At 41.2% G+C, this 102,500-nt stretch overlaps 1 protein-coding gene across 6 annotated transcripts; it reads left to right on the top strand.

Moving 5' to 3' along the window:
* Nucleotides 1-22,040: 22,040 nt before the first annotated feature.
* Nucleotides 22,041-87,203, top strand: LOC137648742 (facilitated trehalose transporter Tret1-like). Of its 6 annotated transcripts, none has more exons than XM_068381821.1 (9): nt 22,041-22,058; nt 25,888-26,065; nt 27,750-27,842; nt 43,046-43,633; nt 44,952-45,148; nt 68,281-68,431; nt 69,685-69,828; nt 83,136-83,239; nt 84,244-87,203. In XM_068381821.1, the coding sequence occupies exons 2-9, from the start codon at nt 25,918-25,920 to the stop codon at nt 84,424-84,426; spliced, it is 1,608 nt and encodes a 535-aa protein (XP_068237922.1). In that variant the 5' UTR covers nt 22,041-22,058; nt 25,888-25,917; the 3' UTR covers nt 84,427-87,203. The 6 variants fall into 6 exon arrangements, with proteins under 6 accessions (XP_068237922.1, XP_068237925.1, XP_068237920.1 ...); XM_068381824.1 differs by lacking the exon at nt 22,041-22,058 and adding an exon at nt 22,528-22,676 and having other exon boundaries at nt 25,888-26,061; nt 27,746-27,842; XM_068381819.1 differs by lacking the exon at nt 22,041-22,058 and adding an exon at nt 22,528-22,676.
* The last annotated feature ends 15,297 nt before the right edge of the window (nt 87,204-102,500 follow it).

Raw genomic sequence — 102,500 nt, 5'->3', positions numbered from 1 at the left:
TAAATATGAGAATTAGAAGAAAAAATACGCTAACAGAATTCTCGTATTCGCGAGTGAATATGTAAATGAAGCGAGATTCTTAAACTTTAAGAAAAAACCTAATTTTAATAGGAAATTCTTCGTAAACAAAAATATACTGTTGTCTGTCGTATTTCAGTAAAATACAGGCGACCGTAATATCTATCGCTCTACTTTATTATTATCTTTTCCGGATTGGTGACCGTAATATCACTCCTTTACGTCAATATAGCATTTTTTAAAACGGTAAAAATTGTGGAATAAATGTTGCTAGGCATTTACGGTTTTTAATGCAAATTTTTAAGTGTTGAGAAACTATGGTGACATGTATTTTAAAATTGACTAATAAATCTTTTTAAGTTTCTTTTTTCCTTCGTCTGAAGCGAAAAAAAATAGTCAAGTGGTTCAACACTGCACAGTATTCTAGAAGTTTTACTCCACATGTGACCAAATTTTGGAATGATCCTCCTAATCAGGTAGTTGAATCGGTTAAACTTCAAAAGTTCAAAGTTGCAGCAAATGTTTACATATTGAACAGGCTGACGTAAGTTAATTTTTAAAGTTTATATGTGAAAGACCTGCTTTAATGTAGTTACTGTTCGTGAAATATTCTATTTCAATTATTAATTACTTCTCTTTTTGTTCATTTACTTATTTCTTTTCCTCACATGGACTATTGTGCCAAAATGCAGCCCTTAGTCTCATAGCATCCTGCTTTCCCAACATGGGTTGTAGCTTAGCTAATAATAATAATAATAATAATAATAATAATAATAATAATAATAATAATAATAATAATAATAATAACCTGTTACATTGTGCACCCATCTGGCCAATGCGTAACCTTAAGGTTAACGAGCAAATCTTTTGAATTTTTCACTGAATGAATTCAAACAGATGGTCAAGTAGGATTTACTGGTTTCATCTTGAAGACATTAATCTTAAACCGGTTTAGCGGCATCGTTTCACATACGAGTGAAACGTCTCTCTCTCTCTCTCTCTCTCTCTCTCTCTCTCTCTCTCTCTCCTCTCTCTCTCTCTCTCGTTGTAGGCTATATATCATCTTTATTATCGGTATCATGAATGAAGTAATTTTACTAAATTTTGTTCTGTTTAATCACCTTATATAATAAGCGTATGGCTTTATATATATATATATATATATATATATATATATATATATATATATATATATATATATATATATATATATATATATATACATACATATATTATATATACATAAAATATACATATATATGTCTGTATATATATATATATATATATATATATATATATATATATATATATATATATAAATATATATGTATATATATATGTATATATAATATGTATATATAATATATGTGTATATATATATATATATATATATATATATATATATAATCTGTATATATATATATATATACATACATACATATATTATATATACATAAAATATACATATATATGTGTGTATATATATGTATATATAATATGTATATATAATATGTGTATATATGTAAATACATATATATATATATATATATATATATATATATATATATATATATATATATATATATATATATATATACACACACACATATATATATATATATATATATATATATATATATATATATATATATATATATATATATATATATATATATATATTTCCGGTGACGCCAAGTTCTCTTCGTCCCTTGGATAGGGGGAGGGAGTAGTCAAACCATGGTGAGAGGGGGGTGCGTGTGCCTGCTTATCTATCTACATATTTACCCAACATTTTTTGACGAGTCGCATACACTAGTTTGGAAATATTAATCAAAACCGGTATAAGAAAGATGAATAATTAAAAGAATTTAAATGTATACTTTCCTCAGAGGAATGCCTATTAATGCCATGACCTCTGTACCATGGTCTTCCACTGCCTTGGGTTAGAGTTCTCTTGCTTGAGGGTGCACTAGTCTATCTTAATTCTCTTCCTCTTATTTTGTTAAAGTTTTTATGGTTTATATAGGAATTATTTATTTTAATGTTGTTGCTCTTCTTAAAATATTTTTTTCTTCGTTCCCTTTCCTCACTTAGCTATTTTCCCTGTTGGAGCCCCTGGGCTTATATCATCCTGCTTTTCTAACTAGGGTTGTAGCTTAGCAAATAATAATAATAATAATAATAATAATGATAATATCACTATGCTAGTAAAGTCAAACTTTAATGGATTTAAAATTAAACCAAGTATAACTTTAATTCTTTAAAAATAAAAAATAAACACAAGAGTAAAAATGCGTAGGCCTAATCGGAGGTTCTCAAGTAGTTGGAGAATCCACGAGAGTTCGTAAGATTATTTCCTTGGTGATTGGTGGGAGAAATCAAACTAACAGGTGAAAATATGAAATGATATAAAGGTCAGGAAGCAGTGTAGCTGGTTGTCAAAGAGATGGAGGAAGGCAGTGAGGGAGACTTTTATTATTATTATTATTATTATTATTATTATTATTATTATTATTAGCTAAGCTACTACCCTAGTTAGAAAAGCAAGATGGTATAACCCCAAGGGCTCCAATAGGGAAAAATAGCCCAGTGAGGAAAGAAAATAAGGAAATGAATAAACGATATGAGAAAAAATTGACAATAAAATATTTTAAAAACAGTAACAACATCAAAACAGATATGTCACATATAAACTATAAAAAGACTTATGTCAGCCTTTTTAACAGAAAAAACACTTGCTGCAAATTTGAACTTTTGAAGTTCTACCGATTCAACTACCCGATTAGGAAGATCATTCCACAACTTCGTCACAGCTGGAGTAAAACGTTGTTACTGATCTTAAAATATTTTAGGTTAATTATTCAATACTTCTCATGTAGTTTATTAATTCATCAGTAATTACCCTGCTAGGCGGTATATCTTAGCAACCTGGACAATTCTATCCTGTTCGTAATACTAGGCAGGCAGTTAATTCTAATAGCCAGGCCTTCTCCATGAAGAGGCTCAATACTACACAGTATTCTAGAAGTTTTATTCCAGCAGTTACCAAGTTGTGGAATGATCTTCCTAATCGGGTAGTTGAATCAGTAGATCTTCAAAAGTTGAAAGTTGGAGCAAATGTTTTTATGTTGACCAGGCTGACATGAGTCTTTTTATTGTTTATATATGACATATCTGTTTTTAACGTTGTTAATAGTTTATATAGGACATATCTGTTTTGACGCTGTTACTGTTTTAAGAAAGATATATTGTAATTTCTTCTCATCATTTATTTATTTCCTTATTTCCTTTCCTCGCTGGGCTATTTTTCCCTGTTGGAGCCCTTGGGCTTATAGCATCTTGCTTTTCCAACTAGGGTTGTAGCTTGGCTAGTAATAATAATAATAATAATAATAACCACCCTACCCTCTATAGGAACTCATAATAATAATAACAATAATAATAATAATGATAATAATAATAATAATAATAATAATAATAATAATAATAATAATAATAATAATAATATACTCATATAGGCGGATGAGGAAATTGATGGAGTAATGAGAGCTTTGAGTATGGAGGAAATGTCCCCCTAAATCTCGATGAAGTCACTGGATTGGGTTAAAGGCGATGGAAAAACTGTCTCTCCGGCTTTTACTCTTGATGCCTGGCGGTTGATCTTACTAGAATTATTATGGACCGGCAGGGGTCACTTGCCTTAGTTAGAGAAGCGCTGCGCATCACAAGGAACTGGCTATCCTTTGGTGTACCTAGCCAATGTATCCTCTTGAGGCCCCTTGCGTAAATAGGCGTAAGAGGAGAAGATGATGATAAGTTCATTAATTTCCTTATTTACATTTCTAACTGGGCTATTTATTCCCGTTCTCTTGCTTGAAGGTACCACTCGGCACACTATTCTATCTTATTTCTCTTCCTCTTGTTTTGTTATAGTTTTTATAGTTTATAAATGAGATATTTATTTTAATGTTGTTAATCTTCTGAAAAAATATTGTTTTACTTTGGTTCCTTTCCTCACTGGGCTATTTTTCATGTTGGAGCCCTGGGCTTATAACATCCTGCTTTTTCAACTAGAGTTGTAGCTTAGCAAGTAATACTACTACTACTACTACTACTACGACTACGACTACGACGACTACTACTACTACTACTACTACTACTACTACTACTACTACTACTACTAATAATAATAATAATAATAATAATAATAATAGAGCCCTTGGGCTTACAGTATCCTGCCTTTCCAACCAAGGTTGTAGTTTTGCTAATAATAATAATAATAATAATAATAATAATAATAAAATGGACAGAACGGCTTGTGGTAGAATAATATATTTCCTAAATTATGTAAATACAAGAGCCGACTTACTTGAAGTCACATGTAATCTTACTAACAATTTGCAATAACACTTTTTATTGAACATGCAACGAAAATGACAGAGTACCACCTTGAGAGAGAGAGAGAGAGAGAGAGAGAGAGAGAGAGAGAGAGAGAGAGAGAGAGGGAGAGAGAGAGAGAGAGAGAGAGAGAGGAGAGAGAGAGAGAGAGAGAGAGAGAGAGGGAGAGAGATAGAGAGAGAGGAGAGAGAGAGAGAGAGAGAGGAGAGAGAGAAGAGAGAGAGAGAGAGAGAGAGAGATAACCAAATGATTGTGTATACATGAATTATGTAATTATTTCACAAACAAAGGGAAGGAAAAATGTCTGTCAAGCTCTTCCTAAACTACTGATTATAAATTAGGAATTATTTAATCGAGAGAGAGAGAGAGAGAGAGAGCGAGAGAGGAGAGAGAGAGAGAGAGAGAGAGAGAGAGAGACGTTAAAAGATTTAAAAAAACCAATGAATATTCTTTTTATTTACACGTAAAACCAAGACATATTAAAAATGATATAATTTTCAAAAAGCGCTGTGAAATTCCTTCAAAATTTTCCACATATAAAGACTTTTTAGACAAAATGAAATAAACTTTTTTCACAGATGACGGGGAAGGATGAAATTGCAGATCGTGAAAGAATTGTGACGTAATTGACGAGATGATTATGGGTCGAGGTGAGCCGTACCAAATTTAAGAATGGGGTTCCTGGAAAAGAATTTTTTTCAGAAGTTGTGGCTCGTGTACGCATATTATTATTATTATTATTATTATTATTATTATTATTATTATTATTATTACTTGCTAACCACAACCCTAATTGGAAAAACAAGAGGAAGAGAAATAAGATATTAGAACAGTGTGCCGAGTGTACCCTCAAGCAAGAGAACTCTAACCCAAGACAGCGGAAGACCATGGTACAGAGGCTATGGCATTACCCAAGGCTAGAGAACAATGGTTTGATTTTGGAGTGTCCTTCTCCTAGAAGAGCTGCTTACCATAGCTAAAGAGTCTCTTCTACCCTTAACAAAGAGGAAAGTGGCCACTGAATAATTACAGTGTAGTAAGAAGAATTGTTTGGTAATCTCAGTGTTGTCAGGTGTATGAGGACAGAGGAGAATATGTAAAGAATAAGCCAGACTATTCGGTGTTTGAGTGTGTAGGCAAAGGGAAAATGAACCGTAACCGGAGAGAAGGATCCAATATAGTACTGTCTGTCTAGTCAAAAGACCCCACAACTCTCTGGTGGTAGTATCTCAACGGGTGGCTGGTGCCCTGGCCAACCTACTACCGTATCATTATTATTATTATTATTATTATTATTATTATTATTATTATTATTATTATTATTAACTAAACTACAACCCTAGTTGGAAAAGCGAGATGCTTTAAATCCAATGGTTCCAACAGAGTAAAATAACCCAGTGAGGAATGGAAATAAGGAAATAAATAAACGATATGATAAATAATAAACAATTAAAATAAAACATTTAAAAAACAGTAACAACATCAAAACATATTTCACACAAAAAAAAACTATAAAAAGACTAATTTTAGCCTGTTCAACGTCAAAAACATTTTGAACTTTTGAAGTTCTACCGATTCAACTTGAAGAGTAATTGGCCCTATTCCTTAGGTAAGATCCAAGTAACAACAAAATTACTTTTTAATTATCTTCAAAATCATACGTGATAATTTTATCTACCTGAAACACCCCTTTTATTTGATTACTCATTTTCATTAAAAGGCTTTTCCTAGTCCATAAGTATTCAATTTCATTTCGTTGCAGCAAATGTTATGTTGAACAGGCTGACATAAGTCTTTTTATAGTTTATATATGAAATATCTGTTTTGATGTTATTACTGGTTTTAAAATATTCTAATTCAAATGTTAATTATTTCTCATATCGTTTATCTATTTCCTTGTTTCCTTTCCTCACTGGGCTATTTTTCCCTGTTGGAGCCCTTGGGCTTATAGCATCTTGCTTTTCCAACTAGGGTTGTAGCTTAGCTTATAATAATAATAATAATAATAATAATAATAATAATAATTATTATTATTATTATTATTATTATTATTATAATAATATCACGTTCTTTTCCTATATTCTAAAAAATATTGTAGGTTGGCCAGGGCACCAGCCACCCGTTGAGATACTACCGCTAGAGAGTTATGGGGTCCTTTGACTGGCCACACAGTACTACATTGGATCCTTCTCTCTGGTTACGGATCTTTCCCTTTGCCTACACAGACACTGAATAGTCTGGCCTATTCTTTACAGATTCTCCTCTGTCCTCATAAACCTGACAACACTGAGATTACCAAACAATTCTTCTTCACCCAAGGGGTTAACTACTGCACTGTAATTGATCAGTGGCTACTTTCCTCTTGGTTAGGGTAGAAGAGACTCTTTAGCTATGGTAAGCAGCTCTTCTAGGAGAAGGACACTCCAAAATCAAACCATTGTTCTCTAGTCTTGGGTAGTGCCATAACCTCTGTGCCATGGTCTTCCACTGTCTTGGGTTAGCGTTCTCCTACTTGAGGGTACACTCGGGCACACTATTCTATCTAATTTCTCTTCCTCTTGTTCTGTTGAAGTTTTTATAGTTTATATAGGAAATGTTTGTTTTGGTGTTGTCACTGTTCTTAAGATATCTTATTTTTTCCTTGTTTCCTTTCCTCACTGGGATGCTTTCCCCCTGTTGGAGCCCCTTGGCTTGTAGCATCCAGCTTTTCAAACTGGGATTGCAGCTTAGCATTTAATAATAATAATAATAAATAATAATAATAATAATAATAATAATAATAATAATAATAGGAACTCATAAGAAACAAGACAATCTAGAGTTTACGTAAACAAACCTTCAAGGTATAACGGAGGATTGTCATTATTATTCACGAAGACTGCTCATTATAATACATTTGAATAGCTCACCTTCTATGGTAACGGGCAGAATGGATGCTAATGTATACAAGACCCTTATCTTGTCTCGGAATTTCCACAGAGTAATATATAAAAACTTCACTGCACAATACCTCTAACCATATGTTTATTTGAGATCACAAATTTCCAATAACAATCTAATTTATCTTGTTAACGACACTGAGCGAAGACCACACCACGATCCAAACTTGAAATATCTTTTTAAAGGAAAGCTTGCACAATCAAAACTTGAAATTTCAAACTTGCTTTTCCGAGTCATTCAAGCACGAATCTGCACTCAAGGTTCGATCCATTTTCACTCGGCGGCAGCATCTCTGTAACTGAGCGACCGAGTAGATAGTAGAACGTAACGAGAAGTCGAGAAGGTAGAACAGGTTTCTACTATTCGGTGATCTCTTGACCAAACCAAGGAGCGATGGACTAGCTCCGCCCTCAAAGGAAAAAAAAGGTTGTCTCCTCCCACTGATGTTCCATTATATTCGAATTTCTTAAACTGGAATTCTTTTCACGGTTTGTTTTATTGTTCAGCGGATCCCACTTAACATAACACTGTCTGTTTGTGTTTCCTTTTATAAAACAAGAAAATCTTTCCCGAATAAATTTTATATTCTTTTTATCATGCCATTATTTTCCGAAGATTAGAAAAAACATTGAGAACCTCAGCCTATGGGTATATACATCAGATGGCAAAGAAAAGATATACTGAAAAACGAGTGAATAACTGACTGACGTCTACCTTTTACGGAGTACTTCATGGCGCCATTTTACTACTCCTACAAAATCAAAAACTTCCGAAACGAAACCATAGTCAAGCAAAGTGTCAACTCCTGGCCTAATGAATACATATCCGTGTTGGCGTTAGGAAACCAAGATGCAAAGAAATCTTAGAAAAAAAAAAAAACAATACAGTAAGTTCGTTTGTAGAGGTTTTTACTCCCCCTAGAAACGACTTGCCAATATCTGGCAAGTATTCTTGACCTTTGAGATAACGGATATCTAGATTGCTTATTGATTTCAAAGTCTTGTATAGCAATATTTGGAAGAGCAAAAACCATCTTAATTCATTTAATATATTGGTGAGAATGCACCAATAATCAAAGCTTCTTACTTTCTGGTGATAAGGTAAAGACTTGATAGTGGCATCTCTGGCCTAAGAACGCTGAAGCGGGCTCTAATTGAATCCTGCCAACCGTTGTCCAAATCAGGACTTCTGGTGTCCTTAAAAGGTATCAACCACTTCTAGTTGTCCCCGTAAAATGATAACGGGAGTTTGCTAGCAAGGCCCTGTAAGAATAATAACTAACCCCGACTGTTGAGAGAGAGAGAGAGAGAGAGAGAGAGAGAGAGAGAGAGAGAGAGAGAGAGAGAGAGAGAGAGAGAGAGAGAAGGGGGGGGGTGAAAGAGCAAGAAATACATGTAAACCAACTTCTATCTTAAAGGAAGAAACATTGAATATCATCATCTCCTACGCCTATTGACGCGAAGGGCCTCGGTTAGATTTCGCCAGTCGTCTCTATTTTGAGCTTTTAAATCAATACTTCTCCATTCACCATCTCCTACTTCACGCTTCATAGTCCTCAGCCATGTAGGTCTGGGTCTTCCAACTCTTCTAGTGCCTTATGGAGCCAGCTGAACGTTTGGTGGACTAATCTATCTTGGGAATTGAAGAGCATGCCCAAACCATCTCCATCTACCCCTCACCATAATCTCATCCACATATGCCAATTGAGTAATCTCTCTTATAGTTTCATTTCGAATCTCGTCCTGTCATTTAACTCCCAATATTCTTCTGGGGGCATTGTTCTCAAACTGAGGGCTTTGAATAGGATTCAATAGAATAGTATAGAATTCCAAAGCTTGGCGGTTGGGGGAAAGGAAGGACTGGCGAGATAGGACGGTCTATGTCCACTCCGCCCTGTCGGGTTGTACCAGAACATGATTTTAAAGCCAGGGCGGTCATGCTACCTTTGTTGGGCCAAGGAGGGAGGTCGTTTTCAATTTGGGCACAAAAGAAAGTGAAAGAAGAAAGCCACTGTAATGATACTTTTAAAAAGCAGCATAGGCCTACCATTAAACACATTTAAATTTATTTAATCACCGTCTTGTTCTTATTTTCTTTTTTTTGAATTATAAAGACGACTACTGTAATAATAGTACAGCAATACTAATTATTATTATCATCATCATCATCTCCTGCTACGCCTACCGACGCAAAGGGCCTCGGTTAGATTTCGTCAGTCGTCTCTTATTTATACTTTATTTCAAATAATAATAATAATAATAATAATAATAATAATAACAACAATAATAATAATAATAATAATAATAATAATAATAATAATAATAATAATAATAATAATGAAGCTATTGCAATCATCATGACAAATACTGTACACTTCTCATGCTACCCTTAATAGCATGAGCATCATTGAATGCACTATCGGGAGAGGTATGCATGCTAGAGAGAGAGAGAGAGAGAGAGAGAGAGAGAGAGAGAGAGAGAGAGAGAGAGAGAGAGAGAGAATTAATAAGTTCATTCACCTACGTGAAATGAAGTGAACGATTTTGTCATATCAGACCTTTGATGAATAAAAGTAATATATTTACTGTCCTATTCAAAATCTATAATTTTCGTTTTTCCAGTAAGCGTTTTTCCCATTTCCTTCGGGAAAGCACAATAATTAGTTTTGCTTACTGTATTTTCTTTTTTATGAAAACATATTAGAATTAGGGTTTGATCACGGCCTAAATATATCTATAGACCGTGGGGTTCAAGACCTTTGGATTGCCGGGCATAGAGGCCCCACAGTAAACAGAACGGCACCGCTTGGAGAGAGAGAGAGAGAGAGAGAGAGAGAGAGAGAGAGAGAGAGAGAGAGAGAGAGAGAGAGAGAGAGAGAGAGAGAGAGAGAGGGGGGGGGGAAGGGGGTTACAACAGCTGACGCCTCCTGCGGTTCGGAAAAGCTCCCGATGAATGCAAAAAAGTCTAGGTTACTTCTTGGTTGTGTTCCGAACTTCCGCCCTCCTGAATAAATACCAACATCTGATGACAAAAAAAGGTAAAAGAAGACAACGTGTAAGGGGGAAATGAGGACAAAATCGTAAAAGACGGTTTGTGCAGTGAATATAAAATGGGAATTTTACCAATAATTACTGGATACATTGCTCAACCATCATTCGACGAGGATTATACTTATTTAATGGCCACAAATGTAGCTTATAGCTCCATCCCTCCAATACCTAATTAAACTTTCTAGAAAAGCAGTCAATTTTTACTATTTATGATGCAATATAATAATCAATAATACGTTTACAGCATTGCTTAACTTTAGTAGGCCTAATGACGTCGTAATTACAAGCGAATCATTAACTCTTGTTTGAAATGCACAGTGATACAAAACCAGTGCAGTGTTTTGGGACGCTTGTGTTGAATGATGTTATAGAATTATGATATATACTGCGTGAAGATGAATAATTATAGAATTTGTTCGCAGGCAAATCCAGGCTAATCCCATGAAAAATAAACTATTTTAGGATATTTCGTTTAGATGAGAATTTAAGTTCCGCTGTTGAAACTACAGATTTTGATGAGTAAATTTCTATAATACCTAAATTCTATACTATAATGAAAATACGGCACCATTGAATATATATATATATATATATATATATATATATATATATATATATATATATATATATATATATATATATATATATATATATATATATATATATAAACATTTAAACAAACATTAGTTATCATATTTTCATTTTTTGTTTTAGTTTTATTTATTGGCATCCAAATTACCTTAAAAATGCTGTGACAAAATCCTACAACAAGATAGAGTACATAAAAACGATTTTCAGTTCTATTTTGATAGGTTATGAAATATGTATTATGATTAAACTCTGTATTGCTAATTCTTCTATCATAGAGATTAAACTGCCTTCGTTTCAATCTTAAACTTGAAATCAAGGTTTAATTTGATAACACATTACCAAATTCGAATAGTCTGACTCCGCATGACAGACTTTGCCAGTGTCTGTGTTAATATTATATACTTGAAAATAAAACTCACAATGCAATAGCACATGCAACAACGTATTAGAAGTATGAAATATATATTTACCAAGTAATTTCCATTCTTATCCGTTTAATATTCATCACTAAGTCCTTAGCCTCTGACGACGTTCTTTCCCGCCAAAAGCAGCGCTAGCTTACCGACGTGCTGGAATTAAAGCGCAGACCATCGAAACAGGGATTAAAGTAAATTTGAGTCAACTTCAAGGATTTTTTATCCTGAACTACTGAGGGTTCGTCATACAATCCATATAGTCTATTGTGTATAGATGAAAGATAAAAAAATATCGCGTTAGACGGTTTGTTTATATTTCGTTTAACAGTCGTAGGCCTATGTTTAGTAGTGAAAATTATTACTTTAAATTCGAATTAGATTTAAATTTTAAGTTCAAACTGTTACTTGTCAACAAATGCGTTTATATTTTTCTTACCAAGCAAGTATGCATGTTTGTGAATAAATTATTTCACAAACTAATCTGAGTAGAATTATCTCTCTCTCTCTCTCTCTCTCTCTCTCTCTCTCTCTCTCTCTCTCTCTCTCTCTCTCTCTCTCTAAATCAGGGCCAGGAAAGTAAGTGACTTGTCAAACAGGGTTCCTGTTATCTCAAAAGTGGCTCTTCTACTGCAAAACCTTACACCTGCTTATTGACATCAAATCTATTAATAATCTACTTTTTTCCACTTAAATTTGTGAAAAAAGGTTTAGGTTTTATTGCATAAATTACATTTCACGAAGTATCCAATATGCAATCAACCATGAAATATACTTTAATTTTATCAATTGTGTAGATAAGTCTAACAATTAAAACATCGTGTTTACTGCTGTCTTACAGCAACGCATTTAAAATGATAATTGGTTCCTGGACTATGAATATCTTATGCACTTTACATGCAATAATCATATCTCTCTTATATTGATTTAAAAAGCATTGTAGCTGGCAAGATATCTGTTAAGATATTTGCTTGCATCCTGACTAAATGGTAGCCTACAGCATTCAGGTCACGTTTGTCAGGTACGTGGATTGCTTTTGGTATATCGCCATCAAGTTTATCTAGCTGTAAACGTGTAGTTACTCTTAATAGGAAAGAAAACAGGAAGGCATAAAAGATAGTTACATTTTGGCGCCCCAATTAGTACAAGGCTGAAAGAAACATTTGCTTCACACACACACACACACACACACACACACACACATATATATATATATATATATATATATATATATATATATATATATATATATATATATATATATATATCCCAATCAATGAATATATTCATACATGAGATCCTAACCAATAATTTGAACAATTCACTCCACGTAACTGACCACATAAAAAAACACGCACCTTACTACAACCAACACTGTAACCTATTAAGATATTCAAATAGTGTAATAGAAACTCCGAATTAGAAAGCCAAAAAAAAAAAAAGATAAGAAAGAGGAAGTTATGAGAATCAAGGTACTTTGGGGTTTGGGTGAGATACGATAGATCAAGGCAAAACCGGTCTCGGTCTCAAGCTTAACCTCACACTGATCAGCTCAAGCTTTGGAAGAAGAAGAACAAGAAGAAGAAGAAGAGTTTAGAGAGGTATCGTGTGAATGCTTTGCAAAGCCTGGGGGCAATGGCGACCAAAACTTACTCATTCTAGGTCAGAATTGTCACCCCTTTGTTCGTTAAATGCATCATTACTGTGTTGCAATGGCTTTGGTTGTTCGTTGTATATATCGTATTGATGGAATAACACACTCGCTCTCTCTCTCTCTCTCTCTCTCTCTCTCTCTCTCTCTCTCTCTCTCTCTCTCTCTCTCTCTCTCTCTCTCTATATATATATATATATATATATATGTATTATATATATATATATATATATATATATATATATATATATATATATATATATATATATATATATATATATATATATATATATATATATATATATTGGGCTCCACAAGGCACTATCAGAGTTAGAAGACCCAGTCTTACATGGCTGAGGATAATGGAGCGTGAAATAGGAGATGATGAATTGAAACGTATCGATTTAAAAACTCAAGAGAGAAAAAATGGCGAAATCTAACAGAAGCCCTTTACGTCAGTAGTCGTAGGAGGAGATGAGATGATGATGACCATATATATATATATATATATATATATATATATATATATATATATATATATATATATATATATATATATATATATATATATATATATATATCTTTAGCTATGGAAAGCAGCTCTTCTAGAAGGAGGACACTCCAAAATCAAACCATTGTTCTCTAGTCTTGGGTAGTGTCATAGCCTTTGTACCATGGTTTTCCACTGTCTTGGGTTAGAGTTCTCTTGCACACTATCCTATCTTATTTCGCTTCGTCTTGATTTTTGAAGATTTTATAGTTTATATATGAAAGGTCTATTTGAATGTTGTTACTGATCTTAAATATTTTATTTTAATTGTTCATTACTTCTCTTGTAGTTTACTTATTTCCTAGTTTCCATTCCTCGCTGGGCTATTTTTCCCTGTTGGAACCCTTGTGTTTATAGCATCTTGCTTTTCTGACTAGTGTTATAGCTTAGCTATTTATGATAATAATAATAATAATAACAACAACAACAACAACAACAACAACAACAACAATAATAATAATAATAATAATAATAATAATAATAATAATGCGCGTAAGCATGTATATGATCTTAAGAATTCCCTCCAATAACCATCAGTCTATCAATTTGGAATATTCGTTACGGAAATATTGTTCTAAGAAATGTTCAAACTTTCGTAAAACCTTGATAATGTCAGAAAAGCGGTTGGTCGGCCATTTTGGAATTTCACAGTTAAATAATCGTCTGCAGACCATATTTGGTTTCTAGACCTGTCAATTAAAGACGAAATAAATCAAAATGTTTCATAATGTCATGTACGATTCCTCTTCACCCAAGGGGTTAACTACAGCACTGCAATTGTTCAGTGGCTAATCTCCTCTTAATAAGGGTAGAAGAGACTCTATAGCTATGGTAAGCAGCTCTTCTAGGAGAAGGACACTCCAAAATCATACCATTGTTCTCAAGTCTTGGGTATTGCCATAGCCTCTAGACCATGGCCTTCCACTGTCTTGGGTTAGAGTTCTCTTGCTTGAGGGTACACTCGGTAACACGATTCTATCTTATTTCTCTTCCTCTTGTTTCGTTAAGTTTTTATAGTTTATATAAGAAATGTTTATTTTAATGTTACTGTTCCTAAAATATTTTACTTTTCCTTTTTCCTTTCCTCACTGGGCTATTTTCCCTGTTGGTGCCCCTGTGCTTACAGCATCCTACGTTTCCAACTAGGGTTGTGGCTTAGCAACTAATAATAATAATAATAATAATAATAATAATAATAATAATAATAATAAACAGTAATATTTAGTGAAATTACTTAAAAACTGATTTTGACATATGTAAAATCTATTTTTATGCTCGAGCCCTGTCATGATAGAAGTTCCTCTAGGCAGCTTTCTACTTGGGATATTTCTGCGAGTGATAAACCAGAGAATTTTATTAGACTCGAGGTATCACGGAGTTCTAACCTCCGGAGCGAATATCCCGAGAGATGTCGTGTATAAAACTGGGTTAAAACTAAAGAAATATAGTCTGAGAATGACCGTTAAATTGTTTTATATAGCTTATCCCACCACAGTATTGAGCAGATGAAAATATTGCCATTAAGATTAAGAAGTACCTGTGAGCCTATTCAGTTTTGAGAAGTATTAAAATAAATCTTTATAGCAATTCGTTCCTGGATTAAAAGTTTTTTTTTTTTTTTTTTCTTTTTTTTTTGCGCAGTGCAGTAATAACATGACTAATATTTCGAATATTTTGTTAATGTGAAATCTATCCATCTCCGTGTTTAAAGATTTAAAGGCCACTCATGAATGGCAGAGGCAAGGGACAGTGACATTGTCCTATCAAGTAGGACAATGCCCTAGAGAATGACCATATGTACATATGATCAGTGCCCAAGCCCCTCTCCATCCAAGCTAGGACCAAGGAGGGCCAGACAATGGCTGCTGATGTCTCAGCAGATAGACCTATAGGCTCCACCAAACCCCTTCTCCTTAGCTCACAAGGATGGTGAGGTTGCAGAGACCAAAGGAACTAACGAGTTTGAGCGGTACTCGAACCCCAGTCTGGCGTTCACCAGTCAGGGGCGTTACTACATCGGCCACCACAACCCTATAACTGGATGACGAATAAGGAATTTATAATAAATCAGTCTATAGATAGGCATAAGAATGGGAGCAATAAACATATTATTTCACACAGTGTACTTAAAGTCATGAAAGTAAACCATTTATTTTTGAGTTTCTGAACTAAAAAAATAATTGTTCTATTTCCCTTGCTATCTTAGGTAGGCTACGCCATTCTTTTAAAAATGATTATGATAATAATAATAACAATAATTGTGATAATGATAAAACATTTCATTTTTTAACAGAGAGCCATCAGCAGATGTTTCACTTCGCAGTAAACATAAAACTAATGAGAGAGAGAGAAGAGAGAGAGAGAGAGAGAGAGAGAGAGAGAGAGAGAGAGAGAGAGAGAGAGAGAGAGAGCGCTAAGACCTGCTACTGACCCGCTGACTCCCATCTGATGAGAAACACGATTATGCTAATGAGTTTGGCAATCTAAGAGCCTAGGCGAATATTAATGTCTTTATTTGATATCAGTTTTCACAATTTACTCTGAATAGCAAAGTGCATATTGCAACCTGTTCAAACATTCCTTTCAAATGCTCGTGCTGTATATCCTCTAGCTCTTCATTTTTTTTTTTTATTACACATTATGTCTCAGTATTTGCAAACATTGTAGGTACTACTACTGTCTCCTAGATCTTTATTCTCACAAACAATGCCAAATCTCCTACTCTGTTACTGTCTCCATACTTCCTTACTTCAGCACCATGTATTCTATTTTTGCTTCCCTTTTACTTATGCTAAGAATACGGTTTACCTTTTCAGAGTACCATTCTCCTAAGTATTTATATTCCTTGACTGTTTCTATCATTCTATCTCTAACCATTTCATTAATCTTTCTCACTTCTTCTGTTTTGTGTCTTATTACTAACACCGCTGACTTCTGCGGATTGGTGCTAAAAGTAAATTACTGTAGTTCTTTCAAACTTGGGCTTTCTACTTTGTATCTATTGTTGGTAGGAAACCTTATATCATCTACATAAATCGGGGCTTATATTGTCGTGTTTCTAATCTTGATTATTGTATTATTACGTATAGTATTTGTTTTATATGTAACAATTGTGAATAATTTTGGGCCATTTCCTTTTATCCTAATTTCCTCTGTATATCCGTCAGAACTCTTAATTATCGCTTTATCTTTCTCGCTTAATTTGTGCAGTATAATATCTTGGCATCATCTCTTCTTACCATCTTATACAATTATTTAATAAAGCCTTGAAGGCACAGTTTATGGAAACATCTTACTCCATCCGTAAACCGTATATATATGTTGAGGTCCTCTAAGTAATTATTATAATCAATAACAGAATTCAGTGTAATATGGTGATCTCCTGCTGATCTACCCTCAACTCCTCCACACTGAAACCTGCTGATCTCGTCATTAATTTGATCATTAATTTTCAGCCAGTGGCTGCAAAAGGAGTGGAACGCTCGAACAAAGATAAGCCAATTGAGTGGAGATTGAAATGCAATCAGGGAGATTAGTAACCAGCGAAGAATGTGAACTAACTAGAAGCATTTTTTCTTCCTGGGCCTTCTTCTTCTTATTTTTTTCTTCTTCTTCTTTTTCTCAAAGCCTCTTATGATTGATTGAATACCATAACTTTAAATCCTGATTTTACAATGCTCAGTGACAACAATATAGCACCGTCCATTGAACTACGGGTACCAAGAGCAAAGTAAGTGTGTACTCTATAGGTAAATTGTGACTGTAATCGGATACGTTTGGTTGGGTATAACATTCGTGGGTTAAGTTTCCGAAGATAGGAAGGCACTGTCTTACATAAGGTAAGGCGATCTACACACACACAGGAAGGCACTGCCAGCTGGTGATATGACTATGAATAAGTGTGAAATCTAATATGTTTACGAACACACACAAACACACACACATATGTATATATATATATATATATATATATATATATATATATATATATATATATATATATATATATATATATATTCACACACACACACACACACACACACATATATATATATATATATATATATATATATATATATATATATATATATATATCCCTCTCTGAGTGGGATTGCCTCAACGTGGTGAAAGGTTTTGCGTATGGGCCACCCATAATAGGTTGGTTTGCTGTGAGCTATCAGACGAAAATCTCCCATAAAAACTGACCATACTCAAGACATGAACTGGCTTGTCTGAGGCCTTTGTCCTGTATTTGACTAGAAATAGCTGTATATGTTGATATATACTGTGTATATATATATATATATATATATATATATATATATATATATATATATATATATATATATATGTGTGTGTGTGTGTGTGTGTGTGTGTGTGTGTGTGTGTGTGTGTGTGTGTGTGTGTGTGTGGATTACGAAAATGACACATCTGTAGAGATTAACCGAAAAAGAATTCGCCAATCAGTTACTGACTGCAGATGCCAAACTTATGAACCTGTCTGACACGTGTGAAGGATGGATGCTGAGAGCTCATAGCACATCTTATTTAGGTCAGAAGTTCCACCTGCAACGGGAGGACAATGACCGGTCTCTAGTAGGAGGGAAAGAGAAAGACTCAGCAGACCTACGAAACCGGTTTGGTTTCATTCACAGCTTAGGTCGAAATAAAATAGTCAGGTTTTTCTCGCTGCTGCTACTACTACTACTACTACTACTACTACTACTACTACTACTACTACTACTATTATTATTGTTATTATTATTATTATTATTATCTAAGCTACAATTTTAGTTGTAAAAGCGTGATGTTATTAGCCCAAGGGCTCTAAAAGAAAAAATACCCCAGGGAGGAAAGGAAATAATGAAAAAAATTAACTGCAAGAGAAGTGATGAGTAATTGGAATGAATATTTTAAGAACAGTAACATTAAAATAAATCTTTCATGAACTATAAAAACCAGAGGAAGAGAAATAAGATAGAACATTGTGGCTGAGTGTAACTTCAAGCAAGAGAACTTTACCCCAAAACAGTGGAAGAAGACAAGGGTACAGAGGCTATGGCACTACCCAAGACTAGAGAATAATGGTTTGATTTTTGTGTGTCCTAGCAGAGCTACTTACAATAGCTAAAGAGTTTTTTCTACCCTTACCAAGAGGAAAGTAGCCAATGAACTACAAGCTATAATAATGTCTAATCATTGACTTCTGAGCAACGACGTCTTTTATAACAAACACTGAAAGCTAAGTAGTTCACCTTTGAAAAAGCAGACGAATCCATAAATTATGCATAAAAACGTATGAAGGTATTAGAATTGTATATTTTTATAGGTAGTACCAAACACGGGTATGAACTCCTTGTCTGCAGAAAGATGCCATATTGACCCATAAAGATAAAATGTCCTAGATCACGTATAGTAGGCCTACTTCGTAAAAAAATTTGGTTTACATTAAACTTGAAGGTAAAAAGGTAAAGGTGACTGGTTATAGTTCCAGTTTCATCATAATAAATGCTCACCAGAACATCAGACGGGAAAGCCCAATCCGCCACTCTGGTGCCCAAAGCACAGCAGTGGCCTCCCCAGTAAACAGCTCAAGCTCACAGCCGCGGTCAGGGATCGATCTGCCGCTATGCAAATGCTAGGCAAACACGTTACCACTGTACTAGCCAGGAAGGAGAGTATGGGGAGGGACCTAGACCCAAAGACAAGTTTGATAGATGTGAGGAAGAATCCTGACCAAGGTGAGGAGCAAGGATTTTACTTATATATGAATTCATCTGTTTACTTGTTTGACTTTATAGAATTTCTATCATGTGTCTTTGTGAGGAGATCTGGTAAAAAATATTATATATATATATATATATATATATATATATATATATATATATATATATATATATATATATATATATATATATATGCGTGTGTGTGTGTGTGTGTGTGTGTGTGTGTAAATGCCAAAGAACCACAGGGAAAATAAAAATAGGAAATATAAGATTAATTCCTGACTAGTTCACGAGACTTCTCCAGAGGACTGATTTATTGAACAAGGTTTCTTTACATTTCATATGGTACAGTAAACGTACGAACATACATAGCGAGATTAAAGCGGGGTTTACACGGGCGAGCAGCTCGTCGAGCCTGGCTCGACAACCCTGTGTTTGAATTGATGTTCGAGCGTGTAAACGGGCTATTTGGTTGTCGAGCGCGCTCGTCGAGCGGCTCGATGAAAGTCAGGCTCATCTTGACTTTTGTGGGCGGAGCTACATTGTTTGACGAGCGGTGTGAACGTGTGAACGGGTGTCGAGCATCGAACCTCAGTTATTATTCAAACCTGCTAGAGGAAACATCATCAAAGAAATGCATAATTGCTGCCATTAATGAAAGTAAGAATGAGAAGGAAGTCGTACTTGATTTCATACATGCATATCGAGCTCATCCAGCTTTATGGAAAGTTAAATCAAAAGACTATTCCAATAAAGTAACCAGAAACAAAGGAATAGCGGACACTCAGTCTTTCATGTGGAGTTATGGCCTTCCTCATAGTAATGAAAGGGCTGACACGATTCGGTAGATCAATGTAGGCCTACGTGTCTTCATCCATACGCAAATAATTGCGCCAGTCATCAGGCTCTAATTTTAAAGCAACAAGCAAGTTGGTATATGAAAATTTCTCTCTTTTTTTTTTTTCCTTCTTAGTGCCACTGCTAAAGCAATGGCTATCAAATCGTCCTGGTCGAGAGACATGTTGACGTTGTTTTAGCACGAGGCACACTGAGGCTCGATGTACTGTCTGAAAGCTCTTCGAGCCGTTCTACAAATAGGTTCGACAACCGGGCTCGACGAGCTGCTCGCCCATGTAAACCCCGCTTTATAGACCAACAAGGCACTCCCAAACCAGCTACCTGGGCTGTTATCAGGCATTTCTGGGAGGATTTCAAGCCCCCCCCCCCCCCATAGGTCACGTGCCACGAAAGGTCATTTTCAGACGACAGGTAAATTTATTTATGCATCAAATACAATTTCTTTATATTAATTGGGGTAGTATTATCCATACAAATACATAGGCAAAATCATAGTTATACATACAAACATATCTATCCATACACACACGCACACACACACACACACACACACACACACACATATATATATATATATATATATATATATATATATATATATATATATATATATATATATACAGATAGATAGGTATACAAATACAGACACATACATACATACCTACACGTATGCTAATGCATATACATAGACACGTAGACAGACTTACATAGACATGTTTGTACACATGATTAACATGCATATACAGTAATACACATATAACCATATCAATATGAACATACATTTACATACATAACAATACTTATATCTAACATAATAATATATAGTGCCAAACCAATTAGGTATAGGCTTACTTTATGAAATAATTTTACCTACCATTAAATGCTAGCTTAGGTCTAGATATTAATTTCACAGGCGTTTATTATCTGCGGTACATTCAGTTCTACATTAAGTGGTTAAAGTTTTTTTTATATAGATTGCTAATCTCTGCATATAACTGCATTGAGTTCGTACATTCCATGTCCAATATTCAAGTTGTTATCAAAGGTTTTATATGTAACTGGACTCTATGATGTTTCTTTCCAATGAGTTCCTTGAATTAATTAATTTCTTTGCACATGCCCAATTAATAGTGTGATTTTTATCTTTAACGTAGGCAAAGATTGCATTGTTATCTTGAGCATAACAGACACTTTTCTTATGTTGTTCAATTCTCTTCTCAAGGGCTTTACCAGTTTGACCAATATAGAATTTTTCATATGAATTACATTTAATATGATATACACATCCCTTGGCAACATCAGGAGAATTCTTGATTAAGGCTGCTTTTTGTTGTATTGCTACTCTTAAATGCTACATTAACGTTGATTTTTTAACAGTTGGGGAATTTCTTTAAAAAAAATACTTTAAGGCAGTACAAGTAGGTTTTGTATATGTGAAAGGAACAAATATAATGTGTTTGTGTTCATGTATGTATCTTCGTCTTATTTAACTTGGTAGGTGTTTTAACAAGTCAATGGCAGTAAACCTCATTAAATCTCAGTTGGTGGGAAATGTTAAGTATCAATATATTACTTCAAATTTTATACCGTCCTCGTAACTATAGTTAAGACGAATTGATTAACTGCGGAGTACACCTCGTTAACAGGTTTTTGTTTACAGTAACCAAGCATGGTTACTGGCGAGAATTTGGAAAGACAAATCTGGTGATTCGGTCTTTGGTCCTCCCAGCGTTAACACGTAGCTCGGGCCAACATCGTCTCGAGGGCGTCTCTGCCTGGTGCCCCCAGGTTGTCAGGCTTTATGTTAGCCTACGTCGTACTACGGTTATATATTGTGGAATATTTCCCAAATATTCTTTACAGGTGGAGTTTTATGGAATAAACCTACGTCACATCCATCAGCGTTTAAACACTGAACCAATAAGAACCCACTCAGACGAATCGAGACGCTTATCCTACCGTCTATTACATATATTATAGTTTTGCCTGTTATCATTACCGAAAAAAATTCTTTTTCTGCTGTTCTTGGTGCATCATCTAACACAATTTCAGGTTAATTTAACCTCTTATCTATTGTTCTACTCTCATTTATTTCATCATCAATATATTCAGGGCTGTAGACTCGTAATGCTGTTAAAACAGAGAAGTAAATACAGATTTCTTAACTTTGTTACTTTGACTTGAGTAGTAATGGACAGATGCGGAGATATTAGTTAGCTTTCTATATAAAAATTCCAACACGTCATGATAAACGAACTCTAAACCTGTATTATAAAAAAAAGTAAAACCTAAACAAAGAAAACCCACACAGGGTAGCCGTTACAGAGACTACGACCCACCCACTAGGAGCATTCGACTGCAACGAACCTGGCTGGAATGACAGTTCTCCCAAAACAATAAAGACTGTGTATGTTTCTACGTATCCTATGACAACAGGGGTTTGTTACTTGACTCCAGTAATTGCAGTGCGCAGTTACGCCAGTAAGGCTTATAGAGATTTATTATGTTATAGGTTTTAGTGCAACGAGACTATTTTTCTTAAGGTAATTCGATCAAGAAAGTTTTTTCGAAACTAGTGACGTGTTCGGTAATGTAGCTTATTGTTATCATTACTAGGTAAGCTAGAACCCTATCTGGAAAAGTAAGTTGATATAAGCCCATGGGCTCCTACAAGGAAAAATAGCCCCATGAGGAAAGGAAATAAAGAAACAGTAGTGATCTTGAGTGTACCCTCAAGCAAGAGAATTCTAACCCAAGATAGTGGAAGACCATGGTACAAAGGCTAAGGCATTACCCATGACTAGAGAACAATGGTTTGATTTTGGAGTGTCCTTCTCCTAGAAGAGCTGCTTACCATATCTAAAGAGTCTCTACCCTTACGAAGAGGAAAGTGGCCAGAGAACAATTACAGTACAGTAGTTAACCCCATTAATGAAGAGGAGAATGTTTTGGTTATCTTGCTATTGTCAGGTATATAAGGAAAGAGGAGAATGTGGAAAGAATAGGCAAAATTATTTGATGTATGTGTAGGTAAAGAAAAAATAAGCCGTAACCAGAGAGGAATCCAATGTAGTACTATCTGGCCAGTCAAAGGACCCGATAACTGTAGCGGTAGTATCGTAACAGGTGGCTTGCTCCTTGGCTTTGTTTTTATTGCCTAAGCTGAGGTTTAAATTTGCGTAGCCAAGTGATGAGTATTTTATTTCAACATATTAAAGCTAGCTTGCACTTTATTTGGCTCTCTGAAAGTACGCAAAATTTATCACTTATCTTGGTTCGTAAGTTATGCGTAACTTATCATTGGCAGTCACTGTCCAGCCCAAAATCTTCAAGATTCTCTGCCCACAAGCTTCGTGGTCTGCCACTCATACAACATTTGCTCTACTGTAACTCGCTTCGTTCGCAAATAAATATTATTTTACTACTCCTCTCTTTTGGCAAAAGGTACATGGATATGTTGCGCACACCATCTGCGTGGGTCACTTTTTAATTTATTACGATTTCCTATTATCTATCTTATTATTATTACCTCAGACATCAAAGTTGAAAGGAGGTTATGTTTTACCCTTTGTGTATTTTTTGTGAACAGCTTCCTGGCCACAATTTTAATCGTAGATTAATGAAACTTGCTGGCATAAAATGTTGTGTAAAAAGCTGGAAATGATTAAATTTTGGAAGGTCAATGTCACAGTCAAGCATAATGTCCAATTCACGTAATCGGCCATAACTTTGGACATCGTTCTCACAGACTTCAAACTTGGTTCATATTTGAGTGTATGAAACTCCACGCCAATTAATTCATGTTAAGGTCAAAGGTCGAGCAAATGGTTGAGAAATAAGCTGCTGTGGCAGAGGTCTGCTCTCTACTGAGTGCCCATCTAGTTATTAGGCCTACCTCTGCCAACAAAGTTGGAAGAAGGTTATATTTTACCCCCTGTTTGTGTGTGTGTGTGTGTGTGAACAGCTTCCTGGCCACAATTTTAATCATAGAGTAATGAAACTTGCAGGGATTAAATGTTATGTAAGGAGCTGGAAAGGATTAAATTTTGGAAGATCAAGGTCAAAGGTCATGGTCTAGCAAAATGTCCAATTCACGTAATCAGTCATAAGTTTGGACATTGTTGTCACAGAGACTTTAAACTTGGTTCATATTTGAATGTATGTAAATCCACGCCAATTAATACATGTTGAGGATTAGTCCAAGGTCAAGGTTAAGTAAAAGGTCAAATTCTGGTCATCAACCATACGCCCACAATTTTAATCATAAAGTAATTAAACTTTCTGGGATTTTCAACTGTTATGTAAAGAGCTGGAAATGATTAATTGATTCTGGGAAAAGTACGCTGGTTTCGAGAAATAAGCTGCCGTGGCGGAGGTCTGAACTCAAGTGTTTTTCTAGTTACTGTATTGTTATGTTTACATGAATTGGCTGTGAGAAGGTGGTAGTCAATCATGATGCTTATGGATGTTGCTTGTTAAAAATTTTGAGATGGACCCAGTTGCTTCCTTATCATGTCATCTAGGTTCCTAAGTCATGTGTATTAAACTAGGCAACTGTGCCATTTTTAGCTATAAAATAAAAGGTCAAAATTAAAATTAGTATTGCACACAATCTTAGGTTAACCAAAATTAAGGTGTAGGTATTTCTTTACTGTAGCACCGTCAGTAGCAAACCATAAAATTTCACATTCCTCCACCCTTAATTGACTTAGGACACCTTATGCTTATGTATTAGGAAGGTCTTGTCCTCCTGTACTCCATGTGGCCAAGGCTCGCAGCTGTGACACTGGGTCACGGCTGTGGCCCCATATATCTGCCCTGGGGCTGTAACATCAGTCCTGCTTGCGGGGATACGAGTCCAGCTCCAGTAGGGCAGAGGCTCGATATCATGACACAGAGTCAAAGCCTTTGATCCGTGAATTGCCCCCGGGGAGTCTTAACACAAAGCCGTAAACAGTTCCACTTGGCTACCGAGGTAGTTGAAGACACGAGCCCTGGTCCATGGTTTCAAGTCTCAAGGCCGTGACACAGGATCACGGCCCTAGCTCCATGCATGGGCCTTGGGGACCCTAAACACGGAGCCATGTGGATTTAAAGATGGTTTATGAGTGGGATGGATATTGTTTCATTTTCACAAGATTAGGAATTCTTGGCTTACTCTTAAATGTGTGTGATTTATTGTATATTTTCTTGCAAAAGGGCCATATTTGGTTGATGGCCTTATGCCCCCTTATGTGATAGATGTAGGGGTGGGGGCTCTACATCTATTACACACCCTCAGTTTGGGAACCACTGGCTTAAAGGGATGTTAGTGACATAGCAGTTGGCGACGCTTCTTGTTGGTAGGGGAAAGAATTTATGTATAGTAAAATACATCATAGTACAGTACTGTACTATACTGGAGTTTTATTAATATCTGTAAAGAGATGGATAGTGCAGATCTGTAAAGAGATGTACTTTATAGTGCAAGTGATGTCTACATTTATTGAGAATTAAACTAAAATACCTTTATGTTATCTGTCTTTGCTAAACCACAATTGTTATAAACATACTGCATACATTTCTAAGCTTTAATCCCTGGTTTTACAATAACTGATAGGTATTGGAATCAGTGATAATTAAGAAGCCAAAACCAAAACCATTGTCATAGGTTTCAACAATGACTGATTAATGTGGTTTTATTACATTCCAGGATTATCAGGTAACACGATAAGATAGCAGTATGGCAGACAATGAGGATGATGGTGAGTGGAGTCCTTGGGAAAAAGAGGAGGCAGTGGCCAAGGAAGAAGAGGAAGAGGAACCAAGGGTATCAGAGCACGAGGAGAATCAGCCTCTTATACCATCAAGCTCTTATTTAGTGGAGGTTTGTTCCAGCTTGTTATTTTAAAGTTCTTCTCGGTGAAATGTTCCGCTAAGGAGCTTTAAGCAGTGGTTTATATGTCTGTGTTTAGATTGCACCTCGGAAAAAGCATCTTTTGATGTGTTAAGAGAAGTTTTTAGTGACTTGAATGAGAAAAACTCAGATTTATAATTGATGTAAACTTATGTTTTAGGATTCATGGTGTACAGTGCTGACCATAGTAATTTTGCTTTATTAGCTTAGTATCAGAAAATTTGTAAGAGCCTACCCACACATGTAAACAGTACTCTTATACTGTACACATCACTAAAGCTTATTACCATATTTCATAACATAATTTTTTTGGTCTAGTAGTTCCTGGCTTTTCACAATTGATTAATAAGTTTCCACAATATAATCTGTTATCATAGTGGCTGAGCCACAAAATTAATTACTATAGAAATTAGTAGCTTTAGTACTTTGGCATTTATAAATTATTCCACAATGTAAATTTTGTGTGCAAGATAGTACAAAGTGGTCTCCCTGACACAGCAGTGGAGGAAATCTGATTTGATAACAATGATATCAGCATTGTTTATTGATTATTTTCTTTTTAATCAAGTGATGGTACATTTCCCCAGGTCTGATTGTATGCAAGTTTTGATAACAAAATTGAAATTAGCAGACCTACGTTCACAAGGGTGATGCATCAGCCCCTATTACTGTATACGAAGACCAGAGTTACATAATTTCTCAAGTTTTAGTGTGTGGGTCTAATTTGCTATTTTGGCTTGCTTTGAGGAATGACATACATTACTTACGATATAGTTTAATGAGATCATTGAGTCACATCTTGAGATTTTCCCAGGGTTCATACAAAGGATTTGTTTTAAAGTGAAAAGTAAATTGGAGAGAAGTAATGTTAAATGTTGGTTAACTATTTAGGGGAGATCAAAGATGACAGGTAAAATTAAAAAAGAAATGATGGATGTAGCCACAAATTTGTAGGGAACCTTTATTACTAGCTACATTGCATTACTCAGAGCAAGATTAGGTGGTACAGTACCATCTACAGGAATTGGGAAGTGAACTTAGTTTTAGCTTGTCCAAGACGAATAGGTTTTCTTACTTTAGAGAAATCCCATTGACAATGTGTGAAGCTAACTTCTTATTTTGTTTTGGCACAAAAGAATTGTTGGTGTTGTTTTTAAAGACACAAAAGAATTGTTGGTGTTGGCTGGGTAGGTTGACCCACAGGATTGAAATGTTCAAATTGGCCATCAAATAACTGACTCATTTGCTTATTGTATAGCGGTTATATTTTAAAATATTGAAGATTTTATGCTTATTTTTCAGGTTATCACAGTAAAGGATGTGGTTTTATTACTTTTAAGGCTTGGGAAAATATTTAGATTACTTTGAACCTTTTAGTTTTTATTTCTCCCAAATATTTGTTGTTTATTGTATGTTACTTATCACTGAAGGGACGGAAATATTTGGGTGGCGGAGCTAGGATTAATAAGGGAAAATATTTTTTAAATATTCTAGCAAAAGAGTTGATGTAATTATTTTGTATTCAATAGCAACATCCAATGAGTTCACAAGTGAATTTCTGTGTATAAATGTGTAAGATTTTTAGGAAACATTTCATAAATTTTTGTCTTCTTTTTTTTACTGCTTTATGATCCAATTTTTATCATTCTTTTAGGTAGGTGAAGAAAATCTGATGATGGATGGGAGTGATACCATAAGACTAGTTGGGCCTAAGCCTTCTCTGTTACCCCAGTATCTTACAGCTGCCATTGGTAAGTTATACTAGTTCTTTGTTCCGGTACAAATGTAAACCTTTGTCCTTTGTGTAGAAGAGATAACAGTGAAGTTGGAATGCATGGCAGTTAAAATTTTATAACAAGATGTATACAAGTGGTCGGTAATTACTGACTGGGAGCAAAGAAGCCCTCCCCCCTGCTTGCTAACCGAATACAGTAGTCATTTTGATAGCAGCCGTCACCAAGGACAAACGTTCTAGCTGGCTGGAATCTTTGGCAAACTTTAATAATTGATCTATTTCGTTTTCCAGTGTGTTAGCAACATCTTTTCCTCAATGAGGATGTCTGTGAAAAGGCAGAAATGTTGGGAGGTGCCGGATAATACATGTGGCATCTTCATAAGTTCCAGGGAGACGAATCCTCACCTTTTGTGACTTGTTTGCAGAGGAGACTCTCGTAGTCAGGTCTCCCCTTGTGCTGAGTGTCATAGTGGTCTCCTTCCCAGTGGAGGAGGAAGTCCAAAAGGGATCCTTTGCCATTGTAATCATCCTCAAAGTTGAAGGAGTCCCGACTTCTTCATCTTCTCCGTTGGGCTCCTCCACAGGACGGTCGGGTAAGAGTGGTGGCAAACCTCATGGCGAGGAGACCTTCCCATTTCCCCTAGCAAAATGGGAGGGCCTCCATAGTCTTCTGCTTCTGTTTTATAGATGTATGATGCCTTACATTTGTTGTGGCGCTCTTTTGGACTTAAAGGTCTGCCTTACAAGGAGTGGTTACTAGAGGTGCTTGCTGCGAGGATTCCGCAGAAGTTTTGCTGCTCCTGCAAGAGATTTCATCAGCTCTTCTGCCCTGAGGCCTCACAAGAAGAAGTCACTCCTCACTGGACTCATGCCCTCGAAGCAAGCCATCGCCACTTCAACCTCTCGACCTTCTGAGACCTCCGAAGAAAACATATCTCCTAAGCGCCCTTCTTTTGGGAATTGCCTCTGTAAAGGAACCAGTTAGCAAACAGTTCTACTTGCCTTCACCTGAGCACATACATGCGCACCCACAGGGACCTCAAGATCGTCCCCTTGTGATGTATCTCAAGTGAGAAGGAGTTCCTTCGCCTAAACGCCCTAGCTCTTCGGAGCATGCTAGGTCTCTGGAGCATTATTCAGAGAGATAACAATCACCTGACCATCACACCAACAGGAGGAGGAGCAGCTCTCTCTCACCTTAGCCTGCTTGCAAGGTTGTTCATCAACATCATTCTGAAGAATTAAGACGAGCCGCAACCTTATGCACCTCACCCACACGTACATCAACCATACGTGCCTCGACCAGACGTGTATTGACCAGACATGCTTCACCTAGATGCGTTTCACCAATGTACGCTTATGCTAGAGAGGCACAAGATCCTAGACTTGCGGTTAGGTAAACGTCTCGCGACGATGGTTAGGTCCAATCGTGGTTCTTTCTCCTAAGATGATAAAGGCATGCAACCCCCAATGCACCCTGCCTCAATTTAGACATCATGCCTATAAGGTTCAATGGTCGAAGATGTTGCAACCAAAGGCAGCAAGAGGCACCTCTCCGAGGCAACAATTGCCTTCGGACTCACTGGTGGTCAATCTCACTCAGGGAGATAACCTTGGTTGACAATAATCAGTTGTCACTTATAGAATTTGACTCGACCTCTCGCTCACCCTCTCCTCGGAGTCGTAGGAAGGATGAGGCAGACTGACAGCCATTTCTGGATTGTTACATAAGATGCAAAGAAGATGCAAGGGAGAGGAAACGGCCTCCTAGCTACCTTCAGAGAAAGAAAAGATATAAAAACCATCGTGAAGAATAAGTCCAAAGTGAACCCTCGCTACTTCGCGGTTCGACAATCGCGGATTCACCACTTCGCGGGGTTTTCCCATAACCCATATATATATACATATCGCGGATTTTCCGGAAAATTCGAAAATACCGCGAAATCTGAAGACAACCAAATACGATATTTTGTTACCTGTAATTCCATTAATACTGTAATTAGTAATATCTGCTCTTACTGATTGTTCATTGCATTACATATGATATATAATTCAGCACAGAAAGAAATAAAACACGAAAAGAGAATGTGATCATACGATAATTCAGTACGTAGTAAAATTAAATCGAACATGAAACGCAAATCAGATGCAGTCATACCATATTAGAATGGTGTGTACTGTAATGGATGTGCTTCTTTTCCATGAATCTTTTGTATGTATACGTACGTAGTACAGTACTGCATCCAATAATATTCTTTGTTGCAAAAATCACATTTCGAATAAGCGTACGAGAGAGAGAGAGAGAGAGAGAGAGAGAGAGAGAGAGAGAGAGAGAGAGGCGTAAAATAGCGTACGTAAATTTTTATTATTATTGTTATTATTATTATTATTGTTGTTGTTGTTAATAAAATTATTATTGTTATTATTATTATCATTATTATTATTATTATTACTGTACAGTATTATTATCATTATTTATCATTATTACGGTATTGTACTTAATCTACGTACGTTCAGTATGCGCGGGGCATCTTCTATGAGTAACCAACGCATCATAGTACTGTAAGACGGGTTGTGATTGGTTCAAGCGCTGATAGATGACGAATCAGAACTCAAGTTTTGTTATCTAGCCTGTGATTGGTGTTTTGCCCGCATCTTCTACCCGCAGCATCAAAGTTCTCGCGGGGCTGGATCGTTCACTTTCTCTTTCCGCGTATCGCTGAGTAGACGTTCTTAAGTTTGTGAAGTTTAATCTGTGCTGTGTGCGACTGTTTTAAGTTGAACTTTTTGTTGAACTTTCTGTTAAATCCTACTGTACAATGCCTCCCAAGCGTTCTGCTTCTAGTAAGGCTGGTAGTGAGCCTAAACGCCACCGAAGGATGATGACGATAGCTGAGAAGGTTACGCTTCTCGACATGTTAAAAGATGGTAGAAGTTACGCGGCCGCCGGCCGCCATTTTGGCATCAACGAATCCACCGTTCGCTATATCAAAAAGGACGAGGCGAACATTAGAAAGACGGCTGCAATCACCTTTAGCAGATCAGCGAAGCGAGTCGTTACAACGCGTAATAAAACGATCGTACGCATGGAAGGTGCTTTAGCTGTGTGGATTGCCGACTGCCGGAAGAAGAACATAGCCTTGGATACGAACACCATCCAAACAAAGGCTTTGAGTTTATATGAGAATTTTGCTGCAAAGGAACCTAAAGACGACGACGGCAACCATGCTGAAGATGATGATGATGCAGATGATCCTCAACCAGGGACATCCACTGATTCCCAGCCTCAGAAACGTTTTTCCGCAAGCAAAGGATGGTTCGCGAAGTTTCAGAAACGCTTCGCCCTGAAAAGCGTTTCCCTGCATGGGGAGTCTGCTTCCGCTGACACTGCCGCTGCTGAAACTTACGTGAACCAGACGTTCAAGAATATTATCGCCGAAGGTGGATACAAGCCGGAACAAGTCTTTAATATGGATGAGACTGGCTTGTTTTGGAAGAGAATGCCGTCGCGAACTTTCCTGTTCAAAGAGGAAGCCAAAGCCTCTGGCTTTAAGGCATTCAAGGATCGCGTTACCCTCGTGATGTGTGGCAATGCTGCTGGATTTTTGTTAAAGCCGGGGCTTATTTATAAGTCGAAAAATCCTCGCGCTTTGAAAAATAAAAATAAGAATCTCCTTCCCGTGTACTGGATGCATAATCAAAAAGCATGGATTACGAAGATGCTGACCTCCAACTGGTTCCACCAGTGTTTCATCCCGCAAGTCCATGAATATCTCTTAGAGAAGGGCTTGCCATTCAAGATCCTTCTCCTTATGGATAACGCTGGTGGACACGCAACTGACCTGTCGCGTGAGGGCGTTCAGGTTGAGTTCCTGCCACCCAACACCACGTCATTAATTCAACCGATGGACCAGGGGGTTATCAGGGCGTTCAAGGCCCTCTACACGAAGAATACCTTGGCGGACCTCGTTGCGTGTGTGGATGCTGCCCAAGATGACGAGGATGAAGATTTCAACTTGAAGGCGTACTGGCGGCAGTACACCATAGCCACGTGCCTGCAGAATATTCAGAAGGCACTTCAAGAGATGAAACCTGCAACCGTAAATGCGAGCTGGAAGAAGCTGTGGCCCGATATTGTTTACGACGACAAGGGATTTACTCCGTCGGAAATCCAACACTCTGCAATACGGAAATCTGTGCAGTTGGCTGCCATAATTGGAGGTGACGGGTTTGGCGACATGACGACTGAAGACGTCGACGAGTTGTTGGACTGCCATTCCCAGCCCCTAACTGACGCAGACCTCGAAGACCTGACGAAATCGGCAAGTGAGGAAGAGAGTGAGGGTACCCAGGAAGAGACCCAAGAAAATGTCGAAGAAACGGGCTTAACATTAGAACGGCTTGCCAAGTTCTGCAACCATATCAAGGAGGCGAAAGAAATGTTACAAGAGTGGGACGAGGATATGGTTCGCTCGATGCAATTCTCCAACAAGGTCGATGACATCATGACTCCCTACAGGATGCTCTTGGATCGAAAAAAGAAGCAGCGGCAACAACTTCCGATCACAATGTTCTTCCGGCCTCGCAAAAAAGAGCCAGTTCCTCCTGCTAGTACGCCTTCGGAAGAAATTGAAGAAGTTTCCCAGGAAGAAGTTGAAGAGGTGTCCCAGGAAAAGACACCTCCGTCTGAAGAGTCGTAAAATACTATCATTGACTGCACAGTAGAACACATCATCAGCTTCATCATCATCATTTCTACTGTGCAGCAAATTCATCGCCATCACCATTCAAGTTTTTCTTCAACTTCTTTCGTGGTGAGTACAGTAACAATCTTTATTTTTTACTTTAATATTCTTACTGCCTGTTTTATAGTTTAGTAATGTACGTACTGTATGCATTAAGTTAAAGGGAAGGTTTTAAAAGTCTACATGTTGTAACCTATCATATTTTTTTTGTTTAAAATTTACATTTACGTACGTAAAACAATCTCTCTCTCTCTCTCTCTCTCTCTCTCTCTCTCTCTCTCTCTCTCTCTCTCTCTCTCTCTCTCTCTCTCTCTCTCTCTCTCTCGTAAATTGTTTTCCTGCTTTGCTACGTACAAGTACTGTATAATTTATATTTGTAAGGTAACATATTTTGTAAATGCTTTTACTGTAAATACTGTATGTACTGTATCATTATTTATCACTATCATCATGCGCGTTAAATGCCTTGTTTGTTCTGAGCGTGGTTGTTTACTGAGCGTACACGCCGTCGTTTCAGGCGGCGTCATAAAGAAAAAGATTTCATTTGGAAGTCCTAAGAAAAATACGTAAACTAAAACATTGGTAATAAAAAAATCAACATACAGTACTGTATAATCAATATAATCGATGCAAAAACTAACCTATACATATATGTGTACACTAAATGAGTTTGTTTCTTCATTATGATCAGAGATGAACGTAAACAAAACATTGGTTGCCATTTTTTATCGTGCTTTTTAGGTGTTTAGGAAACGCATGATATAAAATCGCCTTTAATATTTGTGCCTGTTTTAGTTTAGGGTGCTGTAGTACATGCATTAAGTGTTCTGTACATTAAAGGGTGGTTTGTTAACAGTACTACGTACAAGGGAAGGTTTTAAAAGTCCGAATATACATGTTAAATAAATAGGTAAATATGATGTCACTACTTCGCGGATTTTCACCTATCGCGCCCGCGTCTGGAACCTATCTACCGCGATAAACGAGGGTTCACTGTACTTCAGCGGACTCTTGAGCCTTCGGGGTGACCCAGGACTCACAAGCTGTGAGGGATCGTAGAAGTAGAGCTACTGCTATTTCCTCTCAGTCTCGGTCCCTTCCGAGGAGAGAGGAATGAGAGGCCTATTCGTCTTTCAACCCCTCCCGAGACTGGCCAGGTACGGTATCGGAGAGGGATGACCCCGATCTAGACTTTTACAACAAATCAGCCCTTTTAGAGCAGACAATTCTTAGGGCAAGGCCAACTCAGTGGAAAAAGATTAGGATGACAACCCCACAAGTGGGCTCAATCCTCCCACAATGCCATCTATGGAAGGATGCCTGTTACCCAGATGGAGGAGGTGGTGGTTTCATGGAATGGAAAAATGGATGGTAGATTCCCTTCAATCTGGATACCTCGTCCCATTTGTCAACCCTCCCCCTCCCATAATTCGACTACCAGTGACGTCATCGTTGTATTATCACCGGGGATCGGCGAAGGACTTAGACTTTCGGGCAGAAATCCAGGCTATGGTAGAGAAGAGTGCACTCCAAAAGGTCGATGATGGCTCCCCACGCTTCTTCAGTTGACTTTTTCTTGTAGAAAAGACTTCTGGGTACTAGAGACCAGTCAGACCTGTCAGTCTCTCAAGATGGAGACTGCTCACAGTCAGGCAAGTGGTTAGACTTTTGGACTACATGAGGACAATTGATCTCAAAAACATGTACTTCCAGATCCCAGTCCATCCTATCTCCAGAAAGTACCTCCGCTTTGTCGTGACCAGCAAAGTGTACCAGTTCAAGGTGCTTTATTTCAGGCTCTCAACAGCACCACAAGTCTTCACCAGAGTCTTTACATTATGCTAGTGTCAGCATGGGCACACACTAGCTACATTTGGCTCTTATTATTATTATTACTTGCTAAGCTACAACCATAGTTGGAAAAGCAGGATGCTATAAGCCCATGGGCTCCAACAGGGAAAATAGCTCAGTGAGGAAAGGAAACAAGGAAAAATAAAATATTTTAAGAAAAGCAACAATATTAAAATAAATATCACTTGTGATATCTGGACGATTGGCTGATCTTGTCGGACTCGGAGAAAGTCCTTCTCCTTCACCCAGACAGACTTCTTTCATATTGTCACAATCTATGGATCGTGGTGAATCAGAAGTCCATCCTAGTGCCAAAGCAAAGACTCATGTACTTTGAAATGGACTTTAACACGGTCCTCGGCAAAACCTTCCTATATCAGAGCAGGGTAGCATGCCTGAGAGGCAGCGCTCTACTTCCTTCGTCAGCCCAAGCTACCAGCAGAAGTTATTGGGACATTTATTGTATCCTTGGAGAGTCTCGTTTCAAATGGTTACCTTCACCTATGGTTGCTCCAATGAGAGTTGAAGGGACACTGGTCTCAACATATTGACCACCCTCTTTCATTGGTCCCAATAGAGGAAGAGTCCAGACACAACCTAGAATGGTGGCTGAACAAGATGAACCTTCTAAGAGGCTCTCCTCCTGTGAGGCTGACACTAAAACATTTGTTGTTCATGATGAGTCAAAGGAATGTTGAGGAGCACACCTCCGTCAACATAAAGCATCGGGACAGTGGCCTAAACAAGAGCGTCGATGCCATGCTATAACTTCGAGTAGCTCTTTACTGTACCCTTTTGCCACCCTCACCATCCATCCCAGGTAGAGCTCGGGTTAAAGCACATGATGTCAGGGGAGTAAGTATGACCCTGGCATTCTGTAAGAATCTCTCTATGGTGCAGTTACTACAGGCATGAGTGTGGTACTCCCCATTACCTGCAGGAATTGACCCACAGTTCCCTTGACACTTTTTCCCTAGGGCTTGTAATAGCTACACAAAAGGTGGTATAGCCAATGGTCTCACAGGACCATTAGCATTAGATCGAGGACGAAGGTTACGAGTTTGTCTGGGATGAAAGTGAAGAATAAGTAAACAGGCAGACTAATTAGTATATATATTCTACAATGTTAGACCAAGGCAATCCTATTAGTATATTGTACATATGCCACTTGGTTGAAACCAGGCAAACTCATTGATATACATACAGTATGCTTCATTATTACATGGATATATTTTTCTCAATATCCTTTATTGCATGGACTGTGGACTCGCTGGTATTATCACACCACTATAGTACGAGGTGTAAGGAACCTTAACTGTTACCACTTATAGGGTCCAAGTTTGGGCATCTTGGGATACATTTCCAGCCAGCTGGAACAGGGACTTCCTCCTACCTATGGATGAGTCTCCTATGTAAAGAATGAAGGTTTGTATTTGTGTTGGAACAAATGACAAATTTGGGGATAATGTGTATTTTTCAATATTAATCTTACCCGATAATCATGTAGCTGTCAACTCCGTTGCCCGACAGAATTCTACGGAAGGGATACGCCAGCGATCGCTATACAAGAGGGGGGTGTACTCACAAGCGCCACCTGTGGCCAGGTACTGCAGTACTTCTTGTTGACACCACCTCAATTTTTCCTCTGTCGTGCCTCCGGCTAGACCTACATGGATACACTGTTGATTCTGGAGGTTTTTTGCTCACGATTTGGTGATGTATTTGCTCTAGAGTTTAGCTTTCGCTATTCAGGAAGTTTTATCATTAGCTTAGCTAGCTTTTGGAATTAATTTGATTTATTATGGTGACGAAGAGAGTATGAACTCTCTTTCACTTTTAAATGGCCGACCCTTCCCTTAGACGGAAGTGTTGGTGTCTAAGAGAGTATAGACTCTCTTTCTTAATTTTGCTTAACAAAAGTTATAGATTGATTTTATATCTCTCCGCCTTTTATAGGCCTCTTCGATTAACTTCCTTTTATTATAAACTTATTAAAATTAATTTTTATATTTGTTTATATTCGACCTTTCCTAATAGTAGGCGGTCTTTTCTTGGTACCGAAGTTAATTAACATTGAGCCCGTCATTTCGGTTTTACCTGTTAACATATTATGCTATTTTAATGTTTTTGAAAGAATTTCTTTGATAGTCTCGTACTGTTTTCAAAGTTGAACTAACGTTTTGTTTTGTCTCTGCAGTTGTTGACGTTCAGAACGTTCAACTTGCGCTCTATCGTTACGATAGAGAGAGAATTTTCACGGTGTCACGTTGCAGTAAGAGTAACCGTTTCTAGCGTTTTGTTCATTCTTTCTTAGCTTAATGGTTTTAATTCTAATAAAGGAACTTTTTATTTGGGAAATATTTCAGTTTTTTTCCTTTAACAATAATATGTTTTAACGATATATATGATTGGGCTCTTCTCTCAGGTTCTAAGTCAAGAGAGAGAGAGAGAGAGAGATAGAGACGGAGGGAGAGAGAGCTGGATAAACGTTTCGTTCAAGCGAGTAACGTTGTTATCGTTTTTGCTCTTCTCCCTAGTCTCTTTAGGGGAAGAAGGTAAACGTTTATAGAGTTTTATTCTTGTTCTCAAGCTTTATGCGGTGAGAGATTTTAAACGTAGTTTATTTGATCTAGTGTTTAGTCTCTTTCCAGCCACTGAATTATTTATCTTTCATTAGATTTTTCTGTTACATTGTAATTCTGTTTTCGCAATTACTAACTTTTAAGGAAGGATAGAATTGCGTGTTTCAGGTACAAACCACTTAAAGTTTCGAGTTCAGTGAAATAAGTGCAAACAGAAAATCAAAAGTGATAAGTGATTAGCGCAAAGTGTGTCAGTGTTGTGCGTGAGGGTACTTCTGTGCGTGCCAGTCGTCCTCCCAGTCCGGGACCTCTTGCAAGCTCCCAAGCCCAGGGGAGAAGCAATGTCGAAGGGCAAAAGGGTTCGGCCGGCCTTGATCGGCGCACAGAAGTATCCTCGGTGGTTGCGGGCGTGTCTTACAGAGACCGTCACTCCCACCCGCAGACGATTGAGCCCTTATTTTGCTCGTCTGCAGAAGAAATTTCGGGGAGAAAACGCTGGACTCAGGTCTCAAGACCTCTTAAACGTAAAGTCCAGACCTCTAGAGTTCAACAACCCGGATGCAGTCATTGGGTTAGCTCTGACTCTCCGCAGTCATCAGGTGACTGCACACCTCCTAAGAGAGGTAAGGCGATGCCTCAACAGACCTCATCTTCTATTAAGGCTTTGCCTCAACAGACCTTATCGTCTGTTGATCCCAAGATGACTTTGCTGCAGTCCATGCAGTCGCAGCTTGCGGTCTTAATGCGTGAGTTTCAGGCTGAGAAGGTTACACCTCCTCCTGCGAGCGCTCCGCCTCACCGCAGTCCAGTCTGCCAGGCGTACGAAGTTGAGGTTCCTCAAGCTACCTTACCGCGTTCGGAGTTGCCAGTTACCAGCGTTGTGCAGCAACCTTAACCTTCCTTAAGGCAACCTCAACAATGGGAGCAGGAGTCTTATGCCTTGAGGCAAGATTTTCTTGCAGTTAGACCATCTTCGAGGCAACAACCTCTTGAGGTACGACAACCTCTACCATCCTTGAGGCAGCCACCTCAGCTCTCGCAGCTGCTACCTCACTTTCCTCAAGGCGAGAGCCTCAACTCTTGAGGCTAGCTCCTCAGGAACCTCAACTCGTGAGACAGGAACTGCGTTCTGCGCAGCCGCTACCTCAACTCTCGCAGCTCACACCTCAAGAACCTCAACTCGTGAGTCAAGAGCCTCTCTCTGCGCAGCCACCTCAACCCTTGAGGCAAGCGCAACTCTTGAGACAGGAACCTCATGCTATGAGTCAGCCACCTCAACGCATGCATCTGCCACTTTCTCCTCAACTTGAGCCTCTTCCCATTCAACTTTGAAATAACAAATGACAATAATAACACCTCATTACTTTCATAACTTGCATTTGTAATCATATACATGTATGCCTACACAAACATTATGATAATGGAGGTTATTCGTATTACTTATAAAAAAATATATATGTATTCCTTGCAATATATTTTTAACAAAATCGCAAAATATGGCAAAAATATCTTCAAAACAAAAATGAATCATGAGTTATGAATGTAAGGTAAATATTATGTTGATATTAAAACCCCATGCAAGCATGCATGAAGTAATGCAGTGTTGCCAACAGGGCGAGTTTCCCTTTCCTGAGGTGAAGTAGATTATAGTACATTTAGTGCAGCTTAATTCTACGATTATCATGCCGGCTATCAAATTCATCAACAAAACAGTCTAAATCAATTCCCTCGGCACGTGCACTTTCAATGGACAGTAATGCGATATTACTCAATCTAGCACTGGTCATGGAATTTCTGAGAAATGTTACACGCCATGCAACATGCTCTGCTTACCTTACAGCATGCTCTACATACAGCATGCTCTGCATACAGCATGCTCTGCATACAGCATGCTCTGCATACCTTACCGCATGCTTCTCAGTCACACATCTTTGGTTGTTGCCAACTCACTAGACTGTCAAGCAGTTTCATAACGTTGCCTTCTAGTCTGCTGCTTTTGCACCAGTGAAACCCTCACTGAGAGAACTTAGCTTTTCTCGGATATGGTCCCTGTAGATGAGAAAGTGCTTTTCTCCCTCCTTCTGATATTCCCTTGAGGACTCTGTCATTTGGAGAGGAGCCTTTAGCTGCGTAGCCTCCTATGGACTTTTATTTAAGCATAACATGCTTCCAGGGAAGGTAATGGTTCCACTTCAGTCGCTAACCCCGTCTGTTACCACACCTGCTCCCATAGACCTTGAGCTGTGTTGCAAGACATGCAGTCCAAGCTTAGTCCTTGTTAGAGGATTTTTTGTTTACGGAGTCAGTGTGTCACTGGGAAGACGTTCAACAACCAGCAGAAGTGACTTGTCGTGACGCAGTGCGGCAACCTCAGCAACCCGATAAGGAGTTGTCTGTACGACCCAGACAGTCTAGACAGCTTCGGGTTGTCACTGTACTTCCTCGCTTCCCCATGGTTGACAGTTCACAGACTGTGCAGCAGTACCATGATCTTGTGTCCGGCTCCGTCAGACGACTGGCTTTTAAGAGCTCCCACAAGTCGTCGCTGTCTGGAGATTCTCAGATGGACTATGGATCTGACCAAGGAACTGGGCCTCCTGGTCAATTTTGAGGAGTCTCAGCTCGTCCCATCCCAGACCATTGTCTACCTGGGTATGGATCTTCAGAGTCGAGCTTTTCGGGCTTTTCCGTCGGCCCCAAGGATCTTCCAAGCCCTAGAATGCATCCAGAGCATGCTGAGAAGGAACCGATGCTCAGTCAGGTAGTGGATGAGTCTAACAGGGACACTTTCATCGCTGGCCCTGTTCATCGTGTTAGGGAGACTCCACCTTCCCCCCCTTCAGTATCATCTAGCTGCTCACTGGATAAAGGACATGACGCTAGAGACGGTCTCAGTTCCTGTTTCCGAAGAGAGGAGGTCTTCTCTCGCGTGGTGTAAGAACAGCTTTCTTCTCAAGGAAGTCTACCTTTGGCTGTTCAGAAACCCGACCGCCGTCTCCTCTCGGACGCATCAGACACGGGCTGGGGTGCGACTTTGGACGGACAGGAATGCTCGGGAACATGGAATCAGGAGCAAAGGACACTTCACATCAATTGCAAGGAGTTGTTGGCGGTTCTTCTGGCCTTGATAAACTTCAAGTCCCTCCAGCTTAACAAGGTGGTGGAGGTGGACTCTGACAACACCACAGCCCTGGCTTACATCTTCAAGCAGGGAGGGACTCTTTCGTGGAAGTTGTTCTAGATCGCAAGGGACCTCCTCATCTGGTCTAAAGATCGAAAGCTCACGCTGGTAACGAGGTTGATTCAGGGCGGTATGAATGTCATGGCAGATCGCCTCAGCCGGAAGGGTCAGGTCATCCCCACAGAGTGGACCCTTCACAAGAATGTTTGCAGCAGACTTTGGGCCCTGTGGGGTCAGCCAACCATAGATCTGTTCGCTACCTCGATAACCTAGAGACTCCTGTTGTATTGTTCTCCGATTCCAGACCCAGCAGCAGTTCACGTGGATGCTTTTCTGCTGGATTGGTCCCATCTCGACCTGTATGCATTCCCGCCGTTCAAGATTGTCAACAGGGTACTTCAGAAGTTCTCCTCTCGCAAAGGGACACGGCTGACGTTGGTTGGCTCCGCTCTGGCCCGCGAGAGAATGGTTCATAGAGGTACTGCAATGGCTGGTCGACATTCCCAGGACTCTTCCTCTAGGAGTGAACCTTCTACGTCAACCTCACGTAAAGAAGGTACACCCAAACCTCCACGCTCTTCGTCTGACTGCCTTCAGACTTTCGAAAGACTCTCAAGAGCTAGGGGCTTTTCGAAGGAGGCAGCCAGAGCGATTGCCAGAGCAAGGAGAACATCCACTCTCAGAATCTATCAGTCTCAAGGGGAAGTCTTCCGTAGCTGGTACAAGACCAATGCAGTTTCCTCAACCAGTACCACTGTAACCCAGATTGCTGACTTCCTGTTACATCTAAGGAAAGTAAGATCCCTTTCAGCTCCTACGATCAAGGGTTACAGAAGTATGTTGGCAGCGGTTTTCCGCCACAGAGGCTTGGATCTTTCCACCAACAAAGATCTACAGGACCTCCCTAGGTCTTTTGAGACCTCAAAGGAACGTCGGTTGTCCACTCCAGGCTGGAATCTAGACGTGGTCCTAAGGTTCCTTATGTCATCAAGATTTGAACCTCTCCAATCAGCCTCTTTTTAGGACCTCACATTAAAAACTCTTTTCCTCGTGTGCTTGACAACAGCTAAAAGAGTAAGTGAGATCCACGCCTTCAGCAGGATCATTGTTTTCACATCTGAAACGGCTACATGTTCCTTGCAGCTCGGTTTTTGCTAAACGAGCTTCCTTCACGTCCTTGGCCTAAGTCGTTCGAGATCCCAAGCCTGTCCAACTTGGTGGGGAATGAACTGGAGAGAGTACTTTGCCCAGTTAGAGCTCTTAGGTACTATCTAAAAAGGTCTTAACCTTTACGAGGACAATCAGAAGCCTTATGGTGTGCTATCAAGAAACCTTCTTTTCCAAGGTCTAAGAACTCAGTTTCTTACTATTCAGGCTTCTGATTAGGGAAGCACATTCTCATCTGAAGGAAGAAGACCTTGCTTTGCTGAAGGTAAGGACACATGAAGTGGAATCTGTGGCTACTTCAGTGGCCTTCAAACAGAACCGTTCTCTGCAGAGTGTTATGGATGCAACCTATTGGAGAAGCAAGTCAGTGTTCGCATCATTCTATCTCAAAGATGTCCAGTCTCTTTACGAGTACTGCTACACCCTGGGACCATTCGTAGCAACGAATGCAGTAGTAGGCGGGGGCTCAGCCACTACATTCCCATAATCCCATAACCTTTTAACCTTTCTCTTGAATACTTTTTATGGGTTGTACGGTCGGCTAAGAAGCCTTCCACATCCTTGTTGATTTGGCGGGTGGTCAATTCTTTCTTGAGAAGCGCCGAGGTTAAAGGTTGTGATGAGGTCCTTTAGTATGGGTTGCAGCCCTTGATACTTCAGCACCTTAGAGTTGTTCAGCCTCCTAAGAGGAACGCTGCGCTCAGTAAGGAAGACGAACTTATTTAAGGCAGAGTAATGGCTCAAGTCGACTTCCTTACCAGGTACTTATAATTTCATTGTTATTTTGAATAACTGATAATATGAAATACGGGATACTTAGCTTCTTGATATACATGTACACTGGTTTTCACCCACCTCCCTGGGTGTGAATCAGCTACATGATTATCGGGTAAGATTAATATTGAAAAATGTTATTTTCATTAGTAAAATAAATTTTTGAATATACTTACCCGATAATCATGATTTAATTGACCCACCCTTCCTCCCCATAGAACCAGTGGACCGAGGAAAAATTGAGGTGGTGTCAACAAGAAGTACTGCAGTACCTGGCCACAGGTGGCGCTTGTGAGTACACCCCCCTCTTGTATAGCGATCGCTGGCGTATCCCTTCCGTAGAATTCTGTCGGGCAACGGAGTTGACAGCTACATGATTATCGGGTAAGTATATTCAAAAATTTATTTTACTAATGAAAATAACATTTTTCCTAACTATACAAACTTGAGTCCTGTTTTCATATTTTCCTGCCATTGCCAACTCTCTAGAAAGTCCCAGTTGCAATCAAATTGATTACTCAGTGAACAAACAGGGGTTGGGACTTCCCTGCTCCCAGCCAATAACTACTGGCCACTTGTTTACGCCTAATTATAAAATTTTAACTTACGTGTGCTCCAGCTTTTCTATTGCCTCCTATGTAAAGGGCTCAGATTTGTATAATTAGGAGAAATACAAATTACTGTATCACAAAATTTGGCATATTTATACAGGGGAACATTTTCTGTAGTACTGTATATATTTTTGGTTTGTTTAACATACTTCACTACACTCATCTCTGTATTGAAATTTAGTACTGTATATTTAATGAGTATAGTCCTCAGAAATATCGCAGGGTATTAGGCTAAAATATACAAATGACTGATTTTTAAAGGGAAAAACATCCTCCCCTAATAACTCTCTTCTTTTTTTTAATTTCAGTAACCCTTGGATCTTTTAGCATGGGTTGTGTTCTTGGATATTCATCTCCTGCTGGACCTCTGTTACTAGCCAACTCGACAGATGGCCAACCATTTCTTACAGAGGATCAGAATAATTGGTTTGGATCATCATTGTCACTTGGGGCAATGATTGGGGGACCAGTATGTGGCATAGGCCTTACAACCATTGGGAGAAAAGGGACCATGCAAGTCTCTGCTATACCTTTTGTGGCTGGCTGGATCCTTATTGCCTTTGCCACAAATTTTGCCATGTTAATGGCTGGGCGTATCATCACTGGCTTTTGTTGTGGAGTATCCTCTATGGTTATAACGACGTATATTGGGGAATTTGCATCTCCTAGCATTAGAGGAGTTCTGGGATCAAGTTTTCAGCTTATGGTTACTCTGGGACTATTGTACGCCATGGCCATAGGTGCTTTTGTCAGTTCGTGGCAAGTGTTAGCCGGGGTGTGTGCTATTCCTCCAGTTATCTACTTTGCTTTATTATTCTTTATAAAAGAATCACCTGTATATCTTTTAACGAAAGGAAAAGATGATAAAGCTGCAGCTGCATTACAATATTTTAGAGGTAAGTTGTGGTTGATATTTACTGTAGTTCAACTTTATTATTATTATTACTTGCCAAGCTGCAACCAATTAGGGAAACCAGCTTAGCTGAAAAAACAAAGTAAAGAATAAACAGTTAAAGAGAAATAAACTAAATTACAAAAATAACAATATAAAGATTCGACATACAGAAAGGACAGTAGTGTTAATTTTGAAAATGAAGATTAAAGGTGGGGATAAAGAAAATAAAAAAAGGTTTTCTCTTGATAAGTCACCTGGCAGCATCAGCCTTTCTATTATGAAAATTGAAAGGAAATTGAGCTTAGGTGTACGTTTCAGCAAGGGTAATGTCCCCTCTTATATTTTTTTGCATTGATTTTAATCAGTTTAGTACCGTACTGTACATAGGTTTCGAGTTCAAAGTAGATTATTCAGTCATTTTAAACTAATGTTGTTGCATAAAAGAGATAACTGTCTATTGAAAACATTCTAAAATTGATACATAAGGAAGTAAAGTTGTGGAAAGGTTACATTGAAATTTCATTAAGAATCTGATAAGAAAAGAAGTTCTCATTTATTAGACAAGGACTTGTGTTGCTATGTAGCTTTTCACTTCCATGGTATTTTGAAGAACTGTATATAGCTTCTTGTTATCCCTCATCTCAGAGACGAAGCTCCATGTCAAGGTGAATGGATGGCAAAGTTTGTTTAGATTTTTCATGTAGCTTTTATCACTTAGACTATGAAATTTTGTGAACTGGAACTTGAGCATGTTTTATGTGTATATAAAATCTCAGATTGAAATGATTTTTGAAAATTACAATATATTCTTCTAAGATTTCTAGTTAGATATACTTATTTTTTCAAATAATTCTGTGTTATGTAAGACATAACTTTTTATGTTTATTCAAACAAGCCCTGCAGTTTAACCCTATTGAACTTAGAGGAATTTTTACTGATGGTTGAGGGGAAATACTTATGATAATGTTATCTGAAATAGTAATATTTATTACTGATATTTTTATTATTAGGTAGGAGAAAAGTGAAATAACATAGAAAGGGACAGCTGTTTCGTGTTTATTTAGATTATGATTTATTTTAATTTCTCTCTAGTAATTTTCCCTGTTGCGGGCAGGTCAAATATATTTTCAAATATCGTTAGACAAATGAAAGAATTAACACATTTTACGCAGAGATCTCTTTTAACATTACAATAATAGTAATGGCTCTTACTTATCTTAATAAGAATGGGTGCAGGATTTATAATGATGGAATTGCCATTTTACTTTTGTAGACTAACCACCAAAGTTTTTTTGCTTTACACGTCTTATTACTTCCAGGTTCAGACTGCAACATCCAGTTAGAGTTAGATATGATGCGAGAATCCATAGCTGAATCAAAACGTAATAAAGCATCTTTTCGAGATTTATTAAAGCCGCAGAACATGAAACCTTTGCTTATAGCCATTGCGCTCATGTTCTTCCAACAGTTCTCTGGTATTAACCCTGTTCTCTTCAATTTGTCTATAATATTCCAGGTAAGTTTTTGTTTCTTTCGTATGTGTTTTCACAGCTTTAAACCCTTGAGTTAGAAGGGCCCCTTCTTGTGGTAACCCTGGTAAAATTATTTGCTTTGTTAAAAGATGTATATATATATATATATATATATATATATATATATATATATATATATATATATATATATATATATATATATTTTTTTTTAAATATTAAACTTAGCCGGTGAATATATAATAGCTGACGTCTCGGACGGCTCGACAGATACCAAAAAACTCGCGAGCGATCGCCATGAAGGTTGCGGGTGTGACCACCAGTGCCGACTATCGGCCAGATACCGCATATACTTGTCAAGGTCTCCAGTTCTTCTCTGTCGGTCTTGTCGACAAGTTGGTTCCGCTCGCTGATGACCTTGAGTTTTCGACCTTTTTGGTGAAGTACTTTATTTTGGTTGTTTTTGAGCTTTCGCTGTGACGGGTGTTTTTTCTTCAATTAAACTCTTGAAACCCTTTTTTTGGCTAGTGTTTATTGTTGATGACTTTGGTTTTGACTTGGATTTTCTCTGATTGTTCAATATGGCTGACCCTTCTCCTATCCCTGGACCTAAATTTCGCAAGTGTGCGAGGGATTGCAACAAACGTCTTCCCAAGGCCTCTATCGACCCACATACCGTTTGTTCTAATTGCCGGAGGAAATCCTGCCAATTAGGAGATCGGTGTGATGAGTGCGTGGTCTTGTCGGAATTCGACTGGCTTGAATATGATAAATATACTCGTAAGCTGGAGAGAGATAGGGTGAGGAGAAGCTCCTCTAGGTCTTTGGAATTTTCCTCCTCCCATGCCCCTGAACCTAATCCTTCCCCTGTAGTAGTTGTTCCTGAACCCCCTACTAGCACTCATGAACCGTCCATGCGGGATATGTTTCTAGCGATTCAAGCTTTAGGCGAAAAAGTTGAGTCCTTAGCATCGGACCGTAACCAACTCATGTCAGATGTTAAGTTGTTGAAGTGTCAGAGTGGTAAAACAGAAAATCGTAGTGATAAAGTGATAAGTGCGCAAAGTGTATTTAGTGTTGCGACCGAGGGTTCGTCTGTTCGTGCTTGTCGCTCCCCTAGTCCGAGACCTCTTTCAGGCTCCCCTGCACCAGGGAGAAGTAATGTCGTAGGACTTAAGGGGACGAGAGGCGTTAACCAACGTACAGACGTTCCCTCTTTGGTATCAGACGTTTCTCGTCAAGATCGCCCTTACCATAAGACGGGTGAGACTGTGTTCTCCTCGTCCTCCGAAGACTTATCGCACAAGAAACCTTGGCGCAAGGTTTCTAGACCCTTGAAGCGAAAGTCAGTCCCTTCAGGACAGGTCCAGCATCCTGGCTGTAGCCATTGGGACAGCTCTGACCTTTTGCAGTCATCGGAAGATTGTTCGCCTATTAAGCGCAAGCGTAACACGGGGTCCGAGGGTCTCGGTAGAGGCAATGTTTTGCCAACGCAGACGTTACCGACGTCACGGCCCGTTCCGACTCCCGTTGATCCGAAGTGGGTTGTCCTGCGGGACATGCAGTCTAAGCTTGCCTCCCTTATGGAAGAGTATGACGTTGAGCAGGTTCGTGATGATCCTTTGCTTTCGAGTCGCCATTAGGCTGATCGAGACTCTGGCCGTCAGCCGCCCATACGAGTGTTTACTCGTCCGTTTGACGTTAGTGCTGACGTTTCTAGTACTTTGAAACGTGATGTCAGTGGTTTTTCACGTCAGTCACGTGACGTGGATCCTCCCTTGCTGCAGTCTCGTTCTGACGTTCAGCTGCTGCCGCCGCAGCCCCGCACTGACGTTCGCCGACCGGTTCCGTTGCCTCAACGTGACGTTGAGCGTCAGTCACCGAAGTCGGAGGTTGTTTTGCCTGCTCAGTCTATGCAGTCAAGGCAGTTCCGACGTGACGTCGAGCGTCAATCAACTTCAGCTGTTGTTGTTGGTCAGTCACAAGGATTTCAGTCCTTTCAGCAGCGGCGTGACGTCGCTTCCTCTGCTGCTACTGCTGCTCCTTTGCTTGTTGACATTGCCTGTCAAGCGTTGCCGCCGCGGCAGGTCTCTCCTTTTCATGAGACTCGGCAGTTGTCGGACGAGGTTCCGTCAGATGAGGAAGTTGCTGATCCCCCTCCAACTGATATTCCTTTGGGGACTTTGTCAGACGGAGAGGAGCCTAAAGCTGCTCAGCCCTCTATGGACTTTAAAAAGATCATGCTGATTTTTAAGGATCTGTTTCCTGACCATTTTGTAACTGCTGCTCCTCGTTCGCCTCCGTCAGAGTTTACGCTAGGCCTAGCTACTTCGACGCCGTCGTTTACTAAGCTAGTGCTCTCTCGCTCTTCTAAGAGAGCTTTGCGTTTGCTAGGCGACTGGTTGATCACCAGGAGGAGTTTGGGGAAGACAGACTTTGCTTTCCCTCCTTTTAAACTGGCTTCTAGAGCGAGCGTCTGGTATGACACGGGAGAAGTTCTCGGCTTGTGAGTTCCTGCCTCTGCCCAGGGAGACTTCTCAAGCCTCGTAGACTCTCCCTGTCGCCTGGCCATGAGACGCTCTAAAGTTTACTGGTCCTCTTCGGACCTTGATCATCTCCTCAAAGGGGTTTACAGGGCCTTCGAAGTTTTTAACTTTTTGGATTGGTCGCTGGGAGCCTTGAGCAGGAAGATCTCTTCGGCCGACCGTGATGTTTCCGTGCTTATTATGTCCTGTATGGACAAAGCTATCCGTGATGGCTCTAATGAGCTTGCCGCTACCTTTACGGCAGGAGTCCTTAAGAAGAGGGAGACTCTTTGCTCGTTTCTTTCGGCAGGAGTAACTCCCTGCCAAAGGTCGGAGCTTCTCTTTGCCCCGTTGTCATCTGCCTTGTTTCCTCAGCAGTTCATCAAGGATATTGCGGCTTCTCTGGTGCAGAAGGATACCCACGACCTGATGGCTACGTCGGCGCGCAAGGCTGCTCCTTCATCGTCTTATGTCGTAAGGCCCAAGCTCGATACCCCGGCTACTAGGTTTATCCCGCCCTTTCGTGGCAGAGCCCCCAGTAAGGGAGGCGCTCGTGCCGACAGTAAAAGAGGCAAGAGGAGAGGATCCAAGTCCTCCCGTGGCAGAGTCTGACTGCCCACGTCCTCAGACAGCGGTAGGGGCCAGACTGAACAACTTCTGGCAGGCCTGGGAGAAGAGGGGTGCAGACCGAGAGTCTGTGTTGTTGCTCAAGGAGGGGTACAAAATACCTTTTGTATGGAGGCCTCCTCTGGTAACAGTTCCTATATACCTCTCTCCCAGGTATCGAGAGGAGTCAAGGAGACAGGCACTACAACTGCAGGTGTCTCAGTTGCTAGAGAAGGGAGCGGTGGTGAAAGTCTCGGACCTTCAATCACCGGGATTTTACAACCGTCTCTTCCTAGTCCCAAAGCATACAGGAGGTTGGAGGCCAGTGCTGGATGTCAGTGCGCTCAACGTTTTTGTTGTCAAAACAAAATTTACGATATAGACCACGAAGTCCGTCCTAGCAGCAGTCAGAGAGGGAGACTGGATGGTCTCTCTCGACCTGCAGGATGCGTACTTCCACATTCCTATACACCCGGATTCTCAACCGTATCTGAGGTTTGTATACAGGAATGTGGTGTACCAATTCCGAGCACTGTGCTTCGGCCTCAGCCCTGCTCCTCTTGTTTTTACGAGGCTCATGAGAAATGTGGCAAAATTTCTTCATTTATTGGGGATTCGAGCCTCCCTGTACCTGGACGACTGGCTGCTCAGAGCGTCGTCCCGTCATCGCTGTCTGCAGGACCTTCAATGGACGTTGGATCTTGCAAAGGAGTTGGGACTGTTAGTGAACTTAGAGAAGTCTCAGCTGAATCCCTCCCAAACGATTCTCTATTTGGGGATGGAGATTCGCAGTCTAGCTTTTCGGGCTTTTCCGTCTGCCACCAGGATAGATCAAGCCTTGCTCAAAGTCCGCCTCATGCTGAGAAAAGACCGTTGCTCAGTGAGAAGTTGGATGAGCCTCCTAGGGACTCTGTCATCCCTGGAACAATTTATCTCGCTAGGGAGACTTCACCTTCGCCCTCTCCAGTTCCATCTAGACTCCCATTGGGACAAGGGCAAGACTTTGGAAGCTGTTTCAATCCCGATCTCCGAGCCAGTAAAGACGTGCCTGAACTGGTGGGACAGCAACATAAGTCTTCGAAAGGGTCTGTCCCTGGCGGTCAAGAACCCAAACCACGTGTTATTCTCAGACGCGTCGGATTTGGGTTGGGGAGCGACTCTGGACGGTCTGGAATGTTCGGGTCTTTGGACGTCGGATCAGAGGAGCCTGCACATCAACTGCAAGGAGCTGTTGGCTGTTCACTTGGCCTTGACGAGTTTCGAGAGTCTTCTCCGAAACAAAGTGGTAGAAGTGAATGCGGACAACACCACAGCCTTGGCGTACATCTCCAAGCAAGGAGGCACTCACTCCCTCACACTGTTCGTCATCACAAGGGACCTCCTCATCTGGTCAAAAGATCGAGGCATCTCACTGTTGACAAGGTTCGTCCAGGGGAAATTGAACGTCTTGGCGGACTGTCTCAGTCGGAGAGGTCAGGTGATCCCCACGGAATGGATCCTCTACAAGGACGTGTGCAAGAGTCTTTGGATGACTTGGGGTCAGCCCACCATAGACCTCTTTGCGACCTCTTTGACCAAAAGGCTCCCGACCTATTGCTCTCCAGTCCCAGATCCAGAGGCGGCCCACATAGATGCCTTTCTGCTGGACTGGTCTCACCTGGACGCGTACGCATTCCCGCCGTTCAAGATCATCAACAAGGTTCTGCAGAAGTTCGCCTCTCACGAAGGGACAAGGTTGACGTTGGTTGCTCCCCTCTGGCCCGCGAGAGAGTGGTTCACAGAGGTACTTCACTGGCTGGTAGACGTTCCAAGGAGTCTACCTTTAAGGATGGATCTCTTACGGCAGCCCCACGTAAGGAGTCTTCATCAAAGCCTCCCCGCGCTTCGTCTGACTGCCTTCAGACTATCGAAAGACTCTCAAGAGCTCGAGGATTTTCGAAGGAGGCAGCCAGAGCGATCGCGAGGGCTAGGAGATCATCTACTATCAAGGTCTACCAGTCGAAGTGGGAGGTCTTTAAAGATTGGTGCAAGTCATCATCCATTTCCTCTTCCAGTACCTCTGTAGCCCAAATTGCAGACTTTCTCCTGCATCTGAGAAATGTTCGCTCCCTCTCTGCTCCCACTATTAAGGGCTACAGGAGCATGTTGACTTCTGTGTTCAGACATAGAGGCTTGGATCTGTCCAATAATAAAGATCTCCAGGATCTCCTTAAGTCCTTCGAGACCTCTAAGGAGCGTCGTATGTCAACGCCTGCTTGGAACTTAGACGTGGTCCTAAGGTTCCTAATGTCCGACAGGTTTGAGCCATTGCATTCAGCCTCCCTGAAGGATCTCACCCTAAAGACGCTTTTTTTGGTTTGCTTGGCTTCGGCTAAAAGGGTCAGTGAGATCCATGCCTTTAGTAAAAACATAGTCTTCTCTACAGATAAAGCCACATGAACTGCCTTCTCGTCCTTGGCCTAAATCTTTTGATATACCTTGCCTGTCAGAAATCGTAGGCAACGAGGTTGAAAGAGTACTGTGCCCAGTTAGAGCTCTTAAGTTTTATTTAGCTCGTACTAGACCTTTACGAGGTGGGTCTGAGGCCTTATGGTGCTCCGTTAAGAAGCCCTCATTGCCTATGTCTAAAAATGCTTTATGGTTCTTTATTAGATTTTTAATCCGGGAGGCACATTCTCATTTAAGTGAGAAAGATCGTTGTTTACTTAAGGTCAAGACGCACGAAGTAAGAGCGATAGCAACTTCCGTGGCTTTTAAGCAAAACAGGTCTCTGCGAAGTATTATGGACGCGACCTTTTGGAGGAGCAAGTCGGTGTTCGCTTCATTTTACTTAAAAGACGTCCAGACTCTTTATGAGGACTGCTACACCCTGGGTCCATTCGTTGCAGAGAGTGCAGTAGTGGGTGAGGGTTCTACCACTACATTCCCTTAATCCCAATATCCTTTTAATCTTCTCTTGAAATGTTTTTAATCTTGTCTTGGGTTGTACGGAAGACTGGGAAGTCTTTCGCATCCTTTTTGATTTGGCGGGTGGTCAAATGTCGTTTCTTGAGAGCGCCCAGATTAAGGGTATTGATGAGGTCCTGTTGTATGGGTGGTCGCCCTGGATATAACAGCTCCTGGGAGTCTTTCAGCATCCTGAGAGGATGGCTGGGCTTCGTGAGGAAAGCGGACTAATAAGGCAGAGTAATCGTCAGTCAGCTTCCTTACCAGGTACCTATATTTAAGTGGGTTTTTTTATGATATAATTGTCAAAAACTCATGAGCATATACGCCTTTATTGCTTTAATACTGGTCTCTACCCACCACCATGGGTGTGAATCAGCTATTATATATTCACCGGCTAAGTTTAATATTTAAAAATGATATTTTGATTATAAAATAAATTTTTTTATATACAGTACTTACCCGGTGAATATATAAATTAAAGGCCCTCCCTTCCTCCCCGATAGAGACCCAGCGGACTGAGAAGAACTGGAGACCTTGACAAGTATATGCGGTATCTGGCCGATAGTCGGCGCTGGTGGTCACACCCGCAACCTTCATGGCGATCGCTCGCGAGTTTTTTGGTATCTGTCGAGCCGTCCGAGACGTCAGCTATTATATATTCACCGGGTAAGTATATTCAAAAATTTATTTTATAATCAAAATATCATATATATATATATATATATATATATATATATATATATATATATATATATATATATATATATATATATATATATATATATATATATATATACAGTAGGGTCCCGAATTATGCGAGAATTTGGTCGATGAAAGGCCTCGTGTAATTGGAAATTCGTATATTTCGAAACACATCATGGCGGCAAACAGCAACTTACCCGTCAATTTTTTTTTCACTCCATTTCTAGCTTTCTAGCTATATATATACTGTATATACACTGTGTGTGTATGTATGTGTGTATGTATGTATGTATATATATATATATATAAAACATATATATATATATATATATATATATATATATATATATATATATATATATATATATATATATATATATATATATATACTGTAGCTTTTATCTTAACAATACTGTAAGAAATCCTTCTTATAGATTTTTTTTATAAAATACTGTACAAAATTTCTTTTATGGATAAATAAAACAATAAAAAGTTGTTAAAAGTTTTGATAATTTTCTATGACTGTAGTATTTACTACTGTACTATGCATAGCTTACTGTTTTCAGTATTTTCCGAATGATGTAGAATTATTTCCTATAGATACAAAAAACAAAAAAGGGTTTTCAAGGTTTGATACAGTACGTATCTAGCAATAGTTAAAAATTACAGTATAGTACTGTATATCCATGATGACACTCCCACACGTAAACACGGCCACTAGGCGCAAGTGTGCAATAGGCTGCTGTACGATAATCACGCTTTTTTTTGCCCTGAGCGGTCATTTCACTAATGATAATTTTTCAAAGTTAATATAATTTCTTTATGCTTATAATTCGTAATTATAGTTAAAAGTAGGGATATTAATTGAATGGTTGAGTAAAAAAAACAATTAATACTACTATTATTTAATTTCAAATGGCTACATAATACTGAATATTCTAATGGGTTCTTTTTATCTTCAATCGTAAATCTTACGCCTGGATAAGCAACAAAAGGAAAGGGATAGGTCTCTCTCTCTCTCTCTCTCTCTCTCTCTCTTCATATCGTTTCCTGTATAGTTTTCAAATATGTTCGTCATACATTTGTACATTATTTATCCACTTTATTCTCTCTCTCTCTCTCTCTCTCTCTCTCTCTCTCTCTCTCTCTCTCTCTCTCTCTCTCTCTCTCTCTCTCTCTCTCGGCGTTTCCTTTCCCTTTATAGTTTTGTGAAATTTCGTTGTCCAGTCATTCGGTAATGAGAAGTCATTTTCGCTTTCGACATCGAAAGAAAACTTTGTTTCTTCAATATACTCATCACTGGAGGATTCAGAACTAGTGCTCTCGTTATCAAACAGGTTATCATTATCAAATTCCACAACAAGAATATCATTTATTTCATCTAAAGAAATAACCTTCCTCTTTAGACCTTTCATTACAAAAGGAACAACAAATAACCACTTATGCATGAACGCCCGAGCGCACTGATAGGAAACCAGTTCAAACCAGAGTTTTGTAATATCAAGCTACCTTCAGAAAAATAGTTGCCAGACATCATATAAGTTTCTATTCACAGTCCCCATATGCTGAGAGTGTTGCCAAGTGGTGATCCTATACTTACTATACGAGTAAAGTAACATCACGAGACTGACGGCTTGTAAAAGGCAATTAAAGTCATGAACGGAATATACAGTTGAAGGCGGTACCGAGTAGATCGTGGTGAACGGTTTATCACGTGGGTGACGCTTAACAGGTTAAAAAAACATTTTATATAGTTCGGTAATTTCTCTATCCATCCTCTCCCAGAAAACCTTCAAATGTGAATTATCGGAATGTGTGCAGATCTTGGCAGTGCGATAACTAGTTAGCGACTGAGAATAAAATGACGATGCTGATGAAGAGGATATCGAATACCGATTTTTCCCTAATTGATTTTTTCTACGTTCTGTCTAATCCAATGTACAGTACATTCTTATGTAAAGGGCGAACCCCAACATTTCTTGATGCTGCTACACTTTAATTATAGATATTTTACCACCTAATTATAATCTTTATTTATAATAACATCTTTAGTAAAAGCTCTTCAATATCACTTTCAGGAGTAAATGCGTTTATGATCGACGATGAAACGTAAAAAAAAACGTTTTCCTTTTAAGAAGGCGTTTTTTTAGGAAAAAAAAAACAACACGAAACAAAATTGCTCATATTTCATATATTTTGATTTTCTAAGGATAAATAAAACATTAATTATAACATTATTATTACATAGTACCTGGTAAGATATCTTTTGCCGCAAAAGTTAACCTATAGACAGTTGTTAAAATTGGTTAGCGAGTTCGTTATGATCGGCGATGGAACGTACTAAACAAAGTAATGGGTTTGGTTGTGGTGACATGTTTGGCAGTAGCATGATATAAAATAGTCTTTATTTTGATGGTTTTTAATTTAAAGTTTAATGAATAAGGATTTTTCACCATAATCACAACGTAAGTATAAAAATTAATTAGTACAAATATGGAATATTATACATATAGGTGTTGGACAGATTTGCTAGGCCTAGCGACAAGTTCACACAACAGATGGGCAAACCTTAACATTTTTCATCCAAAACTAGTCTTAAAATGTTTGAACAGAAATCTTTCTCTCACATTCTCCCCCCCCCCTTCTCAGACATCGGGGAACCATCACCCCCCCCCCCAATACAATTAAGAAAACAATAGATTTCCTACGCTTCGCGGTGCTTGACTCGCGGATTTAGAATGCTCCTCGCAAATACAGGAAAATTAATTTTTAAAAACTATCGATCGCGTAATTGAGGAATCGCGTAATTAGAACACGTGTAATTCGGGACCCTACTGTATATATATATATATATATAGATAGATAGATAGATAGATAGATAGATATATATACAGTATATAATTTACTAAGCCTCAATTATGTTTGAGGGTACTACATAGAATATGTCTTACGAGGCATATGTAGATGGCACTAAAGGCACTGTGATGCATCCCTTGAACCCAAGGTGCAGGGTTTTCTGCCTTTTAACTTTTCCTGTAACTTTGGGTCTCATCCCATCAATCTGTCTAACTTTTCATACTTTACTGTGCTCAAATCTTGACCTTTAGTTTTCCAACAAATTCTTTGAGCTAGCTTACTCATTGGTCTTGTTTAACGGGTTTATAATGATAATATGTAATCTGAGTAACATGATAGATGTAAAAGGGGTTTCTGAAGGATAGTGATATACTGCAGTATATCCATAATAGTGGATCAGGAGAAGATGGTTTCCCTGGTAGTAAAAGAATTAAGTTATAGTTGCAGAAATATAATAGAATCACAGTTATTCACTTTGTTTGAATAGGCTTAGAGGCAATTGACCAAAAAATTTTTCCTTGGAAGGATTGCAATGAATGATAATAATTGGAGGAGGAGGAAGAAGAAGAAATGATAGCACCCAAATCCTCCATAATTCATAGAGAGAAATTAAAAATATTGCATATGACATCCTGGAGATGAGAATTTAACTAGACAGAAGAGCAAAAATTGAGAGAAGCAACTGGAGTTGTTTTATACAATAAAATACCGTTAAGGCTTGAAATCAAGATTTATAAGACAACTATCATGCCCATACTATTGAATGGAGCAGAAAATTGGGCATTTAAGAGGAAAGAGGAAGTACAGTTGGAAAGTACCAAGATGATGATGTTGAGATGAATCCCCACCAGAAAGGAGTGGGAGTCAAGATATGAGAAGAATGTCTGGTGTATTTAATGTAAAGTAGAAGGCTAGGGAAGCTCATCTTGGATACTATGGCCACGTACAATAAGAAGAGAGAAGATGGAATCAATCAAGAGAGCTAAGAACATGCTAGTGGTTGGGAGGAGTGGGGTGTCTCAGCGGATCAGATAGATGGATGTGGTGAGGAGCAATATAGGTGGGGTGGGACTGGGGAAGAAGATGCAAAGAATGGAAATAGATGGAAAAAACCTTGTAGAATAAGAAGAGAGAAGATGGAACCAATCAAGAGAGCTAAGAACATGCTAGTGCAGATCAAATGGATGGATGTGGTGAGGAGGGATATACTGTAGATGGGATGGGACTGGGGAAGATGTGCAAAGAATAGAAATAGATGGAAAAGTACACTTGATTAACCGACACTAATACAGAAAAAGAAGCCCTCTCTATACTTGCCATAGAATAGAGGTTATTCTCTCTCATACATTGTGATGTGGAATGTTTTTTATAAAACTAATTATTTTCATTTAAGGTCATCACTCGTAGAGTTACTGATTTTAAATATTTAACTTAGCCGGTGAATATATAATAGCTGAGCCTCCGGCGGCTCGACAGAAAAACACACAAAAACTCGCGAGCGATCGCTATGAAGGTTGCGGGTGTGCCCACTAGCGCCAACTATCGGCCAGATACCGCATATACATGTAAACAGACCCAATTTTTCTCTGTCGGTCTGATCGACAAGACGTACCATTACTCGCTGTTAACCTGGAGTTTTTCAACAGTCTTGGTGAAGTACTTCCTTTTGGTTTGAGCTTTCGCAGTGCAGGTGTTTTATCTTCAACTTAAATCTTGAACTCGTTTTTGGATAGATTTAATTGTTGATGACTTTGGATTGTTTTTTGGACTTTCTTTGACTTTTAAATGGCCGACCCTTCCCTTAGTACGGAAGTGTGTTTTAGGCTTTTAGCAATTATCTTATCACGTTATAAATTGTTGTTGTTAATTATAGATTTTCCTCTATATATTTTATATCTCAACCGCCTTTATTAGGCCTCTTCGATTAGCTTTCCATTTATAATAAACATCAAGATAAATTTTAATGATTTGTTTATATGCGACCTTTCCTATTCCTCCCCTAATCCGAGAGTAGGCGGTCCTAACTTGGAAACCGAAGTTAAACAACGTTGAGCCCTTTCAATCGTAAATAACTTACAGAGCAAATGATTTAAAACTTATTAAATGAATATTTTTTTAGTAGATATTTTATGAAAGATTTTCTTTGAATAGTCTTCGTACTGTTTCAAAGATGAACTAACGTTTAGTTTATTTATGCTACGCAGTTTGCGCTCTATCGTTACGATAGAGAGAGAGAGAATCACGGTTTCACTTTGCAGAAAGAGTAAATCGATTCTGACGTTTTGTTCATTCTTCTTTCAAACTTAAATGTTTTAAATACTATTGGATGTCAAGATAGGACAAGAGATACACGATGCTGGAGACATGTAGTTTAATGCGTCCTCAGATACAGACTGATCCGGTTGCTCTCTGCAACCGGCACAGTGCCACTCACTTGGCGCCTGCCCGCCATGGGAAAACATATCTTACTGCAGGTACTCCATCATCCCCCCCCCGAGATTAATACATGGGTATACATGGAGAGGCAATGATAAAAAATAATGCATGGATATACATGGATTAAATTGGGTGCATGTGCAAGAATAGGAAGACAGGTACATAGCTGTTAGGAATGCAGAATACAATGTGCGGGTAATACATGTTCATAGAATAATATGAAAAGCAAAAGCAATAAAAGACAGAAAGAAAAAAAAAAAAATGTATGCAGGTGCCGCTGTAATGTACGATGATCACATGTAGTCATCCATCCACGCAGGCCTTCTAGTGCACCGTGATGGGCGTGGCTTCCGTGCTGCATGTGGGCTGGGCGTGGGGTGACTGCCTGGTAGCTGCTCGAGCGTGGGCGTGGCTGGATGCGTAGCGGGTGTGGCCTGCCTAGGCTGGGGCCCCGATGATGTGAGACGCAGGTGCTTCCTGTTGCGGAGGGAGAGGCGCCCGCTGCCGTCTAGCTTGACTAGGTACTGTCGGTATGGGAGCGTTTCCGCTACGGTACCGGTGAGGTCCCACAGCTTAGTGGCCTGATTTTGCACTCGTACTTGGGATCCCGGGTTGATGGCTGGAAGCTTTCTGGACGGTCCAGTCCTGGTGAGGGCAGCACCACTGTCGGCCATCTGACGTTCTCTCTGCCGTAAGGTTGCCCCCCAGTGTTTGTCTACCGTGAGGTGCCAGCGAGCCGTAGGTACGCCATCTCGGAGCTGCCTGCCCGCTGCCATCTGGGCGGGTGACCTGTTTATTCCGCGGAGGGGGGTGTTGAGGTACTGCAGGATAGCCATAGAGGACTTGTCCGTGTCGAGGGTGCCGCTGCTGCCCGTGTTCGCCATTATTATCCGCTTCCCGATCTTGACTGCGGCCTCTGCCCTGCCATTGGACTGCGGGTACTGGGCGGATGACAGACGCACAGACACGCCCCATAACTTGAAGAATTCCCCCATTTCCTCACTTGCCAGATTGGTGCCACCGTCCGTGGAAATTTGCTCCGGGGCCCCCCATCTGGCGAAGTAGCGACGTAGCTGAGTCTTGATGTGGGAGGAGGAGGTTCCGTGGGGGAAGTGGGCCAGCTCCAGCCACCCTGTGAGCCTGTCTGCGTAGGCCATGTACGAGTGTCCGTCGTGCTGAAACATATCTGCAACCGTCATCTGGAAGGGGTACTCTGGGGGCGGTGTGATAATGAGTTCCTCCGCGGCCTGAGATGGTGCGTGTACATCGCATTCTTCACACGAGGATCGGTGATACTGCAGGTCCCCCTCGAGTCCAGGCCAGTATACCGTCTGGCGCGCTCGTCGTTGCATCGAGTCCAGGCCTTGGTGCCCCGCGTGTAGGTTGGCAGCCACCTGCTGACGGAGAGGCTCCGGGATAACTAGGCGAACGTTGCCCTGTTCGAACGTATATGTCACCAAGTCTTGGATAACGGCCAGCCTCTCCCTGACACTGTAAAAGGGCCGAAGGCACGCAATTTCCTGGGACTTCCTATCGGCCCAGTCCCCGGCCAGGACTCTGGCCGTGAGCAGCTGGTACACGAGGTCGATGGTAGCGGCGTGCCTAACTCTCGCCTCGTCCACGACACAGCTGTCGTGCTCCACTGCTGCCACGACGGCGGCCGCCATGGTGTCGGTGAGGTCTTTGTCGAGGTCCATGTCGTAGGCGCTGGGATCGGCTTTTAAGGCGGGGTATCGGGACAGGAAGTCCGCCGCGCTGTTACGCTTCCCTGGCAGGTACTTGACCCTGAATCGGTACTGCAGAGTTCTCTCCTTCAGCCTGAAAAGGCGGGGGTTCGAGATTTCCGTGAGGGCACGATCCCCCAGTAACTTGGTTAACGGGCGGTGGTCCGTCACAACGGTGAGGTTGGGGCACCCCAGCAAGAACAGCCTCGCCTTCTGGAGACACCAGGCTACGGCAAGGGCCTCCCCTTCCACGGCAGCGTAGCCAGCTTCAGCGGCGGTGAGATGGCGGCTGCCGCATAGTGCCAGGCGCCACCCACCCGTGCAGCAAAAGGGCGTATTGGCGGAGCTGCATGAGCAGTACTGTTGAAGGATGACGAACCCTACGCCTTCTTTACTCCAGTCGGTGATCGCTGCTGTGGGGCGGCTCCTGTCGTAGTAGGCCAGTCCGTCCTTCGCTAGTTGGCATATCATATCTTGGGCGTGATGAAATTTGGTGCGGAGTGCCTCGTCCCAGTACACTGCCTTCCCTGTTGGTTTTTTGAGGAGCTCCCTGAACGGATTCATGATAGGGGCTGTTGCGAGGAATGGCGCCAGCTGGTTGACAAATCCGTACCAAGCCCTTATGTCGGTGATAGAGGGCTGACGTGGCATCGGGAAGTTCTTGATGGCCGCCAAACGTTCCTCTGTTGGCTTGTAGGCCTCCCAGCCCAGGTTGAAGCCCACGAAGTCTACTTCCCTTCTGGCGAATTGGAATTTCTCCGGCTTAAGCGTGATACCCTTGGCTGCGCATGTTTCGAGGAAGTCGTAGGCATGCCAGAAGGCCCCTTCGATGTTGTCGTCGTAGAGTAAGGTGTCGTCCACGCACTTGTATTTCCTCTGGATATCCTGGATGGCGTCGTCAAACCGTTTGGTATACGCATCGCCAGCGGAGCAGTGCCCCATGGGTGTACGACGGTAACGAAACCTTCCCCAGGGGGTAATAAATGTGGTTAGATCGCGGCTTTCTTCGTCTAACTCCACCTGGTGGTATCCCCAGTACGCGTCCGCCACGGTCTTGAACGTGTGCTTAGGGACCCCGGACACCATGTCGAATGGGGCAGGGGTGTGATGTGTCTCCCGTAGGCAAGATGCGTTGAGGCGCTGATAGTCGACTGTACGGCGCGGCTGTCCTGATTTCTATGGCGACGACCACCATACGGGCGCACCATTCGGTTGGCTGCCCAGCGGGTACCGGTTCTATAACGCCACGGGCGGCATCTTCTTCGAGCTGGGCCTTCACTTCCTCTTCCCAGTGTTTCGGCACTGATGCTGGGGTATGGCATGCGTAAGGCGTAGTTCCTGGGAGCAGGTGGATACGGTGCGGTTTCCCCTGCATCACTGGTAGTGGTTTCCTGGCTGTGTTGAAAGTCGTCGTAGCGAAATGTTGTAGGAGCCAGGCTTCCAACCTGGCCGCATGTTCCTCCTGGGGTGGCATGGGCACCTCGGCAGGTCGGGGTGGTACCTGGGCGGCCCGCCTGGCTGTGCCATCGAACAGGCTCACGTGTGCCACCGCGGGGGAGGGATAGGGGAACTCCTTGGGTATCAGCGTTAAATCCTTGCAAGCGTTCAACGACAGAAAGAGGTGCTTTGCCGACTGCACGAAGTACACGTCCTGCTCCGTGGTGCGACCTTGCAGGGTGACGTGGCACACGGCAGATCCAAGGCACTTCAGGGGAAGGTTTGCCACATCCCGCAAACCGGCCCGGGGTGTGAGAGCTGCTGGGCGGACTTGGAGGTGCGATAGCAAGGAGGGCCCGGCCACACATACCTGTGCCCCAGTGTCCGCCACGGCGGTGACTGGTACTCGTACTCCCGTATCGTTGTGCACGACTGTCACCTCCACTACTGGGTGGCGGGCAAGGTTGGCGCCTGCAACAAGCACAGCACTAGACGTAGCACTAGACACATCCGTCGGGGATCCTGCCGATTTTGCCTGTGACTTCCTGCAGCATCTGTGATAGTGGCCCTGCTTGTGGCACCCGTTGCATAAGACGGATTTAGCGGGGCATGAAGCTCTACCAGGGGCATGGCGCCCACCGCAGTTCCCGCAGGAAGGGGGTGGGGGACCCCTGCCTGTGCCAGCGACGGTTGCACTTGGATGATCTGCCTCGGGTGTTTCGCTGCCAGCTGCACAAGCAGATTCCCTCCAGTTGCATTGGCGAGCAGCGGCGTCGACGCGGGCCGCCTCATATGCACAGCACTTGGCCCTAAGGGCACTAACACTATTGATATCATTGCTACACTGGTATACATGGCGGCGCATAGCCTCATCGCTTAGGCCCACCATTAACTTGGGTAATAACATATATTCAGCCAGATTACACTGACACTAAGGGCACTGGAAATTGCAATCGGTGGCCTTCTGAGAATACTTTAAAAAATAATCACTGACACTTTCTCCTGGGCCTTGTACCGCGTTAAAAAACTCCGACCATAACACGGCACGATTTGTAGAACGCAACACAATATCGCGAATAAAGTCCATGGCTTCCGTAGCGGTGAGGTTGCCCCATTCCTGTGATGTGAATCTGGCATCTAGCGCCCGTTGCAAAGGGGGTGTGCAGTATAGCCTGATGTGGTGGACGACCTCGTGGGGCGGTAGTCTGCACAGTTCGATCCAGCATTCCATCGACCTCCTCCAGGACCTGAATGCAGCGGGCTTCAGCTCAATTTCGCACTTCTCCGGGGCTGCAGACGCGGGGACACGAGGTGCAGGGGTAGCATGTGTCGCAAGCCGGTCACGGAGAGCGTTGATCATATGTTGCTGTGCCGCCATGGCTTGCCTGGCTTCTTGCAGGGCAGGGACAAGTCCACGGGGGACGACAGGGCGTGCGGCCCTTGTGGTGGACTGCATTGAGCGGCGCTGGAAGGGCATGGTGAGGGTCGCGTTTGTCCTTGATAATCACTGCGCCATATTGGATGTCAAGATAGGACAAGAGATACACGATGCTGGAGACATGTAGTTTAATGCGTCCTCAGATACAGACTGATCCGGTTGCTCTCTGCAACCGGCACAGTGCCACTCACTTGGCGCCTGCCCGCCATGGGAAAACATATCTTACTGCAGGTACTCCATCAAATACTAATTTAAAGGAACTTGTTAATTTTCAATTTCTTAGTCCTTTCAGTTTTTTCCTTTGGTCAGATAACCTGTTTATTGACGAAAGGTAAGTGGGCTTTTCTCTTCGGTGCGAAATCAAGAGAGAGAGAGAGAGAGAGAGAGGGAGAGAGACGGAGAGAGAGAGAGGAAGAGAGAACGTTCCGATCTTTATTCTCGTCCCAAGCGAGTAACGTTGTTCTCGAGTCAGTTTTTTACTCTCGTCCCTAGTCTCTGTACGGGGAGAAAGGATAAAACGTTTTTAGTTTTTATTCTCGTCCCAAGGCACTGTATGGTGAGAGATTGAAAACGTAGTTTTGAATGAACTAGTGTTTAGTCTCCTCCCCAGCCACTGATCTTTTTATCTTAATATATGTTTACTGTTTTTTGCTTGTATTAATGTGCTTACATTATGCGACTTAATTCGCAATTATAACCTTTTGATGAGGGTAGAATTGCGTGCTTCAGGTAGAAATCAGTTTTATTCATGCCTAATGTGAATTGTTGAAAAATTCGATTTCAGTGAAGTAAGTGCAAAACAGAAAATCGTAGTGATAAAGTGATAATTGCGCAAAGTGTTATCAGTGTTGCGACCGAGGGTTCGTCTGTTCGTGCCTGTCGTTCGCCTAGTCCGAGACCTCTTGCAAGCTCCCAAGCCCAGGGGAGAAGTAATGTCGTACGACTTATGGGTTCGAGAGGCCTTGATCAGCGAACAGACGTTCCCTCTATGGTTTCAGGCGTGTCTCATCAAGACCGCCCCTACCATAAGACGAGCGAGACGATTTTCTCCTCGTCATCCGAAGGCTTTTCGCGTAAGAAACCGTGGAGCAAGGTTTCGAGGCCCTTAAAGCGAAAGTCAGTCCTTTCAGGACAGGTCCAGCGTCCTGGTTGTAGCCATTGGGACAGCTCTGACCCTATGCAGTTATCGGAAGACTGCTCGCCGCCTAAACAAAAGCGTAACACAGGCTCCGAGAGTCTTATTGTAGGCAAGGTTTTGCAGTCACAGACGTTACCCTCGTCTCTTACCGCACCCATTCCCGTTGATCCTAAATGGGTTGTACGGCAAGACATGCAGAATAAGCTTGCCTCTCTTATGGAGGACTATTCTGCTGAGCAGGTTCACGATGATCCTCGCCGCTTAGCTGATCGAGATCCTGGTCGTCAGCCGCCCAAACGAGCCTTTGCTCGTCCTGTTGACATTGACGTTACAAAGTCACGTCAATCGTGTTTTGTAGAGCCTCACTCGATGCAGTCCCGTGTTGACTCTCAGCCGCTTGTGGACGTTCAGCCGCTGCCGCTTGCTCTTATTGACGTTCAGGACGTTCGCCAACCAGCATAGTTGACTTGTTTTGACGTTGAGCGTCAAGCACCGCAGTCAAGAGTTGTTTTGACTGCTCAGTCTAGGCAGTCAAGGCAGTCTCGAGTTGACGTCGAGCGTCCTCCCCCACCTGTTGTTGTTGCTGGTCAGTCCTTTAAGCAGTTACATGACATAGCGTCCTTGACTGCTACTGTTGCTCCTTTGCGTGTGGACTCTGCTTGTCAAGCATTGCCACCACGGCAGGTCTCTCCCTTGCTTGAGACTCGGCAATTGTCGGACAAGGTTCCTTCAGATGAGGAAGTTGCTGATCCCCCTCCTACTGATATTCCCTTGAGGACTCTGTCAGACGGAGAGGAGCCTAAAGCTGCTCAGCCCTCTATGGACTTTAAATAAATCATGCTGATTTTTAAGGATCTTTGTCCGGATCTTTTTGTAACTGCTGCTCCTCGTTCGCCTAAGCGTCAGAGTTTACACTAGGCCTAGCTACTTCGAAGCCGATGTTTTCTAAGCTAGTGCTCTCTCGCTCTTCTAAGAGAGCTTTACGTTTGCTAGGCGACTGGTTAATCACCAGGAGGAGTTTGGGGGAGACAGCCTTTGCTTTCCCTACTTTTAAGCTGGCTTATAGAGCGAGAGTCTGATATGACACGGGAGAAGTTCTCGGCTTGGGAGTTCCTGCCTCTGCCCAGATAGACTTCTCAAACCTCATAGACTCTCCCTGGCGCCTGGCCATGAGACGCTCCTAGATTTTATGGTCGGCTTCAGAGCTAGACCATCTCCTGTTAGGAGTTTTTTCGAGCGTTTGAAGTTTTGCTGTACAATTATGTCATGCATAAACAAGGCTATCAGGGATGGCACCAATAATCTGACAGCCACGTTCTCTGCAGGAACAAGTCTATCAGGGATGGCTCCAATGATCGGGCAGCCATGTTCACTGCAGGAGTACGTAAGAGGCAAGTGCGCTCAATGTGTTCATTGTCAAGACAAACTTCACGATGAAGTCTACCAGGCTGTCTTGACAACATTAATGGAAGGTGACTGGATGGTCTCTCTCGACCTTCAGGAGGCATATTTCCACATTCCTATACACCCGGATTCCCAACCGTTTCTGAGGTTTGTTTACAGGAATGTGGGGTACCAGTTTCGAGCCCTGTGCTTTGGCCTCAGTACTGCTCCTCTCGTGTTTACGAGGCTCATGAGGAATGTGGCAAAATCCCTCCATCTATCGGGAATCCGAGCCTCCCTGTACTTGGACGACTGGCTTCTCAGAGCATCGTCCAGTCTTCGCTGTCTGCAGGATCTACATTGGACGTTGAGTCTGGCCAGGGAGTTGGGACTTTTGGTCAACCTAGAAAAGTCCCAACTGATCCCATCCCAGATTATTCTATATTTGGGGATGGAGATTCGCAGTCCAGTTTTTTTCGGGCTTTTCCGTCTGCCACCCGAATAGAACAAGCCCTGCTCGAAGTCCAACTAATGCTGAAAAGAGAACGTTTGTTCAGTCAGGAGTTGGAACAGTCTCGTAGGGACTCTCTCATCCCTGGAGCAGTTTGTCTCGTTAGGGAGACTACACCTTCGGCCTCTCCAGTTCCATCTAGCCTCTCACTGGAACAAGGACAAGACGTTAGAGACGGTATCATTCCGAGTCTCCGAACCAGTAAAGGTTCGGACAGCAATATCAGTCTTGAGAGAGGGACTATCCCTAGCAGTCAAGAACCCAAACCACGTGTTGTTCTCAGACGCGTCGGATTTGGGTTGGGGTGCGACCCTGGACGGTCGGGAATGCTCGGGTCTGTGGACCTCAAGTCAGAAGAGCATGCACATCAACGGCAAGGAGCTATTAGCAGTCCACTTGGCCTTGATGAAATTTGAAAGCTTTCTTCGAAACTAAGTGGTAGAGGTCAACTCAGACAACACCACAGCTTTGGCGTACATCTCCAAGCAAGGAGGCACACACTCCTTCACGCTGCTCGAGATCGCAAGGGACCTTCTCATATGGTCAAGAAATCGAGGCATCTCCCTGTTGACGAGATTCCTCCAGGGGGACTTGAACGTCTTGGCAGACTGTCTCAGTCGGAGGGGTCAGGTGATACCCACGGAATGGACCCTCCACAAGGACGTGGGCAAGAGTCTTTGGGCTACTTGGGGTCAACCCACCATAGACCTCTTTGCCTCCTCGTTGACCAAAAGGTTACCAATCTATTGCTCTCCAGTCCTAGATACAGAAGCAATCCACATAGACGCGTTTCTACTGGATTGGTCTCATCTGGACTTATATGCATTCCCACCATTCAAGATAGTCAACAAGGTACTGCAGAAGTTCGCCTCTCACGAAGGGACAGGGTTGACGTTGGTTGACTCTGGCCCGCGAGAGAGTGGTTCACCGAGGTACTTCAATGGCTGGTAGACATTCCAAGAAGTCTTCCTCTAAGGGTAGATCTCTTACGTCAGCCCCACGTAAAGAATATTCATCAAAGCCTCCCCGCGCTTCGTCTGACTGCCTTCAGACTATCGAGAGACTCTCAAGAGCTCGAGGCTTTTCGAAGGAGGCAGCCAGTGCGATTGCGAGAGCTAGGAGAGCTTCTACCTTCAGAGTATACCAGTCGAAGTGGGAAGTCTTTCGAGATTGGTGCAAGCCAGCATCTATGTCCTCTTCCAGTACCTCTGTAGCCCAATCGGAGATTTTCTTTTACATCTGAGAAATGTTTGCTCCCTCTCAGCTCCCACGATTTAGGGCTACAGGAGCATGTTGGCTTCGGTCTTTCGTCATAGAGGCTTAGATCTTTCCAACAATTAAGATCTCCAAGATCTCCTTAAGTCTTTCGAGACCTCTAAGGAACGTCGTTTGGCAACTCCTGGATGGAACTTAGACGTGGTCCTAAGGTTCCTCATGTCAGACAGGTTTGAGCCATTACATTCAGCCTCCCTGAAGGATCTCTCCCTCAAGACGCTTTTCCTAGTGTGCTTGGCTTCGGCTAAAAGGGTCAGTGAAATTCATGCCTTCAGTAAGAACATCGGCTTTTCTACAGAAAAAGCCACATGTTCACTTCAACTTGGTTTCCTGGCCAAAGATGAACTGCCTTCTCGTCCTTGGCCTAAGTCTTTTAATATACCTTGCCTGTCAGAGATCGTAGGCAACGAACTTGAAAGATTGCTGTGTCCAGTTAGAGCTCTTAAGTTCTACTTAGCTCGTACTAAGTCCTTACGAGGTGGATCTGAGGCATTATGGTGCTCAGTTAAGAAACCATCATTGCCTATGTCAAAGAATGCTTTGTCATATTTTATCAGACTTTTAATACGAGAGGCTCATTCTCACTTGAATGAAAAAGACCGATGCTTGCTTAAGGTTAAGACGCACGAAATAAGAGCTATAGCAACTTCCGTGACCTTTAAGCAAAATAAATCTCTGCAAAGTATTATGGACGCGACCGTTTGGAGAAGCAAATCGGTATTCGCGTCATTTTACTTAAAAGATGTCCAGACTCTTTACGAGGACTGCTACACACTGGGTCCATTCGTTACAGCGAATGCAGTAGTGGGTAAGGGTTCTACCACTACATTCCCTTAATTCCAATATCCTTTTAATCTGCTCTTGAAATGTTTTTTAATTGGGTTGTACGGAAGGCTAAGAAGCCTTTCGCAGCCTTTTTTGATTTGGCGGGTGGTCAAATGTCATTTCTTGAGAGCGCCCAGATTAGGGGTTTGATGAGGTCCTGTTGTATGGGTTGCAGCCCTTAATACTTCAGCTCCTGGGAGTCTTTCAGCATCCTAAGAGGATCGCTGGGCTTCGTGAGGAAGACAGACTAATAAGGCAGAGTAATCGTCTAAGTCAACTTCCTTACCAGGTACCTTTATATATTTGGGTTTTGTTATGATATAACTGTCAAAAACTCTAAGCATATACGCTGTAAACTTAATTAACTCTGGTCTCTACCCACCACCATGGGTGTGAATCAGCTATTATATATTCACCGGCTAAGTTAAATATTTAAAAATGATATTTTAATTATAAAATAAATTTTTGAATATACTTACCCGGTGAATATATAAATTAAAGGCCCCCCCTTCCTCCCCGATAGAGACCCAGCGGGATGAGAAAAATTGGGTCTGTTTACATGTATATGCGGTATCTGGCCGATAGTTGGCGCTAGTGGGCACACCCGCAACCTTCATAGCGATCGCTCGCGAGTTTTTGTGTGTTTTTCTGTCGAGCCGCCGGAGGCTCAGCTATTATATATTCACCGGGTAAGTATATTCAAAAATTTATTTTATAATTAAAATATCATTTTTCCTTACTTATAGCGCCACAAGTTTTATAGCCTATTGTCCAGAGTACATTAAGTGATTTTGTAAGAAATTTGTGTATGGAGTTGCAGTGATATGCCGTGTTACTACTGTACTGATCTCTTGTCTGTAAGATGAAGAGTTGATTTTTGGGGCATTGGATGACCAAAGATATGTTTGTATATTAGTGGTGGGTTTTTAAGAATGATTTAATCTTGTTTTTATGAAAAGATAGTGTTGTATGATAGAACAAACTTTAAAAAAAAGTTTCTTTAAATGAAAAATAGTCTGTACTGTATTTATTCCAATATATTAAGTTTACTAGTGTATTTCTATGTTTGAATATTATTGTAAAATCTTTGTCTTAACTTATGACTTATGTTTGGTTTGACTTTGTATTGAAACATTGTTTCATGTAAGAATTTACTTTTAAGTTAATATTTACATACACTAATGAATTCTTTAACTTTTGGTAGCATTTCTCTAAGCAAAGCATCAGTTTTGGAAGCTTCATATACAGTAATTATATTTATTTACTAGATAATTAAAAGGTCAAACTTTTCTGATGATTTTCAGATGCATTAAAGTTTTTTAAAGTTAACTCACATTACTTTGGATTTGACAGGATGCTGGATCATCCCTTAAAGCTGCTTACAGCTCCATCATAATTAGTGTTGTGCAAGTACTAGCCACTTTATTTGCTGTCATCGTCATGGACAAAGCTGGACGCAAGCTGCTGTTAGTTGCATCATCGTCTGTCATGGCTCTTTCATTAGGTGCGTATAAATTTTTAGTTGGATATGTTGCACAATAGTGCTGAATGGTCTCCCTGGTCCCAATTTTAGCTCTATATGATTTTTTATTTGATTGTTTCTTAGTTGAAACTAACCACAGTTAGTTGTAGTGGCCTATAGGAAACATCCCTGTCTGGCATTCTGCCGTACTGGCGTTTGAGTCACGCTTAAGCTCGATGTATCCTTGTAGTGTCTTCAACCTCATCATCCTTGTGAACGAAGGATTAGGGTTTTGAAGAGCTTATAGGCATACCTGCTGAGTCATCATTAGCCTTTGCCTTGCCCTCCCTGGTCCTAGCTTAGGTGAAGAGGGGCTTGCCCACTGATCATATGTACGGTATATATGGCCAGTCTCTAGAGCATTTCCTGCTAGCCAGGTTATTTCCTCTGTCATTTGTGAGTGGCCTTTAAAACTTTTTACTGTACTTTTAATATCTTATTTTGATATTGAACTATAATCATTTCTGTTATGTACAATCTCCCTTTGAGAGTTATCATTTCTTATTACATTAACTTCAATTGGTTATTGAAGCTCCAGTGTTTTTTTCTGTAAAGTAATAATGTTTTAGAAAAATATGAACTTTTGTAGACTGTAGGTAGTAGACAATAGTACAATGTCATTTATTGCACTCACCTAAACTTTAGAGTGCAATATAACATTTATAAAGCCAAAGTCTGTTGGTGCAAAGCCATTGCCTGGTCCTTCTGAGTACTCACCTGGGTGGAGAGCTGGCCTGGGGTCAATTTTAGTAATCTGCATTTAACTTTATTTGTTGTTTCAAACTCATTACATTATATTAGCACATATGATGTCTTACTATATATAATTGGCAACAAGTTTTATATTTTTAATGTATCAGATTTCACTCAAAAAATATTAGTAGAATAGACCAAGTCATTTATCTTTCAATTCAATTTTCTCATGTGTATCAATATGGATTTTTTTTTTACTTTTCCATGGTCAATAACTAGGTTTAATACAGAAGACAAGAACACTATTAATGGTAAAATTGCATGTTGTTTGAGAACATAAGTGGCATGTATACTTGTGAAATTATTTTACTTTCAAAAGGTATTGTACAGTATTTAAAGTATATGATTTGCTTTATTTTTTTTATTTATATTTCAAATTAATTTCATATTGACAATTACTGAATGTGGTTTAAGATATGTGAGATGCTATTTCTTAAATGAAACTTAATATGTGATAATTGACTACTCTATTCTGTTTGCAGTTGTACTAGGGGAGTTCTTTTATGAGAAGATGGTAGATGAAAGTTGGGCCGTTGAGACTTTGGGATGGCTTCCTCTTGTGGCCCTCATAATGTTCATTCTTGCCTTTTCATATGGGTATGGACCTGTTCCTTGGCTTATGTTGGGTAAGTATAGCCAAAGTATTGGTAATATAGTGCAGTATATTGTTCATTATAATTCTTTTATCCTATATGTTAAATAAATAAAGATTTAAAACAAGTTAAAGGAAAAGAACATGTATTTGTGAAACTTACGATCCCATTCAATTTTCGTGCAAGGAAATGTGGGGATATAAATTTATGTGTAAATACTCAAGAGTTTTGGAATATGTATGTATAGTTAAGAAATAAGAAAAGACAAATGCATCTAAGAAAGAGTTTGCATAAACCAAAGCAGTAAGAACTCCAGGAAATCGTTAAAAATAAAAAGGTCCATGCCATGCTTATACCATTCTCAGGAATTTTGGGTTGGATTTATTGTAGATTTGCCGAAATCCTTTTCATTGAGAAACCTTCGGTTGTCAGGTTTGTTTATTGAAATTTAGAGTCCTCATTTTGAACCTTTGGAAGGTCTTTCTTTTAACCCTTTTACCCCCAAAGGACGTACTGGTACGTTTCACAAAACACATCCCTTTACCCCCATGGACGTACCGGTACGTCCCTGCAAAAAAAAATGCTATTTACAATTTTTTTTTTTTTTTTTGATAATTTTTTGAGAAAATTCAGGCATTTTCCAAGAGAATGAGACCAACCTGACCTGTTAGAGCAATTTGAAAAATATATACTGGAAAATGTGCTTGAATAAAAAATAACCCTTGGGGGTTAAGGGTTGGAAATTTCCAAATAGCCTGGGGGTAAAAGGGTTAAGACCATTTTTCTGATAACATTTGCTTCAGCTAAATGTATTTAGTAGTGAGTTGCTATTTCTAATAATGTAGGCTTTGGTGTTGATAAGATAATTTTGTCTTTTCCCTACGTTTTAGGCTAAGAATGGTTTTAAGGTGAAAAGACTTTTGAAATATTTCTAAATTCCTTCATTGGAGTAAAAGGTGAATTGTATGTCAGAAGATAGGTTTATATTCCAGATTAAAGCAATTCTGTTTTATTTTGACAAAGCTGAAAACATTAGGGAAAAGGCTTGTAATTTATTATTCACCATTAAGATTCCAGGGCGTCCTCGCTCCAAGAATGATATGTCTTTTTGTATTAAGGGTTTAGTGACAAACTCACATAGAATTGGATTCAGGTCAGATGAGGGACTTTAAGGATCAGATTTATGTTACGAGAAGTATGTGATATTACAAATGTTACTGCTTCCTTTAATTTCTGTATAGGTCTTTCTTTAAAACAACTTTTGTCAGCAGCTAAGTAACATACCGAATTCAATTTTACCAAGCACTATTTAAATGAAGCCTGTTTTTTTATAAGAGATTCTTGGCCGTGGGTAGGGTAGTAGTTGTGGGTAATGATTTTGTATAAGAAGTATTGAAATTGTGTATTGGCGAGTGATTTATTTTGTTGGTCACCTTAAATTTGTAGAATGTTTTATTTTAGCATTGCAGTATAATTTTAAATATTTAACTTAGCCGGTGAATATATAATAGCTGCAACTCTGTTGCTCGACAGACACATACATAAAAAACTCGCGAGCGATCGCTATGCAGGTTGCGGGTGTGCCCACCAGCGCCAACTGTCGGCCAGATACCACTCTCGGATGTAAACAAAACCTTCAATTTCTTCTCTGTCGACGTGTCGACAAGACGTACTTTTACTCGCTGTTGAACCTGGAGTTTTTCCCATCATATTTGGTGAAGTACTTTAATTTGGTTTGAGCTTTCGCAGTACAGGTGTTTTTCTTCAAATAAATCCTTGAACTCGTTTTTGGATAGATTTAATTTTTGATGACAAAGAGAGTATGGACTTTCTTTGACTTTTAAATGGCCGACCCTTCCCTTAGACGGAAGTGTGTTTAGGCTTTTAGCAATTATCTTATCACGTTATAAATTAATTAGAGATTTTCCTCTATATATTTTATATCACCGCCTTTATTAGGCCTCTTCGATTAACTTTCCATTTATAATAAACATAAAAATAAATTTTTATGATTTGTTTATATGCGACCTTTCCTGAGAGTAGGCGGTCCTAACTTGGAAACCGAAGTTAAACAACGTTGAGCCCTTTTAATCGTAAATAGCTTTTAAAGAGCTAATGATTTAAAACTTTTTAAATGAATATTTTTTAATAGATATTTTATGAAAGATTTTCTTTGAATAGTCTTCGTACTGTTTCAAAGATGAACTAACGTTTAGTTTATTTATGCTACGCAGTTTGCGCTCTATCGTTACGATAGAGAGAGAGAGTATCACGGTTTCACTTTGCAGAAAGAGTAAATCGATTCTGACGTTTTGTTCATTCTTCTTTCAGAGCTTAAATGTTTTAAATTTTATTTTAAAGGAACTTTTTAATTGAAAAACCTTTCAGTTTTTTCCTTTGGTCAAATAACATGTTTTTTTGACGAAACGTAAGTGGGCTCTTCTCTTAGGTGCGAAATCAAGAGAGAGAGAGAGAGAAAGATAGAGACGGAGGGAGAGAGAGGAGAGAAAACGTTCCGTTCAAGCGGGTAACGTTGTTCTCGAGTTACTCTCGTCCCTAGTCTCTGTACGGGGAGAAAGGATAAAACTTTTTTAGTTTTTTATTCTCGTCCCCAGGCAATGTACGGTGAGAGATTGAAAACGTAGTTTTGAATGAACTAGTGTTTAGTCTCTTCCCCAGCCACTGAATTTTTTATCTTAAAATATGTTTACTGTTTTTTGCTGGTATTAATGTGCTTGCATTATACGACTGATTTCGCAATTACTACCTCTTGATGAGGGTAGAATTGCGTGCTTCAGGTAGAAATCAGTAAAAGTTTCGATTTCAGTGAAATAAGTGCAAAACAGAAAATCGTAGTGATAGAGTGATATTGCGCAAAGTGTTATCAGTGTTGCGACCGAGGGTCCGTCTGTTCGTGCCTGTCGTTCGCCTAGTCCGGGACCTCTTGCAAGCTCCCAAGCCCAGGGGAGAAGTAATGTCGTACGACTTATGGGTTCGAGAGGCCTTGATCAGCGAACAGACGTTCCCTCTATGGTATCGGGTGTATCTTACCAAGATCACCCCTACCATAAGGCGAGAGAGACGATTTTCTCCTCGTCATCCGAAGGCTTTTCGCATGAGAAACCTGAAACAAGGTTTCGAGGCCCTTAAGCGAAAGTCAGTTCTTTCAGGACAGGTCCAGCATCCTGGTTGTAGCCATTAGGACAGCTCTGACCCTATGCAGTCATCGGAAGACTGCTCGCCACCTAACAAAAGCGTAACACAGACTCCGAGAGTCTTTTTGTTGGCAAGGTTTTGCGGTCACAGACGTTACCCTCGTCTCTTACCGCAACCATTTCCGTTGATCCTAAATGGGTTGTACGGCAAGACATGCAGAATAAGCTTGCCTCCCTTATGGAAGACTATTCTGCCGATAAGTCCGTTGAGCCTAGCCGTTTATCTCATCGAGATCCTGGCTTTCAGCCACCCTAACGTTCCTTTGTGCGTCCTGTTGACGTTGGCGTAGCTAAGTCACGTCAGTCAGGTTGTTTAGAACCACACTCGATGCGGTCTCGTGTGGATTTTCAGCCACATTTGGACGTTAGGCCACTTGCTGATGCTCCTGTTGACGTTCAGGACGTTCGCTAACAATCGGAGTTGACTTGTTTTGACAGGTCAACTTCACAGCTGTTTTCGAGCCTTTGAAGTTTTGCTGTACAATTATGTCATGCATAAACAAGGCTTTCAGGGATGGCTCCAATGATCTGACAGCCACGTTCTCTGCAGGAACAAGTCCCTCAGGGATGGCTCCATGATTTGGCAGCCATGTTCACTGCAGGAGTACGTAAGAGGCAAGTGCGATCAATGTGTTCATTGTCAAGACAAACTTCACGATGAAGTCTTCCAGGCTGTCTTGACAGCATTTATGGAAGGCGACTGGATGGTCTCTCTCGACCTTCAGGAGGCATACTTCCACATTCCTATACACCCGGATTCCCAACCGTTTCTGAGGTTTGTTTACAGGAATGTGGGGTACCAGTTTCGAGCTATCGGGGATCCGAGCCTCCCTGTACTTGGACGACTGGCTTCTCAGAGCATCGTCCAGCCTTCACTGTCTGCAGGATCTACATTGGACGTTGAGTCTGGCCAGGGAGTTGGGACTTGTGGTCAACCTAAAAGTCCCAACTGATCCCATCCCAGATTATTCTATTTTTGGGGATGGAGATTCGCAGTCAAGCCCTGCTCGAAGTCCAACTAATGCTGAAAAGAAAACGTTTATTCAGTCAGGAGTTGGAACAGTCTCGTAGGGACTCTCTCATCCCTGGAGCAGTTTGTCTCACTAGGGAGACTACCCCTTCTGCCTCTCCGGTTCCATCTAGCCTCTCACTGGAACTAGGACAAGACATTAGAGACGGTATCATTCCCAGTCTCCGAACCAATAAAGGCATGCCTGAAATGGTGGGACAGCAATATCAGTCTGAGAGAGGGACTATCCCTAGCAGTCAAGAACCCAAACCACGTGTTGTCCTCAGACGCGTCGGGTTTGGGTTGGGTGCGACCCTGGACGGTCGGGAATGCGCTGGTCTGTGGACCTCAAGTCAGAAGAGCATGCACATCAACGGCAAGGAGCTATTAGCAGTCCACTTGGCCTTGATGATATTAGGAAGCGTCTTCGAAACTAAGTGGTAGAGGTCAACTCAGACAACACCACAACTTTGGCGTACATCTCCAAGCAAGGAGGCACACACTCCTTCACGCTGCTCGAGATCGCAAGAGACCTTCTCTTATGGTCTAGAATTCGAGGCATCTCCCTGTTGACGAGATTCATCCAGGGGGACTTGAACGTCTTGGCAGACTGTCTCAGTCGGAGGGATCAGGTGATACCCACGGAATGGACCCTCCACAAGGACGTGGGCAAGAGTCTTTGGGCTTCTTGGGGTCATCCAACCATAGACCTCTTTGCCTCCTCGTTGACCAAAAGGTTACCAATCTTTTGCTCTCCAGTCCTAGATACAGAAGCAATCTACATAGACGCGTTTCTACTGGATTGGTCTTTTATGGACTTACAGTGAACCCTCGTTTATCGCGGTAGATAGGTTCCAGACGCGGGCGCGATAGGTGAAAATCCGCGAAGTAGTGACAGCATATTTACCTATTTATTTAACATGTATATTCGGACTTTTAAAACCTTCCCTTGTACGTAGTACTGTTAACAAACCACCCTTTAATGTACAGAACACTTAATGCATGTACTACAGCACCCTAAACTAAAACAGGCACAAATATTAAAGGCGATTTTATATCATGCGTTTCCTAAACACCTAAAAAGCACGATAAAAAATGGCAACCAATGTTTTGTTTACGTTCATCTCTGATCATAATGAAGAAACAAACTCATTTAGTGTACACATATATGTATAGGTTAGTTTTTGCATCGATTATATTGATTATACAGTACTGTATGTTGATTTTTTTATTACCAATGTTTTAGTTTACGTATTTTTCTTAGGACTTCCAAATGAAATCTTTTTCTTTATGACGCCGCCTGAAACGACGGCGTGTACGCTCAGTAAACAGCCACGCTCAGAACAAACAAGGCATTTAACGCGCATGATGATAGTGATAAATAATGATACAGTACATACAGTATTTACAGTAAAAGCATTTACAAAATATGTTACCTTACAAATATAAATTATACAGTACTTGTACGTAGCAAAGCAGGAAAACAATTTGAGAGAGAGAGAGAGAGAGAGAGAGAGAGAGAGATTGTTTTACGTACGTAAATGTAAATTTTAAACAAAAAAAATATGATAGGTTACAACATGTAGACTTTTAAAACCTTCCCTTTAACTTAATGCATACAGTACGTACATTACTAAACTATAAAACAGGTTAAAGTAAAAAATAAAGATTGTTACTGTACTCACCACGAAAGAAGTTGAAGAAAAACTTGAATGGTGATGGCGATGAATTTGCTGCACAGTAGAAATGATGATGATGAAGCTGATGATGTGTTCTACTGTGCAGTCAATGATAGTATTTTACGTCTCTTCAGACGGAGGTGTCTTTTCCTGGGACACCTCTTCAACTTCTTCCTGGGAAACTTCTTCAATTTCTTCCGAAGGCATACTAGCAGGAGGAACTGGCTCTTTTTTGCAAGGCTGGAAGAACATTGTGATCGGAAGTTGTTGCCGCTGCTTCTTTTTTCGATCCAAGAGCATTTTGTAGGGAGTCATGTCTTCATCGATCTTGTTGCAGAATTGCATCGAGCGAACCATATCCTCGTCCCACTCTTGTAACATTTCTTTCGCCTCCTTCATATGGTTGCAGAACTTGGCAAGCCGTTCTAATGTTAAGCCCGTTTCTTCGACATTTTCTTGGGTCTCTTCCTGGGTACCCTCACTCTCTTCCTCACTTGCCGATTTCGTCAGGTCTTCGAGGTCTGCGTCAGTTAGGGGCTGGGAATGGCAGTCCAACAACTCGTCGACGTCTTCAGTCGTCATGTCGCCAAACCCGTCACCTCCAATTATGGCAGCCAACTGCACAGATTTCCGTATTGCAGAGTGTTGGATTTTCGACGGAGTAAATCCCTTGTCGTCGTAAACAATATCGGGCCACAGCTTCTTCCAGCTCGCATTCACGGTTGCAGGTTTCATCTCTTGAAGTGCCTTTTGAATATTCTGCAGGCACGTGGCTATGGTGTACTGCCGCCAGTACGCCTTCAAGTTGAAATCTTCATCCTCGTCATCTTGGGCAGCATCCACACACGCAACGAGGTCCGCCAAGGTATTCTTCGTGTAGAGGGCCTCGAACGCCCTGATAACCCCCTGGTCCATCGGTTGAATTAATGACGTGGTGTTGGGTGGCAGGAACTCGACCTGAACGCCCTCACGCGACAGGTCAGTTGCGTGTCCACCAGCGTTATCCATAAGGAGAAGGATCTTGAATGGCAAGCCCTTCTCTAAGAGATATTCATGGACTTGCGGGATGAAACACTGGTGGAACCAGTTGGAGGTCAGCATCTTCGTAATCCATGCTTTTTGATTATGCATCCAGTACACGGGAAGGAGATTCTTATTTTTATTTTTCAAAGCGCGAGGATTTTTCGACTTATAAATAAGCCCCGGCTTTAACAAAAATCCAGCAGCATTGCCACACATCACGAGGGTAACGCGATCCTTGAATGCCTTAAAGCCAGAGGCTTTGGCTTCCTCTTTGAACAGGAAAGTTCGCGACGGCATTCTCTTCCAAAACAAGCCGGTTTCATCCATATTAAAGACTTGTTCCGGCTTGTATCCACCTTCAGCGATAATGTTCTTGAAAGTCTGGTTCACGTAAGTTTCAGCAGCGGCAGTGTCAGCGGAAGCAGACTCCCCATGCAGGGAAACGCTTTTCAGGGCGAAGCGTTTCTGAAACTTCGCGAACCATCCTTTGCTTGCGGAAAAACGTTTCTGAGGCTGGGAATCAGTGGATGTCCCTGGTTGAGGATCATCTGCATCATCATCATCTTCAGCATGGTTGCCGTCGTCGTCTTTAGGTTCCTTTGCAGCAAAATTCTCATATAAGCTCAAAGCCTTTGTTTGGATGGTGTTCGTATCCAACGCTATGTTCTTCTTCCGGCAGTCGGCAATCCACACAGCTAAAGCACCTTCCATGCGTACGATCGTTTTATTACGCGTTGTAACGACTCGCTTCGCTGATCTGCTAAAGGTGATTGCAGCAGTCTTTCTAATGTTCGCCTCGTCCTTTTTGATATAGCGAACGGTGGATTCGTTGATGCCAAAATGGCGGCCGGCGGCCGCGTAACTTCTACCATCTTTTAACATGTCGAGAAGCGTAACCTTCTCAGCTATCGTCATCATCCTTCGGTGGCGTTTAGGCTCACTACCAGCCTTACTAGAAGCAGAACGCTTGGGAGGCATTGTACAGTAGGATTTAACAGAAAGTTCAACAAAAAGTTAAACTTAAAACAGTCGCACACAGCACAGATTAAACTTCACAAACTTAAGAACGTCTACTCAGCGATACGCGGAAAGAGAAAGTGAACGATCCAGCCCCGCGAGAACTTTGATGCTGCGGGTAGAAGATGCGGGCAAAACACCAATCACAGGCTAGATAACAAAACTTGAGTTTTGATTCGTCATCTATCAGCGCTTGAACCAATCACAACCCGTCTTACAGTACTATGATGCGTTGGTTACTCATAGAAGATGCCCCGCGCATAATGAACGTACGTAGATTAAGTACAATACCGTAATAATAATAAATAATGATAATAATACTGTACAGTAATAATAATAATAATAATGATAATAATAATAACAATAATAATTTTATTAACAACAACAACAATAATAATAATAATAACAATAATAATAAAAATTTACGTACGCTATTTTACGCCTCTCTCTCTCTCTCTCTCTCTCTCTCTCTCTCTCTCTCTCTCTCTCTCTCTCTCTCTCTCTCTCTCGTACGCTTACAGTATTCGAAATGTGATTTTTGCAACAAAGAATATTATTGGATGCAGTACTGTACTACGTACGTATACATACAAAAGATTCATGGAAAAGAAGCACATCCATTACAGTACACACCATTCTAATATGGTATGACTGCATCTGATTTGCGTTTCATGTTCGATTTAATTTTACTACGTACTGAATTATCGTATGATCACATTCTCTTTTCGTGTTTTATTTCTTTCTGTGCTGAATTATATATCATATGTAATGCAATGAACAATCAGTAAGAGCAGATATTACTAATTACATTATTAATGGAATTACAGGTAACAAAATATCGTATTTGGTTGTCTTCAGATTTCGCGGTATTTTCGAATTTTCCGGAAAATCCGCGATATGTATATATATATGGGTTATGGGAAAACCCCGCGAAGTGGTGAATCCGCGCGATTGTCGAACCGCGAAGTAGCGAGGGTTCACTGTATATGCATTCCCACCATTCAAGATAGTCAACAAGGTACTGCAGAAGTTCGCCTCTCACGGAGAGACAAGGTTGACGTTGGTTGCTACCCTCTGGCCCGCGAGAGAGTGGTTCACCGAGGTACTTCAATGGCTGGTAGACTTTCCAAGAAGTCTTCCTCTAAGGGTAGATCTGTTACGTCAGCCCCACGTAAAGAATGCCCATCAAAGCCTCCCCGCTCTTCGTCTGACTTCCTTCACACTATCGAAAGACTCTCAAGAGCTAGAGGTTTTTCGAAGGAGGCAGTCAGTGCGATTGCAAGAGCTAGGAGAGCTTCTACCATTAGAGTATACCAGTCGAAGTGGGAAGTCTTTCGAGACTGGTGCAAGTCAGCATCTGTGTCCTCGTCCAGTACCTCTGTAGCCCAAATCGCAGATTTTCTTTTACATCTGAGAAAGGTTCGCTCCCTTTCAGCTCCCACGATTAAGGGCTACAGGAGCATGTTGGCTTCGGTCTTTCGACATAGAGGCTTAGATCTTTCCAACAATAAAGATCTCCAAGATCTCCTTAAGTCTTTCGAGACCTCTAAGGAACGGCGTTTGGCAACTCCTGGATGGAACTTAGACGTGGTCCTAAGGTTCCTCATGTCAAACAGGTTTGAGCCATTACATTCAGCCTCCCTGAAGGATCTCACCCTCAAGACACTTTTCCTAGTGTGCTTGGCTTCGGCTAAAAGGGTCAGTGAACTTCATGCCTTCAGTAAGAACATCGGCTTTTCTACAGAAAAAAGCCACTTGTTCACTTCAACTTGGTTTCCTGGCCAAAAATGAACTGCCTTCTCGTCCTTGGCCTAAATCTTTTGATATTCCTTGCTTATCAGAGATCGTAGGCAACGAACTGGAAAGAGTATTATGTCCTGTTAGAGCTCTTAAGTTTGATTTAGCTCGTACTAAGTCATTACGAGGGAAATCTGAGGCATTATGGTGCTCAGTTAAGAAACCTTCATTGCCTATGTCAAAGAATTCTTTGTCATATTTTATCAGATTTTTTTTAATACGAGAAGCTCATTCTCACTTGAATGATAAAGACCGATGTTTGCTTAAGGTTAAGACGCACGAAGTTAGAGATATAGCAACCTCCGTGGCCTTCAAGCAAAATAAATCTCTGCAAAGTATTATGGACGCGACTTCTTGGAGAAACAAGTCAGTGTTCGCGTCATTTTACTTAAAAGATGTCCAGACTCTTTACGAGGACTGCTACACACTGGGTCCATTCGTTGCAGCGAGTGCAGTAGTGGGTGAGGGTTCTACCACTACACTTCCCTAATTCCAATATCCTTTTAATCTGTCTCTTGAAATGTTTTTAATATTGTTTTATGGGTTGTTCGGAAGGCTAAGAAGCCTTTCGCATCCTGATTGATTTGGCGGGTGGTCAAAGTCATTTCTTGAGAGCGCCCAGATTAGGGGTTTGATGAGGTCCTGTTGTATGGGTTGCAGCCCTTGATACTTCAGCTCCTGGGAGTCTGTCAGCATCCTAAGAGGATCGCTGGGCTCCGTGAGGAAGACAGACTTACAAGGCAGAGTAATCGTCTAAGTCAACTTCCTCACCAGGTACCTATTTATTTTGGTTTTGTTATATTGATAACTGCCAAAATGAAAAAACTCTTAGCTTATACGCTGTAAACATAATTAACTCTGGTCTCTACCCACCTCCTTGGGTGTGAATCAGCTATTATATATTCACCGGCTAAGTTAAATATTTAAAAATGATATTTTAATTATAAAATAAATTTTTGAATATACTTACCCGGTGAATATATAAATTAAATGACCCTCCCTTCCTCCCCAATAGAGACGCAGTGGGATGAGAAGAAATTGAAGGTTTTGTTTACATCCGAGAGTGGTATCTGGCCGACAGTTGGCGCTGGTGGGCACACCCGCAACCTGCATAGCGATCGCTCGCGAGTTTTTTATGTATGTGTCTGTCGAGCAACAGAGTTGCAGCTATTATATATTCACCGGGTAAGTATATTCAAAAATTTATTTTATAATTAAAATATTTTTCTTAGTTAGGAGTACTGAGTATTGGGTGCTGTGGTAGCCATGTTAAAGATCTAGTGTGCAATACTGTATAGAAATTGAGTTTGTCCGTACACAGCATAAAAACCTTTGTCATTCAATTAGGGAGATTATTTCAACGCATACTGGAATTGGTCGTTGAAATGGACAACGAGCATTTATTCAACTGGAGAGGGTGCGGGGCGAGAAGCTCCGACCCCCTCCCAGTCACCTCAACATTCACTTTTTTCTTCAACCATTATGGCGTACAGACATACTGCAGCGCTTAACCAAACTTGATTTTTTCTTCATCCGTGTGGTTGTTATGAATAATGGAATGGAAACAAGAACTTTGTGTTTCCTGGGGGGATGGGCAGTTGCTGTACTTGCTTCATGGCAAAGCTGGCTGTGGATCCACACACACTCTCTGTGCTACATGTTGGAGCATGTCTGTTTACAAGCATACCCTTACACCAAGGGTCGATCATGACCTATGAAAAGGATCCGACACCTCAGGCCTGAGTGTAGGAGACTTTCTGTTAGCACTGTCAGATCCAAGAAAGATGTCATGGAACACAGTCTCTTTCTTGTTGTGTGAGACAATCCGTATAGCCTACACCTGGGGTAACAAGAGTCAAGGCGAAAGCCAGGACCAAGGCTCTCAAAGTCAGAGGTATTGCCCCTATTTTCATTTTTAAAAGAAACCTGTCAGTGGGCCAAGTGTTAAAGGCTGGTGTTTTGTAAAGGCAGACAACCTTCATGGCCTTCTACCTGCAAGAATGTACCCTTAAGTCCCTTTACATCTTCATGCTTGGACCTGTGTTGGCTGCTCAAGCTACTGTGTAGCAAGACCAGCTCCCCCATGGGACAGATTGTATTTCGTCTATGGTAGTGTTTTGACTTTAGTTGGGAATAAAAGGTAGTATAACTGGCTCTTCTCCTTCATTCTTCTGACCCTCTCTTGGGGGCCAGCAGCCAAGGCATTACAAGCTGGTTGGACCAGATGTTGACAAGTTAAATTTCAGAGCACCATTCTTTGTAACCAATGAAGTATATCTCCGCATGACCCATGCGAGCTGGGGAATGGTGAAACTAAGGCCAACTCATTATTCATATCCTGGTACAATATTTGATTCTTGGAGTTAGTAGGTTGGCCAAGGCATCAGCCACCCATTGAGATACTACTGCTAGAGAGTTATTGGGTCCTTTGACTGGCTAAACAGTACTACATTGGATCTCTCTCTCTGGTTATGGCTCATTTCATCTTTGCCGACACATGCACAGAATAGCCGGGCATATTCTTTACACCTTCTCTTCTTTCCTCATACACTTGACAACACTGAAATTACAAAACAATTCCTCTTAGCTCAAGGGATTAACTACGGCAATGTAGTTGTTCAGTGGCTACTTTCCTCTTGGTAAGGGTAGAAGAGACTCTTTAGCTTTGATAAGCAGCTCTTCTAGAAGGACACTCCAAAATCAAACCATTGTTCTCTAGTCTTGGGTAGTGCCATAGCCTCTGTACCATGGTCTTCCACTGTCTTGGGTTAGAGATCTCTTGCATGAGGGTTCACTCAGGCACACTATTGTATCTTGTTTCTCTTCCTCTTGTTATTTTGAAGTTTTTATAGTTTATACATAAAAGATGTATTTTAATGTTGTTATCGTTATTAAACTTCTCTTGTAGTTTATTTCCATATTTCCTTTCTTCACTGGGCTATTTTTCTTGTTGGACCCCTTGGGCTTATAGCATCCTGCTTTTCCAACTAGGGTTGTAGCTTAGCAAGTAATAATAGTGATAATAATAATACAGGGTAGGGTTACTTTTTAACGTACAGTAATGTACAATTCGTTGTTCGACCCAGGGCCTATCAGTTAGCTACAAGAAGGAAGCCCGATAAATCCCAGGCGAGGTTCATAGAAATAAATGACTTCCTATCACCTTTATTATTTGGTAGTAGTTGTTAGGATTTTATTTTTCCAGACCCATAATGTACTCAATTTGGAGCAATGACTAAAAGTTTCTGCTTTGGTGTAAAGAAATAACAAAAAAGGAAGAAAATGGAATTGCTTGAGCATAGTAAGAAATTAAGATGTGCTTATAATTTACACTAGCATAGGTAGAGTACAGTAGATCCCATTTTTATTGAAGATTTCTGAAAATATTGTGTAGACAAGGATCAAAGAAACTAGGCATAGAAAACGATTTTATAGAATCAATTTTTGATTGGTTAAGACCTTTGAGTGTCTGGTCCTATGTGAGGATGGATGTACTTGAACTTCTTTTTTTTTTTTTACAATACAATATAACTGATGAATATTTTCAGCATTAATTTTCATGCTTGTCAAATTAAAATCCTGTTTTTATTGTATTTTCAGGTGAGCTATTTGCCTCAGACGTGAAAGAGTTAGCAGCCAGCATAACAACATTGTGTAATTGGACACTTTCATTTATAGTTACAATAATTTTCTTGCCAGTAAAGGTGGGTATATAATTTTTATTTCTTATATATAATTCAAAATTCTTTTTAATTTTCATATAAATTAGAATGACAACAGGAAGTTCCCTCAAGTCATAAAGGTTCAATTAGAAAATAAACGTGGATGAAAATAGAATACCCCTCCCTATGTTGTTAATTGGTTCCAAAAGACCTATCTTAGTCAATTTGTGACATAAGCTGGATTTTTGCCCCATAAAATATCTTATTATATATGTTCCCTATATGTGTATTAAACACAAAAAAGTACAGTACTGACAACCTGCTTTCACTTTATAAAAACTAGATACCTACATTAATAAGCTTGATCATGAAGAACATAAATTCGGAACTGACATATGTTAAACCAACGTTAAGAGGAGTATTACTATATTTAGGTTATCAAATAAGAGTACTGTACTGGATTAAAACCTGATTGTCATTAACCATGACTTAAAATAGTTGTATAGTGCTGAATAACAAACATAATTAAAAAAAACCACTGTCAAAGGAATAAAGTTAGTACAGTATATGGAGTTGACTACTGTTGACAGTTTACAATACAGATAAGTTTATAGACATGCTGTACTTATATAAGTTGATTCTATATTACCGAATGACTACTGTACTGTACTGTATATGGTTTGTCAGAACTTCATTTCATTATTATATGACAGACAAGCTATTGCTTTGTATTTAATCTCATATATTTATCTGGTGAACTATGTAAAACCATAGTGGAAATCGGCTACTAATGTTTGAGATGGATTCTTTCTAATTTGTATATGTCAAAATTTTAAATTTTAATCTTCTGTATGCCTGTGTGCATGGATAATGATAGTTCAGTTGATGCTAGTAGTGCACAGTTTTGACAAATTTATGTTCTGTATGTATTATATAAAAACCTAAAGTTCTTTCATTTTATTCCCCACACAAAATATTGATTGTATCTAAGCGTTTATTAGATATCTTTTGCCAGTAATAGATCTTCCTTTCTTATTTATTTCCAGAATGTGATTGGAGACTATGGGATTTACTGGGTCTTTTCTGGCATCTGTGTTCTTAATTTGATCTTCTGTGTCTGTGTTGTACCTGAAACAAAAGGAAAAACACTGGAAGAGATAAATGCATATTTTGGAGCTCAACCAACTGACAGGTCCAATTCCAGAACAAGGAATAGAAGTGAAATGTAGGATGTGTATTTTCATTACACTTGAAATACACTTGTTATTTTGCTAAATTTCACTTGTGTGGTAAGTCTTCCTTTGTGTCCATGGCCGATTTACAGTAGTACTGTAAACTCATTTGTTCTCCCATATCTCATGCAAATATTTCAGTTCGCAGAAGTTTATCATTACAGTTATTTCTGTGTTGTGAGTTGATTGAATCTAGATCTACCTTAGATGGTTTAAATATGCTTATACAGTGCATGAAATTAATTTAAACATGTCATCATTCAAATACACTCAATATATTTTGACTATTTCATCCCAAAATTATCTCAGTTCAGGTTGTTTGTTTAAATCTTAGTCATTCATAACATTTTCATTACAGTGCAAAGGAGCTCAAAATATTTTTGCATCACATTTTTTAACTTTTCATCTATATGCACCTCACCCAGAGACACTTCAAAGTGCCATATCAGATTTAAACAAATTACTTTTAATAATGGCATATTCTTTTTTTAGTTTCATCTCCCAGACTCTGGTACAGTATTTTTGAATCTGATGCTATTTGTATGAGAATCTCAATTCACCCATACAACCTCCTATATTGATACTCAGGAAATCTTTGCAGTTTTAATGTTAATTCAAAGCATATTTTGTTCTTTTCCCAAGAGTAGTTTTATTTATGTAATCCATGCTAAAAAAAATCTTAGATTTAATTTCTTTTTATAATTGTTTTGTTGTAAAGTTGTCATTAATTTTACACATATCGCTGGTAAAAATGAAAGGGAAAACATATTTTCTTATCGCTACTGTAAAGCAGACTTAGATGTCTAGTGCAATGTTTGAGAACATTTATTGATAAAAGATATTTGATTGTGCTGTGCAGTATTATATATGATAAAGTAGGATTTAGAATTTTCAGGAAAAAAATTTAAATATATGACTTGATATTTAAAACTAAAAGTTACAGTGCACATTCCCTTTGAATTCCCTCAACTTTATTTCTCATATCTATTCAAGAGTTTTAAAAAAGTAAAATGTAACAGTACAGTGTTGTCCTTATTTTGAAACATTCCTTGGAACATTTTCAGTGCTTCATTCCAATTGATATAGCAATATTCATGCTTTTTTACATGCACAACCACTGTTTGTGATGTAGCTGTAAGGTTTTTTATTCAGTGAACAAGTTGTTCCTTTGATCTTGAAAACTACTAGGTTATAACTGTTATAATTATAATTATTTAAAACTTCACGATGACTGGTATTCTCAGCTATAGTTTGGTATGCTGTATAGTGTTTACACAAAAAAGTTTTGGCAATCTGTTTAAGAACATTTATGATTGTGTACATCCACCATTTGTTTTGTAAGGTAATAAAGGTTATTTTTTTGCAATTTTACATTAGCTTGGCCTGATTATGGTCCAACATTAGCATAAAGTTTCATATGCTGTAATTTATGTACTGCACAAATAATAAAATAGCTGTTTACATGGCAAGATTCCAGTCTCTATCTTGAAGATATCTTGATTTTTAAAGCAGATTCATGCACTGTGATATGTCCAGGTTTTACTCAACACTCCATCAATATTTGTATAAAAGTATGTGATTTTTCATTCCAGCTATGCTCTGGAAGTGTAGGAAGTTTCCTAGTGAATATTCTTTGAACTTCATTTTTTATTTTGGAACAAATATATTGATTGTTTTTCGAGGTTGTAAAAATATTTATTGAAAGGTTGATTATATTTTCTATTAGTACAGGTTGTACATCATATATTGATTTATGCTCAGATGTTGATTTATAGAATCCACAGCCCTTGGTGTAGAAGAAAATAAAAAGTAGTCTTTCTTCATGTGAACCTTTGGAGCTGTGGCTTTAGTTGTTTCAAGCATTGATTAACCATATATGTAATGAAAGGTTAGGATGCAAGTTGTACTATAAAAGTGAGTTACCATTTCTAGATAACTTTCATTAATTATGTTCTAGAATATACAGAATATTTGAGCTACCGTAAATGAGCCCATTAAAGTATTTGGTGCACAGCAATTCTATGAAAATCTAGACTCAAAGTACATTTCAAATCTTCAGTGTGGAAACTCCAGTGTTAATCTGAGACATAAAAAGTAAACCACATATACAGATGAATAAATATATCTTTCTTATTGTATTTTTGCAAATTCAGATTGCGGTATATAGCAATATTAGGCTGAATATTGTATGGCCATCTTTCATGGCATCTCTTTTATTACTCAGGAGCTTTGTCTTGATCTAATTGCTTTTGTTGATTTTCATCATTACTACTTTTTAAAGAAAATATCTTTAAAAGCTAGTCATTGCACTATGTATATAGATTGTTATTTCATGAAATTAGTATTGCCTTGCTTTATTTTCAGCTATTGAATTGATATATCATGGGTTATATTTAACAGATAATTAAACTGTTAATGTCAAAATTGAATACTACTAACAGTGATAATGCCATCGCAATCATAGTGTTAAGAGTAGAGGGAAAAATTGTTATATTGGCTCTGCATTGTAGCATTTTTGTTTACCATTTTCTTTGTGTAATGAAAGTCAAGCGAAGCTTAAAAAAAAAAATCCTTATTAAGGTAATTACTGTAGTGATCTTATGTGTTATATTTTGAAGTGATAGCTTGTTGGTTGTTATATATTTTATAGGTATACTATTAAGATATATTTTGAAAGAGATGATTATTTTATTTATATCAAATCACTAGATAATGATCTGTAACAGTTTTATTTCATACAATGTATTAATTGTATTAAATGTTTCTTTGTCCTTTATGTTAGTATTAATCAATGGAAATATTACTTATTGGATAAATTGTAATGGAACACTTTACTGAGAGATGCTTGGAAAAAAAGATATATCATAGCATGTTCTGTATCTAGGGCTATTTACAGCACAGTATACCTTGGACAGTGGATTGTAGATGGTACAATACTAAAGGTCATTTGCACGGTTCCATTTGTCCCTGATTGCATTACTCTGTCTTACTTTTCATTCGATACATTTGTTCTCTTCCCATGTAGCTGTCTAACTTATGTAACTAATATACCCTAATTTTCTCTCATTTGAGAATAAATCCTATCTATTTCCTTATCATTAGGTAATTATATCAAAAGGAGGAAATGACTACAGTCAAGGTTTTAGTGTATTTTATCAATTGACAGTACAGCATACTTTGCGGGAGTTAGTGTGATAGTGTACAATCTGAACAGTTTCAATGAGTACTGATGATTTGAAGGTGTTACCCAAGTTGAAAGGGAGGGAAAAAAGAAACTGACTCATTGAATTCTTCATAAATTTTCCATTTTTGTTTACAAAGTCTTATCAGGGACAACCAAAGTCTATCAGGTGGCTCTCCTGCAACCTGGGCTTTCTAGTACCACTATTACCAAGGCATTCAAACCAAAATTGTAACTTAGTCTTTTTAAATATTAAACTTAGCCGGTGAATATATAATAGCTGCAACTCTGCGGCTCGACAGACAACATACTCAAAAAACTCGCGAGCGATCGCTATGCAGGTTGCGGGTGTGCCCACCAGCGCCAACTGTCGGCCAGATACCACTCTCGAATGTAAACAAAACCTTCAATTCTTCTCTGTCGACGACAAGACGTATTTATACTCGCTGTAGAACCTGGAGTTTTCCCATCATCTTTGGTGAAGTACTTTATTTTGGTTTGAGCTTTCGCAGTACAGGTGTTTTTCCTCAACATAAACTCTTGAACTCTTTATTGAATCGGATTATTTGTTGATGACTTGGATTGTTTTTGGAATTTTCTTTGACTAATTCAAAATGGCTGACCCTTCTCAAGTACCTAGGTTTCGAAAGTGTAATGCTAGGGACTGTAATAGGCGTCTTCCAAAGGCTTCTCTCGACCCTCATACTGTTTGTTCCAATTGTCGGGGTAAAACCTGTCAATTGGGAGATCGGTGTGAGGAATGCGTGGGCCTTTCGGAATTCGATTTTATCGAATATGATAAGTATACACGCAGACTAGAGAGAGATAGGGTAAGGAGAAGTTCTTCTAGGTCCGTAGATTTTTCCTCTCCACATGCCCCTGAACCTAATCCTTCCCCTGTAGTGGTTGTTCCTAACCCCCCTTCTAGCACTCAGGAACCGTCGATGCAAGACATGTTACGTGCTATCCATGCCTTGGGGGAGAGGGTTGAAGCGTTAGCAAGTGACCGTAATCAACTCATGGCTGACGTGAAGGAACTTAAGTGCCACAGTGCCACGGCGGAAAGTGGGAAAGTGATTAGTGCGCAAAGTGTTGTGAACAGTGTTGCGACCGAGGGTTCGTCTGTTCGTGCCTGTCGTTCACCTAGTCCGGGACCTCTTGCAAGCTCCCAAGCCCAGGGGAGAAGCAATGTCGTACGACTTATGGGTTCGAGAGGCCTTGATCAGCGAACAGACGTTCCCTCTATGGTATCAGGCGTATCTCGTCAAGATCGTCCCTACCATAAGACGAGAGAGCCCATTTTTACCTCATCTTCCGAAGGCGTTTCACGCAAGAAACCATGGAGCAAGGTTTCTAGGCCTTTGAAACGCAAGTCGGTCCCTTCAGGACAGGTCCAACGTCCCGGATGTAGTCATTGGGACAGTTCGGACCCGTTGCTGTCATCGGATGACTGCTCGCCGCCTAAGCAAGGCAAAGTTGTGCCGTCTCAGACGCTAACCCCGGCTGTTACCGCACCCGTTACCGTAGACCCTAAATGGGTTATACTGCAGGACATGCAGTCTAAGCTTGCGTCCCTTATGGCAGATTACAACGCAGAGAAGGTTTCCGTTGAACCTAGCCGTTTATATCATGGAGATCCTGGCCGTCAGCCACCCAAGCGTTCTGTTGTGCGTCCTGTTGACGTTGGTGTTGCCAGTTCACGTCAACCAGTTGGGGTTGTACCACACCCGATGCGGTCTCGTGTGGACTTTCAACCTAATGTGGACGTTAAGCAACTCACTGATGCGGCTGGTGACGTTCAGGACGTTCGCCAACCATCAGAGTTGACTTGTTTTGACGCGGTGCGTCAACCTCCGCAACCTAGAGTTGTTTTGACTGCACAACCCAGGCGGTCTAAGCAGTCTCGGGTGGACGCTGTGCGTCCTCACGCACCTGTTGTTGTTGTTGACAGTTCCCAGACTGTTCAGCAGTTTCAGGACGCTGCGTCCTCCTCCGTCACTTATGCACCAGTGCGGGCGGACGCTGCGTGTCAAGCATTGCCTACCCCTGTGCTTGTTTCTCATCAGTTATCAGATGAGGAACTTTCGGATGAGGACGTTGCTGACCCTCAGCCTGAGGATCATCCTTCAGATATTGATGAGCCTAGAGCAGTTCCGCCATCTATGGACTTTAAGAAAGTCATGCTCATCTTTAAAGAGTTGTTCCCTGAACACTTTGTCTCTGTGGCTCCTCGTTCGCCGCCGTCTGAGTTTGTTTTAGGCGTTCCTGCTGCCATGCCAGCCTTTACAAAACTCGTTCTCTCTCGCTCATCCAAGAGAGCTTTACGGCTGTTAGGCGATTGGTTAGAAACCAAGAGGAGTTTAGGGAAGACTTCCTTTGCCTTTCCACCAACTAAACTCTCGTCTAGATCGAGCGTCTGGTATGCCACGGGAGAAGTTCTCGGCTTGGGAGTTCCTGCCTCTGCCCAGGGCGACTTCTCAAGTCTTGTAGACTCTCCCCGCCGCCTAGCCATGAGACGCTCGAAGATTAGTTGGTCATCCTCAGACCTGGACCATCTACTTAAGGGCATCTTTAGGGCTTTTGAAGTTTTTAACTTCCTTGACTGGTGTTTGGGAGCCCTGAGTAGGAAAATCTCATCAGCCGATAGAGATGTTTCCTTACTCATCATGTCCTGCATGGATAAGGGCATCCGCGATGGATCCAACGAGCTCTCCGCCTCGTTTACGTCAGGAGTCCTAAAGAAACGAGAGTCTCTGTGCTCTTTTCTGTCAGCAAGAGTGACGCCCTGTCAACGATCTGAGCTACTCTTTGCCCCTTTATCTAAGTTCTTGTTTCCTGAACTTTTGGTTAAAGAAATTTCGTTGTCCCTTGTGCAGAAGGACACCCATGACTTGGTTGCGTCCTCGGCTCGCAAAGGGACCCCTTCGTCTGCCTTGTCTGCTAGACCTAGGATAGACACGCCAGCGTCCAGGTTTATTCCGCCCTTTCGTGGCAGAGCCCCCAGCAGGGGAAGTACTCGTGCCGAAGGAAAGAGAGGAAAGAGGAAAGGAACCAAATCCTCGCGAGGCAGAGTCTGACTGCCCGCAGCTTCAGACAGCAGTAGGTGCCAGACTCAAGAACTTCTGGCAAGCCTGGGAGAAGAGAGGCGCAGATCAACAGTCTGTGAGGTTGCTCAGAGAGGGGTACAAAATCCCATTTGTACGCAAACCTCCTCTAGCGGCGTCCCCCATCGATCTCTCTCCCAGGTACCGAGAGGAAGCAAAGAGACAAGCCCTGAAACTAGAAGTGTCTCTTTTGCTAGAGAAGGGAGCGGTGGTCAAAGTCTCGGACCTTCAATCACCGGGGTTTTACAACCGTCTCTTCCTAGTACCAAAGAAGACAGGAGGTTGGAGACCGGTGCTAGACGTCAGTGCTCTGAATGTCTTTGTCACAAAGACAAAATTCACCATGGAGACCACGAAGTCAGTTTTAGCAGCGGTCAGAAAGGGAGACTGGATGGTCTCTCTAGACCTAAGAGACGCTTACTTCCACATCCCCATTCACTCAGATTCCCAACCTTTTCTGAGATTTGTGTTCGACAATGTGGTGTACCAGTTTCGGGCCCTGTGCTTTGGCCTAAGTCCTGCTCCTCTCGTGTTTACGAGGCTTATGAGGAATGTGGCAAAATTCCTTCATTTATCGGGTATCCGAGCCTCCCTTTATTTGGACGACTGGCTTCTCAGAGCCTCGTCCAGTCATCGCTGTCTGAAGGATCTCAATTGGACTTTAGATCTGACCAAGGAATTGGGACTTCTGGTCAACTTGGAAAAGTCCCAGCTGATCCCATCCCAAACTATTCTGTATTTAGGGATGGAGATTCGCAGTCCAGTTTTTCGGGCTTTTCCGTCGGCCCCCAGAATAGATCAAGCCCTGCTCGTAATCCAAAAGATGTTGAAGAGAGAACGTTGCTCAGTCAGGAATTGGATGAGTCTGATAGGTACTCTATCATCCCTGGAGCAGTTTGTCTCGCTAGGAAGGCTACACCTCCGACCTCTACAATTCCATCTAGCTTTTCACTGGAAAAAGGACAAGACGCTAGAGGCGGTCTCGATCCCGATTTCCGAAAAAGTAAAGACTTGCCTGAATTGGTGGAAAGACAATATCAGTCTACGAGAGGGACTTCCCCTAGCAGTTCAGAAACCAAACCACGTCCTCTTCTCAGACGCATCGGATTTGGGTTGGAGTGCGACACTGGACGGTCGGGAATGCTCAGGTCTGTGGACCTCAAGTCAGAGGAGCATGCATATCAACGGCAAGGAGCTTTTGGCAGTTCACCTGGCCTTGATAAGCTTCGAGAGTCTCCTTCTAGACAAAGTGGTGGAGGTCAACTCGGACAACACCACAGCCTTGGCGTACATTTCCAAACAAGGAGGTACCCACTCTCTGACACTGTACGAGATCGCAAGGGACCTGCTCATCTGGTCAAGAGATCGAGGCATATCCCTAGTGACGAGGTTTATCCAGGACGACTTGAACGTTCTAGCAGACTGTCTCAGTCGGAAAGGTCAGGTAATTCCAACCGAAAGGACCCTCCACAAGGATGTGTGCAAGATGCTTTGGGCGACTTGGGGTCAACCCACCATAGACCTATTTGCAACCTCGATGACCAAGAGGCTTCCAATCTATTGCTCTCCAGTCCCAGACCCAGCAGCAATACATATAGATGCCTTTCTCCTAGACTGGTCTCACCTAGACCTTTACGCATTCCCACCATTCAAGATTGTCAACAAGGTACTGCAGAAGTTCGCCTCTCACGAAGGGACAAGGTTGACGTTAGTTGCTCCCCTCTGGCCCGCGAGAGAATGGTTCACCGAGGTACTTCGATGGCTGGTAGACTTCCCAAGAAGTCTTCCTCTAAGAGTAGACCTATTACGTCAGCCACACGTAAAGAAGGTACACCAAAGCCTCCACGCTCTTCGTCTGACTGCCTTCAGACTATCGAAAGACTCTCGAGAGCTAGAGGCTTTTCGAAGGAGGCAGCCAGTGCGATTGCAAGAGCGAGGAGAGCTTCTACCATTAGAGTTTACCAATCGAAGTGGGAAATCTTCCGAGACTGGTGCAAGTCAGTATCTGTATCCTCGTCCAGTACCTCTGTAGCCCAAATCGCGGACTTTCTCTTATACCTGAGAAGAGTTCGCTCCCTTTCAGCTTCCACGATCAAGGGCTACAGGAGCATGTTGGCTTCGGTCTTCCGGCATAGAGGCTTAGATCTTTCCAACAATAAAGATCTACAAGATCTCCTTAAGTCTTTTGAGACCTCTAAGGAACGTCGTTTGGCTACACCTGGATGGAATTTAGACGTGGTCCTAAGATTCCTCATGTCAGACAGGTTCGAGCCTTTACATTCAGCCTCCCTGAAGGATCTCACTCTTAAGACACTTTTCCTGGTGTGCTTGGCCTCAGCTAAAAGAGTCAGTGAGCTTCATGCCTTCAGCAAGAACATCGGTTTTTCGACAGAAAAAGCCTCTTGTTCTCTTCAACTTGGTTTCCTAGCCAAGAATGAACTGCCTTCTCGTCCTTGGCCTAAATCTTTTGATATTCCTAGCTTATCAAAGATCGTGGGCAACGAGTTAGAAAGAGCATTATGCCCCGTTAGAGCTCTTAAGTTCTATTTAGCTCGTACTAAGCCTTTAAGAGGTAAATCTGAAGCGTTATGGTGTTCGGTTAAGAAACCATCCTTACCTATGTCAAAGAATGCTTTGTCATATTTTATCAGATTGTTAATACGAGAAGCTCATTCACACTTGAGTGAGGAAGACCGATCTTTGCTTAAGGTTAAGACGCACGAAATTAGAGCTACAGTATAGCTACTTCCGTGGCCTTTAAGCAAAATAGATCTCTGCAAAGTATCATGGACGCGACCTTTTGGAGAAGCAAGTCAGTGTTCGCGTCATTTTACTTGAAAGATGTCCAGACTCTTTACGAGGACTGCTACACACTGGGTCCATTCGTAGCAGCGAGTGCAGTAGTGGGTGAGGGCTCAACCACTACACTTCCCTAATTCCCATATCCTTTTAATCTGTCTCTTGAAATGTTTTTAATATTGTTTTTTGGGTTGTACGGAAGGCTAAGAAGCCTTTCGCATCCTGGTTGATTTGGCGGGTGGTCAAAGTCATTTCTTGAGAGCGCCCAGATTAGGGGTTTGATGAGGTCCTGTTGTATGGGTTGCAGCCCTTGATACTTCAGCTCCTGGGAGTCTGTCAGCATCCTAAGAGGATCGCTGGGCTCCGTGAGGAAGACAGACTTACAAGGCAGAGTAATCGTCTAAGTCGACTTCCTTACCAGGTACCTATTTATTTTGGTTTTGTTATATTGATAACTGTCAAAATGAAAAAACTCTTAGCTTATACGCTGTAAACATATTAACTCTGGTCTCTACCCACCTCCTTGGGTGTGAATCAGCTATTATATATTCACCGGCTAAGTTTAATATTTAAAAATGATATTTTAATTATAAAATAAATTTTTGAATATACTTACCCGGTGAATATATAAATTAAATGACCCTCCCTTCCTCCCCAATAGAGACGCAGCGGGACGAGAAGAATTGAAGGTTTTGTTTACATTCGAGAGTGGTATCTGGCCGACAGTTGGCGCTGGTGGGCACACCCGCAACCTGCATAGCGATCGCTCGCGAGTTTTTTGAGTATGTTGTCTGTCGAGCCGCAGAGTTGCAGCTATTATATATTCACCGGGTAAGTATATTCAAAAATTTATTTTATAATTAAAATATCATTTTTCAAAATGTAAAGTTATTTTTGGGCTCAAGCCATGGCGTCCTGATGGAAGGATCCTTTTTGGTAGCTTCCTTGGGTAATCACTACTAGGATTTTCCCAGAGAATTAAACCACAGGTTATCACAGAATTCTAACTTCTGGAGCGAGTATCCTAAAGGTTTCCCCTTAGGACATCGTGTAACAACAGGGGACACGCATGTATAGACGTGCCACATAGCTATCTGCACCCCATATAGAGTTAACGCTTCAATATGGCGGACAGGGAGTGGCTGGGAGCTGAGCCGCAGCCGATCTAGATGTGGCGATATCGGTACTCGCGATGTAAACAGACGGACGCCATTGCTTTTGATGACGTCACGTCCGTCCTCATTCCTTTGCTAGTAGCTCGCTCGATTGGACGTATTTTTCCCTTTGTGCGACTTTATCTACTTGCATCCTCGCTATGTCTCAACCGTCAGCTTCACCTTCTTCTGGAAAGATGAGTACAAAGGTTAAAGTATTGTTTAAATAAGCTCTGGCCTTAAAGTAAATCTTACTTTTCGAGATATTTGCATAATTGTGGCAGAGCTTTGCCAGACCGGTCAGCGCCATTTTATGACGCTGCTGTTGCTTGCATGCCTTATTTAGTTAGCCGCAACAGCCTTACCGGTATATAAATTACTAATCAGCGCTATTAGTTATTTAGTCTTCATAGCTAGGAACTTTATATCGTGTTTTTGACGCATTAATTAGGGTCTTCGCTGACCCCATACCAGTAGGCTTTGATTAGCCCCTAGGCCAGTGAGCCTATACCAGTGTTAATGCATGATATTCCAGTGATCCTAGTGTTAGTTATGAAGATTTTGGCTTTATTTTACAATACCATTGACAGTGATGCAAGTGTTTTTCAATATTAATCTTACCCGATAATCATGTAGCTGTCAACTCTGTTGCCGACAGAAATCTACGGTCGGGATACGCCAGCGATCGCTATACAGGTGGGGGTGTACACAACAGCGCCATCTGTGGTCAGGTACTCCAGTACTTCTTGTCAACACCACCTCAATTTTTCCTCTGTCGTGCCTCCGGCTAGACCTACATGGATACGCTGTTGATTCTGGAGTTATTGTTCACGATTTGGTGATGTATTTGCTCTAGAGTTTAGCCTTCGCTATTCAGGAAGCTTTATCATTAGCTTAGCAAGTTTTTTGGAATTAATTTGATTTAATTTTGGTGACGAAGAGAGTATGAACTCTCTTTCACTTTTAAATGGCCGACCCTTCCCTTAGACGGAAGTGTTGGTGTCGAAGAGAGTATAGACTCACTCTCTTAATTTTGCTTAACAAAGTTATAGATTTATTTTATATCTCTCCGCCTTTTATAGGCCTCTTCGATTAACTTCCTTTTATTATAAACTTATTAAAATTAATTTTTATGTTTGTTTATTTGCGACCTTTCCTAATAGTAGGCGGTCTTTTCTTGGAACCGAAGTTAATTAACATTGAGCCCGTCATTTCGTTTTTACCTGTTAACATTTTATGCTATTTTAATGTTTTTGAAAGAATTTCTTTGATAGTCTTGTACTGTTTTCAAAGTTGAACTAACGTTTTGTTTTGTCTCTGCAGTTGTTGACGTTCAGAACGTTCAACTTGCGCTCTATCGTTACGATAGAGAGAGAGTATTCACGGTTTCACGTTGCAGTAAGAGTAAACCGATTCTAGCGTTTTGTTCATTCTTTCTTAGCTTAAATGGTTTTAATTCTAATAAAGGAACTTTTTATTTGGGAAATCTTTCAGTTTTTTCCTTTAACAATAATATGTTTTAACGATATATATAATTGGGCTCATCTCTCAGGTTCTAAGTCAAAAGAGAGAGAGAGAGAGATAGAGACGGAGGGAGAGAGAGGAGGGTAAACGTTTCGTTCAAGCAGGTAACGTTGTTATCGTTTTTGCTCTTCTCCCTAGTCTCTTTAGGGGAAGAAGGTAAACGTTTCTAGAGTTTTATTCTTGTTCCCAGGCTTTATGCGGTGAGAGATTTTAAACGTAGTTTATTTGATCTAGTGTTTAGTCTCTTTTCCAGCCACTGAATTATTTATCTTTCATTATGTTTTTCTGTTACATTGTAATACTGTTTTCGCAATTACTAACTTTTAATGAAGGATAGAATTGCGTGTTTCAGGTACAAACCACTTAAAGTTTCGAGTTCAGTGAAATAAGTGCAAACAGAAAATCAAAAGTGATAAAGTGATAAGCGCAAAGTGTTACAGTGTTGCGTTCGAGGGTTCGTCTGTTCGTGCCAGTTGTTCGCCTAGTCTGGGACCTCTTACAAGCTCCCAAGCCCAGGGGAGAAGTAACGTCGAAGGACTTATGGGTTCATCAGGCCTTGATCGACGAACAGACGTTTCCCTCCGTGGTTTCGGGTGTAACCAACTCACGTAGCCGACGTGATCACCCCACCCACACAAAGACGAGAGAGCCCATTTATTCCTCGTCTGCGGAAGAGGTTTCTCGCAGAAACCATGGACCAAATCTTGCAGCTTTTAAGTGCAAGTCGGTCCCTTCCGCGCAAGTCCAACTCCTAGGTGTAGCCATTAGCACTGGGTCAGTTCGGACTTGCTGCAGTACGACAACTGTACACCTCCCAGAGAGGCAAGGTGGTACCGCAACAGGCAGTAACTCCGTCTGTTGCCGCACCAGCTGTTTTAGACCCTCAGTCTCAACGGACAGTAGCTCCGTTTGTTGTTGTCTTTCATAGACCCTAGTGGTCTATGCTGCAGACAATGCAGTCTCAGCTTGCGGTTTTGATGCAGGAGTTTCAGGCAGAGAAGGTTAGCACACCTCCTCCTGCGAGCGCTCCTCCACCTCTGCGCAGTCCACCCTGCCAGACGTATGATGTTGAGGCTCCTCCTGCCTCCATGAGGCAGCAGCCTCATGCTATGCGGCAACCTCCTCTACCCATGAGGCAGGAGCCTCATGCTATGAGGAGCCTCATGCTATGCGGCATCCTCCTCAACCCATGAGGCAGGATCCTCATGCTATGCGGCAACCTCCTCTACCCATGAGGCAGGAGCCTCATGCTATGCGGCATCCTCCTCAAACCATGAGGCAGGAGCCTCATGCTATGCGGCATCCTCCTCAACCCATGAGGCAGGAGCCTCATGCTATGAGGAGCCTCATGCTATGCGGCATCCTCCTCAACCCATGAGGCAGGGACCTCATGCTATGAGGAGCCTCATGCTATGCGGCATCCTCCTCAACCCATGAGGCAGGAGCCTCATGCTATGCGGCAACCTCCTCTACCCATGAGGCAGGAGCCTCATGCTATGCGGCATCCTCCTCAACCCATGAGGCAGGAGCCTCATGCTATGCGGCATCCTCCTCAACCCATGAGGCAGGAGCCTCATGCTATGAGGAGCCTCATGCTATGCGGCATCCTCCTCAAACCATGAGGCAGGAGCCTCATGCTATGCGGCAACCGCCTCAACCCATGAGGCAGGAGCCTCATACTATGCGGCATCCTCCTCAACGCATGCGGCATGAGCCTCATCCCTTGCAGCATGAGCCTCATCCCATTCAGCATGAGCCTCATACCATGCAGCATGAGCCTCATCCCATGCAGCATGAGCCTCATCCCATGCAGCATAAGCCGCACGCCATGCAACATGCTCTGCTTACCTTACAGCATGCTCTACATACAGCATGCTCTGCATACCTTACCGCATGCTCCTCAGTCACACATCTTTGGTTGTTGCCAACTCACAAGACTGTCAAGCAGTTTCATAACGTTGCCTTCTGGTCTGCTGCTTTTGCACCAGTGAAACCCTCACTGAGAGAACTTAGCTTTTCTCGGATATGGTTCCTGTAGATGAGAAAGTGCTATTCTCCCTCCTTCTGATATTCCCTTGAGGACTCTGTCATTTGGAGAGGAGCCTTTAGCTGCTTAGCCTCCTATGGACTTTTATTTAAGCATAACATGCTTCCAGGGAGGGTAATGGTTCCACTTCAGTCGCTAACCCCGTCTGTTACCACACCTGCTCCCATAGACCTTGAGCTTTGTTGCAAGACATGCAGTCCAAGCTTAGTTCCTTGTTAGAGGATTTTTTTGTTTACGGAGTCAGTGTGTCACTGGGAAGACGTTCAACAACCAGCAGAAGTGACTTGTTGTGACGCAGTGCGGCAACCTCAGCAACCCGATAAGGAGTTGTCTGTACGACCCAGACAGTCTAGACAGTTTCGGGTTGTCGCTGTACTTCCTCGCTTCCCCATGGTTGACAGTTCACAGACTGTGCAGCAGTACCATGATCTTGTGTCCGGCTCCGTCAGACGACTGGCTTTTAAGAGCTCCCACAAGTCGTCGCTGTCTGGAGATTCTCAGATGGACTATGGATCTGACCAAGGAACTGGGCCTCCTGGTCAATTTTGAGGAGTCCCAGCTCGTCCCATCCCAGACCATTGTCTACCTGGGTATGGATCTTCAGAGTCGAGCTTTTCGGGCTTTTCCGTCGGCCCCAAGGATCTACCAAGCCCTAGAATGCATCCAGAGCATGCTGAGAAGGAACCGATGCTCAGTCAGGTAGTGGATGAGTCTAACAGGGACACTTTCATCGCTGGCCCTGTTCATCGAGTTAGGGAGACGCCACCTCCGCCCCCTTCAGTATCATCTAGCTGCTCACTGGATAAAGGACATGACGCTAGAGACGGTCTCAGTTCCTGTTTCCGAAGAGAGGAGGTCTACTCTCACGTGGTGAAAGAACAGCTTTCTTCTCAAGGAAGTCTACCTTTGGCTGTTCAGAAACCCGACCGCCGTCTCTTCTCTGACGCATCAGACACGGGCTGGGGTGCGACTTTGGACGGACAGGAATGCTCGGGAACATGGAATCAGGAGCAAAGGACACTTCACATCAATTGCAAGGAGCTGTTGGCGGTTCATCTGGCCTTGATAAACTTCAAGTCCCTCCAGCTTAACAAGGTGGTGGAGGTGGACTCTGACAACACCACAGCCTTGGCTTACATCTCCAAGCAGGGAGGGACTCATTCGTGGAAGTTGTTCTAGATCGCAAGGGACCTCCTCATCTGGTCAAAAGATCGAAAGCTCACGCTGGTAACGAGGTTCATTCAGGGCGATATGAATGTCATGGCAGATCGCCTCAGCCGGAAGGGTCAGGTCATCCCCACAGAGTGGACCCTTCACAAGAATGTTTGCAGCAGACTTTGGGCCCTGTGGGGTCAGCCAACCATAGATCTGTTCGCTACCTCGATAACCTAGAGGCTCCCGTTGTATTGTTCTCCGATTCCAGACCCAGCAGCAGTTCACGTGGATGCTTTTCTGCTGGATTGGTCCCATCTCGACCTGTATGCATTCCCGCCGTTCAAGATTGTCAACAGGGTACTTCAGAAGTTCGCCTCTCGCAAAGGGACACGGCTGACGTTGGTTGGCTCCGCTCTGGCCCGCGAGAGAATGGTTCATAGAGGTACTGCAATGGCTGGCCGACATTCCCAGGACTCTTCCTCTAGGAGTGGACCTTCTACGTCTACCTCACGTAAAGAAGGTACACCCAAACCTCCACGCTCTTCGTCTGACTGCCTTCAGACTTTCGAAAGACTCTCAAGAGCTAGGGGCTTTTCGAAGGAGGCAGCCAGAGCGATTGCCAGAGCAAGGAGGACATCCACTCTCAGAATCTATCAGTCTAAAGGGGAAGTCTTCCGAAGCTGGTACAAGGCCAATGCAGTTTCCTCAACCAGTACCACTGTAACCCAGATTGCTGACTTCCTGTTACATCTAAGGAACGTAAGATCCCTTTCAGCTCCTACGATCAAGGGTTACAGAAGTATGTTGGCAGCGGTTTTCCGCCACAGAGGCTTGGATCTTTCCACCAACAAAGATCTACAGGACCTCCTTAGGTCTTTTGAGACCTCAAAGGAACGTCGGTTGTCCACTCCAGGCTGGAATCTAGACGTGGTCCTAAGGTTCCTTATGTCATCAAGATTTGAACCTCTCCAATCAGCCTCTTTTAAGGACCTCACATTAAAAACTCTTTTCCTCGTGTGCTTGACAACAGCTAAAAGAGTAAGTGAGATCCACGCCTTCAGCAGGAACATAGTTTTCACATCTGAAACAGCTACATGTTCCTTGCAGCTCGGTTTTTTGCTAAAACGAGCTTCCTTCACGTCCTTGGCCTAAGTCGTTCGAGATCCCAAGCCTGTCCAACTTGGTGGGGAACGAACTGGAGAGAGTACTTTGCCCAGTTAGAGCTCTTAGGTACTATCTAAAAAGGTCATAACCTTTACGAGGACAATCAGAAGCCTTATGGTGTGCTATCAAGAAGCCTTCTCTTCCAAGGTCTAAGAACTCAGTTTCTTACTATTTCAGGCTCCTGATTAGGGAAGCACATTCTCATCTGAAGGAAGAAGACCTTGCTTTGCTGAAGGTAAGGACACATGAAGTGAGAGCTGTGGCTACTTCAGTGGCCTTCAAACAGAACCGTTCTCTGCAGAGTGTTATGGATGCAACCTATTGGAGAAGCAAGTCAGTGTTCGCATCATTCTATCTCAAAGATGTCCAGTCTCTTTACGAGAACTGCTACACCCTGGGACCATTCGTAGCAACGAATGCAGTAGTAGGCGGGGGCTCAGCCACTACATTCCCATAATCCCATAACCTTTTTAACCTTTCTCTTGAATACTTTTTATGGGTTGTACGGTCGGCTAAGAAGCCTTCCACATCCTTGTTGATTTGGCGGGTGGTCAATTCTTTCTTGAGAAGCGCCGAGGTTAAAGGTTGTGATGAGGTCCTTAGTATGGGTTGCAGCCCTTTATACTTCAGCACCTAAGAGTCGTTCAGCATCCTAAGAGGACCGCTACGCTCAGTAAGGAAGACGTACTTAATAAAGGCAGAGTAATGGTTCAAGTCGTCTTCCTTACCAGGTACTTATTTATTTTATGTTATTTTTGAATAACTAATAAAATAAAATACGGGATACTTAGCTTCTTTGTTAACATGTATGCTGGTCTCCACCCACCACCCTGGGTGTGAATCAGCTACATGATTATCGGGTAAGATTAATATTGAAAAATGTTATTTTCATTAGTAAAATAAATTTTTGAATATACTTACCCGATAATCATGATTTAATTGACCCACCCTTCCTCCCCATAGAGAACCAGTGGACCGAGGAAAAAATTGAGGTGGTGTTGACAAGAAGTACTGGAGTACCTGACCACAGATGGCGCTGTTGTGTACACCCCCACCTGTATAGCGATCGCTGGCGTATCCCGACCGTAGATTTCTGTCGGCAACAGAGTTGACAGCTACATGATTATCGGGTAAGTATATTCAAAAATTTATTTTACTAATGAAAATAACATTTTTCGGCTCCAGGGACCATATAGGGGGTAGGTTATCTTGAGTGCCTCGCTAACCTAACCTTATGATAGGACCCCTATATGCTCTCTTCATCCCTAGCCCTAGGGCTTCCCTCTGGTAATCTTGTATCCTATTACATGTGATAGGACAAGACTCCTCAGAGTACTGTATCGCCTCCCCACCTAAGGAATGACCCCTCCCTTAGTGTTGCGGACCTTAAAGGTAGGATCACCTCCTTTAAGCTGAATCGGTCCTGGACCTTTTCCTTGCGATACGTCTTCTCCCTTCCTTGATTAGGGTCTAACGACCCTAATCCAGGTTAGGTTGGGAGGGCTGGTTTATGTACCTTGCTGAAATATACGCGTGCACCGTTTTTCAGTTGGTCCACCTACTATAGGTTAGGGTGAGCATCTCCCTTCCTAGGTGGCCGCTCTGGTACATAACCCATCCTTTCTTATAAGAAGACCCTTTCCCCCCCCCCACCTATCTCTTGCCTAGCCTAACCTACCAGTAGGTTAGGCTTCATATGTCCCCTGTCCTACACTCCACCCTAGGCTGGAGTGCTGGACCCCGTGGTGCTCCCAGTGTTGTCCGCTCTGATACATAGTCCCTCCATAGTGCTATGGAGTCAGTTATCATTTGGTCGACACGAAGAGTCTCCACCCCTTCTTTGGGTACACCCTGTCCTCTCTTGGACTGCCTTAGCCCCGGCCATTGCGGCTCCTGCTTAGGATGATAGATTCACCTCTATCATGGTGGTACCTTTTCCAGAG

The sequence above is a fragment of the Palaemon carinicauda genome, chromosome 10 (assembly GCF_036898095.1).
Source record: "Palaemon carinicauda isolate YSFRI2023 chromosome 10, ASM3689809v2, whole genome shotgun sequence".
In the NCBI taxonomy this organism is placed as follows: domain Eukaryota; kingdom Metazoa; phylum Arthropoda; class Malacostraca; order Decapoda; family Palaemonidae; genus Palaemon; species Palaemon carinicauda.
Note: the sequence above shows the minus strand (reverse complement) of the source record. Positions and strands in the feature narration are given on the sequence as shown.

Excerpts from the sequence above, each read along its gene's own strand:
- LOC137648742 (XM_068381821.1), top strand. The coding sequence starts at position 25,918 with ATGGCAGACAATGAGGATGATGGTGAGTGGAGTCCTTGGGAAAAAGAG. Across the intron at positions 45,149-68,280 it reads ATTTGTCTATAATATTCCAG|GATGCTGGATCATCCCTTAA; the intron begins GTAAGTTTTTGT and ends TGGATTTGACAG. Across the intron at positions 68,432-69,684 it reads TGTCATGGCTCTTTCATTAG|TTGTACTAGGGGAGTTCTTT; the intron begins GTGCGTATAAAT and ends TTCTGTTTGCAG.